At 45.2% G+C, this 144,179-nt stretch overlaps 2 protein-coding genes, 3 long non-coding RNA genes and 1 other non-coding gene across 9 annotated transcripts; 4 read left to right on the top strand and 2 right to left on the bottom strand.

Moving 5' to 3' along the window:
• Window positions 1-3,633: 3,633 nt before the first annotated feature.
• Window positions 3,634-4,878, bottom strand: LOC146188016 (glutamyl aminopeptidase-like; the record flags this gene model as incomplete). The annotated part of the gene is made up of 1 exon (XM_084604975.1): window positions 3,634-4,878. A coding segment is annotated over one exon (1,245 nt), but the record flags the coding sequence as incomplete, so codon positions are not given.
• A 38,071-nt stretch (window positions 4,879-42,949) lies between these two features.
• On the top strand, window positions 42,950-43,052 carry LOC146188015 (U6 spliceosomal RNA). Its single transcript, XR_014707746.1, has one exon. It is a non-coding gene; the product is annotated as a U6 spliceosomal RNA (small nuclear RNA).
• A 2,539-nt stretch (window positions 43,053-45,591) lies between these two features.
• Window positions 45,592-61,051, top strand: LOC146188014 (uncharacterized). Of its 2 annotated transcripts, none has more exons than XR_014707474.1 (2): window positions 45,592-45,743; window positions 60,791-61,051. It is a non-coding gene; the product is annotated as an uncharacterized LOC146188014 (long non-coding RNA). The 2 variants fall into 2 exon arrangements; XR_014707473.1 differs by lacking the exon at window positions 60,791-61,051 and adding an exon at window positions 53,602-53,731.
• LOC146188012 (uncharacterized) lies at window positions 51,029-106,003 on the bottom strand. Of its 3 annotated transcripts, XM_084603594.1 has the most exons (6): window positions 105,768-106,003; window positions 75,788-77,477; window positions 75,073-75,715; window positions 65,061-65,254; window positions 61,912-62,127; window positions 51,029-54,901 (listed from the first exon to the last, which is right to left on the bottom strand). In XM_084603594.1, exons 4-6 carry the CDS (start codon window positions 65,083-65,085, stop codon window positions 54,165-54,167), a joined length of 978 nt encoding a protein of 325 aa, XP_084459720.1. In that variant the 5' UTR covers window positions 65,086-65,254; window positions 75,073-75,715; window positions 75,788-77,477; window positions 105,768-106,003; the 3' UTR covers window positions 51,029-54,164. The 3 variants fall into 3 exon arrangements, with proteins under 3 accessions (XP_084459720.1, XP_084459719.1, XP_084459721.1); XM_084603593.1 differs by having other exon boundaries at window positions 75,073-77,477; XM_084603595.1 differs by lacking the exons at window positions 75,073-75,715; window positions 75,788-77,477.
• LOC146188013 (uncharacterized) lies at window positions 98,718-105,266 on the top strand. The gene is made up of 3 exons (XR_014707476.1): window positions 98,718-98,830; window positions 101,368-101,411; window positions 104,929-105,266. It is a non-coding gene; the product is annotated as an uncharacterized LOC146188013 (long non-coding RNA).
• A 9,132-nt stretch (window positions 106,004-115,135) lies between the features above and the next one.
• On the top strand, window positions 115,136-116,558 carry LOC146188011 (uncharacterized). Its single transcript, XR_014707475.1, has 3 exons — window positions 115,136-115,387; window positions 116,109-116,222; window positions 116,320-116,558. It is a non-coding gene; the product is annotated as an uncharacterized LOC146188011 (long non-coding RNA).
• The last annotated feature ends 27,621 nt before the right edge of the window (window positions 116,559-144,179 follow it).

The raw sequence follows: 144,179 nt of genomic DNA, 5'->3' as shown, positions 1-144,179 counted from the left end.
CCACTACTTGTGAGCAAACGTCTTTATTCCAGCTCAAATCTGTAAGTCTGCGCGTGAGCTCCGGATCTCCGGAGAATGATGATGATGCTGTGAAAATGAAAACTTTGTCAACTTTGGGTGGGGGAACGAGGAATCTCGTTTGCGAGACAGACATGCGGTCATAGGTCGCGAAGGCTCGCTGATTGACGCTGAATAAAGGTAGCAGCCATGACAATATGCTGCATTCATCCTTTGCAAAAGAGCGTCTTCGCACAGGTCAGCAGTCTGAGGAATCTAGCTATCCCACGCGTGTTATAATGATGACTTGTTGAAAACTGGTGCAATGGATTAAGGCACGCCATAAGTCACAACACGAGAGCGACAAAAGGTCGGCGTGGTGCCGTATGTACATAGAATATGGCACATGGGCTAAGGAAGGTGCGAAGCCGCTATGGCGTTCTCGTAGTTTTTTCTGGGCCAAAACAAAATTAGCAGTTTGTGCTCACAAATTCGGAACCGGCAGGAGAATGACGGCGACAAGATAAAAATTGAGCAATTTGCGCTCACAAACTCGGAACCGGCAGGAAAATGACGGCGACAAGATAAAAAGACGTGGTTGCACCGTTAAGCGTCGCTCCCTGTTTGTACCGTGTGTGTAGGTGCATTGAATAATCTGCCTTTCTCTTGCGGAGGTGTTTATATAGTGCAAACAGGGCGGTATCTCAACATTAGGCTAGGGGAACGCCACAATTCCTTAAAACAACGGTTTGGGAATATTCCGGAACATTGCCGCTGATATATGAATAAAGAGGGCAATACGAAGAAAAAGAAAAAGTGCACACCACTTTTTTCTACTGCCACCGTACCTTTTAGACATCGTGACAAGCTCGTCTGGTCATGACGTCACCAAACGGACTAACCCTTCACACGGACCCCAGATGTCAGTCAAGGGTGGGGAATAGCATCACGCAGACACCTCCCCAGACCTAACCTTCTCTAAAAACGCAGTACATTTAAACTGGCAAAATACGGAACAGAACTTCGGAAGCGATCGCTTTATCCTGGCCTCTACCCTTAGAAAAGGCGTAAAGTCCTGCAGGAACCGTCAACCAAAGGTTACGGAATGGGCTAACTCTCGAGGAATAAGAGACAAAAAGAAGGCCGGGGGAAATCACGGATATCGAGGAATGGGCGGAAGTCCTCAAGCGACACGTTGGAGAGTCAACGACAACGCTAGAAAAAAACGCCCCAGAAATTGCAGACAGCAAACTGCTCCACATGTGGGAGGCGAAACACGTACGGGACGTAGGCTTAAAAATAAAAAATGCAACAGAAACCTTCGCAGAAGGCTAGCTAGACGCAGCAAATAAATCGAGAATTACGCGATTAAGTTATGCGAACAAAATTGGTGCGACAGGTGCGATGAAATGGGTATGAACCTTTCCAAGACGTCACCTACTTGATCGAACAAAGTCCAAAGCCCAATCGGACAACAGGTTGGCTAAAGCTAGGCATGCGCACAAGGCACAGCTGCCGAATTCATGGATAAGTTAAATCAAATGTACATTGCAGATACCACCCCCTGCGCCCTCCCGGTGTACACGGGAGCGGCAAACGAGATACTCGATGCTCCCATTACGGAGCCAGAGGTGAGGGCAGAACTTTTCAGCCTAAAAACTAAATCGGCCCCTGGCCCCGATGGGATCCCAAACAAGATCCCCAGGAACTTATATGACGACTCCATCATCGCTTTTACAGGGTATATCAAGGAAGTTCGGACCAACTGGAAAATACCCCAGCAATGGAAGCAGGCAAGCGTTGCCCTAATCCTAAAGCCGGGCAAGCCCCCCAGACTTGAAAATCTCAGGCCAATCTTCCTAACTTCATGTGTACGGAAACTGATGGAGCGAGTTGTGCAGGCTAGGCTCACAAAGTACATGGAAAATGACTTGTGGCCTCGTGAAATGGTCGGCTACCGACCTGGACTGAGCCTACAGGACGTGATGCTCAGATTAAAACACGATACCTTGGACGCAAAGTCAAAAGATTCTAAAGTGATGACTTGATAAAGGCGTTCAACAACGTCGAGCACGAGGCTATACTCCAGGGCTTAATCGACATAGGCGTAGGCAAGAAAACCTACAATTACATAAGACTTTCTGTCAGACAGAAGCATCTGCATAAAGTTCCAAGACATCGAGTCCCCCGCAGTGGAGCTAGGGCACGCCTCAAGGCTCTGTCCTATCGCCTCTCCTCTATAACGGGGCCATGAGAGGACTCCCCACGGCGCTCAAGAAAATTAAATGTCTAAATTTCAGCATTACGCGGATGATGTCAATCTCTGGATTTACTAGGGGAACGACGCGAGCATAGAAGAGCGCTTACAGGAGGCAGCGGACACAGTATTTGCCTACGCCGCCAATAGGGGCCTCTCGTGCTCACCGCAAAAATTGGAACTATTCTTCTACAAACCTAAATCCCTTAGGAGAAACATAGACTTAAAATTCGAAATTAAAGTTGAAGAGGTAAAACCGTTCCTAAAGTAGAGCAAATCAGAATCCTGGGATTCTTTATCCAGGAAAGCGGATACAATGAAGGCGCCATAAAAAAGCTACACGACTACGTGTCGCAAGTTCTAGGCATATTTAGAAGAATCTCTAGGGGCAGAGGCCTTAAAGATAGAAGCCTACTGAAACTAGTACAGGCTTACATCTTAAGCCGAGTGTGCTGTGCCACACCCTTCCTAAATCTTAGGGCGGATGAAAATAGGAAATTAGACACTCTCATCCGAAGATGTATCCAGAGATACCGAGGACTCCCAGTGTGCACCTCTACGGAGAAACTCCTCCCCATGGGGATACATAACTGGGAAGAATACACAGAAGCAGTTCGCATGTCTCAGCTAGAGAGACTAAGCAGCACCACCACCGGCAGAGCCATCTGCAGATGGCAGGCTTGTAGACTGACCGCGGGCTGCACCGTAAACAAACATCCCCCCTAAATGTAGGGAGAAAATAGTGACACCCTCCCTCCGAGGAATATGCATCCGGAGCATAATACCAAGAGGAGGAATAAGAGCCGAAGCGCTAACAAACCGCTTCGGAAGAATGGATACCGAAGAGGTCACCTCGTGGACGCGGCTAGTGGGAAGTCAGGCGCGGCGGTTGCCTCGGTAGTCAACGGACTAGGAGCCGCCAAGTCGCCAGCCACTATTCGCAGCCGCAACATAGAGACGGCTGAAGAAGTTTCGCGTTGGAACGGAAGCAAAATTTGTAGTCAGCGATAGTAAAACTTGTATCTGAAATTTCACGAAAGGGAGAATCTCGCCGGAAACAGCTAGAATCCTGGCCGGCAAAGAGATGGCCCGCAAAGTGAGCCCAATATTGACACCAGCTCATGCGTCGGTTCCCGGCCATGAAGCGGCACACGAGTTAGCCCGAGCTATCTACTTCCGGGTAAACGTAGAACCGCCGGATTGCCAGAACCTAGATGAACGCGCGCAAACATATTGTGAAATCGTTCAGAATTATAGATTAAACAGAAAACTACTGCCACCATCGGATAAGATACTAATAGAGAGGCGATCGCATGGCGGCGACTGCAAGCTGGAAATTTCGTTAACCCAGTATTGGGGGACTTTCACATACTACCTATTCAGTAGTATGTGAATAGCTCACTGAATAGGTCATCTTGCTTGACGTTCTTGAATTTGTATTTTTTGAGGTACGACTTGATACCTTTGATGAACACCTCCGGTGTTAGGAAGTGCACCATCATACGGATGACACTTGATGCCTTGCTGTAGATAATGCGATCGAAGAGCGCATCTAAGTGGTGAGTCGAATTCGATGACACTGACATCGGGTGTGCCACCACTGTGGATTCGGCCCTCAGGATCGGCTGCAGCTCGTTCACGACGAACAGGTCCATCATCCGCCACTGCTGCTCCAGGTAGTCGGCCCCTGTGTACTGCATGTAGGTGGCGAAGCCCTCGTTAAGCCACAGATCGCTCCACCAGTCCATAGTAACCAGGTTGCCAAACCACTGGTGCGCTATTTCGTGGGCTATGAGGCCAGCGATGAGGGGCTTCTTGTGCGGCGTCGTCTTCTCGTCGTACAGCAGGCATTGCTCATGGAAGGTGAGCAGGCCCCAGTTCTCCATGGCGTCGGCCAGGAACGACGGCAGGGATATCAGGTCCATCTTGGGAAGAGGGTAAGGGATGCCCAGGAGGTCTTCGTAAAACTTGAGAAGCGTCGGGGCAACCTCCAGTGCGTACTTGAGGTAGGGAGACCTGTCCGTCAGGGACCAGATGGTGACATTGCCGTTGCTCTGGGACGTGAAGTTGAGGACGGCGAAGGCTAGCGTGTACGTGGACATGGGCATGGTGGTCTGGAAAGTGTCTGCTACATACCCGTTTGATCTTTCCTCCTGCTTTTCGACGGGCATTGTGGATAAAGCAGTGTAGCCCTCCGGTCTCACGATAGTGACAGAAAAAGTGGCCTTGAAGTCCGGTTCGTCGAAGCAGGGAAAGGCTCTTCGAGCGAACGTTGGCTCAAAGAACGTGAGCAATAAGTGCTTCAGTGTTCCGTTCTGGCGGTAATGATACTTGTGGAAGCCCCTGTCGACGCCCAACTTTCCCCGAAAAGCAATGGCGACCACGTAAGACTGGTTGGCGCGCAACTTCTCCCCGAGGCGGATGTGGAGGAACTCCTCTTCCGGCTCCATGGTCAAATGACTGGCCTTGATTTTGGCGAAGGGCAGCTCCGCGCTACGCACCATCACGCTGAGGCCCTTGTGACCAGCCAGGGACACCTCCAGCTCCGGTGATGCGTGCAGAGTGATTGTCTGCGTGTCGTCGGTGCAGTTCACGCGTATGACAACGTGGTGGTGGTAGTGGTTATTTATTGTATATACAAAAGGAAAGAAAATATGTTTGCCAGCCCCGGTATCTGCTATCTGAAGCACCTGAACTGGGGCAGCGGAAATAAAGGGATAGCGAGGAAAAGGTCGAGGAAATCAAAGGGGTGAGCGACAGGAAGAAAGAAAAGGTTAGGTAAAAAATAAAAATGTATACACTATGGTACAGTATACAATAGTTTTCGTGAGGCCCACCCGCAAATGTCTTAGGTCATTGAGCACTCGGCACATCGGGCGGGCCTCCGCAACAGCTCTGCGTCCAGGCAACTGTTCACTAGGCATGCAGGTACATGCACACTGTACAAAACACTGACGGCTGTTGTGGGCGATCAGCCGTTATTGTGCGAAATAGCACACGCGGAGCGTTCAGTCGCAGCGCGCACTATCTGGCGAGGTGAAATAGGCGGGTCATCAAGCCCGCCTGCTCAATATACTCACACAGGCTCACGTGTGTTCGCTCGCGGACGCGCGCACTGCCCGGCGGCCACAGGAGCACATACGCTGTCCGGGATTACCCCCTGTGCTCTGTAAGCCGCCAACAACTCACGTCGTGGTTCGGCTAGCGCGGCGCAGTGCAGTAGAAGATGTTCGAGAGTTTCTACCGCGCCACAGCCGTCACACACGTCACTGGTGGCAAGTCCGTGGCGCATCCGTCGTTCCCCTGGCCACACACATCCAATGCGTGCACGGAGGATATTGCGCGTTGCAGCCGAGTCAGCGAGCGGCCGCTGACACGGTGAATGCACTCACCTCTTGCGATGCGTAGGTCGGGGTGCTGCGTCCGGAGGTGGTCGTCGATTACCGCACGCACGTCCTCCAAAGCGAGTTGCTCGTCGCTAGGAGGGAGTTCATGTGCCGCGATCGCGAGCTCGTCGGCACGTTCGTTGCCCTCTATGCCGCAGTGGCCGGGGATCCACTGTGCCCGTAAGCGCAGCCGCGCTCCGCCAAGCGCTCGTTACGCGTGCGAATCTGACACAGCAGCGGAGTTCCCCGGCCGGTGGTTCGAAGGCGGCTGAGGGCAGCGCGGGAGTCACATAGCACGGCACACCTGGGTGGCGGCGAAGTCAGTTCAAGCAGTAGATCCAGGCCTAGGCGTAGGCCCAGCAGCTCAGCCGTGGTGGAAGAACCCAGGAATTACAGGTGCAGCTGTCTGTGCAGTTGCAGGGCGGGGATGCTAGCCGTCGCTGCTAGCGAGCAACTATCTGTGGCCACGGAGCCGTCGGTAGATTTTCTTTGTACTTTAGTGGAAATATAAATTAACAAATCAAAACTACATTTCATATGCTCCCGTTTCGACACTCACCGGAAGAGGGGAAAAAATGCAGCATTTCGGCATTTGAAATTATTTTAATGGACTAAGAATTTATCACGGACGTTCTGAAGTAAGCCTAATTTGTGGAACCAGAAAATAAATATTGTTACATGGCGACAAGCAAGAGAACAGCACCTAGTGCGAGGGCTCCTCTCGCGCCACTGCCGATCTTCGCAACACTTCCCGGGGCCACCGAGCGGTCGTCCCGATCGGTACGTTGAAATCGATAGTGACGTGACGGTGTAGATGTTCAAGAAAAGATAGAAGAGAATGATGCGCTTGCCTCCACGATGACGATGACCACGATGATGCTTGGGTGATCCGCCTCCCTGGAGCTTTTCAGCCATACGCCACCGAAGCATTCATGGGACCGATGGCTCGAGGTAGCGTCGGGCGGCTGGGCGGGGTGGGGGTTGCGTGCTCGTCTTTCGGTTCTTCGGGTCTTTGCTCTGGTCTGGTCTCTGGTGAGTTCATGTGTGCGCCTTGTCTTCAGATCCGGGCTGGGGACTGGGCGGCGGAGTTGGTCGGGTCTGGACAAGAAGGGCTGGGGCGAAGCTGCGCGGCGATATCCCAGGGCTCTTGGTCGATGGTCCCGGCATAACGATGGCTTCGATGTTACACGACGACAAGCAAGAGAACGACACAACATGGTGAAGGTTCATTTAATGGCTGGCCTAGCGCGAGGGTCCCTTTACGCTACTGCCGATCTTCTTCGCAACGATATCAGCAAATAAACTATAATGTGACGCCCAGAAATGGAGGTAAGAGAAGAGGAGGTTGACGAAGAAGCGGCTCGTGCTGGGACTTGCAAATTTGTCAGTATTTACAATAACTACATCACAGCTATCGACAGATTCCCTTGCTAAATGTATTTCAAATTTACAAACTTCCAAACTTTTGCTCCGTATTTTCTCCTTTCATTCAATTTTGTGATCTTAAATTTTTGCTTAGTTGATAATTAATTTAATACACTAAATCAGTATCTGTAGGACATTTGGCAGTCCACACTGAACTCTGGCCAATCCCCCTTCGTGGGTATGTGCCATTTATCAAGGAAGAAGAGGTGGACCTCGTTCGTAACATCTTGGTGAGAGGCGCTGGGTAGATACTCACCAGATATCCCGAAGACGGATTCCCAGCTTGAACCGCGCCGAAGTCGCCGTCTTGCTTGCCGCTACCTGAGCCTACGATGTCTGTTGACAGCGACGCTCCGAGGTTCGTGCCTCTCATGGCAGCATCACCGGGAGCCGCGTTCGTTCACTGGCTCATCCAGCGAAGAGGTGGATGAGTGTCTCATTCACTACTAGCGGGTGAGCCGGTACACTAAGTGGGACTCTTCCGCCAAGCTAGTTGACATGGTTTTCGCGCTTGACGACACAGTCCTAACGTGGTACGACAACCACGAAGACACTTTCAGCGCCTGAGACCGCTTTGTGGAAGAAATAAAAAAGTGGTTTGGAGATTATGACGCGAAGAAGTGAGTTGAACAAACGCTCTCTCCACGAGCTCAGCTTCCTTGGGAAACATGCACCAAGTATATCGAGGAAGTCTTGAAGCTGTGCAAGCTTTTCTCTGCTCGCATGGCTGAAGATTACAAAGTTCTGTTTAGAGGGTTCGCCGAAGATATTGTAGCGTGTGCAACAGCAGCCGCTAGGCGGCTCCTCATCGAGAGTCTCGTGCGCGAACTCGAAGAAGTGGCCCCGTGGCGTTCGAGAAGAAGCTGAAGTTAGCTGCCGTCTCTCGGTGCTCCGAACCTGCTCTTCTGCGCCTGCTAGCTCAACCCCCCGTTAAAACCCAACCTTCTGGTTACGGGCCTAAACGACTACGTGACACTGGTGGAGGTAAGGCCTTGAACTACATGTCTCGGGCCTCTCGCAGCCGCTCATCGAGTCCCAACCGGCTTCCGCTCGTATCTACACCCGTTCATCGCTGCAGCCGTCGCCTCCGGGGTCTGGCGCCGGAATTCGCTCCTCTACCTGAACCGACGCCAGCTGACCAGCAGTTAGAGACTTCTGCAATAGCCCAGGCAAGTCAGCACCAGTTGCTACTTCAGCAGCCTCGTACGCCCTCCAGTTTCCATGGTGGTACTGGGGAAGATGTCGACAACTGGATCGACCAGTTCGAGCGAGTGGCGCAATTTAATCAGTGGGACCCGGCTCAGAAGCTGCGCAATGTATATTTCACGCTTGAAGACTGCTAAAACGTGGTATGAGAATAGGGAGGCCTGTCTTCAAAACTGGGATTCCTTTTGCCAGCAGCTGCGGGAAACCTTTGCCAACCACGACCGCCGTGATCGCGCACACCGCCTCCTAGAAGCTCGTGTGCAACTACCTAACGAAAGTGTGGCCATGTTCGCCGAGGACGTGACGCGTCTTTGCCGACGGGCTGATCCCGACATGACGGAATCAGCGAAGTTGCGCCACTTGATGCAGGGCGTAAAAGAACCCCTCTTCGCTGGTCTGGTTTGGAGTACACCTCAAACCGTCGCGGACTTCATCAATGAAGCTACCCTCATTGAGCGAGCCCTGCAGCAAAGATACCGGCGCACGGAGTCTGCCTGTGGTCAGCCCTTCAGCAGTGTGGCCACATTGAACGGGTCCACTGACGATCACTCTCTGCGTGAGCTGATCCGCGAGGTAGTTCGCGAGGAGCTCCTCCAGTTCAATCTTGGAACGCCTAAACCGTCTGCCGTGGCTGTCACCGAAGCCGTGCGGGAAGAAATACGTCAAACATTGTCACCGCCTGAGTCACTGTCGGAGCCACGTTCTATGAACTACGCAGCGGCTCTTCGTCGGCCTGCAGTGCCTCCTGCGCAACAGCTTCGTTTCGAAGCACAGCCGCCGCCCACTTTGCAGCCACCGTTCTACCAACCGTCCTACCAGCCGCCATCTCAGCAGAGCCTCGTCATGCAGCCGTCCGCTCCTCAGCCACTGTTCTACCAGCCGCCATCCCGGCAGAGCCCCGTCATGCAGCAACCGGTTCGGAAGGCAGACGTCTGGCGCACTCCTCGCCAACGACCGCTGTGCTACCACTGCGGAGAACCCGGCCACTTTTACCGTCGTTGTCCATACCGTGAACTCGGTCTTCGGGGTTTTGCTCGTGATTCCCCGCGTCCCCGGGTCGGCGAACGCCCTCCAGAAATCGAAGAATATCTGGCAACCCGTGCAACCTCTTCGAGCGACAGTACACAGTCTTCTCCCGTGCGCTACTCGTCACCCGGCCGCCGTGAGTTTAATCATGTGCCGAGGCGCCGGTCGCCAAGCCCACACCGGGGAAACTGAAGGCGGCGATCTCAAGAGGGCAGGTTGCTGACGCACGGAATCGATGTCCCGAAGACCCTCCCGTGACGACTCAGCCCGATGCTGTGACTACGATGCCTCCGCCGCCCCATGAACCCGAAACTCCCAATCAACCTCAAGCCGATTACGTTGTTAGCGCCGACCTTTCCGTTCTCGTCGACGGACACCCAGTAACCGCTTTGGTAGACACCGGAGCAGACTTTTCAATAATAAGCAAGAATTTCGCAGATCGGCTCTCCAAGGTGAAAACTGAATGGCTGGGGCCGCAAATTCGTACTGCTGGCGGTCACCTTATGACGCCGATCGGACGATGCACTGCCCGAGTAACCATCGCCGGTTCAGCCTTTGTAGCCGTTTTTGTTATCCTGCCGCACTGCTGCAAGGACCTCATACTCGGCATGGACTTTTTACGTGAGCATGGGGCAATCGCCTGTATAACGATGACCGCTGACTCAGAACGATGCCACGCACCTTTACGCATCGTTGACACGGATGTATTCATGCCGCCACGTTCGTCTGCTCTCGTCACAGTCAGGTGCGACGACCAGTCCTGTGCTGCCGGTGTTGCCGAACAGAACACAGAGCTTCTGTTACATCATGGAGTCTGTGTTGCACGCGGTATAGTTCATCTGACTAATGGTCTAGCTCACGTGCTGATTACGAACTTCGGAAACGAACGGCAACGCATCGCTAAAGGCACCACGGTAGCTTACTTTGAAGGTGTCGCAGAAGCTGCCCACTACTGCTTTGTTCTTGAGACCAACACGTCTGCCAGCCAAACGCCCAACTTCGACCCTGATGTGAATCCCGCTCTATCACCGGCAGAGAAGGAAAGACTCGTCGGGCTACTCTTTCAGTTCCAAGACTGCTTCTCATCAGCCTCCGCGGTTAAACAGACGCCCTTGACTAAGCACCGCATAATAACCGACGACCGCACCCGACCAGTCCAACAGAACCCCTACCGAGTGTCACCGCGGGAACGCGAAGTCATTGCCCAGCAGGTAGACGAGATGCTAAATGACGGTGTCATCAAGCCATCGAGGAGTCCCTGGGCTTCGCCTGTTGTCCTCGTTAAGAAGAAAGACGGAAGTTTAAGGTTCTGTGTGGACTACCGTAAGCTCAATCAGGTCACAAAAAAAGACGTCTACCCGCTGCCACGCATTGATGACTCATTAGACCGGCTGCGCCACGCGCGCTACTTTTCATCGCTTGATCTTAAGAGCGGTTACTGGCAGATCAAAGTCGATGAACGTGATCGCGAGAAGACAGCGTTTGTCACGCCCGATGGACTTTATGAATTCAAAGTCCTACCTTTCGGATTGTGCTCCGCTCCAGCGACATTTCAGCGAATAATGGACGCAGTTCTATCTGGTCTTAAATGGCAGATGTGTCTAGTCTACCTGGACGACGTTGTTGTGTTTTCACCAACGTTCGAGGAACACCTCCAACGTCTCTCCACTGTGCTACGGGCTATCAGATCTGCCGGCCTCACGTTAAAACCACAAAAGTGTCACTTTGGCTATGAAGAGCTCCTGTTCTTGGGCCACGTCGTCAGCCATCGGGAAGTTCGTCCCGATCCCGCTAAAACAACAGCTGTCACCAAATTCCCTACTCCATGTAACAAGAAGACAGTTCGCCGTTTCTTGGGCCTCTGCGCCTATTACCGCAGATTTATTGAAAACTTTTCGCGCATTGCCGCTCCGTTGACACGTCTCACCCGGGATGATGTCACCTTCATCTGGACGGACGAACAGCAAAAGGCATTCGACGAGTTAAGGCACCGCTTGCAGACAACACCTGTGCTTGCCCCTTTCGATGCGCATGCCGAGACTCTGGTCCACACAGATGCCAGCAACGTGGGTCTAGGCGCTGTACTCGTTTAGTGGCAAGACGGTGCCGAGCGAGTTATCGCATACGCCAGCCGGACTTTGTCCCTTGCCGAATCGAACTATTCCACCACCGAAAAAGAATGTCTGGCTGTTGTATGGGCGGTGATGAAATTTCGACCCTATCTTTATGGCCGGCACTTTCGGGTTGTGAGTGACCACCATTTTTTGTGCTGGTTAACGAACTTGCGAGACCCCTCCGGACGCCTTGCACGATGGAGCTTACGGCTACAGGAGTTCGACATGACCATCATGTATAAGTCTGGACGACAGCACAACGACGCTGACTGCTTGTCCCGTTCACCTGTTGAGTTGGCGGAAGCTTTCAATCATCATTTTGTCAACATAGTTTCGAGTTCACATCATTCTGAGGCAATAAATGGAATTAACAGAAACAGCGATAGTTTGTACTTAGGGCCGACAGGTGAGAGTGAGATTCATGCAGAATTCATTTCTATGAATAATAGTACGGTTTGCGATATTGATGACATACAAATCAAGCCGGTTATATACGTTTTAGATTTGATCTTACCGCAGCTTTTGTTTATATATAACTTGGTCCTTTCAACAGGAACCTTTCCTCGGAAAATGCAGGCATCAAAGGTAATAGTACTGTTTAAAGGAGGCGGTAAAAATAACTTGTCAAACTACCATCCAATATCTATTCTACCAGTTTTTTCTAAGCCTTTAGAAAAATTAATACAAACTATAGAATTACTGCATTTGCTGATAAATGTTGTCTTATTACTCCCGCACAATATGGTTTTCGTAAAGGCAGATCTACTGAACTAGCTCTATTAACACAAAAAGAATTCATTCTACGAAGCTTTGAAAACAAAGAGTTAGTCGCTGGTATTTACATTGATTACTCCAAAGCATTTGATTGTTTAAATCATAGGACATTGCTCAAAAAGTTAGAAGCATACGGAATCCGAGGTGTGCCCCTAGACTTAATACGTTCATATCTGGAGCATCGTACACAAAGTGTTAGAATAGACGAAAATCTTTCTTCCTCAAAGCGTGTTACTATGGGCGTGCCTCAAGGGAGCATCCTGGGGCCCCTCTTATTTAATTTTTATGTCAATGATATTGTAAACATTAGTGCAAGGCCAGAGTATATAATATATGCGGATGACACAACACTCTTATTTCGAAGAAATGACTACAACGAGCTTGTAAACGACGTAAATGAATCGTTGAATCATTTGAGCACATGGAGCAAACTTAATTCATTAGAAATAAATGTAACCAAAACAAAAGCAATGTTATTTTCCGTAAGACAGTCATCGTTGCCAATAATGTCTCTAAATAATAGTATAATTTTTGGCCATGCTCCTATTGAAATCGTTGATGAAGTAAAAACACTCGGTGTTTATTTTCCCAAAAATATGTCCTGGGATAGGCACGTAAATGAAACAATTTCACGCCTGTCAAAAGTAGTGGGTATATTAGCAAAATTCCATTTCTTTCTACCGGCCAAAATTAAGCTTCATATATACAATTCATTGTTCCTGTCTCAACTAAACTACTGTTTCCTTGTATGGGGTAAAACTACACAAACAAATTTAAATCGATTATATGTACTTCAGAAAAAGGCGGTCCGCCATATAGCTGGAGCAGACTACGACACTCATACCATGCCGCTTTTCAAGAACTTTAGAATAATGCCAGTGGCCCATCTCTATTCATACAACTTAGCCGTTCGCTACAAACAGCACATTGCTACCTCTGAATCTGCAGTACTTTCCATCGCCAATTTAAGAGCATTTACACGAACATACCCTCCACGTTCTACAGATACTTGGATTGTGCCTTTTGCGAGAACAACATTTGGCCAGCAAATGCTCGCATATCTTTTGCCCTCCCTCTTAAATTATCTTCTCCAAAGTAAAGTTGATATTGAAAAGGTTAATAAGAGAACAATACATTTATTTTTTATGTCACAGATGTAAATATGATTTGCTGTTTTCTTTCATTCTTTTGTATTTTCGGGATTTCATGCTGCATTCATTGTGATGGTATTCACTGGCCCTGTTGATATTTCATGTTGTGCAGTTATATTAAGCTTCTCCGCAGACTGAATTATGTGGAAAAGGGAGATGTTTGTAAGTCTATTGTTTGAAACCACAATCTGAATTTTGGACGCACCGATATTGTAATTACTAACCCCTCGCTGTTGCCATGTGTTGGGGCCCGAACGCCGTCAAGTGAATTAACGTTCACTTTTTGTCTCGGGTCCCTCATTTCTTCTTGAAATGAAAATAAACTTCAAACTTCAAACCTGTCGAGGCTGCGCGGGAAGACGAAGAACCAGACTTTCCCCTTATCGCAGCCGTCGACGCGCTCACTGTTTCGCAGCAGCAACGTAACGATCCGGCTCTCGCACCACTTATCGATTTTCTGGAAGCGCGCACTACAGAAGTTCCCCGTCTCTTCGCCAGAACGCATTCATCGTTTTGCATGCGAAACAATGTTTTATACAAGATCAACTTCGCTCCGACGGGAAGAGATTACCTCCTCGTCGTACCACAGTCTCTTCGCGAAGAAATCTTACAGGCATGTCATGACGAGCCCACCGCGGGTCACCTGGGGTATGCTCAAACTCTGGCCCGAATTAAGAAGAGTTATTACTGGCCAAACCTTGCGGCCGCAGTACGACATTACGTGAGAACATGCCATGATTGCCAGCGAAGGGAAACACCGCCTGTGAAACCGGCCGGTTTACTGCATCCTGTTCAAGTGCCAAGATGCCCATTCGAACAAGTTGGCATGGATCTGTTGGGTCCTTTTCCAATTTCTGATTCCGGCAACAGGTGGATAATTGTCGCTACAGATTACCTCACGCGTTACGCTGAAACGAAGGCTCTCCAGCGCGGTACAGCAATCGAGGCAGCGAAATTTTTCATCGAACGTATAGTCCTGAGGCACGGCGCCCCGACAGTTATAATAACGGACCGAGGCACTGCTTTCACTGCCAAGCTACCGGAATCTGTCATGCAGCTAAGCGGCACTACCCATCGCAGGTCAACCGCCTACCATCCACAAACTAACGGCTTGACTGAACGTCTGAACAAAACTCTCGCCGACATGTACGTGGATGTTGAACATCGGTCTTGGGATGACGTCCTCCCGTACGTCACGTTTGCGTACTAAAGTCCCGTACAACACGGCGCAGCAGGAAACAACGCAAATGACGCCGTTCTCCTTATTGTATGGCCGCGAAGTTTCGACAATGCTCGAAGTCATGTTGCCTCACGACGGCCGTGACCTCGAAGTTGGCGCCGAGGAGTTCACTCAACGCGCAGAAGAAGCGCGACAGCTGGCGAGGGCACGCATCCGGAACCAGCAAGGTCGAGACGCCCAGCGTTACGATCACCGCCACCGTATAGTGACTTTCGCACCGGGCGACAGAGTGTGGCTCTGGACTCCGATTCGACGTCGGGGACTATCTGAAAAACTTTTGAAGCAGTAATTTGGGCCATACAAAGTGCGTCGTCAGCTGAGCGACGTCACGTACGAAGTGCTTCCGGACGGCTTTTCTTCTACTCGTCGCCAGCAGAAATCCGAGGTTGTCCATGTCGTGCGCATGAAGCCGTACTTTTCGCGAGAAAATTAGCGCACCGCCTAACGCATGTTTCTTGCTTTATTTTTTTCTCTCTGCCTTCGAATTCATCAAGTTGACATTTATTTTTTTGAGAGAGGGGGGTAATGTAGCGTGTGCAACAGCAGCCGCTAGGCGGCTCCTCATCGAGAGTCTCGTGCGCGGACTCGAAGAAGTGGCCCCGTGGCGTTCGAGAAGAAGCTGAAGTTAGCTGCCGTCTCTCGGTGCTCCGAACCTGCTCTTCTGCGCCTGCTAGCTCAACCCCCCGTTAAAACCCAACCTTCTGGTTACGGGCCTAAACGACTACGTGACAATATCTATAATATCCTTATCGGCAAATCAAGCCTTGATTCAGTGGCTGACGAGATCCAGCATTGCCGCACTTTCGGGACGCTAAAAAAATTATGTTCAACGCTGCTGAACCAAATATTGAGCGAAAGCATTAGCTGTGGGTGAATGAGCGTTCTTCTTCTCTTCTTCTTCTTCCTCAGCCCACATGTAAAGCCCCGTTTTAACCAATCCGTATGAACGTGCCTTAGTGGCCTATAGGGGTAACGTGAATTCCAGGGTCCTAGCAGGCCGATTCTGACATAACCGTCCCATGTGAAACGATCGAGACCCAAGTAGGCAGCTCCTGCCAGCCCACATAAAAAGCCCCGCTTTAACCAAGCCGTATGAACGTGCCTGACGTCACGTATCACGTGAGCACCAGCTTCGCCTCTAGCGCACCACTCCGACCACTTTTATGTCACATGGGGTGTGACGTAACGCGCTGCGCCGTGGCTGCGACCGCGCTACGCCGACCGCTTGAGTTGGTAGCCCCAGAGCCGTATATCCCCTTTAGGAGAGTTCGGCGGTTCTTTGATCTCGCCGCCAGTCTGGAAACCACTGCAGTGGCGTCTGGCAACATAGCGCCGACGCCATTTTGTGCCGAGACTCCTCTATGGTGGCTAGATCCTCGCAGTGCTGTGCGTGTATATGTACTTCGCCTCACAAGATATCTGCAGTACTGCGAAAGGCAGAGGCACCCCGGTCCAAGCAGTATCAGGCCCACTACAATTAATAGTCAATTGTGCTCCCACACGCCTGTCGCCCCAAATTGGCGGGGGTGACAGTAGTAGCACATTTCTCTATTATAGTGCGCAGCAGCGAGAGGCACTTAGGAGCACAATTGAAAGGGCTCCTGCCTTTCGCAGTGCTGCAGATATCTTGCGAGACGAAGTATTATAGATTTGCAGTCGGCAATTGTGCTCTTCTTGTGACCGGCCTTTTGCAGCTTTGCTGCCATTTGTGCATGTTGGATATTGTTTTCTAATGTATATTGTTATCCAAGGTTAAACCTAAGTTGGATAACATTGTTAAGGCTTTTTTGCAAGAGCAGAACAAATTTGATGGATACAAATGACAACCCACAATCCTAACTGAATGCAGGATTGTCTGCAGTGTTCATATTAACGGGGACAGACATATAAGCATTTCAATTATTGTACACAGTTTTTAACTCGAAACTGTGTGCGCTATTTTGTTACTTCATTTTTTTTTTTGATGTAGCGATCAAACAGCCTCTTTTTAGTACTTGCAATTAGCCCACTGTATTTGGCCGTCTATTGCAAGTCTCTTTGAATAAGCAAATAAACATCTCAGTCTCGTTTATGCATAAGCCATGAATGCGACAAAAATAGCCAGCTGATAGACTGCAAAATGAGCACTAAATGCGTACCTTTCACAAACTGCTAATCATATCTTTTACTCAGAACGCCATCATCCTCATCATCATCAGCCTGACCATACCCACTGCAGGGCGAAGGCCTCTCCCATATTTCTCCACTTAACCCGGTTCTGTGCTAGCTGCATCCACTTGACCCCTGCGAACTTCTTAATCTCATCCGCCCACCTAACTTTCTGCCGCCCCCTGCTACGCTTTCCTTCCCTTGGAATCCAGTTACCCTCAGCGACCATCGGTTATCCTCTCTTCGCACTACATGTCCTGCCCATGCCCATTTCCTCTTCTTAATTTCCGCTAGAATGTCGGCAACCTGAGTTATTTCTCTGACCCATTCTGCACGCTTCCTATCTCTTAATGTTACTACTCCCAGTCGGAAAAAACTACAGAAAATTTTCTGATGTTACGACAGAATTTCTGTGCGGTTTTTGACGGGATACCTGTTGTGACAACAGAACATTCTGTATTAACATCAGAAATTTCTGTAGTTACAACAGAAAAGTACTACAGAACTACAGACAACAGAATTTTACTACTGAAAAACTACAGAACTAGAGAAAAGTACTACAGAACTACAGAAAAGTCTGATGGTTACGACAGAACTACAGGATGTTTTGTCGTATTTTTGACAAGGTTCTGTAGTTTTTTTCGACTGGGCTACTACCATTTTTCGTTCCATAACCCTCTGGGTTGTCCTTAACTTAAGTAGTACTCTCTAGGTCAGCCTCCATGTTTCAGCCCCATAGGTGAGTACAGGTAAGATGCAACTGTTATATACTTTCCTCTTTAGCGATACCGGTAAGCTGCTAGTCACAATCTGTGAGTGCTTGCCAAATGCGCTCCATCCCAATCTTATTCTTAATTCCTTTTCATCGTCCGGAGCTGCGGTTACTACTTGACATAATCGCCTACTACTTCCAGTACTTCGCTACCTAATGTAAACTGCTGTTCCTTCCTGAGGCTGTTGCACATTACCTTAGTCTTCTGGATATTGATTTTCAAGCCTACCTTTCTACTTTTCCTGTCTAGGTCATCAATCATTATTTGCAGTTCATCCCCCGAGTTACTTAGCAAAGCAATGTCATCAGCTAATCGCAGATTACTGAGGTATTCTCCATCTACCATTATCCCTAACTGCTCCATTCCAAGTCTCTGAATACTTCCTCTAAGCAAGCTGTGAATAGTACTGGGGTGATTGTGTCTCCTTGCCTAACACCTTTCTTTATGGGAATTTTGTTACTTTCTTTATGCAGAACTATGGTTGCTGTGCAGCCACTATATATATCTTCCAGCACTTTCACGTACGGCTCGTCTACCCCCTGATTTCGCAATGCGTGCATCACCGCCGAGGTTTCAACTGAGTCAAATGCTTTTTCGTAATCAATGAATGCTATGTATAAGGGCTGGTTAGATTCCGAGCATATTTCTGTCACCTGATTGATGGTATGGATATGATCTATAGTAGAGTACCGTTTCCGAAAACCTGCTTGATCCTTTGCTTGATTGCAGTCTAAGGTTGTCCTGATTCTATTAGCGATTACCTTAGTAAATACCTTACACGTAACAGACAGTAAGCTGATTGGTCTGTAATTCTTTAGGTCCTTAGAGTCCCCTTTCTTATGAAGATAATGTTTGCATTCTTCCATGGTTCCGGTATAGTGCCTAGAATATACTGGCTAAGGTGCCGAGGGCGCGCGCTCGCGTGGCCGCCGCGGTGATGCCTTCCCGCCGCCAACGCGGGGCGGCGCTACCAATAGCTAAGGTGCTTCGATGGAAAAGAAACAGAGTGTGCAATTATACCGTAAGTGGAAAATGCAGATCAGGAAGGAAGATGTATTTGATAACTCAAGAGACAGTGCCCTACTTTTCGAAGCTAGATCAGGGTGCCTTAGAACACGCAGCTACAAAAAGAAATTTAACGATGAAGATGACACATGTGCTGTATGTGGAAACTCCAGTGAAGCAATTGACCATATTATACTCGAATGTAATGGTATTCATCCGGAAGTTGATGCAGGCGCAATCGCTGTTCCTGAAGCTCTGGGGTTTAGAGATACCAGTGGCCGGGTGAATAAACCGGCCGTGGAAACTAGCAAAAAACGACTGGAAGATTGGTGGCTTAAAAGCAGAGAAGTGACATAATGTTAGTGTCACCCGTTAATAATTATGAGGGGTTATCATTAACGATGCGCCCTTAACGGTGCGCACACTCCCAGACACCCTTAGAGTGAGTGGGGGTAGCTGTTCCGGTCGCAAAGGAGATGCCCTCGACTTGCGTGGCAAGCTCAGCCGGAATTCAACTACCTTGTAGTGACGGAATGGGGTGGTCGTTTGGTGCCCAACGGTCGCCGGTTCAAACCAGAGTAAGGATCGGAGTCACAAGTAACAAACAAAACACAATTTATGCACAGCAAGAGACGATACAAAGGAATACACAAGATCACTTGAAATACAGCAGACGAGAGGTTCACAGAATACAAACGCTAAGCATGCAACTACAGAATGATTCAATACCACAGAGGCTTCACAACAGATCAAACACGAGAGAGTTACATAAACAAACACCAAATTGTTCACCGGGCACTGTTGCAGTCCGATGCCTCAAGAGTCACGATGTGGCCGCCATACGAGACGAGCGCCGCTCCCTTGAAAGTCCGTGGGCTTGCCAGCAGCGGGTGATTCCCGGGAGTCCAGCCGAAGCACAGGCGAGCACGCCGCAAAACACTGACTGACTGACTGACTGACTGACTGACTGACTGACTGACTGACTGACTGACTGACTGACTGACTGACTGACTGACTGACTGACTGACTGACTGACTGACTGACTGACTGACTGACTGACTGACTGACTGACTGACTGACTCAACAAACGGCGCGGTCGCTTTAAATAGGGCGCGCCGCGTCTGTTTGTTAGCACGCGTCAAAGCTAGCGCGCACACACACTTAGCTTCGCTGGTTATATAGCTCTCTCTTCTCCTCCCGTCGAGCCGCGCGTCATCATTGGCTAGGTCCCATAGAAGATGCTGGACTTTTCTGGCGCATTCCAATCCGATGAACCACCGTCCTCCCAGGGCAATGGGAAAGAGGGTGACGACAACGCGTACAAAGCTACGCGCTCTCCCGTGTAGGGAAGGGGGCTTTTCTCTACATGCTTTCCACGCGACGCCGCGCGGGCCTCGCGCCGTGCCGGCTTGATGAAAATGTGCGCCGATTTCGTGACAGTTAGTAATGTAGGAACAAAAATTTAATAAATAGAATGATGGTTTAGTTAACCATTCTAAATCAATAATTAAGATATATGGAGAAAAATGAGCATGATAGCTACTGCTACCACCAACGGGATTTTACACGGCCGCTGTTGTTCACCAGGAAATGCACGTTGATGGACTCTCCTTCCGAGCACAAAATTCAGAGCGAGCCGAGGAAGTAGCGATAGCGCTTGCTGCCGCGGACCCGAATTCAAGGATGATCATAACGGGCTCCCGAAAAGCGTGTGCTCATTACTTAGAAGGGACGATCTCCCCCTTAGCGAGTCGAATTCTAAGGCGGACTGCCACAGCTCCAGCGTCAAAGAAAATAATTTGGGCTCCTGGCCACCAGGGCTTACGAGGTAACGAAACCGCTGACGCTGCTACCCGAGCGCTTACTCACCGCGGGCTCCTCATCAAAGCTCTTCTGACTCGGAGACAAAGCAGCCGCTTCTGCGGTTCAAAGAAATTATAAAGTATTATAGCGACAACCACCGCCTTTTCCCGGCTCCTGCAAAAGGGCTGAGTAAGGCGGAGGAACGAACTTTAAGGCGCCTGCAAACAGGCACTCTACTCTGTCCTGCAATCTTAAAGATCCTAACACGGATGGGCGATGCCCGCACTGTGGAGAGACTTGTGATGTCTTCCACATGGTGTGGGCATGTACTCGAAATCCTCACCTCCCCCCTTCCCCTACCCTTTCCCGAGAGGCATGGGAGACTGCCCTCCTCAACTGCTCCACACTGGAGTCGCAACGGGCTCTGGTGAAACGGGCGCGAGACGGAGCCTCGTCATGCGGTGTCCCGGACTAGGGACGCCGACCATGTAGCGGGGCCACTCTGTGGCTCCCAAACTCCAATTAACCAATAAACGTTTCCACCACCACCACCCCGTTTCAAAGGGGACGCTCCTATATTCCATCCATCCATCCGTGCTATCGCTCCGCGTTCGCGCCCTTGGCAGCATAGGCGGCATATAGATCCGGATAGCGCGCTGCGCTTTTTACTGCGAAACCTGTCTCTTGACGGTTTGAGCGCACTTTTTGTCTAAATACAGTCTTGGTGGAAGACAATCGTACCGTCCTAATACTGTGCGAAGAAAATCATACACTGAAATAGCGCTCGAGGAAGCGTTTAAAAAATACTGTCGGGTCCATATATATGTCTGCTATATCTTACTGTTTTATTTATTCAGCTGAACCGGATAAGGTGTTAAGCAGAACACATATTGACTTTCTGATATCCAGCGAGACAAGAAATTTGAAACAAGCACCTAAGTTGACACGTTGGTCGCAATACTTTGTTTTGATTAAACGATCGAGTCTGGGCCGGGTTCAATATATTGCTATGAAATATTCCGATGACAATTTTATTTGATCTGGAGCCACTCGATTGCGATCCATGCATCGTGATCGCGAATGTAGGGTATCGTATACATCTTCCTTCTGAGTGAGCGCTCAGTCAGATCATATCCCAGGTGGTTGTCCCGAATTATGACAACTATATATTCTCAATCGCGATGTAACCCGGAACGGATCGACGACGACTGTTATTGACCGTGTGACACAGGTATCAGAAAATGCCCTTAATATTTTACACTGTTCATTAATCCAACTTTGAATTTTATTTACTCTTCGGTCTTTTTTTATGACCCATGGTATATCGCGATGCCGCAGTCAAGTGCTACGAACGTCAATACGGGCCTCATGCTTTCGGATAGGTTGCGTCGACGTTTCTGCACTTCAGTCATGCTTATTGCTAAGGTGATATATATCAAGTTAGTGACGTTTCATAGCGTCACATATATGCTACAGAAAAGAAGAGCGATCTTACTTTTTCGTAACATATGGCACGCGCGCATGTTTTCAAAGATCGCATGCGACAATAAACACAAGCAGTCTGAATCTGACTTCAGTTTTTGTTCTTACTCTTTATTCATGTGCTTTATTAGGAAGTAACTTAATTGTTGCTTCATACATAAATGATTATTATGCGGTGTGCTTTCTTTTGTAACAGAAGGAAAGGCAAGAAACAAACGTGTGTGATTGTATCATTGATTCTTTTTTTTTTTTTACAGTCTACAATACAGAAAAATTTAAGCAAAGAGGCGCAGCAACAATAAACAAGTAAAAATATAGAAATGCACCGCTAAAGGTTTTGGAGGAAGGCCGCACATATGACACCGCAATAATTTTAAAGTATAGTATGATACCAATTTTATGTGATATTTTTTTTTTGCACTTGCTAATGATGCGCTAGATATTCCTGTATAATTTTCCACGTGGTTTTTCGCTTACCACCGCTAAGTAATTTATAATCAATTTTACTTTCTTCACCAGTTTCATCTTCGCGGTTTCAGCAGCCGAGCGGTTGTTGTACGGTCACAATTGTCTAGGTCACGCGCGGGATTTAAAAAAAAAAAAAAAAAAACAAAGCTTCAACCGCAGATTCACTTATCAGCGCCTCATTTTGCGCTTTCAATAGAGCCACTTGCTTCTGCGCTCCATGCCAGTTTTCTCTTAGCTCTTCTCAGAGCGCGAGGAATGTTGCAGCATTTCTTTGGCTGGTTGCATGTTTCCTTCTTTCTGCGCATCTTGTGTAAGCTTCCGCTGGTATTTGCATTAAGCGAAGCTAACCCTTTTAGAGTTGACGGTCAAGCGACACTTTTTCTGCAAAATACATTCCCATGAATGATATGTGCTTCCTGAATCAGCTGGTTGCAGGCCACATCCTGAACAAAGACGTACCCTCCAGTGCACTCTGCCTATAGCTCTTCAGCATTAGATACTGTTGTATTGTACGTGCTTGTTTTTTTTTTTTTTTCTTTTCCGAGAATATACACTGGTAGCGTCCACAGAACTGCGTTCAGGCTTCAAGCTTCCAAAAGTTATCATTTTTTCTATGTACAAAGTGGCAAAGTTCTTTTTATTTTCGACTCGATAACGCGCGTAGGCTACAGATCCAGCAGGTGCTTCGGTTAATTTGGTCCAAGTTGCAGGTATGTAAATTGAGTCAAACGGATCCCGAGGCTCAAAGCTGCACGTCTGCTGCTGCGGGCATGAGTTCTCGCTCGGCTCTTCTGCTGCCGGCTCCTCGGAAGCATTGTCAAACATCCTTGACGGTTCGTGGCTGTCATCTGCACCACTGGCATACTGGCACTGCGCTTTTGTCGTTTAGAGGCCGGTTGGTCACAGAGGTTCCTCAACTTCCTTTTCGATGTCTTCTTAGGCAGAAGATGGTTCGGATAATAGTCGAATAGCGTTGGCACGGTTTCGGGCTTAAGGCGTGGTCTATCTCTAGTGAGCTCGTTGACAATGCCGTTCACCGTCACTTTGAACGTTCTCTCGATGTAGCTCTCCTGAAAATATTTTTCGCAGACAACACACGTTGAAGTCAACTTGCGGTCCTGTCTTTTAATCAGCCGCTTCCACTACACAAGCTGCGCAGGGTCCGATGGCACACCGAACATAGAAACCTAGTCCTGATTCGAGCGGTAGCCACTCCGACAGAGCGACACGAAACATGTCTTTTTCCTGCCCTGATGCTTTATTTTTAGCATCATTAGTCGTTGCGAATTTAATTCTCTCACATGAATGCAAGGAACAGAACGACTAAAACAAAAGAACAGCGTAGACGCGTCCAAAGCGCTCGAACCACTGATGGCTCGGCCAGCGCAACTGCGGCAAATCAAGGGCGCGCCGGCGGCCTTGATTTGATGATGAGCAGCGCCCCTGGCGGCCAAAGTTGGAAGGCATCGCCGGCGCGGCCACCTCCTCCCATTGGGAGACCCCTCCGCACGGCACACTAGCAAGTATATTCTAGGCACTATAGTTCCGGTACCATCGATGACACCATGGCACTGCGTATGCAGGGTGGCCAGCTTTTCTAACACAATACCCCCCCCCCCCCCCCCCCGTCCTTCAGCAAATCTGTAGTTATCTGATCCTCTCCAGCTGATTTCCCCCTTTTCATAGTTTCTAATGCTTTCTTGACCTCGTCCTTCGTAACTGGTGGAACGTCTGACTGTTTTTCCCTGCCGCCAATCTGCTTATGGTCCTGACTACTTTGGCTACTGTAGAGATCTGTATAGAACTCCTCGGCTACTTTGACTATCTTGTCCATATTAGTGATGACGTTGCCCGCCTTGTCCCTTATCGTATACATCTGGTTTTTGCCTATGCCCAATTTCTTCTTTGCCGCTTTTAAGGCTTCCCCCGTTCTTTACAGCATGCTCAATTGTCTCTATGTTGTACTTCCTTGTATCGGCCACCTTGCGCTCATTGATTAGCTTTGATATCTCGGCCAATTCAATCTGGTCTGTTGGATTGGAAGCTTTCATACTCTGGCGTTTCTTAATCAAATCTTTTGTCTCCTTAGACAGCCCGCCTATTTGTACCGCACATTCAGTAATGATATCTCTGAAATTATTGTTCATTGCTTCTAGGATAATGTCGCCATCCTCGTTTAGAGCTGAATTTAGTAGCGAGATCCTGAACTCTTCTGCCCTCCCCCTCACCGCTAATTCGTTGAAGGGGTTCTTTCTTACTAATTTGTTGCGTTCCTTCTTCAGATTTAGGCTAATTCGTGACCTCACCATCCTGTGGTCACTGCATCGCACTTTCCCGATTACCTCTTCATCTTGCATAATGGCGGGGGTTGAACACATTATGAAGTCGATTTCATTTTTTTAGAACGCCAACAGTTATATAAATGTCCAACATAACAAAACGCCAAAGGTGCACGTATCTTAGCGCCTGAGAGGCGATTTTATTTGATTTATGTGGCTAAAGTACAAATGTGGTACACACAGCAAGGCGAAGCGCACAGCGGCAGTTCTATTGCTAGCCGCCGCGCACAGTGCATTTCCGCTTGCAAATGCACCTGCATTTGACGCATATAAGATTGTTTCTGTAAACGTGCCCTTCTGTGAACACGTTCAAATACGCACGTTATTTGCGGTTATTAGAGAGATTAAAAATAGGGGACCCAACCGATTAGGGGGATAGGGTAATAGCAGGGAGACAATGAGCACGCACAGAGTGCTGCGATGAATAGGCGAAGGGTGCGGCAATCACCCTGGGCATGTGCACTAGTCGCTATTATCCTATCCCCCGCTATTATCCTATTCCGATAGGGCGCCCCCATCCTAAATCTCCGTATTTTCTTTGATAAAAGCTACCCAGAGACCCAGCGCTAGCGCGGCCGTCAAGACGAGCTTCGGGTGCCTCGGCACAAAATGGCGGGCAACGCCGCCGCTAAATTTGAGTTGTTGTTGGCTCCGCCCATCCGGCAAACCCTCCCGAAGGGGATATACGGCTATAATACGGCTCTGGGTAGCCCAGCTCTCACCCTAGTGTCACGTGGGTGTGACGTCACAGCGTCACGTAGGTGCGGCCGCGCCGCGCTGAAGGCTCGAAACCTATAGCAGTACTGCTTTCGCAATAAAATGCGTCGGATAACACCGTGGCCGCTGTGGACGCAACATCGCCTGCCGATTTGGCCTCCACGATCCATCAGATTGTTCGCGAAGAGCCGGTCGCTAGAATTAGCTTGGAGCTCCCCAGCGCTGCCCCCATCGCATCCGCCGCGTCCGCCTCCTACAATTCCGCCTTTAATGCAGCGGACTTCGTTAATTCAGCGAGACTTCGATGAATACCGGGGTCTGCAGCAGCTGCAGCAGAGCTACATACCGAGGGCACCCCCAAGCCAACGGACCCGCTACTACCAGCCGACACATAACCGGTAAGACAACAGTCGACGCGACGCTCTCAGTGGCGACTTGCCAGCGCCACCTTTTCCTAGACGTCCTGTGTGCTATCACGGCGGCCAACCACCTCTCAAGATCATGTTATCGTCGCCAAGCATCACGCTACGACTACGACTCCATGAACTACCCTGAGCAGCATGGGTTACAATCCTGGCTCTTCGCGTCGTTCGCGCTACCCACAATTCCGGAGACCCATGGTAAGCACCTTTGCGTGATATTTCACCGGCATCAAACAGAAATATAACACCACCTCCAGCTTCCCGCGCGCGCCGTTCTCCATCGCCCCGCCGCCGCCGGTGGTGGTGGTGAACTCTTTTATTGCGCCCAAAAACGAGACCAGTCAAAGGGCCGGTTGCGTTGGCTTAGAGGAGGTCGGCGGGGGTCCCTTGGGATGCCGCGGCCTCCACCGCGCGCTGCATAAGCCAGCGTTGGTCTGCTGGCTCGGAAGTACGCAGGAGAGACACGTCTCTGGGGTGTCTGAGTTGTCTGTGTAGTAGTGTGTACAAGCCCGGAAAACTAGTCGGCGCAACCGATGGGGGCGAGGTCGGTGGACGTTTGCTGCTACAAGATACACCCGCCTGTGCCGATGATTCGGAACAAAGTCCACGTTTTAGTTGGTGTACCTGTGATGGCTTTAGTTGATACCGGGGCTAAAGCACTGCACGGGCTCAGGCTTACCCGAAAGCCCGGGCGGGCCGGGTAGAGCACTTATTGACGGGCCTGGGCCGCGGGCACGGGCTTTACGTACAGCCGCGGGCCCAAGCCGGACGCAGGACTGTGAAAGTATGGGCCTGCGCCGGGCTCGGGCCTGCGAATGACCGGCTAGTTTAAATGAATACCCACTGCTTTTCTTTTACGTGATTAATAGGTGAAGGCAGTGCCAGTTGAATATAGCTCTGCAGGAGACTGCACGACATTCAGCGTTTGAGTTCATCCGCAAGCGATTTGAAGAAAAATCTCCAGTAATCAACCATTGAACATGTGATAGGCTATCAAATTTCCTGAGCGCAACAAAGAGTACCTACGAAGACGACACCGTGACGGACACAAATCTTCATAGGTGCATACGTGTACAGGAGGCTTTAAAGAACTGCGCCGTAAGAATGCGCAGAGCATGAAACCTCTACACTTACAAGTTACCACAGTTGAATGACTGCCCTTTGAACATGTTGATCAGCGGAAATGCCTAAGTAAAGTTTATGAAAATTGGTACGGGTTCATGCTCATCACGTGACACTGAGCTGCTTCATATTTAATATTTTCGCAGCAGGAGACCGCATTAACAACTAAAATCAACGAGGTAGTGCTTTTTGATAATTGTTGCTGACTCTGAAAATAATAAGCTCATATCACAATAACGGAGGACTTGCGCAGCAACTATAAGCGCGTATAAGTGAGGAATACATTACATTATTAGAATTTTTAGCGGATCCCATCTGAGGCATGTGACTGGAATGTTGGATGCACTGTTGTGACCGTGCATGGTCCGCGCTTGCACGCACTATTGTGCGCCTGTGGGCATGGTATTGATATGTGCTGTTTGTGCAAGGGCTCTAAGTGAGCGTGTTCACATGAATCTTTTTGTGTGAGCATGCTTTGCTTTGTCGTGACCCTACAACTGCCAAGTTGGCCCTGTCAAGGGAACGTCAAGAAAAATACAAAGAAACGTCGCCCTGTGAGAAATAGCCGGAAGTGCTTTTGTTCAACTGTTCACCCTTCCCGTCGAGAGGCGCTATTGTCAAGTTAGGAATGCCTATTGTCCAAAGGAGACGATCGGAGTGACACGTCCGCTGACGTACAGGAGAAGAACGGAGCATGACGAATACGGCCATTAGAGGAATTCCCGGGAATGCAAGCAAGATTTGCAATTGTCGGAAAGGGACAATGCTGGGAGCAGTATACGTGGCGCGCACGTACACTTGGGTTTCTGAGAAGGAAATCCACTTGCCGGAACCAACTTAGCTAATCTTTGCAGAAGAATCGAAATTTACCTCCTCGCCGTTCCCAAGCTCTACCCGCCAACAAGTCACCACGCCCGAAGAAACAATACTGGACCAGTCAGTGCATCAGACCATCAGTGCAGTGATGTGATCGATTGGTTGCCGATATCTGAGGGGTGTGCCTAGGGAGTGATTGGTCAGCATCTTCAGAGAGGGGCTGGACATAGGGGCATTTAAGGACGTTGCAGAGCACGAAATGACGCTCTTAGCCCTGGGTAAACGGCTCATCCAGACGCTTCTCGCTATGAACTCTTAACGCTTGCCATTTGCTGATATACCCTTTTCTTTCATGTAAATAACTTTTCTCAAAGTGCCATTAAACCTGCTTGTATATAATTTACCAACTTCGAAAATTCAATCCTTCATCAACCCGGAGTCTCTGCACGCTACCAAGTGAAGGCCGGGTCGACTTAGTCCCAGCGTCACAACAGCACTTATAACAGACACAGCGGCGCCAGTGTCCACAAGCGCGAGAACTGCGTCGCCATCAACAAACACTTCGATAACTTTGGCCGGGGAAGACAGAGGACTCGCACAAGTAGAAGAAAACGCAGTTCTTGCCTCCGCAACTGCGGCCGTTAGTTTTCCTCCGGGCCAGCAGGCAGGAGAGCGACGGCGCAGCGGCGAGAGGGAACGACGGCGGGGAGACGGTGATCGACGAGAGGAGTGGGAGGAGCGGTCAGGATAAAATTAGTCGGTAGAGGTGCCAGCAGCGACAGGCGGAGGGGAAGGTTCATAGTTTGAACTCTACTTGGAACTGTACAGGTGGGGGCCAATGCGGTGCGACTGCGCGCGCTGGCGACAAAGCCGGGCGACGTGGCCAGGAACGTCACATGAATAAAAGATTGGCGCGGTTGTCGGAGGTGCGCCATGGATTGTTGACCCGACGTCGAGGAGGCAGATAAGGGCCGGGAGGAGATGGTGGTGGTGGTAACGGCGCAGCATACGCGACAGGGCACGGTGGTGGTCTGGCGGTGACAGTGGCGTACGTTAGCGGGGCTGTCACAGGCGTAAGTTGAGAGCTTGGCGGTAAAACTTCTGCAACTTGCTCCTGGATGGTGCGTCGAAGTGCAGGATCTAGCGATGAGGTGGTTGCAGCAGAAGCAGGGAGGAGCGACAGTTGGTGAGCCACTTCCTCCCGTATAAAAGCCTTGATCTCGGGAAGGATGGAAGGCGGTTCAGATGCGAGGCCGCATGCTGTCGGAGGCGGGAATAACCGATCGTTCATAACAGAACGTCGAGTAGAAGCTCGTTGCCTCCTGAGGACGTCGTAACTTTGACAAAGCTGAACCACTTCGACGACGGTTTGCGGGTTTCTGGCCGTTAACATATGAAACGCGTCGTCGGAGATTCCCTTCAGGATTTTGGTGATTTTGTCAGCTTCGGACATAGATGGATTAACACGTCACAACGTCCTGTATGTAGCTAGTGAATGTTTCGTCAGGAAGCTGAGCGCGGACTTCGAGGCGTTGTTCGGCGCGGAGTTTGCGCACGGCGGGGCGCCCGAACACCTCGGAAAAGCTCGTTTTAAAGGCCGACCAGGTGGGCAGGTCGGGTTCGTGGTTGCGAAACCATAAATTAGCCACATCTGTCAGGTAGAAGAGGACGTTAGCTAGCTTGGTGGCATCGTCCCACTTGTACGCGCTTACGCGTTCATATGAGGATAGCCAATTATCCACATCCTGGTCATCTGCGCCACTGAAGAAGCTGGGATCACGTTGGCGAAGCCCAGCAGAGCACAGCATGTTAGGCGGAGCGGTGGGAGCAGTCGAGCATGGTGTAGCGGTCTGGCTTGTTGCCTCAGGCATAGCGGATGGCGGAGCGAGTGTGCGACTGCAAAGCTCCAGCGTGAGAGGAGGAAACTAAGAGCAGCCTCCACCAAATGTAAGAGTACGTTCAGCCTGAGGTCGGCGTTCTGGTCGAACGTTTAACTAGCGCGTCAGTCTCTTGCGTCTTCTTCGTAGCACGCGCCTTTTCGACGTATACGCTTGTCGTCTTTGTCACCGTCGACAGTCACCGAGCGTTGGTATGACACTACAATATATATATATATATATATATATATATATATATATATATATATATATATATATATATATATATATATATATATATATATATATATATATATATATATATATATATATATAAAGGAAAGAAGCCAACAGTCGCTGAGGCCAAGGAAAGCGTTGGGGATGGAACTTTGTCTTTTTTTTTTAATTTTTGCTTGGATTATTACAGAAATTACTAATGTAATCTGTTTAGGGGAAAGATAATTAAACAGAAAGTAGAAGAAAAAACAACGTGCCGATGGTGGGAACCGAACCCACGACCTCCAAATATCGCGTCCGGTGCTCTACCAACTGAGCTACATCGACCGCTGTCCCCCCTGCTACTTTCTTGGGTATTTATGTTGTCTGTATACGAACCTTGAGAGTGTTCACCAGCGCCACCCTCGACCATAGCGGCGGACGTGGAACGTCCTGTGTTACCGCCAGCGTCACGTAGAACGTGATCAGGAGCAAGGGCGAAAGCGGTGCTAGAACCCTCTTACGCTACCTATGGCCTCAAGACTGCCAGAACCGAGACCCCCGTAAGCTACAAGCAGATAAATTAAGGGGAAATGAGGGTGGTCGTTATAATATATGAAGGAAAGAAGCCAACAGTCGCTGAGGCCAAGGAAAGCGTTGGGGATGGAACTTTGTCTTTTTTTTTTAATTTTTGCTTGGATTATTACAGAAATTACTAATGTAATCTGTTTAGGGGAAAGATAATTAAACAGAAAGTAGAAGAAAAAACAACGTGCCGATGGTGGGAACCGAACCCACGACCTCCAAATATCGCGTCCGGTGCTCTACCAACTGAGCTACATCGACCGCTGTCCCCCCTGCTACTTTCTTGGGTATTTATATGGTCGAGGGTGGCGCTGGTGAACACTCTCAAGGTTCGTATACAGACAACATAAATACCCAAGAAAGTAGCAGTGGGGACAGCGGTCGATGTAGCTCAGTTGGTAGAGCACCGGACGCGATATTTGGAGGTCGTGGGTTCGGTTCCCACCATCGGCACGTTGTTTTTTCTTCTACTTTCTGTTTAATTATCTTTCCCCTAAACAGATTACATTAGTAATTTCTGTAATAATCCAAGCAAAAATTAAAAAAAAAGACAAAGTTCCATCCCCAACGCTTTCCTTGGCCTCAGCGACTGTTGGCTTCTTTCCTTCATATATTATAACGACCACCCTCATTTCCCCTTAATTTATTTGCTTATATATATATATATATATATATATATATATATATATATATATATATATATATATATATATTGTAGGGGGTGTGTTTATTCAGTCCACGCAGAGGGATTCAGCTGCTCAGGATGAATTCGCAGCGGAGCGTCAGGCGTACCAAATCACGAAGACAACGACCAACTTCTTCGTCCTCGAGAGCGCCAGCACGCGATGCATGTCAGTGGCAATAACGATGAAGATTACCACACTACAGTTTAATTGAAGGGGGTGTGTTTATTCAGTCCACGCACACACATAGTTCTACAGTTCCCGCATACTGTGGAAGCGACTTTGTGACCGGTACCACACACGAATTGAAAGCTGTCGATTTTGCGACACGAGCGACAGCGGTTGCTTGCCCCGAACATTGCAGCCATCGAATTTGCGAAGTATATGGAATTATATGGTAAGTGCGGCCGCCCAAGAAAGTGATTCAGTAAAACAAGCTTTTGGGCGAGTTGGTAGCTTACGTTCGACATAGCCGCAGCAAAAAGAACAATCACAGAAGGAAGACACGTACACAAGGACCAACGCTGCAGCGTTGGTCCTTGTGTACGTGTCTTCCTTCTGTGATTGTTCTTTTGGCTGCGGCTATGTCGAATGCAAGAAAGTGATCCTCCTTATTTTAAAGCTCTAACTCGTCTGCAGTCATACAGGAACTTAATCGACAATTAGTTTTCAGTAAAACTCAATCATTATCACCATCTAGCTAAGGCCGTCGTCGATGGCCGCCCGAACCGTTGCTGGGCTGGATGCCTTCATGGCCGTCTGAGAATGCTTTGTGCCATTTGATCAGTCGCAGTAAGCTCAACGCAACATTGCCTTGATCACGAGGAGGAAGAGGAAACAACTTTATTTAACGCATTACATTAAGCGTTAAGAATGTCCTGGGCCAGGGTCACCAAGACCAACTGATCTTGCAGCTGGTCAGAGGCTAACCAAGCCCGCCACGTTGGGGGAGGAGGGTGTGGAAAGTGAGGAGATTGGAGGGCGACAGGGCATGAAAAGATGCAATGCTCCAAGTTTGCGTAGCGTTCTGGGCAATTTGGGCATGCAGGGGAATGTATGATTCTGTATAGAAAAGATCGGGAGGAGTAAGCAGTGTATTTAGTTGTATGCATCTAAGAATGCGGATTTGCGTGGTAGTGAGAGATTTATCAGGAAGAGGAAGTGTACGGAGAGTTTCTCTAATATTGTCGTAGTGAACGTTGATTTCTTTTTTGTAGTGAAGAGTAGTGTCCCACGTTGGTGGATAAGGCCAGGGAATCCCAGGCGCCCGGTGTTGAAGTTCGCGGGCGAGGCGATGCACTACCTCATATCCTGGGATTCCAGCGTGACCAGGAATCCACCTCAGTGTTACAGTGTGGGGACGTAGTTTGGTAAGAGCTCTGTGTAGATCATCGTGTAGTTCTTCAGGAATGCGACCCGTGTGAATGGCGCGTATAGCTTGTATTGAATCAGTGTATATGGTATATCCTGAAGGGTTAGGGGGTGCTTGTGCGAGGTCTTGAATACTGGTAACTATTGGTAGGGTCTCGAGAGTCGCTGTAGGAGGAGGATCTATGTAAGGACCGAGGATATGCGTCACTACATCGCTACAGCTCTGAATTGAGTAAGCAGCCGCTCCGACGTTAGTTCGTGATGCATCTGTGTAGATGATCGTGGAATCTGTTGGGTGAACATGGTTGGAAAAGCGAGCGTAACGTCTGCCTGTGTTAGTGTCGGGTGCAACGTTTTTTGGAATGGCGATTATTCTGAGGTTATCCGGGAGCGAAGAAGGAAGGGTAATTATAGGGAGGTCTATAGGTTTGAGTGCAACCTGCTGTAGTATCCAATGTCCTTGTTTGGTGCTAGAAAGACGTGCCATTTGCCGGTCGCGATGTTGTTGTATGAGGTCTCCCAGGGGCAAGAACAGCCCCGTAGAGTATAGGCGCTCTGTGGACGTATGTACAGGGACGTTAAGGGCGGCCTTGTACATTATGTGAAGTGCAACCTCAATCTGATGTCTTTGGCGACAAGTTAGTGTAACGTATATAAAATTTTGCTAAGTGCTAATGCGTGGACAAGCTGCCTGACTTGACCCTCGCGTAGCCCGGCGTGCTTATTGACTATGCGGCGAACTAGATGCGTAAGCTGATTGCAAACTTTAACGGTTGTAGATACATTGGCCTGATTGGTTGACTCATGGATATGAAGTCCGAGGATCCGGCAGAATGATACACGAGGGATGGGGTGACCTGCCATTGTGAGATTGATCAGCTGGTTATGTTGGCGTTGATAGCGAGTTTTTGCAATCAGCAGCAATTCGGATTTTTCAGGTGCGGGAGATAGCCCTACTTTATCAAGGTAACTACGACTGCATCGATACCTTGCTGTAGGGTCTCCTCTACTGCTCCAGGAGACCTAAGTGCACCAAAGAGTAAGGTCGTCTGCATAGACATAGCCTCCTTTATACTCTGTGCCTGTCAACGCGCCGCGCGAACAATAGAGCGGCGCCGTCGAGTAAAGTTGCGCGGTCCCCTCGCTGAGGGCGCCGCTGACGTAGGGGTCGAGGCGCACGTGTCGCACGAGTACGAATGTCGGCGCGGGGCGGGAACGCTGTTATTCGCTAGCGGGATAACTGTTCCTAAGCATGAGTCGTGCATATTCAGCATATTTACTTGTAAGGCCGACATCCACTAAGCATAACAAGTGATCATGATACTTGTTCGGCAATAACACCAACGCTATATGACATTTTATGTCAGGCAGTTTCAAGAAATTGCACATGGCTCGAAAAACTGCACGACTGCTCCGCTAGCGCCAATGGTAATAGAAAATTACAATGCTAGTCTATGCTGCAATAAAACAAAATTTATGAAGAAAGGCACCAGCATTTATTTACACATTTCACAACAGCAGTTGTGCTTCAAGAGTACCATGTGTAAGTGGTGTGATGAATATATAGCTGCCACAAGTAGGGAAAAAAGTTCACGGTGACTACTGTCACTGATAGCACTTCAGAAGCCAGCTTGATTTACAGATGATTGGAACAACATGCATCGCAGTATCCCATTGAGATCTGTAAGGAGAACAATTTTGGTATATCAGCTGTTACTTTCAATGATTCAGCGCGTCGTACAAACCTTTTTTTTTTTTTAACTAGAAAAACAAGGAAAGACAAATATACGCAATGCATCTTTCTGTTTCGATCACTCCAAAATAATCGTCACAATAGGCAAAGCTCGTGTTTTTTTCTTTTTCACAGAATTGCGCAGTTAGCGAAACGAAAGATACTGCGCTGGAGCACATGTAACATACCACACAGACGAGCTAACCAGGGAGGAAGTTCGCATCGCAGTTCAGAAAATACATGTGCACATTTAATATGATTATTACCTTACTGACGCGTAATAAACACACTTTTGGTGCTGTTACAGTGAACAAGAATATTCTAGTTCACTGTAGTGCTGTTATTGTTTCTCACAGGCCCTAATGCGGTTGAGTGCGAGAAGGGAAACTAATATAGGCTTTGCAAGATTTGGTTTAACTCACTTTAAAGTAGTCATCTTCACAATAGGTAGATCTTGTGTTTCTATTTTATCACAAATTTTCGTAATTAGCGTATACTGCAAAAGAAGAAAAAAAGCTTCGCGGGAGCGCACTACGCACTACGCAGACGAGCTAGGCAGGGAAGCAATTAGCATTGCAGCCCAGAAAGCACAGGTGAGCATCTAACATTACTATTGCAGTAGTGACGCCAAAGGTACGTCGGACGGACCCGATCGATGGTCTTAAAGGTACGTCCGACGGACCCGGTGCGTTTTTCTTCGGGATACGACGGACGGATCCGGGAAATATTTTTCAGAGGTACGGCGGACGGACCCAATCGGTAGGGTTCTTCCGACGGACCCAACGCATTTTTCTCCGATGTGGGCCTTGGGATCCGTCGGGAAAGCCGGGCGGATCCGAGATCCCCAGATGTGGTTGTAGCAACTAGTAACGTTGGTAGCAATTACATGGTAGCCATATGTAGCCAAATCGAAGTTGGTTGAGGTGTACGTGCGAGGTGCAAGAAGTATGTACTGCGTGCGTGAAATGTGAAATTACAAAGAATAGTACAGTGGCAAGAATAGTGCCTAGAATGGGTGATATACTACGTGATGGCATGATGATTGGTTTACGTGAGTTGGACCGCGGCAGGGTGACAAGCACGACCAGAGCGCAAGCGCATGTAATCGCGGTGTTGACGGCCAGCCCGCGGCCCGCACGCCCGCTCATTTGGTCCTCGTTATCATGTGGGTTAACGTATACGACGGTCGTTATGTAGTTTTGATTCTTCAAAGTTTCCTCACTTCCATCTGTGATGAGATGCGTCACGTAACGCATCGCTTTCTGCTCGCATTGAGGTTTGGTGCTGCAAGTTCAACGTAGTAGGCGCTGAAAAAGCTGGGTGCCGCCTGCGTATCTCTAGCCCAAGCATCGCGTCATTCGTGTTTGTTGGGGGTGTGGTTTGTGCTTACCGTGAGATGCTGTGACGTACGGATTACTGCCTACTAGAGTGCTGCGTGAGACTACGAAGAGTGCTGTGATGAGTGCGCCTATGTCCGGACGGACATCAGTGTGTCCGTTTATGATCGGCGATGTTGCACGTGCATGTCAGTGTTTATTAGGTGCAGTGGTAATTTATTTACACGCGCTGTGCAACAATCAGACGAAAATAAGTCATCGACAATTTGTCAGCCTGCACTACAGAGCTCAAAACTCGGAAAATGGGAATGCACATGATGCAGTTTTCGCATGTTGGAGTGGACCGAAAAATAAGTGCCCAGCCCACACCGCCGGGATGCGCATTACTACAGGTGAAATGGTTGAGGTTTCTGTAAAATAGCTGCCTGGCACAGCACCTTCCTAAATGTTCAGGCTTTGTACTATTGTTGAAGGCCACTTTATCATTAATAAAGGAACGAATATGCTTTATGTGTTAATGACTAGTGCTTTTTCAACATATGTTCATTTTATTTTTCGTTTTTCCTTAGTTTCCTTTGTTTTTCATGCTAGACAAACACAAATAGTACACTTTTAAACTTGTCAGTCCAAAGCTGAACATGAACATCTGCCATGCATGTGACAGCTTTAATGCTAGAAAGGTTGACGTGTATAGCATGTACGTAGATGCTGCGACATCTTAGTGGCACGTTCGGCTATGCCCCAAGGTCGTGATGTTTAATGCCAGTGATGGCAGTCACACTTTGGTGCAGGTGAAACGCAAATGCTTCTGTTTCCTGCAAGATGTCAACGCAAAGTACAAAGCCCGGGCAGTCAAATTAGTCTGGAGCTCTCCACTACGGTATTTTTCATAGCTACATATATCACTTTAGGATGTGAAACCCTACATGCCACAGGTAGGCTGCATTGTTTTTTAGATTTTGTAACCTCTCATCTACGTTTTGCAACATTTGGCTAATTTTAGTTCTCAAACAGTTGTTAAAGATGAAACCGAAGCAGTTCTTGGCATGGTTTCCTGCTTGGATTAATTTGCTAATTGCAGTTCTTTGAAACTTGCATCAATGCTGGACAGTTCAAATAGCAGGCAGTTGAATTACAGAAATGATGTGGATCGTGCATTTCAGTTCTGACAAATGGAAAGTAACGGTCCCCTCCTTGCATGCATAGGTGCCCTTAGACAAATACATACACGGGTGTATGATGGGTCAACAGAAGGCCATGTGGAGCCAGTGTGATATTCTTCATGAAGGCTAAAGTAAAATTGTACGACAGCTGCTGTACCATGCAGAAAAAAATTGATCATTTTGTGTATGATTAACTGACCAAGAATACCATCTTACTCAGAGTATGATGTGATATATATATCTGGTTTAGCATCCCAAAATAACTACGGCTATGAGGAACACAATAGTTGAGGGCTCCGGTATAATTTCAACCACCTGGGGTTCTTTTACATGCACTGACACCGCTGGGTGCATGACAGCCTATTGTTTCGCCTCTATTGAAATGCCCCTGCTGTGGCTGGAACTAAATCTGCATCTTTCGGTTCAGCAGCCAAGCACTCTTAACTACTGAGCCAGCACAACGGGGCCAAGTATCAAAATGCATGCCATTATATTTCCTTCTAGCCGGTGGTTTTCTTCACAGAACTAATGTATACAAGGAAAAGTAAATAGCAAGAAAACACTAGTTTTATTGCACATTATATTCACATTTCAGCAAACATTCTCTAGGAAAAAAATTTCTCATAATGTTTGCATGGAAACCATGAACATCTTACAAAAACAGAACAATGCACTTACTCCACTCCAATTATTAATGGGCAAGGTTGCATCTATGCTACTACACTGCACTTATCACAAAACCACAAGCCCCATCTGCTTTGGCCAATCACTTGATGAAACTAACGGAGACAGATGTCGCACACCACAGACTGGTCGTCTCGCAACATATCTCTGCATATGTTGCATTTCAATTTCATGCCTTTCCACTTTGCTTCAACTGTTGCCAGCATTACTAGTCACCCATCTTTTCTGAAGTTCCTTTTTACACTGTTGGGATCAGCATCCTTGTTAACGATGGTCTCTGGAATTTTCGATGCTATCATTTTTACATCTTCCTCATCTGGAAGAACGAAGGAAATGACAAGCTTTGAGCAGAAAAAAAATTAGGGAGACTCCAAATCTCCACCTGTAGGGGTATGGTGTGCCAGCGTTAATGGTTCTCGTCTGCAGATCCCACTGTGGATTCCCGTTAATTTACATGCCCTTTGCTACAAACATAATTACTAATTCCTTAATTCATGTCTCTGTTATCTCAGATATACTCATTAGCATGCGGTCGTAGGCTGCCCTGTTAGGTGATAGACAACCTGGCATAGACCTCTGTAAGCCTCAACCTTTCTTAATTGGAGCTGAAACGTCCCAGAACATATTTCAAATATAATTTTGTAAGCTTGACTTAACAGCTCCTGCCATGTCGTGTGGCCTCGTGACATTTGGCTCGTGGCATTTTTGGCTTGTGCACAGGGGTCATCTGTTAAATACTGGTTAACATGCATGAAAAATACATTTTCACACAAACTGGTGGCAAATGGTCAAGTGGTGCACTGCAGATTCTGAAATGTATACCTATATGCATGCAAGGATCGCATCATATAACATGATCAAGAGTTCTATCAGTACCTGTAGTAGACATAGCATTTCAATGCCCATTAAAGGACCACCTCAGACAATGGTTGTTGTTACCACAAGACCTGTTCTAACAGCATACTGACACCATTCCACTGAGCGATGGACATGTATATGCATACCCTAGATAGCTCATAATTGTGGATCTCATTTATTTCTATGACTTCCAAGGAGTTCCTGTCGTCAGAAACCCTACACTTTATGAAATCGGGACAGTTGTCTTGAAAGGTGATGAAAAGAAATAACCAGATTACCTTGATGCAAAGCTAAATTACAGAGGGTGAATATGCTGCATGAAGATACCAAGAAGCTTGTACAAAGAAAAGTGAGAGCGAAATGGCAGGATTTTTGAAACATTGAAATAAACTACAAACTATACTTGTCAAACCTGTCATTAAGGAATGGAAATCATGCAGTAATCAAAAACACAACATGGAGGCCATTTTAGGTCATCTTCACAAAACACATACCCACACCTCACACACAGCTTCATACTTATGAAAGAGGACAAACCAATATGCAAGGAGTGTGGAGATGAACTAACAATAAACCATATCTTACACGTGCGCCAGAGTCGACAAAATAAGAGGAAACATTTTGTACAATTTTGCAACAGATCCCTTTCCATCCCAGCATGATCCTAGGAGAGACGTGCAAATTTCCTGCATTTTTGGTTTCCTAAAATGTTCCTAAACAAGCTACATCCTAAAGAACATTTTAGTCATTACACACAAAATAAATACATTAAACCTTGTTCTTGGTGCATGGCAGCATTAGTCGCTTATGCACCATAAAAATCAACACAATGCTGTAAGGTATACCTTGGTTAGCTATGTTATATGAGACAAGCTTTCGGTCTGGTGTGGTCCTTATTCACGTGACAGCGCTGTCATGAGGGTCTATGTCCCAGCGATCGGAAAGTGACCTATTCCAATAATTTTACAAACTGAAGGCGATTCTACAGATTTCTAAAGACTGGAGTGCTCAAATGTTTTATCAACGTCCGCCTGCTTTGACAGCCTGGAGTGAAGCTGTTGAAGAGAATACATTTTTGTACATTTAACGCGTTTCTGAAGGCGTTGCTTTTAATTACGGGACCCACAAAAAGCAGCTGAATGTCAAACGCCGCCTAGGTAGGCTTTCTAGCAAGACAGCGGTGTAGCGTGGAAAATCGCTCCGCCGGTCCATCGCTGGCGCCGCTGACTTGACAGGCGAACTGTTCAAACGTATAGCTACTGACCACACCTGAAACACTGAATTGCGCATGATCAAGGCACAGTAGTCGGGCGTCTTACCACTGCACCACCCCGGCGGGGGTTCGAACCCGACCGCGGCGGCTGCGTTTCGATGGAGGCGAAACGAAGTGGCGTCCGTGTGCTGTGCGTTGTCAGCGCACGTTAAAGATCCCCAGGTGGTCGAAATTACTCCGTAGCCCTCCACTACGGCTCCTCTTTCTCTCTTTCCACTTTCATTCCCACCTCCCTCCCTTCCCTTACGGCGCGGTTCGGGTGTCCACAGAGCAAGTGTGACAGGTACTGCGCCTTTCCCTTCCTGTGAACCAATTTAACTTAACTTTTTATGATCAAGGCAGAATTTCTCTAACACTGAGCACTGGTAGCTATCGATTTCGCGCCCAATATTGTGAAAATCTGTCTTCTCTTCGATCATTGATACGTCCACGGTTGAACATTTATGCGCCTCGGTGTAGGCCAGCCGTTGGAACATGGATGCGTGGTTGTAGCAACGATCACTTGCATGGCACACTCTGCAAAATTCCAAGATTCAGCTTCTGCAACGAAATGTGCAGCGCACATTTTCTACCGCGTACCTAAGTCCGGCGATGCATGCATATCGATCCCGATCGTTTCAAAGCTGCGCGGCCGTTCAGTCGGGTCACGCTAACCTCGAGCATGCGGGGGTTTAAACTACATCTACGCAAAATTCAACGACAAGAAAAAGATGCAGGCTAAGCACTTTAGTCTAGTCTTCCCCTAAATATCAAATAACATTGCTGTTCACAGAGATATTCGGATCATTCGCGCTTCCGGCTTTCCGGTTGTGCACTCTTGCGGTGCGGTGCAGTAGGATCTTCGCCTCGGCGAGTCGATGTGCAGCTCGCCGCAGTAGCAGCGCAGGCCTCTAGTAGATTCGGCATGTCTTGTGCCATGGCTCTGAGGTAGAATTTAAACGAAGAATTTAGCTAGAAACATCCTGTTTCCTCGGTCTGCATGTGAGGAACGAGCATAATGCCATTTCACATACATACTTTGGACTGCCGAATGTTCTGCACGGCGAGGTGTGTGTGTGTTGTGCCGGCGCTAGATCTTCGGAGGTCGATGCAGGACCTAAGACAGCGTAAATGCTAGGAATAGCTCGCTCGCATTACGGGCAGATCGAGGTGATAGTTTAGTGCGAAGCGAAAGCTGCTCGTGAATGTGCGTATCTCGATGCCAGCTGGTGGAGCTGGTGCAGTACGTAGCATCGCCTGCAGCTATGTGCGTGACAGCGATGCTTGCCGTACACAACCCTAAGTGAAGACCGTGATCTATGTTAGAACGGATGCACTCTTCGTAGCACCTCATCGAGAGTCGCGGCTAGCTGATATCATAGAGGATAAGATTCATTCACGCGTAGCAAGCGGAATGTGGCCGCGTTCGACGTGCATATAGCCATGAGCCTGTATGTCGACGTCCGCCGTATCTTTACGAGAATCGAATGGATACGTCGGACGTATCTTTAGACACTTCGTAAACACATTGCTGTCACTATTTTTTACAAGCCTCAAAGCAGCTGAATACTACGCAGCGATCGCCGGAAGGACAAAGCAAAGCTGGCACTTACCAGTTGGTGCAATGCTGTATTCCTGCAGCACCCGAAGGCAGAGAAAAGTAGAAGCATGACCTTGCACACAGCAGAACAGTCCATGAAACAGCGAGACAGCGGCAGCGCGGGGTTATCCGGACCGCTTTGCAACACGGCGCACCCGGCACTCGCCTGGCGAAGGGACGCCAGGGCCCTACGTCGCTGTCGCCATCTCTCGGCAGCCAGCAGCGTAACTTGTCAACGGAGGAGGAGCTATAGAGGTAGAACACTATAATAGAGGAGCGGCGGCGACGGCCGCGGAGTTGACAGGCACAGAGTGTATAAAGGAGGCTATGGCATAGAATGTGTGTTTTAGGTTTGGGATAGACTCTAAAATACGAGATAGAGGAGCCATTCCCAGGTTAAAAGGGTGGGTGACAGAATAGCGCCCTGAGGAGTACCACGTGTTGGGGAAAGGATCAGATATCACGACAAATGACTCGGCGGGCGACGTGTTGTGGAAAGGGTCAGATATCACGACAAATGACTCGGCGGGCGACTACCCCAATTCCTTCCAGGAGCCTGTCGCCTGCTCAAAAATGCGCGCCAAAAACGTGCTTCCGCCCGAGGACTTATTCTGCGCATGCACGCTGCGGCACCATGCAGGTGGTTCTGGCCAGGCCCGCAAGACTGAGGCGGCGATTTCTTGACGCGCCCGTCGCCGACTGATCACTTTATCAGACAAACCTTCGAATCCGCCATGTCCCAAGGATCGGCTGTCCGGCAAGTACGGGAGTGCAAAGCCGCCTTCCTGACTATTGATCTGATCCTAATAAAGCTCTTATGTGATATGATATGTTCTACGAGGAGCGTCGAAAACGCTGGACTACATCCCGACGCTTGAAACTGCTGACTTTTTGAAGTGGAGATCCTAATTTATTTCTGCAGCCAAAAAGCTCTGCCCCATTCTCGCACTCTGTATATCATGCCTTTCATCATTCTCCTATCGCTCTGTGAGGCGTCGCCAGTCTTTAAACTACATTGGAAATTATTTTCTAGGTTTCTTTCTTTTTTTCATTGAGTGCAATTCCTCGCTTGTAGAAAGCCATAGGCACGCAGTGAACTACACCACTTCCCGAATTGCTCCAGTCTATATCTTGGCGTCGTTCAGGATCATACACTAGGTTTACTCACTCACTATGAACGTGTGCTTGAAAGAATCATGGCTCGTTTCCTTCTAATGCATTTTTTTTTTACTTCAAAAATTCCCGCTGGTCATCCTTTGCATCTTGTCCAACGGCGACATCTCACGTTGCACTGTGTAAGCAATATGATGATGATGATGATGATGATAGTGTTAGCTAGTCCCTTTGTAACGGGTGGACACCAGATTGGTGTCCCAGCTAATAATAAAAAAAACCACACACACACACACACACACACACACAATTGTCTAAAGAGACATCAACATAAGAAGGTCACACGCAGCACTTCACCTGGACACACCCCACAACCGCGCCTACCCTCACCACACACTCACACCCCCACACCCGGCACAAACTTCATCACAGTTGGCGAACTGCACTCCACCATTCGGCGAGCTTTCTCGTCGTCGCCGCAGTTGCTGCCACCTATGAACCACCTTTAAAAGCTAACTGCAAGTTTTAGCCTCCGAGACTTTTAACCCGAGTCGTCATCAATCTCTGAGTCAAATCGTGTGACGCTTTTTTCATCAAGAAAATTTTGAATTACAACGCTGTAAACGTATCTACTCTACAACTAGTTTAACAGAATGACGTCTGTAGAGTTTTGAATGCCTAAGAATTGTTAAGATTATGTTATTGTTATGTATAAAATTAATTATGTAGAATATTTTTAGTTAGCAACTGGGCAAGGTGGCTTCTCAAAATTTCACCTATAAATATGGTTCCGCGAGAGAACGTGTTGTACTTCCAAAGTACATATACTAAAATTGGAACGATACAGAGAAGATTAGCATGGCCCCTGCGCAAGGATGACACGCAAAATCGTGAAGCGTTCCACATTTTTTTCAACTTTTATGTTTATGTATTCTGGTGTACGCATTTCACGCGTGTGTTATTTTGTTCTTGTGGTTTGTGCGGTGCACTTTTCTTACATGCCCTATAACTATATATCAAATATTTTATTGGGACGCGCCACACAGAAGCGAATCGCTAGTGTGTGTATATATGGTCACGTTACGTAATCATTAATGGTGTATGTTGTCTACATTGTCGCTCGGCAATTAAATGCTCGCTCTGTTATTCAACATATCTTAACCAAAATCTATTAGCACACATTAGCGCTATTCTTTAAATAAACTATTGGAATTCTAACTATTTTGCTTCGTTTCAGTAGTTTTAGCACGCCTGCGTCTCGTTCTTTCTGGTGGCCATCAAAGTAAATATAGGAGCTTCAGTGCAGGGGGAAGAAAGTTAATATTGATTTTTAAAAGATTCGGAATATATAGGGTCTTGAATATTTGGGGGCTGGGATTTAAAAAATTCCTATGCAAAATCTACTGCCCCATTCGAGCTAAAATAACGTTCACAAAGTAGCAAAATATCGTCTATGTTATCTCATAAGTGATTCAACATCGGTACTTGCCTAGATTTTCCGAAATCGAGAAAAAACTGCTCTCGGCGGCGTGCACAATTTTCGCAGAAGAGAGTCGAAAAGCTACTTTGACATGATGCGTCATCTGTCGGGCAGCAAGGCAAGCGCGCCAACGGCCGGGATGGAGCTTGTCTCACTGGTCGACAGATGACGTCTCATGTCAAAATAGCTTTTCGACTCTCTTCAGCGAAAATTGTGCACGCCGCCGAGAGCAGTTTTTTCTCGATTTCGGAAAATCTAGGCAAGTACCGATGTTGAATCACTTATCAGATAACGTAGACGATATTTTGCTACTTTGTGAACGTTATTTCAGCTCGAATGGTGTAGTAGATTTTGCATAGGAATGTTTTAAATCCCAGCCCCCAAATATTCAAAACCCTGTATAACGCGTGCTCTGACAAGTGGGGTTTTGTTGAAGAAAGGGTACGCATACAGGGACGATTTGTTTCTTTCCACTTCTAAACACATGCATTTAATGCTAGTCGCCGGCGTTGGGCTATATAGTAGGACGCTCAGTGTTCTTGATTTACGCCCCTCTTTCGCTCATCATCATCCTTGCCTTCTGTCCTCCCTCTCTTTTTTTCCCCCTGGCAATGGTATGAGCAGCGCATGACATCAGTCTGTCTGGCATTTTCTGCATTTTTCTTCAGTCCAGAATGACGAATTGAAGCTTCCGAAATCACAGTTGGAGCTAACATTAAATCTGCATCTGAACCAGACAGATTCGCATAACTGGTTCCTGCTGTCTTAATACTGATGTCCATCTTGATCAGTGAAAATGGTAGCTTTCGTATATGCAACCGGCATTAATGCACGTCACCTGTCAGTATGATATATGTATTTTAATTTAAGCGGAGCACAGAAACGGCAGCACTTCACACATATTTTATCAATTTTCCTTTCCATGACGTCATGTGTACGTAACAAAGTTGTCTAATGCTTACATTGGCGCTGGCCACGTTCCTGCTCCAGGATATTCAAACGACAGAAGGTCTAGGTGTCCTGCGCAAAGTTTCATAAACATCTACGAAAATGAAAAGTGTGAGAAACTTCCCTATTTTGTGAAGAGGAGTACTACATACACGAATGCCTACGTTTAGGAAGGAATAAAAGAATAGTTTACAATCAAAACATGGTTTCGTTTTTTGTTTTTTGTTTTTGTTTTTTTTTTTTTTACCGCACGTGCTCACGAAAAAAACATGACCCATCCATTATTGGGTAAGAAAATGGTGAACCATGTCATCTGGGATTTCATGCATGCATTCGACTGCCATATATATGTAAGGGCAAATTTCTAAACTACACCGCCTATACTGTAGCGTAACAAAATTCCATCGGAGTTAATTATTGGAGGGTGTTTGAGTTTTGCTCTAGCAGTCGTGCAGCTTGTGGGGTGATTGAGTTTTTGCTCTACCTTCTTTATAGTGTAACAGATTCAGGTACAAAAAATGGCCCAAACAATGAATTTCGTCAACGCCGTGAAATTACGACATCTCAGACTTTTCAAAGCCGGCTCCCAGAGTGTCACATCGAACATATACCAACTTTTTCAACACATTTTATATTTCCAAAGCTTATACTCGCTTCTAGCAGATGTACTTGGCAAGTATTAAAAACATATACCTTCCTTAGCATGATAGGGTTATAGAGGAGCATATATATATATATATATATTAACAAGAAAATCGGTGCATATTTAGACCTTATGTGGGAAACATCGAATTACTGTATGCTCGCTCTTGCATTATAACCTGTGACCAGTATCGAGTTCGTTTGGGAATTTTCAATGGTGTTTCTGTAACTAATTTTTATCAGTTCATTTTCTTTTCTTCGCGCACTACGGTTGTATGCGCCTTGGGTTTTCCCCCGCCTCCGTCAGATGGGGCGTCGGTCGTTCTCCCTCTTCCCTTGTTGTGGTTAGTCCCACTAGAGTCCCTAGAAGTATGTCCCACTTCGCGCAGAATCTGTGTCCTTGATGCCGTTGTCCCTGCACAAGTCCACAGCAGGTGGCGAACATCCACTTCTGCAGCTGGTGTGGAACACTTCGGGCATGTGGTTGGTCCTATGTCTGCTTGAGATTCCCATCGGCATGTTACAGACGGGGTAAGGGCCGCCCCAGCTCTTATCCTTCTAAGGGAAACCTCCTCCAATCTCGTTAAGTTATGAGGGAGGGGTAATGCACACGGGGGAATGATGGCACGTGTACTTTTCCTTAAATAGGAGGCTAAGGTGGGAATAGCGGAGCGGGCATCAAAAGGGAGCCTGGTGGGGGGGCGCATTAGTGTTTGGAACTTCGTGTGTGAGATGGTCAACTTTTCTTTGCTCAGCGTTGACGGCATCGTCTTGTGTCCTATGTATCTGGACGCGTATGTTTTTTTTTTTTATTATTATTATTGAGTGCGTGGATTTCCTGAGTTACACATAGCGTCTTTGTCACGTTCTTCAGTTGTTTTATAGCAGCTAAGGAGTCTGTATAGATGTGGGCTTCTGTTATGGAATTGTTTTATTTATGGCCTGCATAGCATCGTGGATTGCATAGAGTTCCATCACAAGCGGGTCCGGGTATTCTGAAACATATTCTTTATGTACCTTTAGTTCACTGTAGGCTACTGTTTTACCGCCATTTTCTATAATTGATACGTCCGTATATGCAACGCAGGTACCTGGAAATGCATCAACCAGAGGTCGAGATGCCAGCTTTTCTTTGCGACGAAGCCGAGTGGTTTTGTTTGTCGTAATAGTCGTGCATTCCCACGGAGGGGGGTCAGCCATTGGTGGTGCTTGAACTGCCACTTCGTTGTACAAGGATGCTATGGGCATAACATACTTTCGCTTCATATCCCTTGTTGCCTCTCGTTCAATTAATTCTGTCAACGTATTTATCTGTGCAAACTCTTGGAGAATAGGGATAGGGGTAAGTTTCGGTAAGGCCGTGATTGTGCGCATTGCGTTTCTATTTATTTCGCCCACTGCCGCCTCGCGAGTCTTTGGAATTGGGCCTGGTATAGTATCCTCGGCTGTAACACCGATTGTACAAGACGTCTTGCCATGTCCGCTCGAGCTCCTCCTCCCCTAGACGAAATGCGTTTTGCCAAGTTTAAGGAAGTCGCAGCTACTTTTTTCACCTTATGAAGCCATTGTGTTCCTTTGCCGGATTTGTGAATTTCTTGGCCAAGAACTCCCAACTCGTCCACCTCTTCCAATGCCCGATTTCCAATCTTTAGGGTGACTCTGAGTTGCCGATTGTTTTCTTCCATTTTTGTTTGCAACATGAATGTAACCGGACTTTTGAGGTGACAATTCCAAACCTCCATATTGGACATACTCATCTATGGTATTTAAAGCCTCTTGCAGATACCGATTCTGTCTCTCAAGTTGTTTATGAACAGACCAAATTGCAACATCATCTGCGTATATCATGAACCGCACTTCTGGTATTTCAGCTAATTTCCACGCCAATGGGATCAGTACGATAATTAAATAGCAAAGGGGCTAACACTAACCCTTATGGCATGCCTCTGTTTGAGGTGTAATTGCCAATTTGTTTTCCGTTTATCCGGATAGAAAACGTCCTGTCCTTAAGCAGATTATGTACTGCTTTTATGACCTGCAAGGGAATGCCCATACATTCTGTTGCCAAGAATCTTGGCATGTAACACGTCGTATGCCTTCGCCACGTCGGTAGCCACTACAGTGTGCACTAGGTGGCTATAAGGTGACACGTGTATGACCTCTTCAGTGAGCATAGCCAGTCCATTTTCTGTGCCAAGGTTTGTTCGGAACCCAATTTGTCGAGCAAAGTATATTTTATTACTTCCCAACCACCATGACAGGCGAGTGGCTATCATCTTTTCATAGATGTTGCGAATTGTGGGTGTTAGCGAGATAGGCCACAAAGATTCTAGGCTTGTTGGAGGTTTCCCAGCCTTTGGTATAGGGACCACCACCAAGTGTTTCCAGCAGAGTGGAATGTCTCCTTCTTGCTATACCTCATTTACCACATCCAACAAGCTGTCGACTGCGGCGCGGCTCCTTCTAAATTCTTGAAGACTTCATAAGGAATATCGTCATGTCCTGGCAGTTTTACCATTCGCATCTTCTATAGTAGCCAATTACTCCAATTTGGTAAATGGTGATGTTATTCCTGTTTTATCAACCGCATGTAGTGTCGGTGAAGGCACCGGATAATGTGCACGGTTCGGGAAGAAAAGGGCAGCAGCCTGATCTGCAAACTCCTCTGGTTTAAGCTGTAATGTGAGTCTAATAATTTCCGCATGATCTTTAACCTGCCGCCTCTTTTCCATGCCATGGAAAGTCCTCCAGAGGGCCTTGTTGGTCGTTCCCGAGCCCAAACGACTGCATCATTCATCCCATCTCCTATGAGCCAGCTGTTTTTTATATCGGCGTACCTGTGCCATCACTCTGTTTACCTCAATTTTTCTTTGCACGTCTTCAAGATGCCGACCAGCCTGTATCTCGGCCCATTTTCGGTGTGCCCAAAGTTTTAGTAGGTGCAGGTCGGGATTTGGCTGATCTTCGTTCACTGTAGTTGTAATGGTGTGATCCTTGAGTACCGTTTGAAGGGTGGTAACAAGAGTATTCAGGCTAACTGAATGAGTTCGAGTATCCTGCCGTACACCATCCTAATGTATTACAGAAGCTTTCTTTCGAATTTTCTTCATATGTCCCAAATTAAGACCAATACTAATGGGGACATGGTCACTACCCCACGCATCTACCTAATTCCGCCTGCCATTGTGGTGTACCAGGGCCCTTCCACCACATCAAGTCTGGTGAGCGTGTGTTGCAGGTAGTGTTGAGACTCCTGGATGATTTAGCAGCGTAAATTCGATTTCTGTGAAGGCAGTATGAACTTAATCACCCCTTTTAGAATCATAATCATATCCCCATACAGTGTGCGGAGTGTTAAAATCTGCACCGATTAATATCGCAATTCCAGAATATGAATGGCGAATATGCTTAACCCATCCAAGATTAAGTACTGTATTTCTTGGCCGAGCGTACACGGACACCAATATAAGGGGAGTTTTGTTTGGACGCGCGAGTACAGCAACTACTTCTTGCTGAGTGTTGCACCACTTGCTCAAGACAAGTGGCGTTTGGGGAATGTTGGCCCTAATATAGACGGCAGCTTTTCCTGGCATTTCGGCCTCTGCTCTTGCTCGTTTATCAGGGATAGGACACTGGTACCCTATATATCCTGTTATTGAATATAACCTATTATGTTCCTGTATCAAGAACACCCATGAATGCAACTTGCCATACAATAATTTTGTCTTGATTTCCCCAACTTCATTAGAGAGCCCTCTGCAGTTCCATTGTGTAATCTGTTGCACTTGTTTTGGCTACGTCTATCCATGATGTAAGCTGCTCTGAATGAGGTGTGTCAGTTGAGTGTGTCCAGTACCGCCTCCCATATTGGTGTGTTAGCGGCAGGTTTACAATTTGGAGCACTCACTAACCTTGCTGTCGTACTGCCTGCAAGCGTTTCTTTGTTTTTCTGAACTCTCCTTTCGGCGTTGGGCTATACGCGCTTTCTTTTGCCGCAACTGTGCAATTTGTGCTGAAAGCATCGCAATTTCTTTTTCTATTGCATCCTGCTGGCTTGTGCAGTCTTCAAGTTCCAGAAATTCATCAGCAGTGAATGTCACTGTGCTCAGTTTTGTGCGTCGTCCATTTTTCAGCGTAGAAGCAAAAGATGCACTGTTGCGTGCAACCACCGCAACAGGCTCTTCTTCTTCAGGAGGATCATCAAACAGCTCTTCGGCTAGAGCTGCAAATCTGTTTTTAACCAATAACGGTGCACATTGTTTCCGTCGTCCAGCCCTTGCTAACTCGAGCTTTCGCTTTTTTGTCGGACACTGAGAGGAAGTGATATCGTGATCATCAGATTTGCATAGGCGGCATTTGAATTCCGCTTCTCCAGATTCAGTTATGTATTCGGGGTTAACTCCATATGGACAAAATTTCTGCGTATGGCCTTCTCTGTAGCACCTGTAACAGTGCACCGGTCTAGGTTTACACGTTTTGGGTCACACTATGCGGCCGTTGTAGTAAAATCTGTCCGGAAGAGTATCTGGTCCCTGTAATGTGATCAGAAAAGTGGCTCTGTTCCCCATACGACGTGCGGCTAACACAGTATGTGTTCCTGATACGAGCTCTCTGGCCACCGTCTCCGCGGAATCTTGTAGGTCTAGGTCATAGACACATCGCCGAGTGTTTGGACCAGACGCAAAATATGTCAGGACAGGAAGATACTCCTCTGCAGTGATTGGAATCTGTGTTACTGTGCTCATTTTGCGTGCATCCTCAAGTGTGGCTAAATGTACTGTGACAGTATTAGATGCCCTGTGGCTTACAAACCCCTGGTAACCTGTAGTACCAAGCGCACTGTGTCTATCACTTTCTGTATAGCTCTGGTGGGTATCCGTGATATCAAACTGCACTGTTGGTCTAATATGCACTCTGAAGGATTGCTGCGAGGCTGGTGCTGGATAAGCAGAAGGTAGCTTATCAGGGGCGGCCCTTACCTTTTTTGCCAATGGTGCGTTGACTGGCGGCTCAGGTAGTTTGACGAGCCGGGGTGTCCATTGAGAAGCTTTAGTGACTACTTCCTGTTGCACATCCATAGCCTGATGTGTATCGTTTAGCTCGGGTAGCTGCCCGAGCGTTGTCCTCGTATTCAAAGTAATGTCCATGTTGCTCTGTAGCCAAGTGCAGGCTCCAAGTAACGGCTCTTTACCGCAGCCTATCGTTGTACTCACAGCGACTATCAGAGGGTCCATTGGCGTCCCCATGCTTGACATCAGCACTGAGGCTCCACGGAGCCCCAGTAGGCCTAGCAGCAAGGCCACGTCGGCATTCTGCAGCTCCTACCCGGAGGGCTGCGTCCTTGGCGATCTTCTTGCCACGCACGGAATGCTTGGCCTTTATGCTCATCTTCTAGAGTTTGATGGCCGCTGTGTGGGCGCGGACTACTGAAGTGGTTCGAAATCTTACTGGACACGATATAGCCACAGTGCTCAGCGACACGTCTTCTTCGTATTGACATGACTGCAGAGACAGTTCGCTTTGAGGAAATAAACAAGGAAGGATTAATCTAAAATGCCTCCATGTGCACAAGAGGCATGCTTTGTCTGCTAAACCGAATATAGGGAGTGCTGGACACGGTTTAAGAACCTTAGGGCTACACTAGTACCTACGAGGCTACCTCAGTGGTACACAACGCATTTCTGTGGCCGTGTGAATTAAAATGTTTGTGTGCTATCTTTCATGAAACGCCTTGGGTACCATCCTTTACCAAATCAGTGGATATATTTGGATGACTTGGTTTGGAGGTACTGCAGCTCTGCGTGTACAACATGACATAATAATTAAAGAGGTTTATTTGTTTATCTATCTCAGTAATACTGCCAGCCTTTGACTAAAGACTCTTGGCAGGAGTGGCTATTACATAAGATGTATGATAAAAGGAAAAAAAATGAGGCAATGTATAAGGAAATGCAATAATATGGCGCTAAAAAACAGCATACGTGAAAGCAGAAAGTCGGTGCACAATAATGCATAGTTTGCTGCACCCCTTAGAGTCAGACATGTGCAATAGGCACATTGCTGATGACATTGCAATGATACAACACAGGCAAGGAAAAGCGAACAATGATGAACAGCTAGTGTCATCATGTGGAAGGTCATTTCAAGAAACAATGTGTGGACGTGTGCACAAAAAGCTAATGCAGAAATCCGTTGGATTGCCAACACAGGGTAAACAATGGTGGATTGCACAAGGCTAAATGCAAAAAAAGAGTAAAATGCACAGATAAACAAGGACCAGGTTTGTAACTAATTGTAACTAAAAATGGTCTTAAAGCATCTGAAAAAGAATGTTGGACACTTCATGCCATTGCGGCTCAGGCCATTCCATTCTCGAACAGTTCGTGGAAAGAAATTTTAAAAATGTCAGCCCCTGCAATTGAAGTCTCGCTGTAAAGAAAAAGCTGTCAGCACCGTCTTTCCAAGAGATTTCACTGTATATGACTTCAGTAGAAGCGGGCAGTTCCCGACTGGTGAAAAATCTAGCAAAAGAATAGGTCTTAGATATTTGGGTATTGCCACAAGGCGAACTTGTACAAAATAGGCTGCTAAATTGTGCACCAGTTCCCCATTTCCCAAAAATCTGCATACCCATCATGAAGCACTTCCTTATTCTACAATTTTTCTACACATCTGGAAGGTCTTTAAGGAGTAGACACAAAAATTTTAAAGGGTAGAAAGTTAGGCTGGTTGGTGCACAATCTTGCGGCTAAAACAGCGCCAACATGACACGAAGAAGAGGCAACACGCATCCCCTCTTTTCTTCGTTTTGTGTTAGCGCTGTTTTTAGCCACAAGAACTTTGTTTGCACATTTTCTTTCAAATCATGTGTTGATCAGTAGTATATATGGATCAGTTTCAAATTGGTGTACATTGATAACACTTCGATAGTATTTCTCAATGAGCGGTAATTTATAATTCAACTTCATTTTGATGCTGTTTTAGTTTCATCAACCAAATGATGGTTGTGATTGTAAGTGCTAAGGCCGTGTGAAGCATGGAAAAAAAACTGGAAACATTTAACACAGCTAAACCAAGTACAAAATGCAAAAGCTCTAGCTTGGCATAGTTTGTCTTTGCAGATGACATTGCTGCTCCCGTTCGCCCCACTGTAGCTGCTTGATGTGCTGTGCAACAAAACAGGCTGCTCCCTATTTTGCAGGACCAGGCACCCTACTCCTTTAGAACAAGACTGAATTATCAAATGTGAAACTAAAGCCTAAAAGAAAAACATACGAAGACAACAGGGCATGAAACTGAACAAGAGATCAGCCAAGTGTCCCGTCTTCCTTGACTCTTTTTCTGTTAGGCTGCAGTTTCACATTTGATATCAACCAACTACCTCACATCCAGATCACCCTGAAGATTGAATTAGCCCGGCTCATTACAAGAGTTTAAATGGCTAAACCATTTGACACGTACAGCCTTTGTCAAAAGTGTAGAGCCTGGGTGGGTCTACTTCTGAGCCGAATAGTGGCGCTGATGTAGCATTAGTTGAGGTACTTCCTACTGAAGGGGGTAGGACAAAAAATCTTACCATCAATAAAGTTGGAATACTGGAAATTCAATACAAGCCGCAGTAAGTGGTTAAGAAGCAGACCCTCTGCACTCTAAACTTTTGACAAAGACTATACATCCCAGCTGATGTCACACACGTTTAATGTAAGCAAACAAAGAGACCGGTAACTTTGAGAAAGGTTACCATCAGTGCCTGGCCACGCTATCTGCAGACCAACTGCTCGAGGCATGCTTGTGATGAGGACTGCAACGTACAATGCCCAAGTTATCAGGAGCGACACAGATGCACAGCCCCATTAAGACCAAACCGTACAAACATGCCTGTGTAGCCTAGCAACACTGTCAGGATCCAAAAGTACTGGAAGGCTGGATTCTGATCTCCCACCCCACCCCCAACAAACCGAACAGCAGACAAGATGGCAGTGCCTACACAGACACCACACTAGTACTACTGTCTGTGAAAGCCAAGTAGTGCTTTTGCACCAAAAAGGGTATAATTGCTGATATGCAGTCTCAGTTCACCGGAATTCTTACGTCAGCTGTGTATGTAGCTGTACTGGCCTCATCGGGCCAAGGCTATCGGCAGTGCAATTTGACCACAGGTTGTTGGCATCATGAAATGTGCAATGCAAAGAGCTGCACTTCTTCGCACTCGATTCTGCTGCTTTGCCTCATTACACATCAGCTGCTGTTTCTTCCTCGCACACTTGACAAACTTTATTTGCAGGGGTATATATCTTCACAAATATACAATATTGCCTGATACAATGCCACACAACCTTCCAGTCTCCTACTTTTTCTCTCCACCACCACCTCTGCCCATCTGTCTCAGACCCAGCTGTGTTGGCCTTGGATACGAAGACAGCTATGGAGTGGCACGCTGGAGCCAGTGCTTCGGCTGCATTTCGTTGACATTTGCAGACAGCCAAGGAGGAATTGAAACCACAGCAAGCCTTGTCTGACTATGATTAATCGAACTTTCACTCTGTAAACTATCACTGACATGAGTTTCAGGCTTAGCAAAACAGCATAACTAAGCATAACAATGCTTTTTCTTGCTTAACTAAACTATTATCAAAAGTGTCATATCACTGACCTCGAGTCATGTTTAGTGGTAACACTGGAACCAGATATCAGTGTCATTGCCACCACTCCTAGTTCCAGTGTTTCCACTAACCAGATGACTCGAGATCAGGGAAATGACTTTCGATAACGCTGCAAACTCTGAATACGAACCCTTGTGTGTTCTCACTGGCATGGTGCGTTTCACGATGGTCACACAAGCATGTAAAGTCAACACCCATTGCTCTAAATGGGTAAACTGAGCTGCACCTTATACAAGAGGGCATCTTAAGCTTTTAAATATGGGGGGTGCATCTTACAGAAAGGTATGCCTTATACACCAGAAAATACAGCATCTGTGATGTGTTCTTTCTGTTTGTGTAAATTATAATTGTGCTTGCGTGTGAATGTCTTCTTACAAAGCTCACACTTGAATGGCTTTTCATTCTTGTGGCTTCGCTCATGCTGGATACGGGTTGAAGTCTGTCCAAAGGACATGGGGCACAGCTTGCACTTGTACGGCCTCTCACCAGTGTGAGTGCGAAGATGTTCCACCAGGCCTCTCTTCGCTGTAAAGCTACGGCTGCAATGGTCACAAGAGTATGGACGGTCTGTGTGCACGCGACTATGTTCTACAAGCTGATCCTTCAGTGCAAAAGCAGCACTACAGTGATCACAACGGTGTGGTCGGTGGCCACGGATATGATCCTGCAGGTCAACCCATTGTGCAAAGCTGGCGCCACATTCGTCACAACAGAATGAACGGGACGCAGTATGTGTACGAACATGCACCGTTAGGTTCCCCGGTCGCGTAAAGCTGCAGCCACAGTGGTTGCACTTGTATGGACGCTCGCCCGCATGAATATGAAAGTGTTCCTCAAGATCCTCTTCATGTGCAAAGACCTTGTTGCAGTGGTCGCACTGGTGCACCTCCTTTTCAATCTGTTCATCTCCCCAGCTGCCTTCATTGGTACCAGCAGTTGTCTCGGACGGCGTGGGGTGCATCCCACCCTGTACATCTTGTCCGAGAAGAATGACAGGCTTGATATCTGCAGTCTCCAACCCACCATCTAAAGAAGAGTAATATGTGTATCAAAAAAAAAGTGCCAACCCACACATAGTCACAGTTCACAAGACAATTCTGCCAGAAACAGATAAATATACTGAAGTCCGTTTCATAGAGCATATGACAGTATGCACGAAGTAGACTTAACAAAAGAAGCTTATAAAGACGTCAATTTGGAAACAAGATGCCTAACTTTGGTGTCTGCGATTTGCTTGGTGTACGGGGTTCAAACATCCCTAAGCAACTCGGGCTATGATAAATGCCGTAGTGGAAGACACTGGAAATTTCAACCACCTGGCCTGCAATGCATCGCGCACAAGATATCTGCAAAGAGTGACACTTCCAGCTTGCAAATACCTTGCAATTACCAGGTAAATGGCAAGAAATTACCAAATTATGACCTACAGCACATTAGAACCACGAGTTCTCATAATCCCTGCTTCCATCACAGTGCACCTGAAAGTGTCTAAGGAAAAGGTGACTTTAAGAATGTACAAGTAATGGCAAGTTAAGGCTTACTACATGACACAGTAGCATTAAGTGAACTGTCTAATGAGCCTCTCCCATGCTCAGTACCTGGTACAACAAAAGCCAGAGAATCATCAGGCAGTCATTCATTTTTGCAAAAAATCTACAAAACAAAAACCATTGCGAATGCAAAACTCAGCAGTATCTTTTTACTGTGATAAATACTATCCAATCATTTTTATTTGCTACTTTCTCAGATAATCTATCTGACATTACATTCCCATTTCATTTGTCAATGTTTTCAGAACCCTAAAAATTACTATCACAGTGGGCCGTGCATATGAACATAGATACAATGATGCACTTGGAACACTCAGTGTCACTCTCACTCATGTTTTAATGATATTGCTCCACTACTGGCATAGATGGACAGCGCCACATGTAGCCACGAACAGAATACAATGGACCACACTCCCTCATTCAAGCACTTCTGCCCTTCGGCTAATGGAAATACATGTTTGCTGCCTTCACGTGCAAAAGCAAAACATTACAAGCATAAGCAAAAAGCTCGTGTTATGTCTCACTAATGCTTCAGAAGGCTCTGACCGACAAGGTGTGGTCCATATCTTCCATGCGCGACTGCACACCACATAGTGAGATCCCCTGAAGTATTTTACAAGACATAAGCGTCAACCCCACTGAAACTGTTTTGTCTGCCCTGACCGACGCCTTGTACTCCTTGCCTTCAAATGCAGTACCTACAAAACGAGAGAAAGCAAGCAGCATAAGAAAACCCCAATGCCATTTGCAGTGGAGTCATTAGATCCATGCATTTATAAAAATCACAACTTGCTAGTCTAGGAGAACTTGAAGAGTGGATTATGAGACATTTTCTAATAGGACCTCCCATCTCTCCATGTCACAGCTTACTTAGCTCTGTGGCTAAAGCAACTTAATGTGGAAATCAATCCGAGCCTAGAGTGGCTCAACCACATATAAACCACTTTAGTTTTGAAATGAAAATAGGAGCATAAAATGTATGCCGAAATATCAGCCGCAAATAACTTGTAACAAATGAGAAACAAGTGGACACTGTGAACAAATTAAGTCAGTGACAGCACAAGCGATAACCTTGCACAACCTAGCATTTGAAGGGCTAGTGGGACTAGCTTTGAAAAAGAAAATAAGTTAGCATGAGGTATGGCTTGTAGCACAGCACTGTGAGTGACTGCACTTCTTTTTTATAAATTCCCAATTATACTGCAGCAGAAATTAGCAGCAACAGTCGTGTTTTCATAAGCTGCCTCCTACTTGCACATAGGCAGGAGCATATACGTACACCTCAGAATTGACTAATGCACTTTAAAACCACTATGCATCTGCAAACTATAAAAATATTTGGATACATTATTCCCTGCACCTAGATGCTTACAAAGGCTTTTCGTGCAGAAAACATCAGTTTTCCTATTTAGCTAAATGCTCTATTTTCTGCAAGCCAGCTTTTGAAAGCAAGTTAAGTTATATGAAAAATGCATCACAAATAAGTCTGCAAATGTGGCACTTTGAATATCCCATGTAACTCTGGACAGTAGTTAACTTGAGGAATTCGGTATTCGTACTGACATGACTGCAAAGATAGTTCACTTTGAGGAAATAAACAAGGAAGGATTAATCTAAAATGCCTCCATGTGCACAAGAGGCATTCTCTGTCTGCTTAACCAAATATTGGGCCTAAGAGTGCTGGACATGGTTTAAGAACCTTAGGGCTACACTAGTGCCTACGAGGCTACCTCAGTAGTACACAATGCATTTCTGTGGCCGTGTGAATTAAAATGTTTGTGTTTGATATCTTTCATGAAGTGCCTTGGGTACCATCCTTTACCAAATCAGTGGATATATTTGGATGACTAGGTTTGGAGGTACTACTGCTCTGCATGTACAACATGACATACTAATTAAAGAGGTTTATTTGTTTATTTATCTCAGTAATACTGCCAGCCTTTGACTAAAGGCCCTTGGCAGGAGTGGCTATTACATAAAATGTATGTTGAAAGGAAAAAAAGTAAGGCAATGTATAAGGAAATGCAATAATATGGCACTAAGAAACAGCATACATGAAGGCAGAAAGTCAGTGCACAATAATACAAAGTGTGCTGCACCCCTTAGAGTCTGGCATGTGCAATATGCACATTGCTGATGACATTGCAATGATACAACACAGGCAAGGAAAAGCAAACAATGATGAACAGCTAGTGTCATCATGTGGAAGGTCATTTCAAGAAACATTAATGTGTGGACGTGTGCACAAGAAGCTAATGCAGAAATCCGTTGGATTGCCAACACAGGGTAAACAATGGTAGATAGCACAAGGCTAAATGCAAAAAGAGAGTAAAGTGCACAGATAAACAAGGACCAAGTTTGTAACTAATTGTAACTAAAAATGATCTTAAAGCATCTGAAAAAGAATGTTGGACACTTCATGCCATTGCGGCTCAGGCCATTCCATTCTCGAACAGTTCGTGGGAAGAAATTTTAAAATTTAAATGTCAGCCCCTGCAATTGAAGTCTCACTGTAAAGAAAAAACTGCCAGCACTGTCTTTCCAAGAGGTTTCACTGTATATGGCTTCAGTAGAAGCGGGCAGTTCCCAGACTGGTGAAAAATCTAGCAAAACAATAGGTCTTAGATATTTGGGTATTGCCACAAGGCAAGCTTGTATAAAATAGGATGCTAAATTGTGCACCAGTTCCCTATTTCCCAAAAATCTGCGTACCCATCATGAAGCACTTCCTTATTCTACAATTTTTCTACATATCTGGAAGGTCTTTAAAGGAGTAGACGCAAAACCTTTAACAGGGTGGAAAGTTAGGCTGTTTGGTGCATAATCTTGCGGCTAAAAATAGCGCCAACATGACACGAAGAAGAGGCGACACGCATCCCCTCTTTCCTTCGTTTTGTGTTAGCGCTGTTTTTAGCCACAAGAGCTTTGCACATTTTCATTCAAATCACGTGTTGATCAGTAGTATACATGGATCAGTTTCAAATTGGTGTAAATTGATAACACCTTGATATTCCTCAATGAGCAGTAATTTATAATTCAACTTCATTTTGATGCTGTTTTAGTTTCATCAACCAAATGATGGTTGTGATTGTAAGTGCTAAGGTCGTGTGAAGCATGGAAAAAAAACTGGAAACGGTTAACACAGCTAAACCAGGTACAACATGCGAAAGCTCTAGCTTGGCATAGTTGGTCTTGGCAGATGACATTGGTGCTCCCGGTTGCCCCACTGTAGCTGCTTGATGTGCTGTACAAAAAAAGCAGGCTGCTTCCTATTTTGCAGGACCAGGCACCCTACTCCTTTAGAACAAGACTGAATTATCAAACGTGAAACTAAAGCCTAAAAGAAAAACACACGAAGACAACAGGACATGAGGCTGCACAAGAGATCGGCCTAGTGTCCCGTCTTCCTTGTGTCTTTTTCACATCTGATATGAACCAACTACCTCAGACATCCTGAAGATTGAATTAACCTGGCTCATTACAAGAGTTTATAAGGCTAAACCATTTGACGCGTACATCCCTGCTGATGTCACACACGTTTAATGTAAGCAAACAAAGGGACCGGTAGCTTTGAGAAAGGTTACCAATCAGTGCCTGGCCACGTCATCTGCCGACCAACTGCTCGGGGCATGCTTGTGATGAGAACCGCAACGTACAATGCCCGAGTCATCAGGAGCGACACAGATGCACTGCCCCATTTTGACCAAACCATACAAACATGCCTGTGTAGCCTAGCAGCAGCGTCAGGATCCAAAGGTACTGGAAGGCTGTATTCTGATCTCCCCCCCAACCTCCAACAAACTGAACAGCAGACAAGATGGCAGTGCCTACACAGACACCACCCTAGAACTGCTAATGTCTTTGAAAGCCCAGTAGTGCTTTTGCACCAAAAAATATAACTGCTGATATGCAGCCTCAGTTCACCAGAATGGTTACATCAGCTGTGTACGGAGCTGTAATGGCCTCGTCGGGCCAAGGCTATCAGCACTGCAATTTGACCTCAGGCTGTTGGCATCATAAAATGTGCAGTGCAAAGAACTGCACTTCTTCGCACTCGATTCTGGCGCTTCGCCTCTTTTGCTTTACACATCTGCCACCGTTTCTTCCTTGCACACTTGACAAACTTTATTCATACCGGTACATATCTCCCCAAATACACAGTATTGTCTGACACAATGCCACACAGCCTTCCAATTTACTATTTCTCTCCACAGCCACCCCTGCCAATCTGTCCCATACCAAGCTGTGTTGGCCTTGAAGTACTAAGACAGCCATGGAGGAGGCACGCGCTGGAGCCAGTGCTTCGGCTGCATTTCGTTGACGTTTACAGACAGCCAAGGAGGAGTTGAAACCACAGCAAGCCTTGTCTGACTATGTTTAATCAAACTTTCACTCTGTAAACTAGGTCATTGACATGAGTTCAACCAGGCTTAGCAAAACAGCATAACTAAGCATAACAATACTTTTTCTTGCTTAACTGAACTAAGCCACAGCCATTCTTCCCATCACTGGCAACACCCCAATATTTTTCGCATGTCACAGCCGTTATTTTGTTAGTGAAAATGAAACAGTATCAGAGAAGTTGGGTTCTACATTATTTAATGATCGTAGGCAAGTATGGTGTGCCGATCTATCTATTCCAACGTCTTTCACATATGTCTTTTACATTTATACGAAGAAAAAAGCCTGCCAAATCAAAGCAAAATGACTTGTTCACCAAGCAGTATATTCCTCAATAAATGCACAGGGTAGTTTTTCCTGAGCGGCAACCCTTTACAAACATACAAGCAGACTACTGCAGTGGACTACAATTTCATGAACACACCCAGCTGCCTACCCACACTGGTGGAGTACTGGTTCCAACAAACACAGGTCTTTCATGGCCAATGGAAGAACTGCATTTCAGAAGACAATGAGGGTCAGTAAAATGTGTGCATATTTCACAAAGGCTCCTTTGTAAAGAGCAACGTGGCAAAGTAGCCAGTAACAGACGCTGGATATATACGAGTTTCAAAACAAATGTTTGGAAAAGGAACACAGCTTCATGAATTTTAGGTAGCATAATTTCCAATGTATAAACAGTGTTTTTTTTTACAAAACTTTTGCTCGTGCATCCTATCAATGATGCACCATAAGAGTACATATATTTTTTTAAGTTTTGCATAAGGTTCCTACATAAATAATTTCGTCATGAAATGGTGGCGGTAACAACTTCTATGATCATGGAACCTACGGTCATTTCACAGGCCCCAAGCATTAGTAGCATGAAATACCGAAAGATGCGACATGCACACTTCTCAACAGCTCACTACGAAGACAAAGCCGATCCACATTTAAATTTGCCATTTCACACTTTGCTTTGCAGGTGCTGCAGGTGTGTGGCCCATTTCCTATGTGCATTGTGCCTGATGCCAGGTGATGGCGACAAAGTGTTTCAGGAGCACAGGTGGCAGAAATAAGCTAAAATTTTTATATTGTGTCAAAAGATGAAGCATTTGAAAAGTTTGAGCAAAATAAAGTGTTGCTGCTCTGCCTCTGCAAGGTTTATTTTTTGTTAATGTTCTATTTTTTATCATTTCGCATTGCATCAAGGTCCTTATTTCAAGCTATCAGGGTCCGTATTCCGAGTTTGCGTTGTTATCGAGTGTCATCTCCCTGACTTTGAGTCATCTGTTTATTGGAAACACTACAACCAGATGTCAGTTTCAATGCCACCACTCCTAGTTCTGGTGTTTCCCCTCATCAGATGACTCAAGATTAGGGAGATAACTTCCGATAATGATGCAAACTCTGAATACGGACCCTTGAGTGTTCTCACTGGCATGGAGCATTTTACGATGGTCATGCAAGCATATACAGTGAACACCCATTGCTCTAAATGGGCAAATTGAGCTGCACCTTATAGAACAGGGCATCTTAAGACTTTAAATATGGGTGTGCATCTTACACAAAGGTATGTTTTATACACCAGAAAATACAGTATCTGTGATGTGTTCTTTCTGTTTGTGTAAATTATAATTGTGCTTGTGTGTGAATGTCTTATTACAAGACTCACACTTGAATGGCTTTTCGCCCTTGTGGGTTCGCACATGCTGCCTAAGGGTTGAATTATTTGCTGGCACTGGTACGGCCTCTCGCCAGTGTGAGTGCGAAGGTGGTTCACCAGGCCTTTATTCGCTGCATAGCTACGGCTGCAATGGTCACAAGAGTATGGACGGTCTGTGTGCACGCGATTATGTTCTATAAGGTGATCCTTTAGAGCAAAAGCAGCATCACAGTGATCACAACGGTATGGTCGGTTGTGGCCATATCGGTGGTCACGAATATGATCGTGCAGGTGGGCCCACTGTACAAAGCTGGCGCCACAGTCATCGCAACGGTATGAAGAGGGTTCAGTATAGTCAGAATGTAAACTAACATGCGCAGTTAGGTTCCCCTGTCGCGTAAAGGTGCAACCACAGAGATTGCACTTGTATGGACACTTGCCTGTATGAATATGAAAGTGTTCCTCAAGATCCTTTCTATGTGCGAAGAACATGTTGCAGTGGTCGCACTGGTGCACCTCCTTTTCAATCTGTTCATCTCCCCAGCTGCCTTCACTGGTACCAGCAGTTGTCTCGAATGGTGTGGGGTGCATCCCACCCTGTACATCTTGCCCGAGAAGAATGACAGGCTTGATATCTGCAATCTCCAACCCACCATCTGAAAAGAGTAATATGTGTATCAAAAAAAGGTGCCAGCCCACACACAGTTAGTTTAGACACTTCTGCCAGAAGCAGGTGAATATACAGAAGGCAGTTTCATACAGCATATCTGCCAGTATGCACGAAGTAGACTTAACAGAAGAAGATTATAAATACGTCAATTTGGAAACAAAATGTAACTTTTGGTATCTGCAAAGATTTGTTTGGTTTATGGGGTTTGACATCCCTAAACAACTCGGGCTATGAGAAATGCCGCAGTGGTGGGCGCCAAAAACTTCGACCACCTGGCGTGCATTGGCATCGTACAGAAGATATCTACAGAGCTAAGGGTGACACTTCCAGCTTACAATTGTCTTGCACTTACCAGATAAACGGCAAGAAATTAAAAAATGAGCTGCAGCACGTTAGAACCACGAGTTCTCATAATCCCTGCTTTAATGACAGTGATCTGAAAGTGCCCAAAACAAAGACTGTTTTAAGAATATACAATTAATGGCAAGTTAAGGTTTACTATGCGACACAGTGGCATTAAGTTAACAGTCTAATGAGTCTCTCTCGTGCTCAGTACCTGGCACAACAAAAGCCAGAGATTGTCAAGAAGAATGAGCCAGATTCACTTTTTGCAAAAACTTACAAAACAAAAACCATTGTGAATGCAAAATTCAGCAGTACAAATAAAAATGATTATATAATCATTTTTATTTGTTACCTTCTCAAGTAGTCTATTTGGCATTAGACAGCCACTTTTGTCAATGTCTTCAGAACACTGTTCAGACCCTAGACATGGCGAGTTGCAGTTATGCCATGCATGCCATCACTGCACACTGCATGGCAACAGCAGTAGCTGCCAAAACTCTAGTGTTCCATAGTCTGTACCGCTAATGTTCAGCATTACCTGGCGTTGAGGAATGGGAAGATTCTGGAAAATGGGATTTACTTTGGGGTAAGGTAGAGAAGGGTTTCTGTAGCACAATGAGAGCCCAGGGGGAGCTCAAATGGGAGCCCATGTGTTTGATGCCTGTGACCAATTCACTATTTTGTCAGACACAATCAATGCAAGTGTTCCTGGATGTGGAATTGATTCCTGTTGGGGTTGTGGATGGCTCCTGTGAAGCAGGAACCAGGGCTTCCACAGCCTGACAAAACCTACATAGTATCACACAAAGCTTTAAAACTTGCACCAATTGACAGTAGTCCCAACGTCTTGCTCAAGTTTGCTCTACACTGTCTGTAGGATTCAAAGGAATTACAAGAATGGCAAAGCACTTTTGAACAACAGCTGCATGATTTTCTCAAAAAAGTCAAAAACTCCAGGATAACCTTATAAACAGCCACCACAGTCTTCAAACAGCTCCACAATGAAACAATGTGCTGCCTCAGCCCAAGTTTCATTGATAGGAAACACTACCACCTTGGAACACTACTACTATGCACTGAACACGTGATGAACTATACGCACAAGTTTTCAACCCAGTCAGAGAAACCAAAGACACACCCCAAGGTAGGTAACACTTGCATACTCCACACAGAATACATAGTACGCACAAGTTTTTAACTCAGTCAGAGAAACCAAAGACACACCCCAAGGTAGGTAACACTTGCATACTCCACACAGAATACAGACTGCTGTAGTCAGATCACAAAAACTCAAATATGAGGCATCAGGGAGGAAGAGGTGCACAAAGCAAGAGGTGCTGTTTAAGCAGTCAGTAACATGGTCAGGCATAAACATCATTTGTTTGCATCAAACCACTAGACTGGACAATGCAGTACAACTCCTATCAACAAGCAAAGCAATGCATGCACATGAACAGCAGTTGAATTAGTGCCAATTTCAAATTATTCTCTAATACCTGCCAGAATGCAAAAAAAAAAACTACTGTTGCTATCTTTTCTAGACATGCTTTCAAGAGTCTGTTCCAAGTCTAAGACAAAGGAATTGAAAAACAACAAAAATAATGAGCCATAAAAATTATTGCAATGGTGCATGCAGAGTTGCTGCTACCTTCGAAAATTGGAGAAGCCTGATAAAGGTAATAATATTCAATGCACAGCGCAACAGGCGGGTTGCTAGGCTGCGGTAATGGCTTAGTGGTCTAATGAAACGGCCAGTAAAGATGATCCGTTCGTGCCTCCGCAGGATAAAATCAGGCTCTAAATCATTAAATAAAATTCATTGATCCAGCACTTATTTAAAGTATTCTAACTTGGCAACATCAAATGGCTATGTGGCATCATCACTGTATGACCATTTATAAACTGTTCTGAGTTGCATAGGTAACACCAAGTGGCCACTTTATGTCATTTTTGCCTTGCCCAGTCAGCTACTAACTTTATAGCCAACCACACATCATTTTTGTTGGGGGGGGGGGGGGGGCAAGACAAGATGAGGTTTCTAATTTTGTTGCATTAATATTGACAAGCTCCATTCAAAAATGCTAGTTCTGTCCGAAATACTGTCATCGTACAAAACGACCTGCAAGAATAAGCCAATATTTCTGTGCTCATCTCATGATGATGATAATGATGGATTTTAATGGCACAAGGGCGGCTCAGGCCAAAGAGCGCCAAACACAAGGTGAACACACTCATCTCATAAGCAGACTGTCCCACCATCATGATTATGCAAAGAAAAAATGCTATCACACTGGACCGCGCATATCAGCATAGATTCAATGATGCACTTGAACGTTCAATAACGCCCTCACTCATGTTTCAATGATCTTGCTTCACTACTGGCATAACAGGACAGGGGCACATGTACAGTCGCGGACAGAATACAATGGACCATGCTTCCTCATTCAAGTGCTTCTGTCTCGTCGTTTAATGGAAATATGTTTGCTGCCTTCACGTGCAAAAGCAAAAGTAACTATAACAAGCATATACAACAAGCACGTGCTAAGTTTCACTAATGCTTCAGAAGGCTCTGACCGCCAGTGTGGTCCATATCTTCCATCCGTGACTGTACACCACATAGTGAGATCCATTGAAGTATTTAACAAGACATAAGTGTCAACCCCAGGCAATGTGAAGGTTGGCTGTAACCGTCTTGCAACCGTCTGAAACCATCTTCTGTCCTGACTGACACCTAGTGTTCCTTGCCTTCAGACGCTCGGTCACGACACCTACAAAACCAGAGAAAGCAAGCAGCATAAGTACAAGAAAAACCCCAATGCCATATGCAGTGGAGTTCGATTCATGCATTTAAAGATCACAACTTGCTAGTCCAGGTGGACTTAAAGGGTGGATTACGATGGACAATATTTTCTGACAAATAGGACCCCCATACCTCCATGTCACAGCTTAGCTCTGTGGCCAAAGTAGGTGAATGTGGAAATCAATCTGATTCTCAAGCCATTAAACCATATTGCAAAGCCACTTTAATTTTGAAATAAAAGCTCCTCAAATATCAATATTGGCATGAAATTTATGCCAAAATGTCAGCTACGAATGACTCGTAGCAAATGAGAAACAAGCGAACGAGGAAATTAAGAGTGCAAGTGATAACCTTGCACAACCTGGCATTTGAAAGGCTAGTGGAACTTGGGACTATTTTTGAAGAAGAAATGTAGAAGTTAACATGAGGTATGACTTGTAGCACATCACACTGTGACTGACTGGACTTTTTTAAAAACAATTCTTAAATTTTGCTGCAGCAGAAATCGGCCGCAACAGACATGTTTTCATAAGCTGCCTTCTACCTGCACATAGGCAGGAGCATATGCATACACCTCAGAACTGACATCAACAATGTAAACTAAGTTTTCCTCAGGGCACTCACTAAATCTGCAAGAAAAAATGATGCACCTGCCACGTTCTCAGTACCTGCAGGCATCAACAGAGCGAGCACTTTTACTGGCCTCAAGATCGAGCAGTCGCCACCTTGCGGTGCAGTGGCGAGCCTTACTCTGTGGATGCGAGTTCGCGTCGCGTGCCAGCCCGCAGCGATTTACTTGCGCGCATGCATCATGTACAAGAGAGTTTACTGTCTGTTTCACAGTTCCTGTGCGCTTTTACTTAATTATCTGTCTCTCGGAAAATAGATTTGAACACTATATCGCCCCACGCTCCATTAATAAAGATTACTAGCCCATATCGAGTATGTCATGCCGGATAAGGACATCATTATTAATGGCGGTCTTCGGTGATGAGATTCTGACAAGCGGCATCTCAAACGAAGTGGTGCTGTGCTGTCATTAGGCGCCCTGTCAAAGCAAAACAGGTCGATGCCTTCAATACAACTTAATGCAAATGCTCAGATATCGTGTATTCTTGTTTGTTTGGAATACCGCTGCTACTAAAATATGTGACTGCAGACTGCTGCATAGCAGGATGCAGCTTGAACAGGCAACTCTGTACCTTCTGTATGTGTAATAGAGTTCTCAGTTTTTTGGGTTTTTTTTCCTGTTAAACCTCTGTCGCGATGTCTTAGTGGTAGGGCGCTCAACTGCTGAGTTTGAGAATGGGGGGTTCAATCATGGCTATTTGGCAATGCGCTTCTCTGCTTTGGGATTTTACTGAACAACACTGACGCCAACCACTACATCATCCGTCATAGCCAATGTCGCTTTGGTGCGTTAAACCCCATGCATTTTCTTTCTTGTTTTGCGTTGAAGGCTTCTACGCATCCGTAACAGTGGCACTGAGCACATTTTGCTTTAGAGAAATGCTGGAACGTTAGAGGAACATATCTTTCCAGCAGCTAATTGTTACACTAAGCATTACATAATACACCTAAATAAATATACTTCACTGGTAGCCCATTAGAATCTCAGCCAGCCTTTTCGTCTAAGTGCTGTTTTCCGAGGAACTTGTTTCTAACAAGGGGAGTAAAATAGCTTCCTGTGGGCTCAACTATCGGTGTTTAATTCGGGAGTAAATACTTCTTTATAGTCGCATGATAAGATGAACTCCATTTCTTTCAGGATAGTTTACCTGGCACCTGTTTTGGAAGTCACCAATATTTTGCTTAGACCGAGTCACTACTCAATAATTACAATAATAAAGAAATGTTCAGCTTCTCAAAATTCCTTGCCAGAACATGACAGTGTCCATGCGCAGTTTCTTACGATGTCTTCGCAGTGACTGATTCGTAGCTTACACTTCAACGTTACTGAAAATTATAATTGCTGATATTCCTAAATTTTTTCAAGCTTTTAAAAGTTCCCTCACACGGTGAAATTTATTGGCATTGTAAAAAAAAAATACACTAATTTACCATTTATCAACACACATCAGAAATCCCTTATACTTTCCTCGGTTTCAGGAAATCAGTCATTGGAACAGTGCTACACTATTAGATTCTCTGACATTGACCGCAAGAAGGATCTGCCTCGTGAGCTCACCAAACTCGATCCACTCAGCGCTCTACACGTGAGCAGTCATGTTTCCTGTGCAGTATGTGTCGACGTAATCTCATTTTTGAGGAATACCTGTGCCTATATGGTTGCCTAGCCAGAGATGATGTGCACTCAGTCTACGACAACCCATCTGGCGGTATGCTGTCAGGGCTACATTTAACCTGCTTAATCCTCTAGTCAAGTACAATATAATAAGCCAGTCTGTCTCGATTCATACTAAAGTACAGCAGGTCAGAGCACCTTGCATCTGCATGTCCTTGATGCTAAATTTGCCTGTCTCACTCGTATAAAACACACGCACACTGTTGAAAAGATGATAAGAAAAACAAATCTGTCATTGGGCAAGTGGTACACTTCAGGCCTATCAAGCCCGTGGGCACAGTACAATGCAAAACGTGCAAAACAACGGCCGTAAATCCAAAAAGACGAGTGGTTGCGTGACGCGTTTTCCTAAAATCTGCGCTTCTTTTCTGCAGCACTGACCAAATCCACGGATATTTTTCTTCAATATAGGAACACTCTCAGCAGTAAATCTTTAATGCATTGCAGAAGACACAATTTCTTTGCCAAAAATCACGTCATAAACTTGGAAGCAGACACGCCACGTGCATTTTTGCGAGCGCCGCCGGCTGCCGATCCACACTATCGGAGCGACAGTGGCGCCACCTCTAGATCGACCTCGTGGCGAATAGCAACTCTAGACAAATTTTGCACAACCTATTATCTCTATCTCTCCATACTACAAAAAAAAACTATACAGCCCATGCTGAAGCCGGCTCGTAGTTCCGTGTTTTCACCATGCACTCCTCAAGCTCATACGACATCACTCACATATATAAGCTTCAAAAACATGTAGACACACAAAAAAGAAAACAAGGATAACCAGCTTTAAACCAAAAAATGATGCTCACTACATGTCAAATGTGTAACTGACACCATCAGGCTGCGACCTGCACTGACAAAGTGTCGAAGGAAAGATAGGCATTTTTAATGCAGTGCTACACAGCACTCACATGTGGCTACTAATTTGAATACAGGTCCCTTGTGAATTAGAACTGCATTCCTTGCACACATCTGATCTAGCACATCCAGAAAACAGCTCCCATAAAGAAAACATGCAAGCATCACTTTCCTGCAGCTGGACTGGCTTAGACATCTCACTGCAGTGGTGAAATAACTTCCCTAGCAAGTGCACGGAATATGATATGCACGAAACAAACAAGTGATAGTGCCCTATTCACACTGTTCATTCACAAAGCAACACATTTAAATAAACTGGAAAAGCCGGAGTGTAGGCAAAGGTCAACGATGACAATGGCAGCCAATTCTATTTTTATACCAACTTTGATGTCAAACCTCGAGATTAAGGGCATCCCAGATGGCAACAACCCACTTGCTATGATAAACGAAATTATAAAGCATGGTTGAAATTAACACCTGTCACTGGGTGCGCGCACCTAGAACAGATGCCAAGAACATATTGTTTGCTTTGTAAGATGGAGCAAGCATAATGACCTGCTGTCGAAGTGCAGAGAGGAGATATGCTCGGTCTAGAAGGAACCTCCTCTATTTATGTGAATGAGCATTTGACACCTTTTACAAGGCGCTGCTCTCAGAGACGATCAAAAAGAAACAGCGGAGTGGAAATATGCCTGGACTTCTGAAGGTAAAGTGCTTCTGCGCAACATTAAAAAACTAAGGTGAAATAATGGCTGTTTCCCTATGATTTCTCGCGTGGGAAGGTTTTTCTGCAATCCATGCAAACTGTATAAGAATACAACCAAAGGCAGATGACATTGCCAATTTTTGCATTCTTTGTCACTTGAGTTCGACATTTTAACTGAAAGTGAAGCATGGCTATCAGATGATGATGCCACACCCTACTTTCCGGTCTACCGATCTGAACATCTGTGTCGTAAGCAAAAGATGGGCAGAGGGTTGGCTGTATACTTGAAAGACATATTTTATGAGCTGATTGATGATTTATCAACTATGGGTGATGATTTTGAGTGTGCATGCCTACATACTGGAAGCCACCGATGCGGCACAAAGGCGGCTTCCTAGAATTTTCGGACTTATAGCTGCGATCTCATTTTTTTTTACACATCTTGCATAATATTGGGTAACATCAGTATCAACTTAGCTTTGAATGATCCTTACTTAGAAAACATTGAAACAGCTTTATCACTGTCGTCACAATCATCAGCCGGGCTATACGCACTGCAGAGCGAAGGCCTCTCCCATATTCCTCCAATTAATCTGGTCCTGTGCTAGTTGCATCCACTTGACCCCTGCAAACTTCTTAGCCTCATTCAACCACCTGACTTCCTGCCTCGTCCTGCTACGCTTTTCTTCCCTTGTAATTCAATTTGATACCCCTTTTCAACCATTAGCTACACTCTGTTCACACTACATGCCCTGCCCATCCCCATTTCGTCTCGATTTCCACTATAATGTCGAGTTAATTCGCTGACCCACTCTGCACGCTTCCTATCTCTTAACGTTACACCAACTATTTTCTGTTCCATATCCCTCAACATATGGCTTTGCAAATTATATAAGGCAGCCAACTAGGCAAACAGTAGACTGCTATTATTTTGGGTGTTTGCATAATAAATGTAAATCCGCAGGAAATTAACAGTGGAATACTTTCCTATGATCTAAGCGACCATCTTCCAGTGTTTTTGCTTTCTTTAATTTCAAAGTGCCAAATCAATCATTATAATCAAGACGGTCGGCGAGCCATAAATCCTAAAACACAAAAGAAATTTTTTGTGTGGTGGAGGTGATCGACTAGGGGGACATAGTATAGTGAAAGTAATGCCCACATTTATGACAAATTCAATTATTTTCTACGTACTTCATATAATGCTGCATTTTGACTGCTAAAGTTGTCCTCACATACTAGAAATACAGGAAACCTTGGATTAATGCACAGCTTTAGCGGTGTATCAAAACAAAAAACCAGTTATACCATGGCTTAATTCATTCCCTGTCCTTGTAGTTAGTTATTTATACATTTATTGCACGCTTGACTTAATTAGATGTGTTGCTATTGCTTGTTTTCATTTTCTTTGTGTTTCCACTCCTGTAATGGCCCTCACAGGGCTGGCAGTATCAATAAAGAAAGAAAGAAAGGAAAGAATAAAATTCAAGAAGTGCCAAACTGCTTTAACAACTGAGTTAGGGAAAGCAAAACAGTGTTACTACCAGAATCTTTTTGAGGGCGCATATAATAACCTGCATCAAACTTGGGATGCTGTAAACTTAACTTCAAAAAAGAAAGGCAAAAATAAAGCTATGCAACTTGCAGTTAATGGTTAAACCCTTACAGGTGACAGGCTAGCTAGTGAAATAAACACATTTTGTGAATCAATACTAATGTAAATGTGTGTGATGGCACAACGCAAGTGGGTACAACGTTGGGTCAGTGTCTTTCTGTGACCTATTCACCCTAATGAAATCCCAAATAGTCGGCAAACTTAAATATAATGTGGCTCTTGGTGTTGAAGAAACTGGACCACATGAAATAAAGCTGATAAGTCCTTAGCTATATAAATAACCTTGCTCTGACAACAGGTGCATTTCCAAAACTGAAAATAGCTGAAGTCACTGCAATATTCAAAGGTGAAGATGTAAACTCTCTACAGACCTATTTCAGTACTTCCTTCAATATCTAAAATATTTGAAAGTATTATTCATGACAGTAGTTTCATTTCTTGAAAATTGTCAAGTCATAACAGTGCATTATAGTTTTCGGAGGCACCGGTCAAATGAACGGGCTCTAATTTGCATCAAAGGCAAAATAACTGAAGACATGGAAAGCAGAAAATATATATAAAGAGAGAGTAAACTTTAATTGGTTAACGGAATTGGGCGGGCGGTTTCCTCAGTCCAGGCTACACTAGGTTTGTTTCTGTACACACAGAAAGTATTTGATTCCATACAGTTTGATTTATTAGAAAATTATTGAGATAAAAAGTGCGAGTTACTGCATTAGATCTTCTAATTAATTATCTGAATGACTGACATAAGCTGGTCAAAAATAGCGATGCAGTATCAAGGCTTGCGAAGCTAAAACAAGGAGTGCCACAAGGATCAATACTAAGTGCACTGTTTCTCATTTACATTAATGACATTGTTGAGATAAGTAGTTCTGCTCAAGCTGTATATAATGTATGCAGCTGATACATATTTTCTTCTCTTCACATAATCTACAGACACTAGAATCTTCTGAAAACACCTACCCTTGTACACCTATCAAACTGGTTAAGAGCAATAGACTATGATTAAATGCCTCTAAAACAACATCATATTTCATCCTATCAACAAATGTTTACCAAGCAGCTCACTGTCAAATTTGAGAATACATTAATAAATCAAGTATGGGAGCATACTTTTCTCGGGGTTTGGCTGTATGAAGACCTAAGCTGGTCTATATAAATAAAGAACTTAAGCATGGAATTAGCCCATACAATTGGATGTCTGTACAAGATATCTTGGTTGATATCTTGCTAAAATTAATATTTATTTTGCCCCTTTCTACTCGAAATATATGAATTGACTATTTGGAGGACGACTACACAATACAATTACAGTTTTGCTCATTACTTAAACAAAATTTTTGCGATGCTTTAAATCTTTTCATGGAAGCATGCAGGATTCAAGAACAGCTCCTCTATTCAAGAAACACAGTACACTAAGGGCAGATCAATTGTATTATTTAAAAGTATTGCAAACAATATAGCAGGAAATTTCACGAAAATGTAGACTCCGAAATGCTCAATATATTTAAAGGAACAAAAAACTCCAAACATCAAAAGAAAAAATTATAGAGAGCAAACAATAGCCTATCAAACAATCAAATACCTGCCATCCTAAACAAATTTCAAAAAATGCTAAATGTTGACTGCGCAGCGCGTGTATTTAAACGCCATATTATTGATTTTTTTGTCCTTTGGTGCAAAATACACACAGAACTGAACTTCCTTACTTTCTGTACACTTCTGTAACAAAGAAAATTCACTGTGTATCTTGTCTTTTGACCGCATTTTTGCATTAGTCTTAGGTCTTCAGTAAACTTTCCACAACCTACAAATGGAATACGCCTTATTTTGTTTGCACTATTACATAACTTTTTATGATATCCTGGTGGAAGTTAAGCCAATACCAAGTAATGTGTTATTGTTTTGTGCTACTGTACATGTGAACCGTTTTTTATTTTAGAACATTGTCACATTTCGTGCCTTGTCTTGGACAGAAAAAAAGATTTTGATTTAAATCAATGTAACAGCACCACATAAAACTTCATAGGGACAGAGGCATTGGGTACAAACAGCCTATGGTTTCTGTTCTTGCATCAGGCATTGTATTTAGTGTGCTGTTGAAAAAAAAATAAAAAGAAATAATAGAGAATTCCTTCCTCCCTGGAAAAATAAGACTATTAAACTATGTTGTTTTCATGCAAGCTATGCTTCACAATGCACAGCAATGAATGCCTGTGGTCTGATCATCACACAACAGGCAAGGTTCTGATCTATATGACTTGGTGCACAATTACCATGCACTACTCGAGTCAGTTTCTCAATATACTAGCCCCAAGTTACTGATCAGCACAGTACTGCAGGTGTTCCGGAATCTGACAATTTCTGCTTCATCTGTGCATGTATTTATTTAGGCTTTGGAATGAACGTACAGCCTTTATCAAAAGTTTACAGCCCAGAGGGTTTGCTTTAAGCCATATAATATGACTTCTGTAATAATCGTGCAAGTCCTAGCTACTGGAGAGGGTAGGACGAAAAGTCTTCTTGCCTTCAGCAAGTATGGGAACCTAGGAATGCATTACAAGCCACATACTATCGCTCAGAAGTAACCCCCCTGGGCTGTAAACTTTTGATAAAGGCTGTACACAAGTTTCCAAAGTTCGAAAAGTGACGGAGAGTTCAGGTTTGTTTTTTCTTTTTACGCCCAAGCACGAAGTGAGGAAGGAATGTGGCAATTTTCCAGCAAGAATGTATCATTTCATGCATAGGGTTTAAAGTCCAAAAGTGGTTCAGGTGATGCTGTAGTGGAGAGCTCTGCAAATTGATACCACCTGGGGGTTTGCACTGACATTGCACATTGTGCAGTGCTTTTTACCTCTATCGAAAAGCTGGCAACGTGGTCAGGGCTGATGCCACGTCCCTGGAGTAGCCAAGCACACCGACCACTGAGCCACCGCAGCAGTGGCGTCTGGTGCACCGGTTCCAACAAGCAGTGACGGAGAGTAAAACAAATGGTTCTCACATGCCTCCAAGACAGGAAAGCCAGTCTTGGCACAAGTGATCATTAGGACATACGAATGTACAAGCCTGCGAACAAATTAAAACTGCGCCAACTATGTGTGCAAATGTCAGTGTGATCGTGTTGGTGAAAATATCATGGTCCTGCCAATCAAGTTATTAGTGGTTACTTGCCAGTGCGAATGGAACTTTACTGCCTGCCGTTTCGCTGATAGTAAAAGAATTAATAAGTTCGAAAAGCTTTGGCGCTCTTTCCCCACTCATTCACCGTGACCCTCTACACTTCCGATGCGTGTGCCACCCGCAGCTGGTTGCTGTTCGTTTGGCACCCTCAGACAAATTGTACAAGAAAATAAAGAACATAAAATTTTAAAAATTCACGCGGTAAGGAGTTCACTACCCCTAGAAATGATACAGGCATTGTTATCACGAAAAAGATTCGCAGAAAGGACCAGCAGTCATGTGGCCCGACGACTGGCGCACATTATTAGAACTTCAAGGAAAGATTCGCAAGTCATGGGTTGCATGTAAAATGATCACATCGTGGTATTCTCCAACAAGTAATTTATAACTGAAGTTTATCTTGATTGCATTGGTTTCATAAAACAAATTACGGCTGTAATGTGTAAGGAGTGCTGAATCAAGTAAGGAATAAAAAACAGAACTGCTGATATGCAGAGTTAATTCACCACAATGGTTAAGCTAACAATACATCACTAGTTGTGCTGAATTTTACTAATTGTGATTGCCACCTCACACACCTTAAGACTTTATACACGTCGCAGCCATCATTTATAGTTGATGAAATCGAAACATGGAAGAACGCATTAGTTCTACACTACTTGGTTGTCATAGGCAAATACCATATACCGATCCATCTATTCCAATGTTCATACAGTCTTACAGAGAAGGAAACCTGGCAAATAAAAGCATGATGACTTCTGCCCACCAAGCAGTATATTTCTCTATAAAATCACAGCGCAGTCTTTTCTGAGCAGACAACCCTCTGCAAATGTACAAGTGAACTATGGCAGCAAGCATTTCTGTGAACACATCCAGCTGCCTACCCACACAGGCAGAGCCCTATATCATGGCCAATAAAAGACCTGCATTTCAGAGGGTAATGATGGCTTGTAAAATGCATGCCCATTTCACAAAGGCAAAATATAGCCAGTGACATAAACTGAAAAACACTATTTTTAGAGCAAATGTATGCAAAAAGAACACCCCCAGCTAAACAAAATTCAGATATTATTTTCCTGTTCTCCCTTTGTGGCAATTAAATCCGCATGCATGACTCACATATGAATGGCATTTTGCCCTTACGGTGACGCAAATGTTGCATGAGGATTGCATTATGTCTATGGGGCACAGCTCACACTAGCACAGTTTCTCGCCTGTGTCGCTGTAAAGGTGTTCCACCAGGCTGTTCCTCAATGCAAAGGCACTGCTGGTCACAAAGGTATCGGCTCTCACATACTTGCCTCTGGACATACAATCTGCATGTGGCCCTTTTGTGCAAAGGAGATGTCACAGTAGTCACAACGGCACAGACAGTCAGCTACATGCATGTGAAGATGAGTCACGAGTCTCCTCTGCTGTAATGGTTGCACTTGCACAGAAATTTTCCCATGCGTGTGTGATAAAGAAGTGTTTGTTATTGCATGCGTGCATGCAGAGCAAGCTAGGAATAAAAAAATATACAGAACAGCTGTAGAGCAGTCGATTGCTGCATACTGTCTCCTTCACGATACAACATATTTTGGCGACGAGGATGTCAACTTAAATCAGGACCTCGACGTGACTGCTGACTACCATTATGAGCTTCTCGGGCCTCCAGACGCCGCCCCCTTTCCTGCCAACTTCCGGTGGTCCTGCCCTTCCGTGGGAGCAATGGAGTGAACGTTTCACAATTACATGCTGGCACCAGGTGCCTCCACGCTTCCTGCAGACCAGTGCAAGGGCATCTTGCTGAACTGGTTGGGACTTGAAGGTCAGCGCATTTTTTATAACTTACCGTCGTCATCCCCTTCAGCGCCTACCGCTGCTCCCTCACACTCCAGTGACATGCCACTTTGCCGTGATAAATTCGAAGAGGCGATTTCCATACTATCGACGCACTACTAGACCTCCGTAAATGTGATCGCTGCATGCCACCATTTTCGCCGCTGAGTACACGCTGCCAGAGCGCCAGACGATGAGTATGTCGCTGCCGTTCGTAGCCTTGTCGGCGACTGTGGATTTGGGAGCCTCGCGGATGACATGGTTAGAAATCAGCTGGTGGACAAGACCGCTAATCACCATTTGCATGAACGCCTTCTCATGGAAGGCTCTTCCCTGACTCTGTTGCAAGCCGTGGCCCTTGCTCGGCAGTGCGAGCAAGCTTCTCATGAGGAGAAAGAGATCTCAGAAGAGGTAACTCAAGTACAGCATGTGGGATGCGAGCGCGCATCAGAGCAGGCACCTCAGACCCGTTGCAACAAATGCAATTGGATGTACAGAAATCTTGCTATGCACTTCTGGAGCGCTTGTGGTATCGCTGCAGTTCTACTATTCACATGGCGTATAACCCTGCATGCTGAGCCCACAAACGGAATTGCCGTCGTGCAGCAAAGTGGGCCATTTCGATTGTTTGCAAGTCGTCAGATCGCTCAGGTGAAGTGCAGTAAGTCGAAGACGAAGATACTGCGAACACATCATCCATGCCGAATTACGCCACCAGCGCGGCTATTCCACAGGTTAATTGTCGGAAAAACTGAATCTTTGCCTCTGACCTCATTGAAGGCAAGTCCATCCGCTTCCTGATTGACACCAGCTCATCAGTGTCCATTCTTGCAGAAGATATTTACCGCCTATACTTTGCCGATACCAAACCGCTAAAATCAACTACGGTTCAACTTCTGAACTACTCTATGTCTCGGATTTCTGCGTACTGTCTTATTCATGATACGACATTTTGGCAACGAGGATGGGATAACACTGCAGGGTCTAGATGCCACTGCAGCTCTACAAATGAAGATAAAGGGTGCATCCCTGGAATGCCTTTCTATGATCCTTGATACATCCCTGTTACCATCTGAGCTATGTCCGACCTTCGAGCATCTGTTAAAGGAATTCGGACTTGCCCGCGGCTACGTGCACAAAGTCCGAGAGCAGGACTTCGTTCTTCCTGTCACACGCAAGCTCCAACGGTTGCCGTTTGCATGAGCAAGTTTCCGCCGAACTCCAGAAGCTCAAAGCTTAGGATATTATTGAATAGGTCAATGCTTCCAAGTGGATCCCTTCTATTGTAGTTGCCCGAAAAAAGGACGGTTCTATCCGCATGTGCGTGGATTTACGTGAGCCTAATAAGGCTATTGTGGTTAATAGTGTCCCCTTGCTGCAAACAGAAGAGCAATAGACGAGAAGAAAAGAGCGCCGGGTCGCAGCATTTTTCGAAGCCTTGATTCGGCCTATCATCAAGTACCACTCCACCCTTGTGATTGTGTGTGTGATTGAGGGCACAAAGGTTCCACAAGACTGCGCCTCCATGGGGAGCCGTTGCAGCGGTTGCCCTGGTAATATTCCAAGTCACTCTGTTCCTCTTCATGGCTGCCTTCATTGGTATCAACAGCTGTCTTACAAAGAAAGCGTGCTATGCATCCTTCCCTGTGCATCTGTCTTGTCCAGGGAATGACAGGCTTGATATCTGCACTCTCTCTCCAAGCCTGCATTTAAAAAAACACAAGTACAGCATATTAAAAAAAAAAAAATATGCCAGCCAATTTTCACAGTTCACCAGGCACTGCTGTTGGCAAATGCAAAAGGCAATTTCATGCAGCAGATGTGCCAGTATGCAGAAAGCATATTAACAAAAGAAGCTTATAAAAAACTCAAATCTAGAAACAAAATGTCCTAACCTTTAGTGCCTACAAAAAGCTAAGAATGACATTTCCAGCTTGCAAATATCTACCAAATAAATGGCAAGCAATTGCAAAATTGAGCTACAGCATGTTAGAATCACAAGTTCTCATAACCACTAGCTTCATTACAGGCCACTGCAAGTGCCCAAGGAAAAGACATATTTAAGAATCTACCATTAATGGCAAGTTAAGACTAAATATGCAACACAGCGGCATAAATAAACTGCTGTCCAATGAATGTCCCATGCTCCACTACCTGGTGCAACAAAATTCCGAGAATCACTGCTAGCAAAAAATTTGTACGATGGTTACTATTAGAAATGCAAAATCCAGCAATACCTCTTTACAGTGCTAAATGCAACCTATAATCACTTATTTTTTACCACCTCAATGGAACCTATGTGACATCACTATATCATCCCTTGTGTTGTCACTGTTTTCAGAACACTAAGCTTCTTAGTGCGCTGCTGTGGCGGCGCCATGATCTTACCCATGAGGCACTGTGTTAGGACCCTCAGCATAGCTAGTTGCAGTTATGTCATGCGTACCATCACTGCACTCCGACCAACATGCGTATCATCACTGCACTCTGACCAACAGCATGGCAACAGCTGTAGCTACAAGAACTCCACGATGTTTCACAGTCTACAGTGCTAACATTCAGCATTGGCTGGTATGGAGGCATGAAGAGATTGTGGAAAATAAAGTTTACTTTGAGGGAATGTGGAGAGGGGAGCAGGTGTCAGTAGCTTGACGACAACCTAGAAGGCAGTGAAACAGCAGCTCATGCGTTTGATGCCTTTGACTAACTTATTATTTGGTCAGACGTGCAATGCAAGTGCTTCTAGACATGAAAACAATTCTTGTTAAGGCTGTGGAAGGTTCCTGTGAAGCAAGAACCAGCCTGTAATAGCCTTGTAAGAGTTGCATATATCAGACACTTTTAAACCTGCAGGAAGACTTACTTTTAAACCAATTCATGGTAGACACAATGCCTTGCCTGGATTTGATCTACACTACCTGTAGGATTTGAAGCAGCTAAGAGAATGGCGTTTGCACCTGAGCATTTCTGAGCAAAAGTTGCATGATTTTGTCAACAAAGTCAGCAGCTCAAGGATAATCTTAAGAGTAGCCACTGTTTTCAAACTACCCCTGAAAGCAGAAGCTTGGGCAACTGCCACCATAGCTCAGTTTGTACAGCTCCACAGACAACATACGGAGGTTGCTGGTTAGGATCCCACTGGAGGCATGCAGCTACTTTCTCTTTCACTTTCTAATCAATAATTTGAGAGAGAAAATGACTGCACTTTTAAAATATCTCTTAATCAGCATTGCAAATTGCCTGAAAGCTTAAAAGGGCCCATGAAAAGCTATTTTTACTATAAAACAAAGAAAACGCACACGAGTAATAGGTATCCCATCAGACATCTGAATGCAAAAATAAAAATATTTAAGCCGTCATTAACACCAAAACTATTGGCAATCAAAAACGTTGCTCCTCCTCTCCCCTTCAACTCAACACATGCTGGTGCGGAAGAAAAATTAAGAAAACAATCCACGACGGCGCCCCACCACATTCCGTTCTGACCGCGTCACTTGGGAGCGTCCAATGAGTGGGCGCACCCAGCAAGCCCCGATGTCATCAAATGGAAAGTTTGCGTCATATGGGAGATTTGCGCAGGGGGCGCATGTCACCAAAATCAGTTGTAAGCGGCCGCCTGATGCACTTTTAAAAATATTTTGTAAATTTGTGGCTCCATGCAAAGCTTGTATATTTGGCTCGAATACTCACAAAGACCACCTGTATGAATTTCTTCCCCTAGAATATCGGAGAAAGTACGGTTTCAGGGGCCTTTATATACAGTACTCCCATATGCTACTCTTGATCTTGTTGGCTGTTGGCTTTATAAACTTGCAAGCCATGACAAGCCCCTCATTTATCTACATTTCACTGCTGAACAGTTAACAGTAGGGTGCCTATATATATGGTGTGCCATGTATGTAACAAAGGCAAAAGAAGAAAAGCTCATAACGAAAACGTGCCAGCATCTCCTCGACAGAAGTTGCACTGGATGGGCCTACATTTCCAGGATGAATACTGCACTATACTGCAGGAACATATATTTCCATGACTTCTTTACATATATCTTCACTAGCAAGTTACAGGCATGAGCACAGCACAGCGATCCAACAGAAGACAACATAAGTCTTAAATGCACAAAAACTCTGCCAGATTCGACGTCTCAGCCCCTTTCAAAATTGCAGAAGCCAGGGAACAAGCAGCAAATTTGAAGGACAGCGTCAAGGTCGAACTCTAAAAAACAAAAAAGGCAATACTGCCATCATGCTCCAGATGATGACTGCGTAAAAGCAAATGTGTTGCTTCTGAATGGAATGTTTTTCAAAACTGTCATCATTATCTCAAGTTTCTGTGGTTCACCGCCCAGGTCACCCCGATTCCAGGACACGCCTGTACGATGACTAAACGAAAACAGTTACACAACAAATGTAGTCCAAAGGAAAAGGCACCAACCACATTCCTATGCTGCCCCCTGATCTCCCAAACTATTTGTTTGCTCGTTTAAAGTTCGATATCTCTTATCTTGTTTTCTTTTTTATACTTTTGTTCAATCATGTGAAGCTGTAGACATTTATGCATTTTTTATTGCAACAGCGTTAGAGTCCACACCAACAAAAAAACCTGGTGTGGTCAGGAAAATATCCGATTGAGTAAAAGGTATTGGGATCTTTCTTTATTTGTTGAGATTATGATGACACAGTCGCATGACATGGCTGAGCACTGACTGGTCACCAGGATGACTTCGTGAGGCCATTTGATATGGCAAAGTTTGTAGGTGCACTGGCAGTATGATGGCAGGCTCGATGACAGCCATGCTTGGTTGCGCGCAGACGCACACAGACCGCTCTACACATCAGGTTGGAATGAAGCCGAAATAAACGCTGCCTCCGAAAATGCAATCACAGGTCAGTGGGTTGGATCCACAACCACACATTTTAGTAAAAAAAATGCAAAAACAGCATGTTGACCTACAAAAACCTGCTGGAGCAACGTTGTTTCTAATGCTGTCATGTTTTACTTTAAGTAAATCGTTAACCCCCCCCCCAATTCATTTTTTCTTCAGTCATCACGCTGAAGTTACGCGCTTGTAAATTTTACCGTAGTGTACTTTACATACACAGTGTTGAAAGTAGTTCTTCAGAAAGCCACGCATTATGATACGATAAATCATGAGCATGCCCCTGGCAGGTGATAGCAGACAACACAGTAGTTGTGAGACCATGACACAGCCGAGTTACCAGGTGTAGCCTATTTGGCTTTCTCCTTTCAGATGGAAGGGCTAATCGAAACCACCAGGACCTTGGACCTCGAGTCAGACACGCTACCCTTGGCCCTAACGGAATTTTCCTGCTTGGATAAAGCAATGCTCTGTCTATGTGCTGGACATAATATGGTATCTTATGACATTATGCTAACAATTATGTGTTACACCATAGGGGTACGTGCAAACTGAAGGTTTCATGGTTAAACAGATAGCAGTGTGCACATATGCACATGAGGATCTGAAGGGGAGCTGCAGATGGAAGTCACTGCTGCTGCTGCTGCTGCATAAATACCACCCAAACGCGTTTTAGTTATGTAGCCATCGGTCATGCAGGGCTCAATTCCTTGTTCTTTGGTAATCACTTTACAAATAAGCTCAGTGCATCCCAGTGTTTTGTTCCCAGTTAGTATACTGCTTTGTTGTCGAACATGCCAAATATGGCGCATGCCGTCTGTCTGCAGCTGGTGCAGATTAAAGGCATAGGGGTGCAAATTCTGAGTGTTTTAGCTCTAATTTGTGCCAGCGCATGAAATAGATTTTAATAACTTCAACTGTATGCACGCTCACGGCCCAAAGCTCTGTGGATTATAAAATGAGCACACCCCTATCTCCAGTATGCCTGAAGACCGCAGCAGAGGAATTTTGTCTGCTACACAAATTATTAAAAAAGGCTGCCCATTTAAAAAATGATGAGGGAATATGAAATCATGAGAGCGTATGGTGCAGTATCAATATTAACGGAATGTCAGTGCTATAAGGTGGTATATGCCGACAGCCGAACACGGCGGTCGATTATCTTGCTGAGCTCCATAATATTTTGTGCAGTAAACTAAACAAACGCTCTAAGCTTATATTAGCTGGGGATTTAACCTAGTGGAGATTCACTGAGAAAACCTAGCAACTGGTAGAAACGAGCGCAGTGGTTGTGAAATACTTTTGTCTTATGTTTAGTTTTTCTTTAGCCCAACTTGTCGAAGAACCAACAAGTACACAAGGGAAAGCTAGCTCAATTCTCGACCTTACTCTCATTTCCAAAACACTTTGTCCTGATGTCAGCATCGAGAATAGAATCTCAGATCATAAAATGGTTTTAATCACTGTTGACAACTCAAGCTCTAGTCTCGACCAAAGCTCGCATTCTCACATATCTGTTAAGGACTACCCAGTAAAAAAAATCAATGCATCCAATTGGGACGACCAGTAAGACTGAATTGGTTCTGCCAATCCCAAGTGGTTTGTCCAATGGGTCCTGTCTATCCCAACTGGTTTCTTCACTCCCAATTGGGAATCCAAATGGGTTTCTTCAATCACAACTGGGAAGCCCAATGGGTTTCTTCAATCCCAATTGGGAAGCCCAATCATCATCATCATCATCATCAGCCTGTTTATACCCACTGCAGGGCAAAGGCCTCTCCCATATTTATCCACTTAACCCGGTTGGCAGGAAGCCCAATGGGTTTCTTCAATCCCAATCGGGATGACCAGTTGGTTTCTTCACTCACAATTGGAAGTCACAAAACCTGGCTTCCAACTGGACTTCCCATTGGTTCTAATTGGTCCAAAGGGAACATTCCCAATAGGGAAAGTCAATTAAGTCAGTGATATCCTTGACTGAGATATGCACATATATACATATCTCTATAAAGAGACAACAGTGAAAAATTTAAGTTCTTATAAGAAGTATATGCCACTTAATCTTAATCATGTCCACTCTAAGTGCAGGCATAATTAACTAAGTTAGCTCTGAATAACAGAGATGTGTCATTGATCCCAGCAGCACTGTCCAATGAATGGATAAGTCTCTTCAAAGTAACCTGTGGATATATACATTGAATCTGCATTAGTTCCATCCAAGTAGCAGGCCGTACCCGGCATACCATGAAGTATTTGGTCCATGACAGCTTGGAACACTGCCGGTGCACAAGATATGCCATAAGGCAAGTGACGAAACCTTTCCCACATGATATTTTCATCATCATCAGCAGCAGCCTGATTATACCCACTGCAGGGCGAAGGCCTCTCCCATATCTCTCCACTTAACCCGGTTCTGTGCTAGCTGCATCCACTTGACCCCTGCGAACTTCTTAATCTCATCCGCCCACCTAACTTTCTGCCGCCCCCTGCTACGCTTTCCTTCCCTTGGAATCCAGTTTGTTACCCTCAGCGACCATCGGTTATCCTCTCTTCGCACTACATGTCCTGCCCATGTCCATTTCTTCTTCTTAATTTCCACTAGAATGTCGTTAACTTGAGTTATTTCTCTGACCCACTCTGCACGCTTTCTATCTCTTAATGTTTTTAATAGTCAGATATTTTCATGATAGTCATGATATTTTAATAGTCAGCAGTTCTTGAGCTTGCTCATCTGGCTCGAGCTGCAGGTGTGCCTTCGACAGGTCAAGAACGGAAAACACTGTTCCGCCTTGCAAGGTTGCAAAATTGTCTTCGGGCAGCGGCAAGGGATAATGCTCAGCCTCAATTACCGGGTTTACGGTGACCCGGTAATCATCACAAGGACACAGCTCCTTGCTGTTCTTTTTAGGAACTATGACCTGGGGCATTGCCCAACTACTATGCGTGACCTGATAGATGACACCAGCTTTCTCTAAATTCACCAATTCATGCTTGAATTGCTAGCGTAAAGCGTACGGAACCGGTCTTGCTTTAGCAAACACAGAGCGCGCATTTTCTTTCAACACAATGCTAGCTTTAAAACCTTTGACAACACCAGAACCTGAGTCAAACACATGGCGATATTTTTTTGTGAGGGACGTGTCACTCTCCACTGTCTGCAGATATTATCTCGTGCCAGTTCAGCTTAATTTTTGAAAGCCAGCCTCGACCTAACAATGTGGGCATTTTCGCACCCTCTGTTTCCCTTGCAATAACTAGCGGCATATCAAAACATTGATTTTGATACTGCACTTTGACGTTCATGACTCCAGCAACAGGCACAGGCGTTCTGCTGTATGTGACCAATTTCACATTAGCTTGTCTTAAACAGGCAAGAGGAAAGTGTTTTGCCCACTCTTTTTCAGACATAATTGATAAAGCTGCACCTGCATCTATTTCCACTTGAATCGCTCTGCCGACTCTAAAGTAGAGTGCACACTTTGTAACGTGACCTTTTTTTTTTACATTGGTAGCAGCGTCTGTTTAGAAAAGGGCAACTCACAGGTGAATGCTGGCCCCCACATCAGTGATGGGGTGTTTCGTCCCTTGTGACGCATTCTTACGAGAGCTTTCTCTGGCTCCTTGCTTGATAGTCATTTCTCCGATGTGCACTTTCCGTTGTTTCACTGTTGCCTCTTCCTGTAGACTTCGATGCTGTCCGACGCTGCTGCTTGGTTGCTCGACGATTGCAACACGTCCTTAAGTGTCCTGGCTCGCGGCTTCCATGATAGCTATAGCCACACTACACGCCCGGTCCCATGTTATTTCATCATCAGGAAAGGCCAGCAGTCGGCATCGTATTGCTTCGGAACGCAATCCCACGACGAGTCGGTTCCGCAGAGCCTCGCTCAGAAACGTGCCGAATTCGCAGGCTGCGACTAGCCTCTTCAATTTGACTATAAAATCCACGATGTTCTCATGGGTTTCCTGCCTGCGCTGACTGAACCGATATCATTCAGTGACAAGCGAGCGTTTGGGAGTGTAGTGCTTCTTAAGCGCACTTACTACTTCCTTGAATTCTGTCTGTCTACATCTCTCCCGGTTACTTCAGGCGTCCCACAAGGTTCTGTCCTCGGTCCCCTCCTATTCTTAATATATATTAACGACTTGCCCCTGCATGTTTCCTGTAGTATTCGAATTTTCGCAGATGATTGTGTTATTTACCGCACCATTAACAACTGTCACGATCAATACACTCTTCAGACAGAGCTTAACAACGTACTAAATTGGTGTAATAACTGGCTAATGTCCCTCAATCCTAGTAAATGTAAACTCATGTCCTTCACTCGTCGTCACAATCCATATCTCTTTCATTATTCAATTTCTAACACACAGATTGAGCAAGTACAATCATATAAATATCTAGGAGTCACTCTCTCTTCTAATCTATCATGGCAGATTCATGTCGGTAACATCATTTCAGCATCAAACAAAACACTCGGTTTCCTAAAACGTCACCTTCGTCTTGCCCCACCACATGTTAAATTGCTCGCGTATAAATCACTTATAAGACCCAAATTAGAATATGCATCCCCCATCTGGAGCCCACATCAAGCATATCTAATCACCGCATTCGAAGCTGTGCAGAATCGTGCTGCCCGATTCATTCATTCCTCATACTCATATGACGTCAGTGTTTCATCCTTGAAAGCTACATCCGGACTGCCACCCCTCTCTTTACGTCGTCGCATTGCTAGCCTCACCCTTTATCACAAATGCTTTTATTCTCCTCTCAATCAAGCACCGTATATCACCGCCGCATCACGCATATCTCACCGCACCAGTCATCCCCTTCAAGTTGCCCGCCCACTATCACGCACTGCTACGTTTTCAGCTTCGTTGTTTCTTCGAGCAGCCACGGACTGGAACGGCCTACCCCATGACATCGTCGCCATCGCTTCAACATCTGCTTTTCAAGAACGCGTAACAGATCACCTTCAATGTTAAATTACCATCGCTGTTTGTTTTCCTCACTACAAATGTAATCCCACCCCTTATGTAACACCCCCTGAAATGGGGGCCTTTAAGGAATAAAACTGAACTGAACTGAACTGAAGACTTCATCGGCGTCAGTAGCAGCAGTAAGCTCCGGAGCGTGACATAGGCCTTTTCGCCTACAGCCGCTAAGAAAAATTGCAGTTTCTTGTCATCTGTAACGTCATTGGCAGCAGCGAATAACTCGAAGCAATCCAGGTACACTTCGAAGTCGCCGCTGTCCGGCTGGAACTCCGGTAGCTTCCCAACGGTGTTGGTCATCCTAGCAGCCTGGCCAATCATCCCATCCTCGTCACCATTAGTTATATCCAGACGCCAGGCCAAGGAACACGAAGCTTTATTACGAGGTGCATGCTCGCAGCCTCAAACCATTAACTGCGTACATGAAGAATGCGCGCTGTCTTATACCTGCACGAGATGCCGGCGCATGCACAGACAGACATGACGAACGCGATAAACCATGACAATATATAACGAGCTTCCTTCTAGCGATACAACAAGACGCTATAATAATTATTAAGCCAAACAAATATACAGCCATGCTTGACAGAGGTTCTGCTCATATAATGTGGTCTAACCAGGATGAACCTCCACAATTCTTTCTTTGTTGTGGTCTGCCTTTGACAGCATGTTCAGTAGTGTTATTTTTACTTAGTTTATTATAAGCAAACATTTCACATTAGATTTTTAAACAATTGTGTTTTTGACATTGACTCTTGGAGGCTTTAAATTGGGCTAAAATGAATGCTGAACGTCCAATTTTGTTTTGTGTTTTTAGATGCAATCCAAAGGGCAAGATCAAAACTAGAAAAGCTGAGGAAACAGATGACATCGCAACTTCAACTGATCAAGGTATGCAGCCCTCAATTCCAGGTAATCAATATTTCAAAACTGCTGCCACTAGAGCTTTGAGTGTACTCTGGCTTTGCAAGTTGTGAACAAGAAAATACTGCAAATTAAGAACTTGTTACTGCACAGTTTTGTTGCTTAACCATTTATCATTTATGCAGACATAGTAGCCTTAGTGTCATTGGCTCAATACTTTCTAAGCTGAATGCTATCTTTGCATGATGGTACGCTTTGAATAGTTGCCATTTGGATATGCAATACTCAGTGAATCTTATTGATCTCATTGATCACATGTTCAAGAGAGGCTTTGGGGCATCTTTCTGTGTCCTATCAGTGGTAGAATTTCAGAGTGAATAAGCCATCTGCTTCACCATCTGTCATGTGCAAAAATGTTTTGCACTGCACTTTGCTGTTAGCGTACATTATAAGAAGGGATGATGTAAATAAAGTTTTCTAAATAATGATCAGCTGTAAGCCTGCCTTAGTAGTGAAGAGGTTGTTTGGATTGTGACGGCTGGCTGTAGTTTACTTGGCATGAGAAGTGGCTTGCTCTTTATCTGAAATGATATTTTTTCCATTTTATAGCTGGCAGCAATGCTTACTTTGCGTATTTGCTGTTAGCAGCTGATTTCTTAAGCTGTTATTGGAACGATATAGCATAAGTGGTGAGAGACGTGCTTTGATAAATGGGCTATAAGTGAGTGATGTGTCTGTGCACAGATATATGAAAAAGCACTGAGCAAGGGTTGGAGGTGCCTTGGTATGCAAGAAGAGCTAACATTTTAACAAAGGGGCTTATCTCAGATGAAGACAAGTCCCCTTGTTGAAATGTTGGCTTGGCTTACAGACTCCCTCTCAACCCTTGTTCAGTGCTCAGTTCAGTTACCCTGTGTACAGATGTGTCCTTAAAGAAACTATGAGAGACACCTCAGTGCTATCTGTGCATTTCGATTCTACAGTGTCGATCATTTATCTAGAGCTCTTAAGCAGTGTGCTGAGCAGAAAATTAAATCATAGCACAGGTGCTTGTTTGGGACCAATGAGGTCTGTGTGGTTTGCATGACAGTGTGTTATTAGTAAAACTCTGCACCTTTTTTTTTTTACAATTTCACTTCACTTTCGCCACAGCATCTCTCGAGCACTCTAGACATGTGATACTCTGTATAGCAAGGCGAACGAATATATTATTGAGCATAATGGTCCAAGAAAAAATAACATTATCTAATCAACTTTATTTTTATTATAAGGGACAGTATTATATGGAAAAATTAAGGCTATCAACTTCAAAGGTGAGTCCCCTTTTAAAATTTACTTAATCAGCAATGTTTACGCATCCAAAATCTTCTCGAGTTGGCTTTCATCCATTGCACATTAAAAAAATGGCATTGCTTATTGAGTAGTAAATTTGGATACTGTTTGCATATTTATGTGAAAGAATGTAATATCATTTTTGGTGACAGTACTGCACCTAGCAAAGCTATTTTATAAATGTGCAATGTGTGAAAGCAAGCTCAACGACCTTCCAGATACCTATATCTGGCATTCAAAATTTTGAGGCATAAGGCCAATTAAGAAAATTTAGAAAGGAGAATCACTTTTGTTGATGGCCATCAAATTATAGAATATTGCCCTTGAAATCAAAAATGAGAAGATCATTACTTGATTTTAGCTAATTAAATTACTAAGCTCTGTATCAACCACAATACCTGCCTCGCTGTATAACCAATCTGTAAAGGCTGCACCAGGGCACCCATCATAATTTTTAAAATGCAGATCTATAGTAATTAAAAAAAAAACATTTTGTAAATTAACTTCTAGCAGTCTTATCTACAGACTTCACAGTGGGGTGGCTTTCTATGTGGTGAATTTCTCACCTTCGTGCTAGTGGCATTCACAAACTGTTGATATTTAGAGTCAGTACCCAGTACAGACATCACCTTGAACTTTTTTGTTGCAAATTCACAATTCATTTTCAGAGAAGGGTCGTGAGAAGCAAAAGAAGGTATCAGCAAGTGTAAGTAGCTCTGATATCTCTGATTTTAAAGATGGAAACAAAGATTTTGGACTCCATGGTATTCCACCATCACCTTTCAGGTTCAAAGGCATGGAACGTCACCTTTCTCGAGAAAGTTTCCGGGTGATAAGTAGAAGCTGAATTTCAAAAGTACTTGTTTCACGATGAAGAAACACCATATTCATAGAAGTTATAACTTTTCTCGTTTGGTTAATTTTGTGTTGTTGCTTATCATTGCAGTGGTTCAGCTTTGCATGGAGAGAACGGTTCTGCAGCATTGCACACGTCCACAGGCATTTTGTCATCATGTCCTTCAGGTGAGCTCACTAGCGTTACCATACGTTAGGTACTGAAAGTCTGCTCAGGGCAATGCATGCAACATTCATGTAAATATTTCCAGCTATATGCAGTCCCCATTGCCAGCAGGGGAAAGAAGTTTTAAATAATCACCCACTTCTGCTGGCATTTTGGCAACAAGTCATTCAGGTACTGTTAGATGATAGGAGCCGCTAATTTCATTTGAGTTTAAGAGCTTTTAATCAGTGTTGCTAAGGTTCTTTGGCTTGGAGTATTTCAAGTTATACTTTGCTTTCATTATAGTTTATGTGTAGAGTGTGGTCGATACAGTGTTAGTGTAAATGCATACAGCTATATGCAATCATTTCTACCTGAAGAGGGGCGAAATTTTGAAGCATCTCACACCTCGACAGGTGTTCTGTCACCAACTACTCAAGGTATGCTTGCGTTGCGGTGAAACTTTACTCTTCCTAACGCAGAACCCAGCGCATGTCTTTGCATCTGCATCTGCATCTGCATGTTTGTGTGTGTGTGTGTGTGTGTGTGTGTGTGTGTGTGTGTGTGTGTGTGTGTGTGTGTGTGTGTGTGTGTGTGTGTGTGTGTGTGTGTGTGTGTGTGTGTGTGTGTGTGTGTGTGTGTGTGTGTGTGTGTGTGTGTGTGTGTGTGTGTGTGTGTGTGTGTGTGTGTGTGTGTGTGTGTGTGTGTGTGTGTGTGTGTGTGTGTGTGTGTGTGTGTGTGTGTGTGTGTGTGTGTGTGTGTGTGTGTGTGTGTGTGTGTGTGTGTGTGTGTGTGTGTGTGTGTGTGTGTGTGTGTGTGTGTGTGTGTGTGTGTGTGTGTGTGTGTGTGTGTGTGTGTGTGTGTGTGTGTGTGTGTGTGTGTGTGTGTGTGTGTGTGTGTGTGTGTGTGTGTGTGTGTGTGTGTGTGTGTGTGTGTGTGTGTGTGTGTGTGTGTGTGTGTGTGTGTGTGTGTGTGTGTGTGTGTGTGTGTGTGTGTGTGTGTGTGTGTGTGTGTGTGTGTGTGTGTGTGTGTGTGTGTGTGTGTGTGTGTGTGTGTGTGTGTGTGTGTGTGTGTGTGTGTGTGTGTGTGTGTGTGTGTGTGTGTGTGTGTGTGTGTGTGTGTGTGTGTGTGTGTGTGTGTGTGTGTGTGTGTGTGTGTGTGTGTGTGTGTGTGTGTGTGTGTGTGTGTGTGTGTGTGTGTGTGTGTGTGTGTGTGTGTGTGTGTGTGTGTGTGTGTGTGTGTGTGTGTGCGTGCATGTGTGTGTGTATTGTAAGCTACACGCATCATCTCTGCCCACAGAGAAAAGGCACTTCGAAGCAGCCCACACTTCCACAGGCGTTTTGTCAACAAGTTCAGGTACGCACACCTGCCTTATTGTGTGTTAGGTGCAATTAGGTGCCATCAAGCTGCATAGGTTTCCATTGTCAGTCTGAGCATTGTGTGACTGTTTTTCGGGTCTAACTGTATAGTTAATGTGTACAGCATAATGGACGCAGTATTTATGTGAATATATCCAACTATGTGTAGTTATTTTTACTTGCAGTTGAACAGAGCTCTGAAGCATCACGCACTTCCATGGGATTTTTGCCACCAAATACTTCAGGTATACAAACGCTACCTTATTTTATGTTGGGCACAGTTAAACGCCCTCAGGAAGCAGTGTCTAGTCACAGCATACTGTGACATCGGTTGTTGGGCTTGAGCATAAATCATTCAGTATGCATGCAAATATATCCGACTTTATGTCCAGTCATTTCAAGCTAGAGGTAACTGTTTCAACAGAAGGTTATAATCAATTTATGAGAGTCTATTTCAGACGTCTTGCAGGACTTTTTGCTATTAAGTGGACATTTACTAACTTAGGTCGATCTATTTGGGGTAGCAAAAAAGACCTCCCAAATTTCGGTCCGTCGGGTAGTTTAACTTCAGCATAGCAGCAAAAAACATTACACATTGATGAATATCAAAAACATATGCAGGAGGTTCATCATTCATTGTGTTAACATTTTTGCTTTATATGCAGCCTGCCTTGAATGCTCACATCTGAAAGACCGGGCAGCATCAGAAGCATGAAGCTTCAGTTCTGGTAAATCAAAATTATGGCAAATAGAGAACAAAATACTTGAGCACCATGCAGGAAATAATTGCACAATGGATCTGTCTCAGTAAATATGGAAAGTTTGTTTCATGTGCAATAAAAACAATGTCAACAGTAAAGTAAATTTATTCTACTTTCTGTCAAAATCAAGCTTAGAGTTGTGCTGGCTCTTTGGGCTTGGGACTCAATTTGCTTTTGTGGGCAGTACCATATAATATCCAGTCCTTTCAATCTGTATACACATTTGCTCTATCAGAACAACAGGACGTGTGCTTCTACTTTATGGCTTGGCGGATTTGCTTCTGTTTCTTGGTTACTCTTTTCAGATAATCGGATTCTGCGAGAAGTTTGCTTTGTGAAGAAAGAGCTTAGAGCAATAAGAGGGCTGTTGGAAAAAGGACAGTGCGGTGATAGTGGACAATCTGTCATTCTACCACTGAAAACAGAGAGATATCCAAGATATTTAAAAAAAGCTGAAATGTCCAGAGTTTCATGCACAACTGGTATGTTTCATTTTGCAAATGTGTTGGTGCGGTTCATTTTAGACACATCTGAACATATGGTTGGGTAACAAATGCAACTGTGCCAGAAGTAGGTATTATTCAGCATTGCATTCCCTATACGCATGGTCAGGAAAATGTACGGGCATTGTTGCTGTCATTCTACAGCAAAGCTTGCTTGCAGTCCGTAAGTGTTTTAATGGTACATTTGAATGTAAAATGCCAGTTGAGATTTAGTGCGGCTTTGTTTTATCTTATCTTTTAGACCAGAGCTGGCTTTAGGGGAAGGTGACCAGTGCGTTTGCACAGAGTGCCATCGAGAAGGGCGTATCGTACTTCCACCATTCTATATCTCTCACTCCTGTACTTCTCCATCTCCAATCCTACACACCAAAAAGGGTAAATGGGTGTTCTCAAAGGCGTCCAGCACGTGGCAAGCTGACACTGTATATTACCAAACGCTCTAATATGCCGAACGTTTTGCATCTTGCAGGCTTTTTGCAGGAAGGTAAAAAGATGAATGAAGGTGATTTTCAACAGACGCCTTGCATATTGCAGGTTTCTATTTTGGTATTGCTTTTTGGAAACTTATTTTTCTTAAATTTACATTTATGGCTATCATTCATAACATGGAGTAATTTCGTTTTTAGCTTATTTCATCAGTGCATAATAACGAATAATCAGGTCCTTTTTCACTCTGTAAAATAGAAATTCCACATTTTCTCTTTGGACGGCACCTGATATTTCTTTATTTGCTGAATTGTGCACATTTCAAAGTCAAGAGGCACGGACTGAGCAGTTAACCAAATGACTGAAGTTGATACTTTTTTTTTGCCCTAATACATCCTTTCACTGCGGAAAATTTGCAACATGCCAGCGCAGGTCCTCTGGCACAAACTGCAATATGATGCATGATTTAATACTGATTATATATTTTTTTGTGTGGTGTGGTACCTGTGCAACAGCTTTGGAATAATGCAGTGGTAACAACCAGCTCCACTGCATCAGCAGAGGGATCTCCTTTTGCGAGTTTTCTTTACTAAGCGGAGTCTTGTTCTCTTCATTACTAAGGCCCAGGTTCTGTTGAGTTTCTTACCCAAGTGACCACAAGGTTTCTTAGTCAGTACCTGTGTCGCATTGATGCTCATCCTGTCGTGACTCTAGCAAATGTTGGTTTCTTTTATATGTTTAAATCATGCAGTCACTTTTTGAAAACTTCTTGAAGAAAAAAATGAAACTGTATGGCAATTTTGGTAACTCCGGCTAAACTAACTTTTCTGTGCCAAGCCTTATTGCTGCTGCATGTTTTAAATGGTAATACCTGCCTACAAAGGCAGTAGTCCATTACCATTAGTGATGCCTTGGTGGTGACCACTGGTCGGTGCTACTTATTCACAGTATCCTTTTTGGGGCTTCAGCCATCTAAGTTAAAGGTGTAACTATTAATACAATTCGGAGGCACATGAGACAAAATGATTTTTTTTCTTCATTTTTTTTTCTAAGATTTGAAAAAGGAGGAAAAAAAATTGCATGCAACCGATATAATTTTCTGCACACTAAAATTGATATAACTATAATATATTGCATTATTATAGTCCCAGCAAAGCTCTGAGGTTGAAAATCTAGCGCTATGCAAGATTTTACATCAGTATGTTCTGACAGACACGCATTTGCATCAGTCTCCCCGATTGATTGCTCCACGCTTCGCTGTACAGCGGACAGAAGCGCATGCTCCCCTTAAGCGCGTTGAGTAGCTTAGCGTAGATATTCCCAAACTCGGGCCAGTTTTATTCACAGGCTGCAAAGGAAGGCAACGCGACAGAACTGAAAGGCTAAATTTTTTTTTCCCAAACATTTAAATGTTTCCAAAAGTGAACCGCAGCCAAACCATAGCAAGAAATTGGACTAAACACTCTACAATGAAGTACAAGCTAATAAGAAAATCCACAAGCTTCAAGATATGTTGAAACAAACTATGGCGCACCATTCGAAAATGGGGATGGCCAGCCTTTACTAACTTCATTTGGAGGTGTATTATCGAGATTACACAGCAAAATCAAAACTTACAGCCAAGAGTGACATACACTGCAAACTAAACAATTGTGTCAGTAAAGTTTCATTGTTTTTTTTTTGTTTTTTTTTTTAATAAAGAATAAGCTTTATTCTTTATTTTCAGCATCTTTATTCAACCGGTTATATCTCAGATCTAAATATATCAATGTCAAAGAATTTTGTTGCAGTAATATACTTTCTCTTAAAGCATTCTAGGAAAAAATTCTGTAGTGAAAATTCAAATAAAAAGGAGGAAAAGGGAATGGCAGGGGAGGGGTTCGGCACTGCTTCGCACAGGGCACCAATTGTAGTAAGGCCGGCCCAATTTTAGATGTCAATGTAATCAACATGATGACATTTGTTTTTGGCGATTAAACACAGTTACTAGTTCATGTACCCGACAGGGTACTCAGAGAAGGAATGCAAGGCATTAAGCAAAGTACACAAGCTTGCTCATAGTGTGCATACATGGTTCATTGGGAGCACATAAGTTAATTAGTGTGGCAGGAAATTAAAGAAAGATGTGGCCATGGATATGTAAAGCAAAAGCAGGTGCAATGTGGACATCCCCATTATCAATGCTGAGAGACAGATTTCCTGCCAAACATTTTTTGCATAACCTTTACTGGTTTTACAGGTTCACCAGCTTGTTGGAATAGGCGGAACCATTGCCCAAGCTGCGAGAACAAGGATTTTATCAAAGTTGATCGACGACTCTTTGGCCCAACACTATTGCTTGTATGGCCAGAAAGGAGGCAAGAAGGTGTTTGCTAACTTGGAACTCTTCAATGTGATCCAGAGTGAGCATACTTCCATGTCACTCAAGGCATTTCTGGCATTAGATTCTTGAGTGCTGAAATTTTTGCAAACTACTAAAGGTAAGATATGCCGGATACAACTTGTCTTCAGCAACCACCATACACAATTTTCCAGTGGTAGATATAGTAGTTCGTGGTTAAAGCATCATATCGGCACAAGAATTTCAAGGTCTCTGACTTGTTTGTTATTGTCAAAAATTAAAACTGACCTCTCTACTTTTCAGTAATACACATGCTGCATACATACCATTGCCCATAGTTCTTCTGTTCTAGTAGGATAACTGCCGTTTTCAAGTTGTATCCTACTCAGTTGAACCCCTCTCTTACTGTAAGGCAAAAAATACTTACTCCCGTACAACTTTTTGTGGCTATGCAAGCAAGGCTGCAGAGCAAAGCTTTAGTTCTGGCATATCTGGCCCCAGTTTCGGTTTCAGTTTGACCTTTACTTGAAGTCAGTCATAGTTTTCGAGCCACAAGCGACACAGCAAGATCCTTCTTTAGACTGCTTAAGGCCTAAATGAACGTAAATGCGTGGTTAATGAATAAAACATTCTTTGTACATTGCCAAAGCGTGTGCACTGCAATGTGTACCAAGACCAGCGGGTAGATGCAACAGCAGCAGTCAACAAGCATTTCAGATCGTTACTGACAGATGGTGCAGCATCTCGTTTTGCTCAGCATACTCTACTGATTCAAAAATGCACTACACTGCACTGGTTTGTGTTGTAGAATGATCATGATGTAATAACGTGACGGGATGGCGGGACAAGCAGTCTGCATCTTGGTGAAGCTGGTCAGACTTGTAGACGACGGAAAAGGTATATTCTTGTAATCGTAGCGCCCAGCGCCCCAAACGACCAGTAGGATCTTTGAGAGAGGAAAGCCAACACAAGGCATGATGGTCTGTTACAACAGTAAAAGAGCGACCAAACAAATAGGGGCGGAATTTTGTAATAGCCCGGGCAAGCGCCAGGCACTCTCGCTCCGTGATATAATAATTTTGTTCGGACGTTGAGAGGAGGCGGCTGGTATATGCAATCACCCTTGTACGGCTGTGTTGTCGCTAAGCGAGTACAGCTCCTATGCCATGGCCACTTGCGTCGGTGCTGAGTTCAGTATTGGCGGATGGGCCAAGACGGGTGGAGTTGTGATAGCAGCAATAAGCTCTGAGAAAGCTGTAGCTTGTTCAAGCCCCCAAGAGAATGAAACATCTTTCTTGAGGAAGCGGGTAAGAGGACGAGCAAGGGCTGCGAAGTTCGGGACGAATCGTCAGAAATATGAACATAGACCAATAAAACTTAGAACATCGCTAAATGATCACGGAGTGGGAAAATCTCTGACGGCACGAATCTTGTCAGGGTCAGGCTGAACGCCTGAAGCATTAACCAAGTGACCAAGGACTTTGATTTCTTGGTGACCGAAACTGCACTTCTTAGAGTTTAGTTGAAGTCCGGCGCGGCGAAAAAGCGAAAGGATTGTAGAAAGGCGAAGGAGATGGCTGTCAAATGTAGAGGAGAAAACAATTACGCCGTCAAGATAACACAAACAAGTGGTCCACTTGAAGCCTCTGAGCAAAGAGTCCATCGTGCGTTCGAAGGTTGCTGGGGCATTGCAATGGCCAAAAGGCATGACTTTAAATTGATAGAGGCCGTCAGGGGTGATAAACGCTGTTTTTTAACGGTCTCTCTCAACGGAGACCTGCCAGTAGCCGGAACGAAGGTCGACGGACGAAAAGTAGCTAGCTCCGTGCAAACTATCAAGCGCGTCATCAATATATGGAAGAGGATAGACATCTTTTTTGGTTATCTTATTCAAATGGCGGTAGTCAACGCAGAATCTCCAACTGTTATCCTTTTTTTGACCAACATAACAGGGGATGCCCAGGGGCTACTGGAAGGCTCGACTACGTCGTTTGCTAACATCTTCTCGACCTCCATTTCAACGATGCGTCGCTCGGCAAGGGAAACACGATAGGGCCACCTGTGAATAGAACTGGCATCACCGGTGCCAATGCGGTGGCTGACAGCTGTAGTTTGACCCAAAGGGCAGGTTCCGCAGTCAAAAAGGTCACTGTAGGTGAGCAAAAGCTTGTGTAACTCTGCGGCGAAATCAGGTTGGAGATCAGCTGCAATCATGCTGGTAAGAGGATCAGGGCGTGATGTGGAGGATGAGGGAGTGGTTGCAGGGACAGCAGTTGGATGATCCGTAGTCAGAGCTGATATGGCACAGTCGGTCATCGGGGACAGCGCAGCGAGTGAAATTCCCTTGGGCAGAACTTGAGTTGACAAGCTGAAGGGACAGGAAGAGTGGTGCAGTTCTGAGAGATGTGCACAATTAGACGAAGAAGGGTGGCATGCCGCTGCAGCATGACATCAGTAATGGGACACGCGAGATAGTCGCCGTCCGTGACGGGTGGGAATGGCGACATAGGGAAGTAAACGGCAGTTTCAGGAGGAAGGCGGCTGAACTGTGCTGATCGAAGGCGCGGTGAGCAGGAGGGGTCTTCAGAGCAGAGCGGAAGGTCCAAGCAAGGTAGGCCGCTAGAGCAGTCAATAAGGGCAGAGTGGGCTGTTAAAAAGTCAATGCCAAGGATAACGTCGTGGGGCATTCGTGGAGGACAGTGAACACTGGGGCATGACGGCCAGCAATGGTAACCCACGCCGTACACGTGCCAACCACTGCTGCAGGGCTACCATTAGCGACGCGAACTATGGACAAGACGGCTGGAGTAAGGACTTTGAGGTGACGGCGAAATGAGCTGAGAACGGACAGTTGGGTGCCTGTATCAATGAGAGCAGAAAAACTCCATCCACAAGGACGTCGATATGGTTATTTTGTAGGGCAGGGGTCAGCAGAGGTTTTTCGGTCCGGGTCATAAATGTAGCGTCACCTCCGGGAGCTGTTGGCTAGTTTTCCTGTAAGTGGCCAGAATAGGACGGTTATGAACTGCGGCGAGGAAGAGGAGAACGCGAACATCATGTCTGCAGGGATGGTGAACGGTTGTCAGCACGGACAGTGGAACCGGGGTCAACACAGGTCTGGTCAGGGCGAGGTGAGGAATAGCGAGGGTCATAGTCTTCGTGGCGGTGGATGTAGGTGAGCTGACGAGACCGAGTGTACCAGCGGCTACGGCAGTGACGGGAAATGTGTCCAACAGGAGAACAAGTAAAACAGATGGGGCAATTGTCATGGGTACACCACTCATTTGGGTTGCGGTACCGATATCGAGGCGAGAAACCGGCGTTGGATGAGGCAGCAGCAATCACTGGAGGGGCAAGTCCTGAATCCACGGTGTCGGTGGCGCTGGCATAAGGGAGGCCCATATTCGTGACCTATTGGCGAACAACAGCCTTAATAAGTGATATAGCAGCCAGAAAGTTGTCGGGTGTTGTATGCGACTGTGAGGCCACGGGAGTCATTGCCTCAAGCTCTTGGCAGACAAAGCGTGTCAAAGTGCTGTCGTTAGCAGGCGGTCGAGGAGTCGGGAGATCGATACAGGAGGAGCTAACAGCCGTGTTCGGCAGCCGGTCGAAACGGTGAGATATGCGCCTCTGTTTTCGCCTGCTCGAAACGTCGGCACACCTGCAGCACACAGTCCACGGTGGAGCAATCCCTGCACAACAGGAGGTTGAAGGCATTGTCGGCAATGCCTTTTACTATATGGCCAACTTTATCCTCCTCAGGCATGCCTTGGTCGACTTTGCGGCATAGAGACAGGACGTCTTGGATGTAGGTGAGATAAGACTCCGTAGACGTTTGGGCGCGAGAGACGAGCGATTTTTTGGCAGTGATGTGGCGGCCAATAGGCTTTCCGAACAGATCGTGGAGCTTCTGTTTGCAGATATCCCAAGATGTTAAGTCGTCTTCGTGGGTTTCAAACCACACCCGCACGGTCCCAGCCAAGTAAAAGATTACATTCGCGAGCATGAGTGTGGGATCCCACCTGTTGTACTTGCTCACGCGCTCGTATAGGGCTAGCCAGTCTACGTCGCCATCGTCGGTCTCGCAGAAGGTTCCGGGGTCACGGGGGTGGGCCATGACAACAGCAGGTGCGGCGGCTGTAGAGGTAGAGGCGTCTGTAGTCATTGTGGTGGTTCCGATGTGGCGGCCGCTGCGGAGATCCAGCTTGTGACAGGGGATCGAATAGATTCACCTCCACCAAGAGATGTTACGTGGAAGATCTACAGTCCGAAAGCTGTCCGCACAACTAACATTGATTAGAGCACCGATTTCACAACCCTCAGCGTCGTCATCTTCTTGGAGTCTATTGCACTTCATCATCCTCAGCACGACTAGCGAATACCGCTAAGTAGCAATATAATACTCCAGCACGATCCTTGAAACTGTTCTGCTCGTGATTGTGCTTTAGTGTGGTTTATGCCATCATTTTTTTTTTTTCCTTTTACAGAAGCAGTACGGCTTATGAATGGACTCACGCTGGCATCACTGCAGGATATCCAAACAGGAGTTAAAGGGTGGCTCAAGAACTGCTCTTGTATACTTTCCTCTCGAGCAATACCGGTAAGCTGCTAGTCATAATCTGGGATTGCTTGCCAAATGCGCTCCATCCCAATCTTATTCTCCTTGTTATTTCCCTTTCATGGTCCGGATCTGTAGTTACTACATGTCCTAAGTAGACATATTCGCCAACTACTTCTAGTGCTCCACTACCTAACGTAAACTGCTGTTCCTTCCCGAGACTGTTGAACATTACCTTAGTCTTCTACATATTGATTTTCAAGCCTACCTTTCTTCTATTCCTGTTTAGGTCATCAATCATTCTTTGGAATTCATCCCCTGAGTTACTTAGCAAGCCAATGTCATCAGCAAATCGCAGATTACTGAGGTATTCTCCATCTACTCTTATCCCTAACTGCTCGCATTCCAAGCCTCTGAATACTTCTTCTAGGCAAGCTGTGAATAGTACTGGGGAGATCGTGTCTCCTTGCCTAACATCTTTCTTAATCAGAATTTTATCACCTTCTTTATGCAGAACTATGGTTACTGTGGAGCCCCTATATATATCTTCCAGCACTTTCACGTACGGCTCGTCTACACCCTGATTTTGCAATGCCTGTATGACCGCCAAGGTTTCTACTGAGTCAAATGCTTTTTCGTAATCAATGAATGCTACGTACAAGGGCTAGTTAAATTCCGAGCATTTTTCTATCACCTGGTTGATGGTATGAATATGATCGATAGTAGAGTATCCTTTCCGAAAACCTGCTTGACCTTTTGTTTGGTTGCCGTCTGAAGTTGCCCTGATTCTATTAGTGATTACTTTGGTAAATACCTTATACATAGCAGACAGTATTGTTATTGCAACAGTTGTTTAATCATTGCGCTGATGCATTTAAAAGATACTGCAAAAGCCCTGGGGGCTATTTGAAAAAAAAAAAAAAAAAAAAAAATTTTGGTGTTTAGTTTTTTTCTTTTCCCCTAACTTTTTTAGTCAGCATCTTGCTTTTGATTCTTGTAACATATGCAGGGGTAGAGAGCAGGTGTGCTGTTTGAAGTAATGTGTTACGTATGTTTTGTATATGTGACTAAAAGATTTGAAATGTGTAGTAGCGGAACACCACAAAGGGATGGGTTGGAAAAGTAGGTGACTGTGCAGTGATACATTTTTGCATGCTGAAATCCTGTGCTGTTGAAACAGCTGCAATGCTTCACGGCCACTGTTTGGCTATAGCTTACCTAAAAGAAAAAGCTTGTTAATGCTACAAGAGGCTGACCTGTGTTAAATAAACGGGTGCACAACTATTCAGTATTTTCTCATAACACACCAAATGTCCTCCTGTTCACTTCACTCGACAAGTGAAAAAGTGCACATTTAAAATAATTTGCAACTAACAGCATAAAGCGAGGCTTTTGGATAATAGGCACCAAATTTGAATAGGGCATGTTTTTTTGTTTTTTTTATTACTTATTTTAAATAGATCCTACTCTGACAATGCACAGCATGGCCAACTTGTGCAAAGAGCAGTCAGTGACATTAGCACTGCAAATTAATCCAATTTATGGACGATGATTTAGGATCAACAGGGTTCAGCCAGGTTCAGTAAACTGTCTTATCTCCTTGCCGGATATTGGAGGCCGTGGCACACTGCTCTTGTCCTCGTGTCAGCCAAGATGTAGCACTTGTGTCCATCATCATCAGAAAGAACAGGCAATTTCATTACATGCATATGAACATAATCGGGCAAAATCTACTGACTTTGTGTTCAGTCTTTAGTTACAGCTTTCCAGGATGAATGTTTGATTTGTGCCAATATCCACACACACAGGGAATAATTGCATGGATGTTTGATTTGTTTCTTGCTATTCAATTTGATTTTTTTCTGCTCTCTATATACTATACTGTGCAGCAAAGCTATATTAGTCAGTTCAGTTTCAGAATACTATTCTCACATCACTAGTTGCTAACAAGACATTCTTTGAAGACTACCCATTTTGCCTTGCATGACACAGCTTTTTTGAGCATGACAATGTGACGACGGACAAGGCAAAGAAAATTTTTATGTAGGTCCCATTTTTAATGTGGAAACAAAACATTAGGCACTTATTTCATAACTCCATAAAAGCATACTGAAGTATGTTATTTATAATTTTCGTATAGCAGGATGCCAAGGGGACTCCTGATCAGTCAGGCACCTGCCAGCCAGTCTCAGCATTTGTGGAAGCTGCAAACATTTAGTTACTCTAGGGAAACTATGTTTATAACACACAAGTTCATGTCATGCTTTTTTTTAGATCTTCATTTATTTACTTACAACGCCAAGTGGCATACTTGTTTTCATGATTATTTTTTAGTTCTGTTTAGACTGTTGCTGTTGTGTTGCACAAAGCCTTTGTGTTCTTTTTTAGATATTTATTTACTGCCCTAAGCATATCTGCATTTCGTACTTATTTTTCAGTTTTGTTTACATTTTTGCTGTTGTGTTGTTGTACATAAGCCCTTGTCAAGGTTTTTTTTTATATATATATTACTCACAGTGCCAAGTGCCGTCCATACTTGTGTTTTACAGTATATCTTACATTTCTTGCTTACTTTTCAGTTCTCTTCAGGTCATTACATTGCAGTAGACAGTGTTTCTAAACCGTAAGTCTAGTCATGTTTTTTTTTTTTTTTTCAACATACTTATTTAGTTGCAGCGACAAGTATAGACAAGCATCATGTTTGTCAACAAAGGTGGCGCTGCGATCGGCAGGGACATGGGGTATAGGCAGAAACGCAGCGTGCCTACACAGCGCCAAGCAGCGCTGCCTTCGAAATCAGTTCGCGCATGCAATTATTCTGAAGTGTAAGCTTCGCTTGTGCGTAGAAATGGTTTGGTTTATGCCTGGAGAATAGTTCAACGCTTTTTTCCGCTGAATACTGCTGGAATTACCAGGCAAAGAGCTGCACTGGCTTCCTTCACCATGACCTCAACAGCATGTGGCTACGGTCGACAGCTGTAGTGATTAAGTTAAATGAAAACGATAAAACTAATAGTCAACCCTGTTCCACTTTGGGACCTATCACAGAAAAGGAAACAGTTCACAGATAGTCAACCCTGTTCCACTTCGGGACCTATCACAGAAAAGGAAACAGGGAACAGGGTTGACTATTAGTTTTATCGTTTTCATTTAACTTAATCACTACAGCTGTTGACCGTAACCACACGCTGTTGAGGTCATGGTGAAGGAAGCCAATGCAGCTCTTTGTCTGGTAATGTCCACAGTTCTGTGAGCCCCGCCGGGGTGGTGCAGTGTTAAGACGCCTGACTACTGTCCGGAGTTCCCGGGTTCGAACCCGACCTCGGCGGCTGCGTTTCGATGGAAGCGAAACGAAGTGGCGTCCGTGTGCTGTGCGATGTCAGCGCACGTTAAAGATCCCCAGGTGGTCGAAATTACTCCGTAGCCCTCCACTACGGCTCCCCTCTCTCTATTTCCACTTTCAGTCCCACCTTCATCCCTTCCCTTACGGCGCGGTTCAGGTGTCCACAGAGTAAGTATGACAGATACTGCGCCTTTCCCTTCCTGTGAACCAATTATTATTGTTATTATTATTATTATTAGTTCTGTAAAGAGAGAGAAAGAGAGAGAAGGCAGAGAGGTTAACCAGGAAAGCTTCCAGTTTGCTACCCTGCACTGGGGAAAGGGAATGAGGAGTTTAAAGGAGAAAGATAGAAGAGAATGATAGGAAAGGTAAGGCGGCGAGGAGCACAGTCACAGTTTCTCAATCAAGTTTGTGTCTCCCATAATACACATAAGTGCTTTGAAGGCTTTGCCGTTAGACGCCTTCTGTGGCCATGGGCCGAGGATTTTCTCCTCAGTGAAAGGACGGCTGTCAAGATGGTCCAGAGCCGAACGCAGCGCATATCTTTCGCTTGAATAGTTCTGTTCTGTGAAATGCACCAAATAGCCGAGCAATTGGTTTTCCCGGGCCTATTGCTAACACTGAAAGGAAGACAATGATATGAATGACTGGAAGTGTGCCTTACTTATTTAAGAAATTGTGCAGGCATACCATGCCCAAGCAGGAGAGATCATTACGGCAGATGTTATGTAGCTTGAAAACAATAAAATAAAGAATTTTACACAGCGATGAACTGATAACATAAAGAAAACAACGCACAGTAGAACAAATCACACTTCAATTGGGAGGCAATAAAAACGCCGAGTCAATCAGTAAGGCGTTCTATATGACGACTCTTTTGATGAGCTTTCCGCTGCTCCAAGCACCTTCACTCAAATGAAGAATATTACCGGCAACTGTAACTAACTAGAAATCATATTTATAGGTTACCTGCAATTTTATTGACAGAATTGTATCAAATAAGATCTCAGTATTTTAGTTCTTTGTAACATTCGTCTATAGTGCGCTGCCAACTTGGATTATCCTGGTCGATAAAAAAAAAAAATGTTTCGTCTGTTTCATCTTATTAATTAGTCAAGGTCGTTCACAAATTATTTATTTTTATTTATTTATTTATCCCATATTGCGGACCAAATATGGTCTGCGGACCAAACATATATGTGAAGGCTTTTAAGAATACTCTCATTTTGTTCTTTTGCTCTATTGGAGAGGTGCTTGAGCGCAAATGCAACATTCTCCACGATCGCTTGCAGCGAAATTTAAGCGATCTGCTGATATTTTTTTTTAAAACACTTGGAACATTTTCATTCAAATGCACGCCATCGTATTCTGCTTATTTTGCATCTCTCTTGAAGCAGCTGCAGAAATCCAGTCGAAAGAGTCGTCATATGAAAAGCACGCCTCCAGTCATTCATATCGTCGCCCTCCTTGCATGCACTAGGAATAGAACTGGGAGTTGAACAGTGTTGACTATTAGTCTTTCTTATGCATTGCGCTTTCTCGTTTTTATTTAACTTAATCACTCACTGCAACTAGTCGCCTACGTACCGTAGCCACGCGCTGTTGAGGCCACGGAGAAGGAAGCCAATGCAGCGCTCTTCACCATGTAATTCCAGCAGTAATCGGCTGATAACGGGCTGAACAACTCTCCAGGCATAAGCCAAACTATTTCTACGCAGAAGCGAAGCTAACGCTTTGGAATATTCGCACGCGCGAACTCGTTTCAAAGGCAGTGTCGCTTGGCGCAGTGCAGGCACTGTGTTTTTGCCTACACCCCATGTCGCTGCCGATCTCTGCATCACCTTTGTTTACAAACATGACGCTTGCCCATATCTTGAATTTCATGCTGATTTTTCAGTTCTCTTTAGATCATTGCTGTAGACGATTTTTTTTAGTGCATAAATCTGGTCATAGTACCCAGAAATGTGGTGCAACAAACACAATCACATGAGAAGATTGGTTGGTTGGTTGGTTCACAGGAAGGGAAAGGCACAGTATCTGTCACACTTGCTCTGTGGACACCTGAACCATGCCGTAAGGGAAGGGATGAGGGTGGGATTGAAAGTGGAAAGAGAGAAAGGGGAGCCGTAGTGGAGGGCTACGGAGTAATTTCAACCACATCACACGAGAAGAAACACAACACAGGCGATTTTGTTTGCCACATTTCTGGGTACTATGGAGCACCAACTTGCCCCTGAAGCTGTTATTTTGAAATCTGGTCATGTTTTTTTTACATTTATTTACTTACTTGCCGCGACAAATTGTATCTTTCATTTTATGCTTATATTTCAGTTGTTTGGCATTCCCGCCGACAAACCATGGTTCTGAGCGCACAAGTCCTTGTCATATTCTTTCTTTTAAGACTTTTATTTACTTACTCAGAGCACCAAGTGGTTGTGTTTTTCAGTAAATCTTACTTTTCATGCTTATTTTTCAGTTTTGTGTAGGGTGTTGCAGTGACAAGCCATATTTCTCAGTGCATAAGTCCTTGTCATGTTCGTTTTCTTATGCATTTTTATTTTTCAGTGCACCTCACATTTTCATGTTTATTTTTCATTCTGTCTTGCTTCTCCGGCTTTTTTCTTTTTTTTTTTTTCGAACTGCTGCTTTCTTATGGCTCTTAACTACTGTTTAATCAACTAACACAGTTGATTGGTTTTTCTGAATCCTGTGTGTAATGCCCTCTTTGGCCCTTGAGCAGGGTGTAAATAAAAAGTATTTTATTTCGTATTTGATAACTATTAAAGTTGTTGTGTAGGCGAACCGACGCACTACCACACCGCCTCCTAGCAAACGGACGCACGGCCGCTCCAGTTGCACCTGCGAGCCGGCCGCTTCGGAGAGACCAGCGGGGGTCCCATCTGCATACGCCGACGACGACGCGCGGGCCCAACGTAACCCGAGCCGTGCGTTGCCTGGGAACTGGACCGTCCTGGGACAGGGCACCAGAAGCAATGCCTTCTTTACAGGCGCTCGCGCTTCTCTCTTTCCTTCTCTTCCCCTCTCCCAAAGCACAATAAAGAAGTCTACCCAGCAACCGAATCGAGAGGTTCCTCGCTCACGGGGCTCCGACGCCCCGAACATAACAAAAGTGAAAGTTTGCACAACACTATGAGTATGGTTTTTTAAAAGCTATTTGCATTGATACTCGAAGCTCCGTCGGACATTACATACACTGCGTATTTTACGTGTTGCTCACTTTGTTGAAACTGGCCAACTCGTGTGCGTTTCGCACCCGAACGTAGACGCGCCCACCTTCCGTATCCTTTTGTAAATCAGCCGCTTGACTCCGGCCGTGTGTAAACAAACGCCGCCGACAGCCGCTAGCTTCGTAATGGATGTCGTCAACAGGTTGGCAGTCATTTTTGCAACATATTGAGGACGCACCAACATTTGTGTATCCATCTCAATTGCCATTGTTTGCAAATGACATAAGTTTTGGTCGTGTAGCAGTGCGTCGAAAAGTGAACAAACACTGCGATAAAAGAAGAGTATAAAGATAACAAAGAAAAAATTCCAGATATAGTAAGTAAGGGCAAGAGTTACTAAAGCAGATCAAGGATCAAACGACAGTCTGTGGCAAAAAGGAATTCTCACGGCTTTCTTGTTCAATGATCGAGGCGTCGTAGTCGCAGAGTTGGCCGGTAGCGGCGGCCGTACAAAATGAGGAAGAAACAAAGACGACGAGTTGATCGCGCGCTCGGTGAAAACAAAAAAATAACACTTCCCAGAGCGAGCGGGGCTCACATCTCACAGTTCACATATCGCCAGAGCGCACTGCCACGGGTTGCAGACACTGCAGACTGCAGCTACAGCAGTCGTGAGCAGCAGGCAGCAGTCTGCCGTTTGATTCTCCGCTAGTTGCGCTGTGGTAGCTGTGGATTCTCCGCTAGTTGCGCTGTGGTGGAAGTAGCGCGTTGCAGAATTAGAGGCGCGATGTAGAATGCTTCTCCCAGCTAAACAGTGGAATCCTTGCAGTTCAAATTTTGCACAGAAATCACATTTTGTCGCTAGTATTTTTTAATACTAAATTTGTTTGGGGTACTTGCCTAATTCGATCAGAAGAAGTCAGATGTTCCCATCGCCTGCGGCGGCGGCGACGCCATGTAAATATTATCTAATAAATGTTTTTCACCACCACCAGACGAACCGCTGCCCCAGCGATGGGACTGGTGGCGCCACCAGTCCCATCGCTGGGCCAGCGGTTTGTCTGGCGTCGCCGCCATGGTAGAAGAACAAATGGTAGCGTAACTCCCATAGAAGCCTGCGTGTCGACTCTGAGCGAGGCTTTAGTTTCCCAGCGCCCCCTGCGAACTGTGAGGCACAACGAACACGTGACGTTACTTGTGACGTCACAGTGACGTACTTTTGGCGGGGAATTTGATTGTCTTCTTACTTATGAACGAAAAACAAGGCCAACAACGACGGAGGCAGAACGATGCTAGGCAGAAAAATGGACACCGTAACTGTTCAGCCAACTTCACTTGACATGGATTTCTACTGTCAAGTTTTACGTTAACTGAAATGTTACGGCATCTTTAACCACCTTATCATAGCATCGTTCTGCCTCCGTCGTCGTTAGCCTAGTCTTTCGTCGCGCGTCATGTAAACGCATTCTGGGGCTTCGGCAAGCACATGGATAGAATCACATGGCTTGAGGCATTTCACTAAGGGCATAAATGAGTGAAGCTGTGCTGCATAGAAAGCCAGGCTTTATTAATTCACGATTACTTACATGGACGATTCACGACAATGAAATCTTTAAGTGTAGGAAAGCGACCACCGCTCATTCGTCACGGTCTTCATGAAATCCTCGTTATAACAAAATTACCTCAGCGTAGGTCTCCTAACGAGACGCGGTGAGATTATAAAAGGGTAAAAAATCTTGCTAACAAAGTACATATCAGTGTCAAAGAACAACAAAAACAAACGAACGGAATAACGCTAGCGCTAGAACGCCAACCTGTAAGAGCTTAGGTAAGCAATTCAAATTGGGATTACTAGTATTTAGAAGTTAATGCGGCTGAGAAGTCAAAACATCTACGATATAGCTTTTCTCCAATAAATCTCGCCCTGTTCATGATTCCATTATTTTACTCGCGCTTCATTTGCCACTGAGAGGAGTCAATGTGAGGTTACAAATTTACAACTTAAGCATTTAACATGTTCATGAGAAAGATCCCATTGACAATAGGAACATCACTGTAATAACAGCTAAAGCACGTTCAGCGAACGTTGGTGCGGTAATACGACGCAGTAAGCAAAACACGCAGCAAAGGGAGCGGAACGGAAGGCTTTGAGCAATGCGACACGCATCTTGGGGGCAATAAAATCTCACCTTCACCGTTCAATTAAAACATGCAGCGATACGCCGCTCATGCAGACGTGTATCCGTAAAACAATTAAGCCACCACTTTTGCGACATGCCTGGGAGGCCGAGCCGAACCGCCGAGCTGTGACGCAGCATTGTCCCATCGTCCGGAAATGCGCACATGCAGCGGCAATCAGTTTCTCATCGAGCACACGCAGTCTTCGCCTTGCTGTAAAGCTCTACCACAACCAGCATAATAAAATACTGACTGTTTGTTACAGATAACCCACTCAGTACGCAGCGCGCAACGATGAACGTTGAACGGGGCCGATGACGCACCCATCACGCGGATGAAAAAAGCCGCCATGTCTGAGCTTTGGGCAACTACGCAGCGGATAATAAGTGGCCGAGAGAGGCCGTTAGAAACAAGTTAAAATATTATTAAAAATGTGACACGTTTTTTCTTACGCAAGAAACAAAAACTGCATTCATTCCTGAGTGAGAATATTATGTTTACTTTCTAGTTCTTTGGAGTTCTGGCAGATCTTATTTTCTGTGCGCTAGTAATTTGCCTCACAGTTCGCAGGAGCCATCATCATCGAGTTGATGCCGCTGGCAGTAGGCAGCTGCACGCGTTTTCTTCCAAGTTGCGCGACCAGTTGTACATTGACCTTGTCGCCGCCGCCGCAGGCGATGGGAACATCTGACTTCTTCTTATCGAATCAGGCAATTACCCCAAACAAATTTAGTAGTAAAAAATACTAGCGACAAAATGTGATTTCTGTGCGAAATTTAAACTGCAAGGATTCCGCGGTTCAGCTGGGAGAAGCATTCTACATCGCGCCTCTAATTGGAAGCAGTTAGGGATAAGGGTAGATGGAGAATACCTCAGTAATCTGCGATTTGCTGATGACATTTCCTTGCTAAGCAACTCGGGAGATGAACTACAAATAATGATTGATGACCTAGACAGGAAAAGTAGAAAGGTAGGCTTGAAAATCAATATGCAGAAGACTAATGTTCAACAGCCTCGGGAACAGCAGTTTACATTAGGTAGCGAAGTGCTGGAAGTAGTAGGCGAATACTTAGGACAGGTAGTAACCGCAGATCCGGACCATGAAAAGGAAATAACAAGAAGAATAAGATCGGGATGGAGCGCATTTGGCAAGCACTCGCAGATTATGTCTAGCAGCTTACCGGTATCGCTAAAGAGGAAAGTATACATATAACAATTGCATCTTACCTGTACTCACCTATGACGCTGAAACGTGGCGGCTAACCAAGAGAGTTCTACTTAAAGGGCCATCCAGGGAAAGCCCTTTTAAGCAAAGGAGCCCAGTGTTTCGATCAGGTACCGGAGATAGTCTGTGCAAAATGCTACAGTGACACGCGCGCCGCAAAGCATCGAAAATACAATTCAAAGCTCTCTCATGTTCTCCTCTGGGAAGCCAGCTTCCCCGTTTCCTGCGCTGGCTCGACGGTTGTTGTTGTTGTTACGAACTTTATTTTTCCACCGATGTAGGAGGCCCCCTACTCCCCGCCCCCGGCACGCAGGCCTATGGGACGGAGGCCGGGGCCTCCGCGACTAAAGACATGCGAAGTGACAGTGTTTCTTCGCGGCTTCAGCCGCCAGGCGGACAGCTTGCTGCTGGTTGGCGGGGGACTCGCTCCGCAGTAGCAGTTCCCAGGCTTCTCTACTGTTTATGTTTTCCTTGGCGCCAGGGGAATCAAGGCATTGCCAGATTATGTGATCAAGAGTACCCCTTTCTCCGCAGGTTTCGCATCTATCGTCCGCCTTTTCTTCCACTTGCGTGTGGAAAAGCCAGACGGGACTTGGGAAATTCCCAGCTTGCAGGCGCCGCCAAGCGACGGCCTCCTTGTTAGTTAGCGTTCGGTCCGGTGGTGGCAGGGACCTTCTGCTAAGTCTGTAGTGTTCTAAAATTTCCTTATAAGTTTGCAGCCTCTCGTCCATCCCATCGCAATCAGGCGGCTCTACGGCTGCCCGGAAGTAGAGAGCTCGGGCTAGCTCGTGCGCCGCCTCGTTGCCGGGGACGGACTCGTGCGCGGGGGTCCAAATAATTCGAATCTTTCTTTCAAGTTTTCTTTTCTCTAAAATTTTGGCTGCCTCCGTCGAGACCCTCCCTTTTCCAAAGTTCCAGACAGCTGTTTTGCTGTCACTAATAACTATGCTGGCTTCCGTTCCAACGCAAGCGAGCGCTATTGCAACTTCTTCAGCCGTGTCTACATTTCGGCTTCTAACGGACGCGGCGGCGGCGGGCACGCCGCGGCCGTTGACGACCACAGCCACCGCCGCTGCCGCCGCCCCCGACTTCCCGCTAGCCGCGTCCACGTAGGCGACCTCCCCCGGCTTCATTTTCCCCGCTTTCTTTGCGAGCGTCTCGGCCCTCTTTTGTCTCCTCTCCTTGTTGTACGTAGGGTGCATGTTTTTAGGTAGGGGGGGCACTATTATATATTCGCGACACTCTCGTGGAATGTCTACTTTGTGGCTTGTTCCTCTATCTGACTGCAGTCCCACCCAGCCGAGGATGGTTCTGCCCGTGGTGGTTCTGCTTAATCTTTCTAGTTGCGCCATGCGCACAGCCTCCGCTAGTTCCGTCCAGTTGTTGTGCACCCCCATTTCGAGGAGGCGTTCAGTCGAGGTCGAGATGGGTAGTCCCAGAGCCCTCTTCGCGCATCGTCTGATGAGTGCGTCTATTCTCTGCCTTTCGTCTGATCTAATGTTTAGGAATGGTGTGGCGTAACATATGCGGCTAGTGATGTAAGCCTGCATTAGTTTCAGGAGGCTTCGTTCCTTAAGGCCCCGACCCTTTAGTGCGATTCTCCTGAACAGACCCGTGACTTGCGTGGCGTACGCGTTCAGTTTCTTTACCGTTGTATCGTTGTACCCATCTGCTTGTAGAAACAGCCCCAAGATCCTAATTTGTTCGACTTTTGGCACTATTTGGCCGTCTACTGTTACGCTGATGTTTATCTGGCGTTTACACCTGAGCGCCTTCGGGTTGTATATAAACAGTTCCGATTTTTGTGGAGAGCACGGTAGGACACGACGGTGTCCGCCGCCGCTTGCAAGCGCTCCTCGATGCTCGCGTCACTCCCCTGGGTAGCCCACAGGTTGACGTCGTCCGCGTACATACTGAATTTCAAGTTTTCCACTTTCCTCAGTTCTGCCGGGAGGTTTCGCATGGCAACATTAAAGAGGAACGGGGACAGCACCGAACCCTGTGGCGTACCCCTGCTTCCTAGTTTGACGGTGGAGGAATTCAATGTCCTGAAACTTTATCTTTATCGTTCTACCCGACAGGAAGTCTTTTACGTAGTCGTACGTTTTCTTTCCGACCCCCAATTCTTGGAGACCAGAAAGAATTGCCGCGTGTTTTACGTTATCGAACGCCTTTGTCAGGTCTAGACCTAGTAGTACCCTCGCGTCCCTGGTTTCGCTTTCTATGATATCGTGTCTCAAGCGGAGCATTACGTCCTGTGTGCACAGGCCGGGCCGGAACCCAACCATTTCGTGTGGCCACAGGTCGTTAAGCTCCATGAAACGCGTTAGTCGCGTTTCCGCTCCATCAATTTCCCTATACAGGATGTTAGAGAGATTGGTCGTAAGTTCTCTAGTTTAGGGGGTTTGCCTGGCTTCGGTATCAAAATTACGTTTGCCGTCTTCCACTGTTGTGGGAGGCGGCCTCTGTCCCATACGATTCTCATGTACTTGGTGAGCGCGCGGATGGAATTATCGTCCAAATTTCGGAGAACCTTGTTTGTGATTCCGTCTGGGCCGGGAGCCGATTTTGTTTTTAGGCCTAATATTTCGGCGCGAACCTCCGCCTCCGTGATCGGCGCGTCTAGGGCCTCGTTTAAGGGTCCTTCGTAATCCGGCAGGGGTAAGGTTTGCGTGTCGCCTACGTACATGTTAATTAGTTTCGCCATGAGTTCCCCGTCCGTGCCCTCGAACGCGTGTCTGGCTTTCGTCAGTCTTATGCCCGATTGAGTTTTCGAATTGTCAGGATCAAGTAGGTGTCTGAGTAGGCTCCACGTATTAGCAAGGCTCATGTTCCCTTCCATCTCGTCACACCTACTACACCAGTTTTGTTCGCAAAGTTTTACTGCGTAATCTTCAATCTCTTTGTTATATCTTGCTATCCTTCGCCTAAGGTTCCTGTTCCATCTTTGCGACCGGAGACGCCTCTCCATGCCGCATTTTGCTTCCCACATATGAAGGAGTTTGCTGTCAACCGTCACCGGCGCATCGTCCTCCCGTAGGGTCGTGGTTGCTTTCTCTACTTGTTTCTTAAGCGTCTCTGCCCATTGCTCTATGTTTTGGATTTCATCTCCCGATTCGCAGTTTTCTCTGATTTGCCTAAACCTGTCCCAATCGGTGATTTTGGGTTTTTTGAGGCGACGCGTTTTGACGCCCTTGCTGAGGGTGAGAGCCAGAACAAAGTGGTCGCTGCCAAAATTTTGAGCTGTGTTTTTCCAGACTGCGTCTCCCGTGTTTTTTCCTAAGGTAAGGTCCGGGGTGGTGTCTGCACAGACGCTGTTTCCCATCCTGGACGGACAGCTAGGGTCCGTCAGCAGGGTGAGGCCGAGCTCATGTATGTCCTCCCACAGTTGCCTACCCTTGGGGTCGTGTCTATTGTAGCCCCATTCTTGGTGGGCGGCATTGAAGTCTCCTAGAATTATAAGAGTATTGCTTCCTGCTGTTTTGATCGCTTTGCGGAAGAGGGCGCGGAAACGTACCTTTCTCTGCTGGGGGGTGCTGTACAGATTTAAGATGAAGAGACTAGCCTCTTCCTTGCGACCAGTGATAATTTCTATTAATACAGCTTCGATGTCTCGTGAGTTGACCTCATGCTCGACTACCGCTATGTGTCTTTTAACTAGCGTGGAGACGCGGGATTTTTCTCCCCGATTACCGTGGAACGCCTGATATCCCGATAATTTTGGTAGACCTTTTCCTGTTTCCTGAAGGGCTATAGCTAAAGGTTTTTCTGCGCTCTGCTCTAAGTGCTGTTGCAAGAGCGCTCGCTTTCGTTGGAAGCCGCGGCAGTTCCACTGCCACACCAGAGAGTCTTCATTTTTACTGCGCCTGTCCATTTTGTTGAATTGGGGTCACAGTCTTTTCTAATGTAGTTAGCCTCTCGGTGAAGGCGTTCTGCATCGCGGTGAATTGCGTCTGCATTTGATTTACCGCACCCATTAATTGGGTGAGGAGGGTCTCGATTCTTTCAAATCTTGCTTCGTATTTAGCGTCCAGTCTCCTTTCTAATGCCACCAGCGGATCCGTCTCGTTCCCTTTACGTTTTTGCGGGGGTGGCCTGATTGTTCCAGTAATCATTTTCTCCTCTTCATTATCCCTCTGCTCAGGGCGCGCGACTACGACCTTTGTAGGCGGGGAAGAGGGCATCTGTTTCTGTACCTGTTTTTGGGGTACCAGTTGGTTCCTCGGTGGAGGAGGGGGGGTACTCTTTTCCATTCTTAAATTTTGAATCTCTGTAGTGAGCATGCTGAGCATGCTCTTGAGCTCTCGATTCTCTTTTTCTAGTTTTTTAGTTCTCTCGTCTGCCTCCCTATTTACCTGGGAACTGCTAACCGTGAAGCTTACCGTTTTTCGATCTTCGCTCGGACTGCGTCTGCGTGCAGGTGGTCCCCACGACGTCTTGGGGTCCCGTGTAAAGCACCCGGAGCTGCTGGCAGTGGATGAGTCGGCCAAGGTCCTCGAACTGGAGCGGCTTCGTCCAGAGCTGGAACGGTCCCTGGTACCGGAGCTCGAGCGGCGTCGCGTAGAGTTGGCGGTGGCTCCTTCCTCCAGCCTTGGGAAGTCCCCCTCTTTGGCTGTGAAGTGGTGGCAGTCCTTGCTGTTTGATCTCGATCTCCTTCTTAGTAGCCGGGGGTCCTCTTCACCATTTCTGGTTCTTGAGCGTCCCGCTCGCTCGCAGTTTTGCGTTGCATCAGCCAGTTGTTCCTGCTGACCCAGTTTTTTCTCCCAACGTCTTTTTTTGGTGATGTATGGGGTTCTATATATCTCCCGGCATCGCTTATCGCCGAGGAGGTGATTCTTTCCGCATAGCTGGCACCTGGGTTCGCACAGATGACCTTCTTTCGGGTTTTCCATGCCGCATCCGCGGCACTTTTTATTCGTCGGATCCGGACAGACGTCGTCTCGGTGTCCCATGCGCCCGCACGCGTGGCAAACTTCATATTTCTTCTTGTACAAGACGCATCTTTGCGCGAAAGGAGATAGGTACACCCAGCGCGGAACCTTCTGATCTTCGAAGAGGATTAGTATTGTTTTGGAGGTTGCTCCCAGTCTGCGAACACCGAGCACTGAAGGGTTCTCCTTTCTCCTGCGTATTCGCTCCAATAGCTCTTCGTTGGAATAGCGTAGGGGGACGTCGTGCACGACTCCCTTGCCACAATCTTCAGGCATAGCGGGATAGGCCTTTACTTCTATATTCTCGCTGCCGCAAAGAACTGCGCGCAAAGCCGCCCAGCTGAAAAAGTTCATTGGTTCCAGTAAGAATTCCAGCTGGTTTTAACTGGAGCCAAATGGAATTTGTGGTTCCAATTGGCAACAGCTTGCCCAATTGGTTTTGCTAGCTGGCAAAATGTTCTCCTATTGGAATTCTTAATGGTAACAGAATATGGCAATGGACGTAGTTGGCATGCTTATCACTAGTTAGAAACTTAGTTGGTTCCAATTAGAGGTCCAATGGGTTCCAGTAGGAAACTAGGCCGATTCCAATGGGCATCCAACTGTTTTAATTTACCAGTCCCCCTTCAATATTCCACTGGTTCCAAATGAAAATGAGGTGGTTTCTTATTGAAAACAAGAAAATAAGTTCAAAATATCACACTTTCTTTCCTTTGGTCATCCAGCATGGATTTAAGCAGTTAATGAAAATTTAATTTATGTGCATGACCTTGTTACAGTGTACATAAAGTGAATGCTATTTTGGCATAGTTTAATCTGTTTGACTCATAAAAGAATGGCATTGCCAAGAAAGTCAAAATTACTGATGATATATATAGTTATAGACATCTGCTTCTTTAAATAATCCTTTGAATGCATGAAATATTTTAAACAAATTTTAAGTTCTAGTTTAAAAGGAAAGAAAATATTTTCAAGATTTCCATAGAACACAATTCTTGCAACTATTGTGAACTGATGTTTCTTAATTGAGTACAGAATTGAAACCCTGCTAATAATCGAGTAAAAAACTCGAGTAAACACACTTTATGGTAAAAGTACTGGTGAAAAATAAGCAAACTCAATGCTTTGGATGAGACCAGAACATGTGCACATATACAGGTGCATATCTACAGGCATATATATACGATATATCCCACGGGCATATATATTATATATGTACGACATTCTTTCAGCTGCTGTCTGCTAGCGTAGCAGACGACGCGAGTTCCGATGATCGCCTACATCAATCAAAGCAAAGTGCAGCGAAAACAATTATTTGCAAAAACTTAAAATTAATTTTAATAGCAGTAATTTTAAATATGTCACTTATCACTTGCTATATAATTTTGACTAATGCATGTTTTCCGCACAGTGAGCGACATCGCTGTCGTGCCTTCGGCTTTAGCTTTCAGAAGCCAAAAATAGCCGTTCCGAAGTCTAGACTAGACGACTAGCGAGGGACAACATGGCGGTGACAATGGCAAGCATGACGGCATGTTCGTGCAAACGCGTGTTTGCAAATGCTCTGTGCGGCTAGAATCCTGCGCTAATTATATGTTACCATAATTGAAACGTAGCCGTCATTATGAATGATTTTTCGGCATTTCATCTGACGCACTAAGTGGTATCACAACTTCTGGCAAGACTAAAAAATGTGAAGCGACTTCTACAAGGCCTACGACATGCTACTCTTCGGTAAGTAAAAAGTTTCTTTTCTTGTGGTAATCCCACCCCGTGTAAGTGTTCTAAGGTTGCATTGGTGTTCAGCTGAATTTTTAGAGCGTATTTAAGGCACTGACAAAGACCAACATTGACTGAAACGGGCCCGATAGCTACGATGACCGCTGCTGATCTCATTCGAGCGAACTGTCCAAGTGAGGTGATAACCTTTGTTCTCCGTGATTGATTTCCGTAGATTTATTGTATTAGCCTGTCGAACTACGTTTGGATTCACCTGCGGCCAGCAAAAAACCAACTTCATTATCCGATTGTTGCCGTCTCAGAACCGTCACTGCATATCCTGGTGGCTTCACTGTGATGACATGAAGCGCTGGTAGGTTTAAAACTAGAAACCTAGGCCAAAAATGTGTGAACAGGCAAAGACCGGTGGCTGAATGATTCAGTCTATACCTATTGCGACTAGGTTTATCCGTGATGCGATTGTGAGTGAGCATGTACCTCATTCACCTTTCACTTGTTTCATTTGGAAGCACCATTCAAGGAAAATATTTAGAGACCACGTGCTTGTACAACACTTCACTTGTCCCTTGGAGGATTCTCGCCACATGTGTTTTTGCATTTGTATGTGGTTTTGCATTTTACTCGTTCCAGAGCAAAAACTTGTACTCGATGACTTGTACTTTCTAACTAAACTAAGCTTTGCTAAATGCACTTTTTTTTCTCTACACGGCTACAGGAAGCGACTGCAGGACATGGGCATGCCACTGCAAATGGCTCGGGAGGCTGCCATGAAAGACGTGACGGGCCTCATCAACGAAAAGATTGCATATCTCAGAAGGCAAGCGAAGAGGTAATTGAATAATTTTATACCATTTTGTGTGTGACATTCAAAAAGCATCTAAGCTTGTCAGCTCTGTGATTACTTATGCTTGCCTTTATTACTTCAGGGAACAAGCTGCCAATGGAGCACTGCAGGGAGCAACCACACAAGCAGCTACGGCAGATGGCGATTGCTGAAGAATGCACAAAGGCACATTCAAGAAATTTTTTGAATTTGGATCTTTCACCATTCAGCTGTGCTGTTTTATGGGTAGCTAGTTAAAAAAAGATCTTATTTGTTTCAAGTAGAGAAGCACTTTGCATTGCAAGTACATTAAAGTAATAAATGTGAAAGTGTGTTATTGAATAGAGCTTTGTTGTCTTCATTTCAAGTAATTCATGCAGATCTTGTTCTGGCCCACTCCAAACACAGAAATTAGTCCTGCAAGCATCAACATGCACCAGATGATGAGAGTATGGGTCTAGTATTAGTTCCCTAGTTAATATTCATTGGAGTAGGAACTTCCCAGCTATAATGGGGCAGCATTGATTCCATTATGTTATAATGGGTACTAGCTGGAATCGTCCAGTTAAAACCTATTGGAGTTGTCCAGTTAGAACCAGCTGGAATCGCCCAATTATAACCAGCTGGAATCGTCCAATGGGAACCAGCTGGAATCGCCCAATTGGAACCAGCTGGAATTTACCAATGGGTGTCCGAAAACCTAACTGGTACCAATTAGAAAAATTCCAATAGGAACCAATGAACTTTTTCGGCTGGGCGTACCTTCTTCCACGCTCTTCGCTAGTAGTGGCGATTAGTATGGACTGTTGCTTTATATTTGCCGAGAAGATGTCGTTCTCGGCGTCCCTGAGCTCGATGCCGGCGGCGCGGGCGATCGATTCAGCCAGTTCAATCATTCCACCTTCTATTAGACGGCTGACTCCGCCCCGGGGGCGTATTATTATTTTTTCGGCGTTCTTCGGTATCTGCACGGACTGCTTCTCTACCGATTTTGCCGCTAGCTTTCTTCCGATGGCGGCCTTGTGACCTGTAGTCCGCCGCTCTTCATCTTTGGTCGCGGTTCGCGTTTCCTCTTCGAGGGGCACTACGCGGCCTTTCTTTTTCGTAATAAACCAAGGCCACAGCAATGACGTACGTACCGGGAACGATGTCCATTGGTCCGTCTCGCTGACTGACGGGAGAAGGATGGGTGTCTACCGCTCGCAGCGCGCTTTTCCCTCGCCACGACCAGACAATCCAGCGGCGCGCGCTCCTTCGACCGTTTTTTTTTTTTTTTTTTTTTTTTTTTGCGCTCGCGGAGAGCCACGCCCCACCTCCCGCCAAACGCGGAGGAGGAAGGGGAATTTGTATTGCGGAGGCTAGACGACCTCGGGCAGGAGAGTGAAAAACCTTTGCGAGGGAACGGAAGGAGAGAGGCATGATAGAATCGGGTGATTGCGGTGGCTGTAATTGCGTTATTAGTTACTCTTTTCAAAAACATTTTGCGGTCTTGCGTTCTAGGGGCGAAGTCTCACAGTCACCGGGGAAGAAAATATTTTCGACCGGAGGGTGGACAGTGGGCCTTTAAGTTGAGGACAACCCAGAGGGCTATGGAACGAAAACTGGTAGGGGTGACATTAAGAGATAGGAAGCGTGCAGAGTGGGCCAGAGAAATAACTCGTTACCGACATTCTAGTGGACATTAAGAAGAAGAAATGGACATGGGCAGGAAGAGAGGATAACCGATGGTCGCTTAGGGTAACAAACTGGATTCAAAGGGAAGGAAAGCGTAGCAGGGGGCGGCAGAAAGTTAGGTGGGCGGATGAGATTAAGAAGTTCGCAGGGATCAAGTGGATGCAGCTAGCACAGAGCCGGGTTAAAGAGAGAAAGAGAGAGAAGGCAGAGAGGTTAACCAGGAAAGCTTCCGGTTTGCTACCCTGCACTGGGGAAGGGGAATGAGGAGTTTAAAGGAGAAAGATAGAAGAGAATGATAGGAAAGGTAAGGCGGCGAGGAGCACAGTCACAGTTTCTCAATCAAGTTTGTGTCTCTCATAAAACACATAAGTGCTTTGAAGGCTTTGCCGTTAGACGCCTTCTGTGGCCATGGGCCGAGGATTTTCTCCTCTGTGAAAGGACGGCTGTCAAGATGGTCCAGAGCCGAACGCAGCGCATACCTTTCGCTTGAAAAAGCAGGGCACTCGCAAAGGAGATGCTGTGTGGTCTCTTCGCAGCCGCATCTTTCACAGTTCCGCCATTCTCATCACATAAGCGTATATTTTGGTGAATGCAACACCGCCACATACGGCACATCAGTGTTGTTTCGCGCCGCCCTTTGTTAGGGGGAACACGAAGGTGCAGCCCAGGGTCTATAGTTCCCTAGCTGAGGCGTCTATTGGAAAATTCTCCTTTGTTCCAGGCTGAAAGCGTTAGCTCCGCCGCTAAGGAACGAAGTCGACAAGCTGCGTCAACTCTAGATATAGGAATGTTCACTGTAGTTCTGTCGTTGTGTGCAGAACGGGCAACAATTGGTCTGCCTGATGGTTTCCCTCAATACCGCAATGTCCAGGTAGCCATTGGAAAATTATATCATGACCTTTTGATGTAGCGTCGTGATCTCTGCAGTTAGTTGTTCATGTGATCCACGACGTAGCGCAGCTTGAATGCCTTGAAGCGCTGCTTTCGAGTCCGTAAAAATGGACCAGACACCTGGAAGTTTCTTTGCCGATGTATTCTATAACTGCACGTAAGGCAGCCAGTTCCGCACCAGTCGAAGAGGTGGGGTACGTCGTCTTGATCCTCATCACGATGGACCTCGACGATATCACTACGGACCCCGCGGAGCTTGTTGAATTAAGCAACTGAGCCATCGGTGTAGATCGTGTTCACGATTATTGTTCATAGAATACAGGTGACCCAACGTCATTTGCTTCAAGGCAGGCAATGGTACGCCCGTTTTCTTTTTACTCCCGGAATAGATAGGTGAACTTTCAGTTCATGTAGGCTCCATATGGGTAAACTCGGTCTTGAAGCTGGAGTGAACTGTAGGTGCGATGAGCTGATATATGGTTTTGGCAAATGCAGTATATGTGGTCTAATTGTTGGGATAGTTGCCAGGTGGTGACGGGAAACCCAGGTGAGGTGTCGTATATGTGTCCTCATGGTTTCAACAGCAATATATATGTAGCTATGGGATGCTCGCGGGAGAGAAGAACCGTTGCTGCCGTTGAGGTGCATTTTGGCAGTCCAAGGCAGATGCGGAGAGCTTGAGCTTCCACGCTTTGGGAACCGGGTTAAGTGGAGAAATATGGGAGAGGCCTTCGCCCTGCAGTGGGTATAGTCAGGCTGATGATGATGATGATGAGCTGTGAGAGAAAGGCATGGAAGAAGAAAAAACTTCTTCCGCCATGGAGAAAGGGATTGGGTATGGCATGGCTGTGGTCCATCGCTATGGACGCGCGCTGTGCGCGCTGGCTAGTCTGGCCAGCGTGCTTCACTGTAGCTAAACTGTCGAGTTTGGAACCCTCATTAATCATATATCTGAATTCATATATCTGAATAAAAAACTAGAAAGAATTCACGACCTAGTATGCACTCCGCTTAATATAAATTTATTCACTTTGCGACAGCAGACAGACTGCGCATGAAACTTTTCTTCCTGTAAAACAAAACGTCGCGGGCTAGTTGGTTTATCGCAAGGGGGAAACAGCGCAAGCTAAGCACGGACAAAAAGGGAGGACACACACAGCGCTGACTTACAACTGAAGGTTTATTTCAGACACGTCGGTAAATATACAGTAGCATCAAGGGAAACAACAGCAACCTGGTTGGGAACAGTCATCGCCATCAGAAAACATACAGGTAAACACAGATCATCCAGCTCTCGATAAGAACTGAAATTCTTTATCTATAAGGGCTATGGAGGGGGTGCTGACACAATGCTCTTTAAGATGCGAAATGTTTAAAGCTTCAATAATCTCTCGCGTGGTTTTGTCACCACATCTGCTTATCACGCTCGTGTTGCCCAACTCAGGGGTGCATTTGCAATCTCGGCAATGAATGCCATGGCCCGAGATTCGTTGCGTAACATTATAATTATGCTCAGACAATCTCTTGTTGAGGCATCTGCCGGTTTGGCCTACATATGCATGGCCGCAAGACAAGGGGATGGAATATACAACACCTAGCACAGGGAACGAACTGGTCGCGATGATTAACTGTGCATCCTGTTTGCTTGCGACCCATCTGATTAACGTGCTTGCAGAGGCTGGACAAGCGATCCGGGGCTGAGAATAAAACGTCTATTCCTACTCTTTTTCCTATTTTTCTTAAGTTGTGGGAAATCCCGTGTACGTAGGGGATGACCGCGATCTGTGTGTGTCGCGTCCTCCCTTTTTGTCCGTGTTTAGCTTGCGCTGTTTCCCCCTTCCTGTAAAATGTATCAACTTTTAAGCCATCTTATCACCGCTCTAAAATAATTAACCACGACCATTTTCTGCTAAATGACGTGACTTTATGTTCAAATTTTCATTTTATTGGAAATATGACGGCCGGTCCAGGAATTGATTGATTGATTGAAAACATCTTTATTTATTCAGTATTCTCAGAACATGTGGGTGGGCCGCCTAGTCCGGTAGTCCATTGGCTGCTGCTGCTGCGCTGGCCCTCCCCACCAGCCAGTGCTGACGGTCAGGATCATCGCTGAGCAGAATAGCCTCCCACTGCTCCTCCGAGGGGTTGGGAATGGGGTCAACTAAGGGATTAAATTGGCATGCCCACACCATATGGTAGAGGTTAGCTACCTCTCCACAGTGTGGGCACTGCGGAGAGTATAGTGTAGGGTACCACAGGTGTAATTTAGCTGGTGTTGGGTATGTGTTGGTTTGTAGTCTCCCAAGGATGTTCTCTTCTAACTTATTGAGGGATTTGTGTGGTGTTGGGTACTCCTTTCTGGCTGTTCTGTATGGCGCGAGATTGTCAGCATACACTGCTAAACCTATCAGGTCACGGCACCCTTCATGGTCATCAGGGGGAGACGCCCGATATAGAAGAGCTCGGGCATGCCTGTGAGCGGCTTCGCTTCTTCCTGGTAGTTCCAGCTAGGTGACCGGGAAACGAGATGATTGATGCTTGGTTGGGTGGGTGCTTAGTTAGCAATGACAACCCTGACTTATGAATTAATCCGTAATTGAAGTTGCGACAGGCGTTCTGGGAATCAGTGAGCACAACGGCGTTGGGGTTAGATGCTACAGCTAATGCAATAATTGCGTGAGTGGGGTTAGATGTTTTCACCGAGGCGCAGTTCACCATCGACCCCGCAGGCGTTCAGACTACAATAGTCATGACTCCATTCTGTGACGTCCTGCTGCGTCCACGTAAAGGGTGTTAGTCTGCTTGTCCCATTTCTTCTGCAGGGCTTCCCCTCTTGCTATCCTCCTCTCGATGTTATATGCGGGATGCATATTCCGCGGAATGGGGTACACATTGATGCGTCTTCTCACATCGTGTGGGACCTCTTCCCTTTGGTCAATTGTATAGGGCTGATTAACATGGATCTTCTCGAGCAGTTCTCTGCCGGGTGTTGTAAGTGCGAGCCTATTGAGTTGTGAGAGCCATTGTGCTTCCCACATCTCTTCGAGGGTTTTATGTACTCCTAGAGCCATGAGCTTGGCCGTTGGCGTCCAGGAAGAGCGCGCTCTATCCCTCGAGACCGGCCGTGGCTCGAAGTCGCGGAGAGATCCCGTAACTTCCGCTTGTTGCAATGGGGTGTGGAATTCTTAATTTCTTGTTACTTGTTACAGCTTGACGAAAATAAATCGCCGCGGGCATGACAACTTACCTAATGAACGATATGCGCAACAACTGTATGTACTCATATCCGCTTCTTCCTTGCCAGCGTCCGCCGTGACTATGAACCGACTGGCTCTGTGTAAAAGTGGTTCCTTTTCAAGAAGAATGGGAATAGATGGAATAAACTTTCCGTAATCATGTACAGACCCATATCAACTAGCTGTTGCTGCAAATTAATGGAGAATGTTCGTTGTTTTCAAGGGAGCTCCTTGAAAACAACGAACTTCGTAAACCGCAGTTTCAGGAAGGGTCAGCAGTTACGCAACTATTACACATGAATTCGCAGCTGTCGTCAACTCTGTAGGTAAATTCAACGTGTTTATTGACTTTGCAAAGGAACTTTGTAAACCGCAGTTTCAGAAGGGTCAACAGTTACGCAACTATAACACGACTTCGCAGCTGTCAACTCTGGTCTGCATACGTCTGTAGGTAGATTTAGCGTGTTAATTGACTTTGCAAAGGCGTTTGTTCTGGTGTTCCCCAATAGGGTACACTTTTTTTTTTATCAATTATAGTTTTTTGTGTGTCAGCTCAAAACGTTGTAATCCTGTGTCACTCAAAACGAAATATAATCTCTTATAACTTAGACTAACATTGCCTCTAATTGGTACGACACTAATTGGGAAATCAGAATAAATGCCAGCAAAACATCATCTGCCACAATTTATTATACTTATATCTGTTATCAAAGTACATATGAGGGTAACAATGTCACAGTCGCCAAAAAATTGAGTTGGGAATTTTAGACGTTTTAGACAACACACACACACACACACACACACACACACACACACACACACACACACACACACACACACACACACACACACACACACACACACACACACACACACACACACACACACACACACACACACACACACACACACACACACACACACACACACACACACACACACACACACACACACACACACACACACACACACACACACACACACACACACACACACACACACACACACACACACACACACATGTACAAAAGCATATACCAAACTTGGATTCATCCGACGGAAATAATCAGCTGCACCCTCACCATTAACTCTATGCCCTCACCTATGTAAAGCTAAACTACAGTTCACTGTAGCTAATAGTAGCTAAACTGTCGAGTTTGGAACCCTCATCAATCATATATCTGAATAAAAAACTATAAAGAATTCACGACCTAGTATGCACTCCGCTTAATATAAATTTACTCACATTGCGACAGCAGACAGACTGCGTGCATAAAACTTTTCTTCCTGTACAATGTATCAACTTTTAAGCCATCTTATCAGAGCTCTAAAATAATTAACCAACACCATTTTCAGCTAAATGACGTGACTTTATGTTCAAATTTTCATTTTATTGGAAATATGACCATGCTCCATCGATTTTAAATACGTGTCACCTGATTTAATTATATATATATATTTTTTTTCAAGAAATATCAAATGTAGAGTCGTTGCAGCCCATGAAGGAAGGAAAACTATGTCTTCCTCTATATATTACAGCCACTGCAGCTTCCTCGTTTTGATCACTGTATATCTTTTTCCTACTGCCTAATAACACAATGTCCGTTGTTTGCACTTTTCCACTCCTGACAGAGCTTGAGAAAGACTCGATCACGTACAGTACTGTGAAATAATGACTATCTGCTATGCGAGGCTCGGACTGTACGTAGTACTTGGCACTCGAATACACAGAGCGAGCTCCGAGACTCGACATAACATGTTACCGTTGCAACGCGCTGCCGAAGAAACAACCGAGCTGTCATGCCCGTAGCTGCTACCTCTCCGCGCGATCATGCTCAGACTCTGGGACTCGCAACGGTGGCTCAAAAGAGCGGTGGCTCATAAACGAAAAAGCGAACACGAAAGACGCTTTTATCATTGAGATGTTTTAAGTGCTTTCTTGCTTTTTATCTTTGCGTCTGATGCTCGTTCATTTAAGAGGTGGTTTCTGCTAGGCGCGACTACACGATTCCACGCCGATTCCGGAACTGATAATCGAAGAAGCCCATCTGCACTACTACCCTGTACTACTGTTATGGCTTTGGCGGCTCAAATTGGCGCGCTGCTTAAATTCAGGCGCTGCAGCAGACGCAAAGCGCGATGCGCTACGAAGACCTTAGAGAGTTCCGTTTAACAGGGAGTCTTTTTTTTTTCTTTTTTTTTTTTCTGCTGGTGTTTCAACGGCAGCAAAGATGGATGCACTTACGGATTGGTTGGTTGGTTTGTGTGTTTTTTTTTCTTTTCTTTTTGCTTTGTCAAGTCAAGACAGGTTTATTTTCTTTCTTGCAGGGAAAGGAGGAGCCAGGACTAAAAGCTGTGGAAACAGCTTGACGGGGCCTTACAATAATTGGCAGGACAACAGAGAGGAGGCAAGTTGGTCTACAACCTGTACAGCAAATCTATACTTTAAATGTAACATAACTTTTGCACTTAGACACTCAATTCAACACAAAGCAAAAAAATAGAAACAGGAAACACCTTTCAGCTGGTGCACAGTTCTAAAGTAAAACAATACTAGGTAAGAAAGCATCAAATCATTACAGGTGCTCACGGCAAAAAAGGTTAATTTGGCAATTGCTTTCCTTAACTGGATCAAACCAGCAGCATGTAATTTATTTAATAGTCTCGGTACAGTGTAGCATAACGACTGGGTGTAAGAATAAGTACATGGTATTGGCAGAATATATTTTTCTTTATATGTTGCGTTTGTCGCTCTCGGATATTTTCTTTTAACTTTGCAAGAGCTATATAACAACACTATCTGATTTGTATAAATATTTATAAGTTAATATGATCCTGTAATCAAAGAAGGAGAACATTGACAGAACATTATACTTCCGAAAAAGTTCTTTGGATGGATGGTAATAAGGCACGCCAGGAATATACCGTAATGCTGATCTTTTCTGCAATAAAAGTAATTTAGATAGGTTTGTTATCCCTGTGGTACACCACACTAAGCTAAGCTACAGTATTACAATAGTGACAGCATTAGCGTATTATATAACAAGAGCTTTATTTTAGGAGGCAGCATGAATCTCAGTCTGGCAATGGCGCAAACAGCTGATGCAACCTTAGATTGTGCATAATCCTTTGCATTTGGTCAAATGAGTAGACGCACCAAAATTTTCGGCATTTTTTTTTTCCTTCGGAGTAGTGCGCAAGATAGTGCACATGAATCGACATGCAGAATTTACTAACAAGTTAACGGTTGACTGAATTTAAAAAATTCCTTTTTTTTTCACCGTTGAGCGATGGTTGTGAGCAGTAGTGACGTCATACACGCGTGAAAAGCATTTTAGCTCTTAGGCAGGCTTGTGTTAGGCATTCATACACATTAAAATGAATAAACCCGAGATAAATACTGCAGTTACTTTATGCCTCAAACGACCATAGCCAATGGGCATTACATGGAGGAAGCAAAAAAAAAAAGGTTTCCTTCTTTTCCAGAGTTTATGACGTAACCGTCGTATTTCAGAAAACACAGACACCGAAACTGAATAGGAAGTGAATTCCATTATGAATGATTTATTGCTTTCCTGAGCAATCTACGTGGTTATAGTCATGTCCTTTCATGTGCTGTGCATCATTTCACCGACACAATATACAAAGATCTGGTGTATCTACTCCATTTTAGTGCTGTTGTCGATGCAAACAGACTTCTATCCTACCCATGCCTCTTTCCAACACCGAATAGGATGGTTTCAGAGTTGAAATTTTGGTCTCCGAGCACAGATTGATGGCCTCAGCCAAACATTCTAAACCATGATACCACATACTCAAAGCGGCATCCACTGTAGTACAATATTATATTTGACAGCAACTGCAATTAAGTACACATCTGAGCCAACCAATGCAGTTCAAAATTCAGAAAAAAAAAAAAAAAGGCCTCCTATATACACAGCAGAATCTCCAAGTCCACTCTTAGTACACTGTTGGGGGGGGGGGGGGTGGGGGGTGGAATGCTCTTTTCACACCTTTACTAATGATATACTAGAACACCAGAAAGCAAATTAAGCAGGCTCAATTCCAGAAAAAAAAAAAGACGGGGAAACACTGCAGTGATTCAAGTATGTTATGCTATAAACCAGTAGAATAAATCTGTAATGAAAGAACAATATTACACCTGCTTTCTTTACCCTGGGACAATTAGGAGCTTGTGGCAGCAAGACCGAACAAGAAAATCCGTCTCTTTGCAGAAAACTATCCACAAACACACCACGATTTCAATCTTACTGACACGTTTAGAAACTCGCCAGGCTCATACTCCTCAGAGAGTGAAAACATTCGTGCCACGAGACCAAGCAGATTTGCGGATTTGTGGACAGTCCTCCTTGGTTCATATATTTACATGCATATACATAAGACAGCAGTAATAGTGGCATGCAGTTAATTGCTTCACAATGTGCACTGTTTGCTGTTGTGCCTCACGCCCGAAAAAAATGTGGACAGTGTTTCACATTCCCATGCTTCGCTGTAGTGAGAGCAATATGTGCCAAAACTGAGTGAATCAAGAGATGCTTTATCACATCTGTCGAACTTCAGCAGTTGAAGTTTCTTCTCATGCAGTGTTCTCAATGCAACATGGCACTAGATATATGCCATATTAGACTAAACGACCGGATCACTGCCTTCCATAAACCTGAGAGAGCAACTCAATAACCTCGTCACATTACTCATTGGGATTCAACACTTACACGTGTGCCAACCTGAAGATTGCTGACAGCAGAATACACCTTGAACTGACCATATTGTGCACTTCTGAGTACTACTGCATTCAAGCAACATCAACTTTTTGCCGTTGACTCCTTTTTGCCGTTGAACTTCGTTACTGCACATATATATGGTACACAAGGAATAAGGAAATTTTGTAAGTGAATGGTGGAAATGTTTGAGAAATTTATCACGCCCTTTTTCCTGGATATGTCACTAAAACGTTTTGGCCATGATAGCGACTACTTAGTTTCAAGAAGATAGTCGCTTTCATGGCCACCAGAAGGGCTGTTCCTCAGATGGCAATGGCGGCCTGTGAAATGCTTCACATGAGCTTCCCCATACACAGCAAAATGCCAAATGCCGCTGGTGACACAGACTGGCTAGAAATAGTTTTCAAAACAAAAGTTAGCAGAAAAAAACCAGTTTCATAAAGCTGAGATATCTGCATTGTGTATTGTCACTTTGTGCTTATTTAAACTGTGCATAGTCGTGAATTCCCGTTGGCAGGTGTCACATTTGAACGGCTTTTCGCCCTTATGTGATCGCATATGCCGTCGCAGGCTCGCCGATTGTACAAAGGCCATAGGGCACAACTGGCACTGGTACGGCTTCTCACCCGTATGGGTGCGCAGGTGTGCAGTCAGGCTCTTCCTCCATATGAAAGATTTGCTGCAATGGTTACAACGGTATGGGCGGTCACCCGTGTGCCTTGTAACATGTGCCTTAAGGGTATCTTCATGTGAAAAGGTAGCGCCACATTGATTGCATCGAAATGGCCGATCACCCGTGTGGATGCGGGTGTGTGCCCGCAGGTGGCCATATTGTACAAAAGTGGCTCCGCAGTAGCCGCATTGGTATGGACGGTCACCTGTGTGCGTACGGAGATGCACTCTCAGGCCAGACCGCTGTGCAAAGGTGCTGCTGCAGTAGTTGCACTTGAATGGACGTTCACCCGAATGTATACGAAAGTGTTGTTTGAGAAGATATCTCCACTCAAAGACTTTGCCGCAATGGCTGCACTGGTGTAGATTGTTTCCGGTGTCCACACATTCACGGTTTTCATCGTTATCAGCAGCCGACGCAGAGGAGTGCGTGGGGTGGATCCCAACCAGTACATCTTGTCGGGGAAGAATGCTCGGCTTGATATCCATAACCTCGACGACTTTATCTGAAAGAGACAGAGTAATGCATGCATTAAAAAAAAAAGAAGGGGGGGGAGAGGAGCCTATCTGTCCCAGTTCACTAGAAGCCGGTGAATGCAGAAGGTAATCTTGTAGGACAGCCGGGCTAGCAGGCACAATGTTTAAGGTTTAGCAGATCAAGCTAAAAGGGAACTTGAAAAATAAATAAAAAAAAACCCTTTAGCATCACCATTGCCATGAGTGACAGCATCACCATGTCGTCACCCAAAGGCCACTGTGTTGAGACCACAGAGCATGGCAAGTTGTATTGATGTCAAGCTTGATGCTGCCACCACTCAGACCAAAATCATGGTGTGTTGTTATATCACTACTGCAGGGCCAGAAAATTGACACTTCATTACAGAAAACTCAAGGGTACATTTATTGGCTTCTAAAGTTAATGTTCAGCATTTTCTGGCACAGGGGAATGGATATCTGAAACGGGTTTAGTTTGAAGGGTGGTAGAGAGGAAAGAAGGGGGAGGGAGCTTTCTGTAGTGCAGCAATGCTGTCTTTGCATGCACCAAACTGGGTACTCACGTCTTTGACATCCTTGACCTATTCCTTGTGACATGAGACTTACTCCTGAACCAAAGTGAAATAGCCATTATGTCATTCCCAAGTTTACTTCATACTGCCTGTATGACTGAAATTGACTAGTCGGTCACTAGCATGGCACTTGCTCCTAAGCAGTCTTGAGCAACAGCTAACCATATCAACGAGCAACAGCTCCAGGATAACCTTGGTGAGAAATTTTCTTCAACCAGCTACAGAATGAACAAAATTCTCAATGCTCATTGCTGACAATGCCACCTTTGACTGCAATGCACATATATGAACAATAAGCTGAACAACGGCTTTCAGCATGAGGCAAAACAAAACATTTACCCACGGAAGGTAACACTTCTGTGCCTTGTACAAGAGAATGCACACTGTAACTGCTGTTAAGAACTGGAATAGGAGACATCAGTGAGGAAGGCATACAACAGCAGTACTATGTAGGCACGTCATATGACCAAAGATGAACAGCAATCAAATCAAACCACAACAGACCAGGCTATGCATTATCATACACATCTCAAAATAGTGCAAGCACACAAACCCTAAACTACAGTGTGGACAGCAGATGAAATGTTAGGTCGATTAAACTCTTGCTGTGTGCGTCTAACTTGGTGAAAATGAGAAAGCATTTCACATATATGCTAACGACATATTGACTGATGGACTTTCAAAAGACCCAAAGAAACTACCCATAGCTTTGCTATAGAATATGATTCATAATATTTTGGCCACACCTGTGCATATTTTCGAAGGTACAAAATTACAAATACCTGATGAACTAGTAAATAGTGATATATTCTGTTTAATTAATGTAAACCTAGAGATATGAAACAAGTGCCTCTATGCTGTATGGATTCTAGTTGGCAGCATAAATATTTTAGACCAACTGGCCACACTGGACAAGCAAATTCTAGCAGTGAATGGATGAAGGTTAATAAGAGAGTTTACGGATGCTAGGTGGAGACTTGGGCAATTAAACTGCAGTGAAGATACCCTTGTGGCTTTGATGCTTTGCAACTAATGAAGCGATATGCAAAGACCAAAAGTTGAAGTTTGGCGAAAAATGAATACTTAAGTATTTATAACATAGAGTGCAGTACAAAATACAGCCATTTAAATAAGTGACAGGAGTAACAAACTGAATTCTTGCAGGTGAATGTCATAACATTGCAATTCTTATTTCACGAACTATTTTCCAGCCTTGGTACCAGCTAATAATCTTGTTAAGGTCTGCCACAAGTGCCAGATGGTCATCAGCGTTGTTAATCATGCAAAAATTAATGCAATCCGATATGTTACATATAATTATAAAAAGCCAAGTATGCTATGTTGAGGGGCACCACAAGTGACTTATCAGTTAGTAGCGAAGAAAAACCATTAACAACAATAAACCAATAACACAGCATCTAAATAAAATTTACAATCCAATACTTTTACTATTACCGACTCATAATACAACGGTGCAAGCTATTTTTCTGATGCTAATGCACACCAATGACAATTTAAGCTGGGTGAAACGTCCTGCTGTTTGGTGCGATTAGCTGTACACTTAGTGAGAGGCTGCACAGATGAAAGTTGATGTAATGAGCCCCCTTATCGTTCGAAAGTTGACAAACTTCGATCCATCCAATGCGACCATCGTTTGGGTACAGTGTATAGGTAAAAAAGTCAGATGTCCCCAACCCACCTATCACACACTGAGGCTATTCGGCCTATCACAGCCTACCCTGCAACCGCCTATTGCGCATTATCTGATTGCACAGCTCACTCGAACACTTGATAGGGCAATCAAGCAGTTGTTACTACCTTCTAACAATAAAAGAGCCTTAAGTCGATGAAGACAATGGGATCCATAGGCTGGCAGCTTAGCACGTAGGATGTTAGGCGGTGGCAATGGTTTAGCGGTGTAATGATACGGCCGGTAAATATAATCTGTTCATGTCACCATAGGTTACAACCGTGCTTCAGGTCATTAAATATAATTAAGAACTTTATAAAGAATTTCGATTTGACTTGGTGACGTCAAACGGCCATGTGGCATCATCACTCGTTGGCCGCTTACAAGGTGCTTTGAGTTGATCTGGTGACACCGTGTGACCACTTCTGGGAAGGGATGGGGTTTCTATTTTTGCCGCATTAATATAGGTAAGTCCCTCCCAAAAATATGACTTTTACCCACATTACTTCATCATACCAGAAGTACTGCGAGAATGAGCCAATATTTCTGTACATATCTCATAAGCAGATTGTCCCATCACAATTATCTGAAGAAAAAAAAAAATACTACTCACACAGTACCGTGCATATCAACATAGATATAATGATGCACCTGGAACGTTCAATTACGCCCTCACTCATGTTTTAAAGATTTTGTTCCACTACTGGCATAACAGGACAGATGCACATGTACAGTCACGGACAGAATACAGTGGACCACACTTCCTCATTCAAGCACTTCTGTCCCGTCGTCTGATGGAAATAAATGTTTGCTGCCCTCATTTGCAAAAGCAAAAGTAGCCATTACAAGCCCATGCAACAAGCATGTGTTATGTTTCACTAATGCTGCAGAAGGCTCTAACCGCCAAAGTGTGGTCCACATCTTCTGTTCGCAACTGTACACCACATAGTGAGATCCCCTGAAGTATGTTTTCTGTCAACCCCAGGCAAAGTGAAAGTTGGCTGAAACTGTCTTGCAAGGTTTCTGCCCCGACCGACGCCTTGTACTCCTTGCCTTCAAATGCGACACCTACAAAACGAGAGAAAGAAAGCACAGCATAAGTACAAGAAAAACTCCAATGCCATATGCAGTAAAGTTCGTCCGATTCATGTATTTAAAGATCACAACTTGCTAGTCCAGGTAAACTTAAAGGATGGATTACGACGGAGAATATTTTGACAAATAGGACCCCCATCCCTCCATGTCACAGCTTACTTAGCTCTATGGCCAAAACAACTTAATGTAGAAATCAAACTGAGCCTAGAGCGTCTAAACCCTATATATATGAAGGGCTAGTAGGACTCTAGTTTTCAAAAATAAATAAATAAGTGCACGAGCTAAGACTTGTAGCACAGCACTCTGTGACTGACTGCACTTATTTCAACCTGCACACTTAAAAGAAAATTTTAATTAAATTACACTGCAGCAGAAATTGGCAGGTACAGACATGTTTTCATAAGCAGTCTCCTACCTGCACATAGGTAGGAGCATATACGTGTACCTCAGAATTGACACTCACAATGTCAGCTAAGTTTTCATCGGGGAATCTGCTCGTGAGCACCCTATTACATATACAAGACATCACAATGATGCAGCAGTTCCATGTTTTCAGCAACTACAAGCATCAACAGAGAAAGCACTTTTAAAGGGCCACTGTCCACCCCCTGGTTGAAAATATTTTCTCCCCCCGTGACTGTGAGGCTTCGCCCCCCGAAAGCAAGACCGAAAAAATGTTTTTGAAAAGAGTAACTAATAACGCAGTTACAGCCACCGCAATCACTTGATTCTGTCGTGTTTCTCTCCCCTCATTCCCTTGCAAAGGTTTTTTTCTCTCCTGCCCAGTCGTCTAGCCTCCGCAAGCCAAAATCCTCTTCCTCCTCCGCGTTTAGTGGAAGGTGGGGCGTGGCACTCTGTGTGCGCGAAAACAAAATAGGCGAGGGAGTGCACGCCGCTGCATTTATTGCATTCAGACCAGCCGTGGCAAGGGAAAAGCACGCAGCAGGGAGCGGTGGACACAATTAGTGGTGTATGCCCATCCTTCACCCGTCAGTCAGCGAGACAGACCAATGGACGTCGTTTTCTAGTCCGACGTTACTCTTGCGACTCGATGGGCCAGCGTAGAGAATGGGGAAGCTGGTTTCCCAAAGGGGAGGCCTTGTATTTTTGCTGCTTTGCAGCGCGTGTATCGCTGTAGCATTTTGCACAGACTATCTCCAGTACCTGATAGAAGATTGGGCTCCTTTGTTTAAAACGTCATACCCTGAACAGTGGCCCTTTAAAGCACCTCTAGACAAACTGTATAGACCAACACCGTGTTTACAAACAAAGGGGGCGCTCGCGGCGTCGCAGCCGACTGGGGCTGAAAAATAGGGTTAGCGTCCATAGGAATACATGGAATCAAAATATTTCAAAGCAGTTTTCTCAATTCACGGGGCACCTATGATGTCGTTATTCGATACAAAGCAACTATGAACATCCTAGCACAGATGGTCAAAATATGAAATCTCATTACCGAGGCGAAGTATTTTTAAAACACCGCAGAACATGTTTGGGTGCGAGTTGGGAGGGCGACCCGTAGAAATACATGTAAACACAACTTACCGGAACATTTTTCTCATTTTGCAGAGCATCAGAAGTGGTGGCCGGTCGTTAAACGTTGACCAGCGCTTTGAAGTGTGTGATAAAGTATGAGCCGTCATTATGGAGGCAGTCTACTTTTAAAACTCCCCGGATAATTTTTGTTATAAATCCAGACACCACCAAAAGGCAAGCTGGGTGTAGCGAATCGTGCAGTTTTGCTTACAGTCTGATATGCTGCCGCATATGGTAAATAAGCTTCATAATACTGTCGCTCTAGTGATACGTCCTAGACAGAATTACATTTAAAAAGCAGTTGTCAAACGCCATACGACAATATGAACCGAACGAGATTCGCACATTGCAGCAGACGACAGCGTAGCTGGCGATACGCACCGCGGCCGCCTCCAGCTCCGGAGCGTCTGCTAGCGACAGCGGGTGGTGCATGGTCGTCTGCAACTGTGCGCGGTCAGTTTATTGTGCTGTGAGCGGTCCCGCAAGTCGTCAGACTTGTATTACTTGCAAGAGAATGTAGTGTGTCGTGCAACCTGACGTCGGGGCATCATACAAGACGTTCACCAAAAGATGAGAAGGATTTAAAGCTGCTGAACCGAGCAAAATGTTGCGGTAAGTTTTGTTTACATGTATTTCTATGGGTCGCACTCTCAACTCGCACCCTCATACGTTCCACGGTGCTTTAAAAATACTTCGACTCGGTAATGAGATTTCACACTTCCATGATCAGTTCCAGGACGTTCATGGTTGCTCTGTACCGAATAACGACATCACAGATGACCCATGAAATTAGAAAACTGCTTTGGAATATTTCGCTTCCATGTATTCCTATGGGCGCTAAGCCTATTTTTCACTCCCAGTCGAACCACGCTGGCGATGGCAGCGCCACCGCGTCGTGCTTACGTCACAGACCGGTGTTGGTCTATACGAGCACTGTAGTTAACAGGACACATGAGGAAAGAGTCACACACACAGCACTAGTGTTTGTCTCTTTCCTCGTGTGTCCTGTTAACTGCACTGCTCATATACAGATATGCAATACAAACTAGCCCATCACATCGCTCTACATAAACCTTGCACAAGCTATTATCTCAATATATCTCCACGCTATGATACACGTTAGAGCTCATGCTAAAGTTCGCTCATAGTTCATGTTTTCACCATGCATTGCTGAAGCACATACAGCACCAGCGATATGGAAATAAGATTCAAAAATACCCCAGAATACACAAAAAAAGATACAAGAATAGCCTGCCTTAAACCAAAAAATGCAGTAGAAACTGAAACCATCAGGCTGCAACCTGCATCGACAAAGCGTCAAAGGAACGATGGGCATTTTTATTGCAGTGCTACACAGCACTGTTACATGCGACTGATATGAAGACAGGTCATCTGTGACCTGTGAATTACAACTACCTAGCTCGCACAGACTTCAACTAGCACATCTAGAAAACATTTCCCATAAAGAAAATATGCAAGCTTCACTTTACTACAGCTTTACTGGCTTAGTTCACAGACATCTGACTGCAGTGGTGAAATACCTTCCCCAGCAAGTTCAGAGCATAAACAAATGGCACAAGTATCATGCACGAAAAAAGATATGCACAAAACAAACAAGTGATTGTGCCATATTCACACTGTTAATGTACAAAATAACACGTTTTTAAAAGTTGGAGCTAGAGCGTAGGCAAGTTCAAGAATGACAATGTCAGCCAAGATTCTTTCTTATGCCCAATATATAATTAATAGAGAACTCCTTCCATCCTTCCTGAAATAATTGTTTTTATGCAAGCTAATGCACAGCAAGGAAAGCCTGTGGTCTGCTCATCACACAACAGGACGGGTTCTGATGCTTCAAACATTTCAGTTCAGTTCAGTTCAGTCGTTCAGTCGTGTCAGACTCTTCGTGACCCTATAGACCATGTCACGCCATGCTTTCCGGTCTCTCACTATCTTCCTAACATCACATAACTTCATCTGCAGTGCCTCGAGGATGCCATCTAACCATTGCGTTCGCTGCCTGCCCCTTCTCCGGCGACCCTCAACCTTTCCCAACATCAAATCTTTCTCCAGCGACTCCTCTCTTCTCATCAGATGACCAAAGTAGCTGAGCTTTAACTTTAGAATTTGACCCTCCAATGAGCAGTCAGGGTTTATGGTCGACAATATTGACTGATTTGATCTTCTGGCAGTCCAAGGAACTCTCAAGAGTCTTCGCCAGCACCACAATTCAAACGCGTCAATTCTTCGGCGGTCAGCCTTTTTCACAGTCCAACTTTCGCATCCATACATCACAACTGGAAAGACCATAGCACGAGTTATACAGATCTTGGTTGGCAGTCTGATGTCTCTGCTCTTTACTACACACTCAAACATTTACTACACACTATTCGAAGCAGTTTCACAGGATGCAAGCCTCAAGCTGCTGGTCAGCAAAGTACTGCAGGTGCTCCAGAACCCTTCTGACCATTTCAGTTTCATTTTCATTTTTTTGTGAATATATGTTTCCAATATTTATGAACTGAGCACGATTCAGGCTTGCATTTTATTGTTTCTTGCCCGGGCATGAAAGGAGAGATGTGGAAATCTTTTCGCAAGAATGCTTCGGTTAACATCCTAAAGCGACTCGGGTTATGAGGGCTCTGGAAATTTTTGCCACCTGGAGTTTGCACCGGCGTCGCATAGTACACGGGCACATTACATCTTGCCTTCATCGAGAAGCGGCCGCCATGCAAGTTCTAATGTTGATAAAAATCTGAAAAATTCACATAAGCGTGCAGCCTCCCCAGTTTACAACAAAAACGGCTCAAAAACTTTACGGGTACATACATGCCTACCCACTTCAATGCTAACCAATCTGCAGCCTTCCTCTGTTAAACATTTTACACCCAATGACTTTCGTCAATCAGAAGCTGCTTCCAGCAAAAAAAACTAAGATACAATGTCTTCCAGTTAACATGCCATACCATCAGAAATGGGAGACAGCACTCGGTACATGTGCTATAGAACGCAGCAACACCCATCTCCATTTTTTATGGAACAGCACACCCTAATATGCTGTCCAGCAGGAATGACAAATGTAGCTGGCATCAATGACGTCAAAAAGAAAACACACACTATATATATATGTGAAGAAATATTTTCAAAAAATGCATGCATTTCCCCATCCTTATTTGCTCACTGGAATAAGTTCACCAATGCCAAAGCCATCCCGTGGTAGGACGAAAGAAAGAAGATGGCTACACAGTATGAAAGAGCACTGAACAAGGGTAGAGGGGTGGAGGAACCTCAGTTCGCAGATCGAGCCAACATTTCGACAAGTGGACTTGTCTGTCTGGGCAGCGCGATCATCACTGGCAGGGGTTTAAATACGCTGTTGCTTCCGGAGAAGAAAAGCCAGGGAGGAATGGGATGGGGAACAAAGAGGTAGGTAAAGGAGTGAAGAAATGTTCCTTCGGTGTGTATTCCTCAGCCTGGAACTGGCGATCCTGTGGCCTGGAAAAGAGAATCAAAAGTAGCGGCAGCAGGCGAAACTGCAATGTGGGGTGGATGATGAGTGAGCAGCTTCAATGCTGACACACCTTTACTGAAAGGGGACAGGCATTGCAAAGGGTCCTGATAAAGAATATTATCTGCAGAGGAACAGTTCTCAAAAGCTGTCCGCACGGAGGGGAGGACGACAAAGAAACAGAATAATAGCAGAACAAATGAACCACACCAGCCACGTCCTGAAGAAAAAGAGTTCAAGAGCCAACCAAAGTAGGAAGTAAAAACAGGAAAACATGTTTGGAAAAACACATGCAGCTTATGCTATTGCAGAAGAGGGATAGAGTGTACACATGCTGTGAATAAAATCTAGAATTAACGCTGCATGGGATTGCTTTCCCAAATAGCCTTCCCATATAATACACCAGTGCCTCCACAGGGTGAAGATGGCATTACCAGTGCCAATGTTGTAAAAGTTTGTCCTTTTGGTTTGCCGTTGTATTAGAATATGACAAACTAATTCTGATTGTATCAAGCAAGCAGCCGCACCCAAATGTCATATAAAATAGAAATTACCGTTATATGCAGACCCCGTGCAAAATATGAGCGCAGGTAAGTGAACGGTTAGGCCAAGAGAATTTTTTTTTTTTTTTGTTTTCTCTGAGCAATGCAACAGCCAGTATGGAATCTTTAACGCGGCTGCATTAAAGGCTCCATCCACCAGAAAATCTGGTGTTGCCATTGTAAGCAAAAAATCTTGTGCACATCTCTGGCAGATGGGCTGTTCGAAGCCACATGACCACATGATAGCCAATTAGGCACAAGCTGCCAACTCAGGCTTCTCAATATAGATGATAGGGTAAGAAGAATCGAGCCCTCAAGGACCCCTGTATTCCGTGTAAGACATGCACCCCCTGGCCACGTAGACAGGTTTTTACTACTTGGTTGTGGGGCATTACATCTATGTCAGATAGTCTCTCACATGGTGTACAGTAGCTTATGACTAGGGGCGCGCAGATATTTGAAAACTATCAGACACCTCGAAACTTTCCAAGTCACACTGCCGTTTACCTTTACTGCGTGCTTCACCGCAATGCTCTTTGCCGTGTGGGCTATGCAGTGAAGCATCCTCAAACCGCGACAGGGTCATTTCATGATGGGGGGACCTCTTTTGGGAACAGGGCATTCCCGACAGTGTGCGCAAAGTGGTACACTTGACAAACCCTGGGGAAAAAAAAAAACGTTTTTACTTCGGTTTCATCTCAAATGCAAACACCATCGCATAGGTGATCGTCAAATAAAACTACTGTGATACCAATGGTTTCTGGTAGTTTTCTCAGGCTCATTAGATAATCTGAGCTGTTAGTTAATTCAGACGTTTTGTCTTGTCCCTTAAAGTCTGAATTAACGACAGTTTACTGTATTCAGCAGTGATATGACAGCTCCACTTTGTTTTCATGCAGGCCCTTCCTGCATAAAAAAGAGTGGTATGCGGAATCCTGTATAAAATTTACACTGGATATTTTAGTAAGGTCTGGACAATTCTAGTTCAATTTTATTTGCAAATACCATGTGAATTCTGAAAGAAATAAGACAAACAGAGCTTGCAACTTTTTGACTGTCCATTTCTTTTTCACTAATGACATATTCTATTCAGGAGGATTTCTTTCCCACGTTCGTATTTGATTCGTATATAAAAATCGAAGTGTCTAAAGGTACGTCCGACGTATCCATTCGATTCTCGTAAAGATACGGCGGACGTCGATATACAGGCTCATGGCTATATGCACGTCGAACGCGGCTACATTCCGCTTGCTACGCGTGAATGATTTTATCCTCTATGATATCAGCTAGCCGGACTCTCGATGAGGTGCTACGAAGAGTGCATCCGTTCTAACATAGAATACGGTCTTCACTTAGGGTTGTGTACGGCAAGCATCGCTGTCACGCACATAGCTGCAGGCGATGCTACGTACTGCACCAGCTCCACCAGCTGGCATCGAGATACGCACATTCACGAGCAGCTTTCGCTTCGCACTAAACTATCACCTCGATCTGCCCGTAATGCGAGCGAGCTATTCCTAGCATTTACGCTGTCTTAGGTCGTGCATCGACCTCCGAAGATCTAGCGCTGGCACAACACACACGCACCTCGCCGTGCAGAACATTCAGCAGTCCAAAGTATGTATGTGAAATGGCATTATGCTTGTTCCTCACATGCAGACCGAGGAAACAGGATGTTTCTAGCTAAATTCTTCGTTTAAATTCTACCTCAGAGTCGTGGCAGAAGACATGCCGAATCTACTAGAGGCCTGCGCTGCTACTGCGGCGAGCTGCACATCGACTCGTCGAGGCGAAGACCTACTGCACCGCACCGCAAGAGTGCACAACCGGAAAGACGGAAGCGCGAATGATCCGATTTCCATGTGAACAGCAATGTTCTTTGTGCTTAGCCTGCATCTTTTTCTTGTCGTTGAATTTTGCGTACATGTAGTTTAAACCTCCGCATGCTCGAGGTTAGCGTGACCCGACTGAACGGCCGCGCAGCTTTGAAACGATCGGGATCGATATGCATGCATCGCCGGACTTAGGTACACGGTAGAAAATGTGCGCTGCACATTTCGTTGCAGAAGCTGACTCTTGGAATTTTGCAGAGTGTGCCATGCAAGTGATCGTTGCTACAACCACGCATCCATGTTCCAACGGCTGGCCTACCCCGAGGCGCATAAATGTTCAACCGTGGACGTATCAATGATCGAGGAGAGGACAGATTTTCACAATATTGGGCGCGAAATCGATAGCTACCAGTGCTCAGTGTTAGAGAAATTCTGCCTTGATCATGCGCAATTCAGTGTTTCAGGTGTGGTCTGTAGCTATAAGGAACAGTTCGCCTGTCAAGTCAGCGGCGCCAGCGATGGACCGGCGGAGCGATTTTCCACGTTACACCGCTGTCTAGCTAGAAAGCCTACCTAGGCGGCGTTTGACATTCAGCTGCTTTTTGTGGGCCCCGTAATTTAAAGCAACGCCTTCAGAAACGCGTTAAATGTTAAAAAATGTATTCTCTTCAACAGTTTCACTCCAGGCTGTCAAAGCAGGCGGACGTTGATAAAACAGTTGAGCACTCGTCTTTAGAAATCTGTAGAATCGCCTTCAGTTTGTAGAATTATTGGAATAGGTCACTTTCCGATCGCTGGGACATAGACCCGCATGACAGCGCTGTCACGTGAATAAGGACCACACCAGACCGAAAGCTTGTCTCATATAACATAGCTAACCAAGGTATACCTTACAGCATTGTATTGATTTTTATGGTGCATAAGCAACTAATTCTGCCATGCACCAAGAACAAGGTGTAATGTATTTATTTTGTGTGTAATGACTAAAATGTTCTTTAGGATGTAGCTTGTTTAGGAACATTTTAGGAAACCAAAAATGCAGGAAATTTGCACGTCTCTCCTAGAATCATGCTGGTATGGAAAAGGATCTGTTGCAAAATTGTACAAAATGTTTCCTCTTATTTTCTCGACTCTGGTGCACGTGTAAGATATGGTTTATTGTTAGTTCATCTCCACACTCCTTGCATATTGGTTTGTCCTCTTTCATAAGTATAAAGCTGTGTGTGAGGTGCGGATATGTGTTTTGTGAAGATGACCTAAAATGGCCTCCATGTTGTGTTTTTGATTACTGCATGATTTCCATTCCTTAATGACAGGTTTGACAAGTATAGTTTGTAGTTTATTTCATTGTTTCAAAAATCCTGCCATTTCACTCTCACTTTTCTTTGTACAAGCTTCTTGGTATCTTCATGCAGCATATTCACCCTCTGTAATTTAGCATTTCGTCAAGGTAACCTAGTTATTTCTTTTCATCACCTTTCAAGACAACTGTCCCGATTTCATAAAGTGTAGGGTTTCTGACGACAGGAACTCCTTGGAAGTCGTAGAAATAAATGAGATCCACAATCATGAGCTATCTAGGTAGATAGGTGTGCATATACATGTCCATCGCTCAGTGGAATGGTGTCAGTACGCTGTTAGAACAGGTCTTGTGGTAACAACAACCATTGTCTGAGGTGGTCCTTTAATGGGCATTGAAATGCTATGTAACTACAGGTACTGATAGAACTCTTGATCATGTTATGTGATGGTGCGATCCTTGCATGCATATTAGGTATACATTTCAGAATCTGCAGTGCACCACTTGACCATTTGCCACCAGTTTGTGTGAAAATGTATTTGTCATGCATGTTAACCAGTATTTAACAGATGACCCCTGTGCACAAGCCAAAAGTGCCATGAGCCAAATGTCACGAGGCCACACGACATGGCAGGAGCTGTTAAGTCAAGCTTACAAAGTTATATTTGAAATATGTTCTGCGACGTTTCAGCTCCAATTAAGAAAGGTTGAGGCTTACAGAGGTCTATGCCAGGTTGTCTATCACCTAACAGGGCAGCCTACGACCGTATGCTAATGAGTATATCTGAGATAACAGAGACATGAATTAAGGAATTAGTAATTATGTTTGTAGCAAAGGGCATGTAAATTAACGGGAATCCACAGTGGGATCTGCAGACAAGAACCATTAATGCTGGCACACCATACCCTTAAAGGTGGAGATAAGGAGTCTCCCTAATTTTTTTTCTGCTCAACGCTTGTCATTTCCTTCGTTCTTCCAGATGAGGAAGATGTGAAAATGATAGCATCGAAAATTCCAGAGACCATCGTTAACAAGGATGCTGATCCCAATAGCGTAAAAAAGGAATTTCAGAAAAGATGGGTAACCAGTAATGCTGGCAACAGTTGAAGCTAAGTGGAAAGGCATGAAATTGAAATGTAACATATGCAGAGATATGTTGCGAGACGACCAGTCTGTGGTGTGCGACATCTGTCTCCGTTAGTTTCATCAAGTGATTGGCCAAAGCAGATGGGGCTTGTGGTTTTGTAATAAGTGCAGTGTAGTAGCATAGATGCAACCTTGCCCATTAATAATTGGAGTTGAGTAAGTGCATTGTTTTGTCTTTGTAAGATGTTCATGGTTTCCATGCAAACATTATGAGAAATTTTTTCCTAGAGAATGTTTGCTGAAATGTGAATATAATGTGCAATAAAACTAATGTTTTATTGCTATTTACTTTTTCTTGTATACATTAGTTCTGTGAAGAAAACCACAGGCTAGAAGGAAATGTAATGGCATGCATTTTGATACTTGGCCCCGTTGTGCTGGCTCAGTAGTTAGAGTGCTTGGCTGCTGAACCCAAAGATGCAGATTTGGTTCCAGCCACAGCAGAGGCATTTCAATAGAGGCGAAACAATAGGCTGTCATGCACTGTGCGGTGTCAGTGCATGTAAAAGAACCCCAGGTGGTCGAAATTATACCGGAGCCCTCAACTATTGTGTTCCTCATAGCCGTTCCTCATAGCCGTAGTTATTTTGGGATGCTAAACCAGATATATAACACATCATACTCTGAGTAAGATGCTATTCATGGTCAGTTAATCATACACTAAATGATCAATTTTTTTCTGCATGGTACAGCAGCTGTTGTACAATTTTACTTTAGCCTTCATGAAGAATATCACACTGGCTCCACATGGCTTTCTGTTGACCCTTGATATGCGTCACAATCACACACCCGAGTATGTATTTGTCTAAAGGCACCTATGCATGCAAGGAGGGGACCATTACTTTCCACTTGTCAGAACTGAAATGCATGATCCACATCATTTCTGTAATTCAACTGCTTGCTATTTGAACTGTCCAGCATTGATGCAAGTTTCAAAGAACTGCAATTAGAAAATTAATCTAAGCAGCAAACCATGCCATGAACTGCTTCGGTTTCATCTTTAGCAACTGTTTGGGAACTAAAATTAGCCAAATGTTGCAAAACATAGATGAGAGGTTACAAAATCTAAAAAACAATGCAGCCTACCTGTGGCATGTAGGGTTTCACATCCTAAAGTGACATATGTAGCTATGAAGAATACCGTAGTGGAGAGCTCCAGAGTAATTTGACTGCCCAGGCTTTCTACTTTGCATTGACATCTTGCAGAAAACAGAAGCATTTGCATTTCACCTGCACCAAAGTGCGACTGCCATCACTGGTATTAAACATCACGACCTTGGGGCAAGTAGCCGAACGTGCCACTAAGATGTCGCAGCGTGTACATACATGCTATACATGTCAACCTTTCTAGCATTAAAGCTGTCACATGCATGGCAGATATTCATGTTCAGCTTTGGACTGACAAGTTTAAAAGTGTACTATTTGTGTTTTTCTAGCATGAAAAACAAAGGAAATTAAGGAAAAGCGAAAAAAAATGAACATAATATGTTGAAAAAACACTAGTCATTAACACATAAAGCATATTCGTTCCTTTATTAATGATAAAGTGGCCTTCAACAATGGTATAAAGCCTGAAAATTTCGAAAGGTGCTGTGCCAGGCAGCTATTTTACAGAAACCTGAACCATTTCACCTGTAGGAATGCGCATCCCGGCGGTGTGGGCTGGGCACTTATTTTTCGGTCCACTCCAACATGCGAAAACTGCATCATGTGCATTCCCATTTTCCGAGTTTTGAGCTCTGTAGTACAGGCTAACAAATTGTCGATGACTTATTTTCGTCTGATTGTTGCACAGCGCGTGTAAATAAATTACTACTGCACCTAATAAACACTGACATGCACGTGCAACATCGCCGATCATAAACGGACACACTGATGTCCGTCCGGGCATCGGCGCACTCATCACAGCACTCTTCGTAGTTTCACACAGCACTCTAGTAGGACGTAATCCGTAATCACAGCATCTCACGGTAAGCACAAACCACACCTCCAGTTGTACAACAAACACGAATGACGCGATGCTTGGGCTAGAGACACGCCGGCGGTGCCCAGCTTTTTCAGCGCCGCTTGTACTACGTAGAACTTGCAGCACCAAACCTCAGTGCGAGCAGAAAGCGATGCGTTACGTGACGCATCTCACCACATATGGAAGTGAGGAAACTTTGAAGAATCAAAACTACATAATTACATAACGACCGTCGTAGACGTTAATCCACATGATAACGAGGACCAAATGAGCGGGCGTGCGGGCCGCGGGCTGGCCGTCAACACCGCGATTACATGCGCTTGCGCTCTGGTCGTGCTTGCCACCCTGCCGCGGTCCAACTCACGTAAACCTATCATCATGCCATCACGTAGTATATCACCCATTCTAGGCACTATTCTTGCCACTGTACTATTCTTTGTGATTTCACATTTCACGCATGCAGTATGTATACATACTTCTTGCACCTCGTACGTATGTACACCATGCGTACACCTCATACCAACTTCGATTTGGCTACATATGGCTACCATGTTGTTGCTACAACCACATCTGGGGATCTCGGACTCGGATCCGTCCGGCTTTCCCGACGGATCCCAAGGCCCATATCGGAGAAAAATGCGTTGGGTCCGTCGGAAGAACCCTACCGATCGGGTCCGTCCGCCGTACCTCTGAAAAATATTTCCCGGATCCGTCCGACGGATTCCGAAGAAAAACGCACCGGGTCCGTCGGACGTACCTTTAAGACCACTGATCGGGTCCGTCGGACGTACCTTTAGCCACAGCCTATAAAAATTTCAACATTCGCACACCCCTACTTAACACTTTATGTTAAAGAATATGTGTGAGATAAAAGAGGCACAAACTAAGTATTGGTGATAAAGCGAGTGGCAGAGTTCATGTATGCAAATGAGAATGCACATCAGGCGCCATAGACGGAAGCCATTAATGATGTCACGTCATATATATAAAGGCAGAGCTTAAGTGTCCTTTTCCAATTTCTCGTACTACACACAGCAAGAAGACGTGCAGTTCTTGGTTAGA

The sequence above is a fragment of the Amblyomma maculatum genome, chromosome 5 (assembly GCF_055883805.1).
Source record: "Amblyomma maculatum isolate TAMU_Amacu chromosome 5, ASM5588380v1, whole genome shotgun sequence".
NCBI lineage: Eukaryota > Metazoa > Arthropoda > Arachnida > Ixodida > Ixodidae > Amblyomma > Amblyomma maculatum.
Note: the sequence above shows the minus strand (reverse complement) of the source record. Positions and strands in the feature narration are given on the sequence as shown.

What these genes read in the sequence shown, in the direction of transcription:
- LOC146188012 (XM_084603593.1), bottom strand. Translation starts at nt 65,085, where the DNA reads ATGGAAGATATGGACCACACTGGCG. An exon ending in AGATATGGACCACACTGGCG is followed by an intron (nt 62,128 to 65,060) that starts GTCAGAGCCTTC and finishes TACTCTTTTCAG; the next exon opens with ATGGTGGGTTGGAGATTGCA. An exon ending in ACACTTTCATATTCATACAG is followed by an intron (nt 54,902 to 61,911) that starts GCAAGTGTCCAT and finishes ACTCTTCTTTAG; the next exon opens with ATGGTGGGTTGGAGACTGCA.